Source organism: Thunnus thynnus, chromosome 2, assembly GCF_963924715.1.
Source record: "Thunnus thynnus chromosome 2, fThuThy2.1, whole genome shotgun sequence".
Taxonomy (NCBI): domain Eukaryota; kingdom Metazoa; phylum Chordata; class Actinopteri; order Scombriformes; family Scombridae; genus Thunnus; species Thunnus thynnus.
The window spans coordinates 28,081,376-28,196,874 of NC_089518.1; the positions used below are offsets into that span (position 1 = coordinate 28,081,376).

General features: G+C 39.6%; 6 protein-coding genes and 1 long non-coding RNA gene across 9 annotated transcripts; 4 read left to right on the forward strand and 3 right to left on the reverse strand.

The window, feature by feature from the left end:
• Positions 1-3,725: 3,725 nt before the first annotated feature.
• Positions 3,726-20,858, reverse strand: letm2 (leucine zipper-EF-hand containing transmembrane protein 2). Its single transcript, XM_067614260.1, has 11 exons — positions 20,610-20,858; positions 19,270-19,338; positions 16,550-17,090; positions 13,184-13,327; positions 11,891-12,034; positions 11,224-11,427; positions 10,524-10,643; positions 10,031-10,150; positions 9,507-9,605; positions 9,246-9,314; positions 3,726-6,378 (listed from the first exon to the last, which is right to left on the reverse strand). Exons 2-11 carry the CDS (start codon positions 19,314-19,316, stop codon positions 6,322-6,324), a joined length of 1,545 nt encoding a protein of 514 aa, XP_067470361.1. The 5' UTR covers positions 19,317-19,338; positions 20,610-20,858; the 3' UTR covers positions 3,726-6,321.
• A 2,211-nt stretch (positions 20,859-23,069) lies between these two features.
• LOC137199784 (uncharacterized) lies at positions 23,070-23,785 on the reverse strand. The gene is made up of 2 exons (XR_010931853.1): positions 23,678-23,785; positions 23,070-23,433 (listed from the first exon to the last, which is right to left on the reverse strand). It is a non-coding gene; the product is annotated as an uncharacterized lncRNA (long non-coding RNA).
• Positions 23,786-24,048: 263 nt separating this feature from the next.
• nsd3 (nuclear receptor binding SET domain protein 3) lies at positions 24,049-51,660 on the forward strand. Of its 3 annotated transcripts, none has more exons than XM_067614272.1 (25): positions 24,049-24,185; positions 27,319-28,178; positions 29,673-29,921; positions 30,030-30,192; positions 30,357-30,511; positions 31,564-32,187; positions 32,852-33,044; positions 33,137-33,237; positions 33,921-33,966; positions 34,077-34,207; positions 34,943-35,068; positions 35,170-35,296; positions 35,386-35,586; positions 37,462-37,641; positions 38,351-38,497; positions 43,275-43,431; positions 44,491-44,693; positions 44,802-44,914; positions 45,031-45,177; positions 45,275-45,397; positions 46,631-46,747; positions 46,853-46,994; positions 48,430-48,536; positions 48,627-48,831; positions 49,623-51,660. In XM_067614272.1, the coding sequence occupies exons 2-25, from the start codon at positions 27,363-27,365 to the stop codon at positions 49,892-49,894; spliced, it is 4,845 nt and encodes a 1,614-aa protein (XP_067470373.1). In that variant the 5' UTR covers positions 24,049-24,185; positions 27,319-27,362; the 3' UTR covers positions 49,895-51,660. The 3 variants fall into 3 exon arrangements, with proteins under 3 accessions (XP_067470373.1, XP_067470380.1, XP_067470390.1); XM_067614279.1 differs by having other exon boundaries at positions 35,033-35,068; XM_067614289.1 differs by lacking the exon at positions 38,351-38,497.
• Positions 51,661-56,387: 4,727 nt separating this feature from the next.
• On the forward strand, positions 56,388-66,138 carry plpp5 (phospholipid phosphatase 5). The gene is made up of 8 exons (XM_067614317.1): positions 56,388-56,534; positions 59,292-59,432; positions 59,641-59,749; positions 60,693-60,783; positions 60,890-60,953; positions 61,024-61,148; positions 61,446-61,616; positions 62,706-66,138. Exons 2-8 carry the CDS (start codon positions 59,362-59,364, stop codon positions 62,873-62,875), a joined length of 801 nt encoding a protein of 266 aa, XP_067470418.1. The 5' UTR covers positions 56,388-56,534; positions 59,292-59,361; the 3' UTR covers positions 62,876-66,138.
• Positions 66,139-67,604: 1,466 nt separating this feature from the next.
• On the forward strand, positions 67,605-74,223 carry cdc45 (CDC45 cell division cycle 45 homolog (S. cerevisiae)). Its single transcript, XM_067614302.1, has 18 exons — positions 67,605-67,825; positions 67,967-68,026; positions 69,077-69,169; positions 69,267-69,404; positions 69,640-69,789; positions 69,866-69,924; positions 70,010-70,058; positions 70,339-70,400; positions 70,508-70,558; positions 70,732-70,851; positions 71,014-71,145; positions 71,288-71,386; positions 71,509-71,670; positions 71,875-72,013; positions 72,117-72,200; positions 72,293-72,411; positions 73,336-73,412; positions 73,821-74,223. Exons 1-18 carry the CDS (start codon positions 67,775-67,777, stop codon positions 73,883-73,885), a joined length of 1,710 nt encoding a protein of 569 aa, XP_067470403.1. The 5' UTR covers positions 67,605-67,774; the 3' UTR covers positions 73,886-74,223.
• Positions 74,224-86,197: 11,974 nt separating this feature from the next.
• Positions 86,198-87,985, reverse strand: cldn5a (claudin 5a). Its single transcript, XM_067614335.1, has one exon. The coding sequence runs from the start codon at positions 87,726-87,728 to the stop codon at positions 87,081-87,083; it is 648 nt and encodes a 215-aa protein (XP_067470436.1). The 5' UTR covers positions 87,729-87,985; the 3' UTR covers positions 86,198-87,080.
• Positions 87,986-89,498: 1,513 nt separating this feature from the next.
• zgc:63587 (uncharacterized protein LOC393431 homolog) lies at positions 89,499-115,257 on the forward strand. The gene is made up of 12 exons (XM_067614359.1): positions 89,499-89,621; positions 95,333-95,388; positions 95,907-96,006; positions 96,105-96,191; positions 96,602-96,725; positions 97,963-98,097; positions 98,647-98,764; positions 109,265-109,366; positions 109,590-109,735; positions 109,916-109,999; positions 110,256-110,313; positions 114,012-115,257. The coding sequence occupies exons 2-12, from the start codon at positions 95,362-95,364 to the stop codon at positions 114,075-114,077; spliced, it is 1,047 nt and encodes a 348-aa protein (XP_067470460.1). The 5' UTR covers positions 89,499-89,621; positions 95,333-95,361; the 3' UTR covers positions 114,078-115,257.
• Positions 115,258-115,499: the final 242 nt, after the last annotated feature.

Consider the following 115,499-nt stretch of genomic DNA (forward strand, 5'->3'; position numbering starts at 1 on the left):
TTCCTCTGCCTGAGGAAGGCTTGTAGTTGGTCAAAAACATTGCAAATAAGGAAAAGGGAGCTGTGATTCATAGTGTGGGTACTTGTAAGCTGTCTAATACATTAAAATACCCAACAATAGAACAAATTAGATGTAACATTAAACCTACTACATAGATGTTAATGCATCAATAATACTGAATAATAATGCATTTATTTTGTGCTGCACTTTTCATTTGCAGTGAATCTCAAAGTGCCACAGCGTTAAAAACATATAACATAAAGAAAATAACATGAGTTAAGATGAAAAACCTTCCTGATGTTTGTGTACAGGATGTTCACCACAAGCCCTAATAACTGAGAGAGCAGTAGAGCTGTAACTAAAGATTAATTTCATTATTGATTTATCTGACTTCTATTTTTTTGATTAATCATTTAGTCAATGAAATGTTAATAATAGTGAAAAAATATCATTCAAGAGCCCACGATGATGTCTTCAATATGCTTGTTTTGTCTGACTAACGGTCCAAAACCTTAAGATATTCAATTTATTGTCAAATATGACAAAGAAGAAAAGCAAATTTGAGAAGCTAGAATGACTGAAACAATTAACTAAATTATCAAAACAGAAAGCAAGATGGAAAAGGTCTTTGAGAGGAGAGAGGATGTTATACTGACACAGAGCTGCTACTGTTTTTGTTGGGCTTAATCCAAGAAGATAATGTTACTCCTTCTCACTTTAGAGCTAGTTAAATGAAATGTAATTAGACAATAATGTGTCAGTATTATGTTGTGCAGTTAATGGATCTTTTCATTTTGTATTACAACACTTTGGTTCTCTAACGTTTCCCTTTGTTTCCTGAAACACAAGTTAACAGGTTAGTTAAAAGGTAAGAGGACACACTCACACACACACACACACACCATTTTTTCCTCCCACCTTTATCATTTTCCATCTGTTTACTTAATTATTTTAACTCTTTCTCTGCCATTCACCTAATTTCTATATTGATCCACCTCTTTAACTGCTTATGAAGGTCATGTTGCTATCAGTGGCATCAGTATAGTTCTGGTGACGACAGCTGACGGCCCTCACAAGCCCATCTCCAGCCCCTTCTCTTACCTGTGGGAGTAAACCATGAACAACTCTACACATCTCCTGACTGTCAGCTGCTTAATCGATAGCAGGTACCGATATTCACAATGTCATCTGTGCCATCATCGTCATAGCGGCCTCTGGCAAGGTGGGAAGTTTTCTGCAGCAGTGTTGTATCGCTACCAGAGCCAGTATTGGGAGTGAAGCAGTAGTTGTGGTAGTTACAGACTTAGCTGTGGCAGCTGGTTTGTTCTTTTGCTTACAGTTGACCTGGATGACCTCCATAACTGTCATAACCACCATTACCTCCTCCGCAGGGGCAGCCCCCTGCCAGGTAACCTCAACCTGGATAGTCCCAAGCAGGGTATTCTGGTTCCTGGGGGTAACCCCTTTTGAGTGCTTTTTCTGGAAAAAGTAAAATTCAAGAACTCCTTAAAAAAAAACGGACTCAAACAGAACATATCAGTGTGACCACAACAGACAGCAATTTCTAAGTAGCTGAGTGATTCAATGAAAGGGATATTTTCAAAATGTATTTGTACAAAACATGATTTTTTCATTTAGTTGCATGCTAAGTGTGGTGTTAGCTTTGACCACAGAGGGAGTTTCGGCCACATTACTTTGCATCTTTCCATGTGTCACAGGCTTTAGTGTAAATTTAAGAAAAAAACTAGTGCCTGAGCTTGTAAAATATGTTTTATTGTAGGTCTAACATATTCTTCATGTTATGAAATATAAAATTTTGGTTATGGTTATTTTGGTTACGATCAAAAATCTTAAAATCCCAAGATCCACTCTGACAGGACAACACAGACTTATCACCAGTTTTCTTGTGCTGGGTATACTGGAAAAGGAATATACCATTAAATCACACATCACATAACAGTATGTTCACAAACATTAACAGCCTCCATTTGTTTTCGCACTTCACATCCTTACAGATGTATGTCAACGGTTCAACATGAAACTGTTGCTCCAAAATAGCTGCTGGTTTAAATAGCACAGGACCCCTCCTCTTTAAGTTCGGCCAAATGTTATTCTTTACGCTCTTTTTTGGTAATTAACATGTTTTCAAATCTAAATCCTTCTTAGTGCCTATGACCATGAAAGTTAATACAATAAATACACCAAGTTGTCTAATTCACCTGTGATGAACAGTGTTGCGCAACAGTTTTGTAGGATTTACTGGCATCTAGTGGTGAGGTTGCAGAATGCAACCAATTGAATACCACTCCCCTCCTCTTCCAAGCATACAGGACAATCTACAGTGGTCACAAAACTCCAGAAAAGCGCAAAAGGCAGTCTCTAGAGCCAGTGTTTGGCTTATCTGTTCTGGGTTACTGTAGAAACATTTACCCTCTGCAACATAAAAGGGTAAATGCTAGATTGGATGGACCGGAGGGATGAACTCTCGGAATGTGGTTAGGGTTAGGCTTAAGTTTAGGGTTAGGTAAAGGCTAAGGTTGGCGTATAGATCTTGTGAGAGTTTTGCAAACTGTCCCTCTGGCCCACACAATTTAGCACCAACCCCGTGGAAGAGGATCCGCTCCCTATGTAGATATAAAGGGCTCATTCTAAGGTAATGAAAACTTTTAGGTGTTTACAACATTAAAAAAAAAAAACTCATGTCAAACAGACTCTTTCTAGAAACAGAGTCAATGTTTGGATAATCCACAGAACCACAGATTGCACATAAAGATAATCGGGACAAATAATAGCAAAAAGCAGGTGAAAGTAAATGTTCTTTATAATTTGGGTGAAAAGTTAAAGCATCATTGTTGCTCCACAGCATCTACAGTACGACCTCATAATCAACTTACATATAAAATCAGGCAACTTTTTTTTTAAACTTTTAGGAAACTAAATGTCACTGATATCCATGTAAACACCTGTAAACTGTTGTTTCTATCACTAGACACATTTGACAGATACCTCCTCAAGTTACATGTACATATTTCTTGCTATCACATGTAATCAGGAGCTAAATAGTATTACAAGAAACCACAAATCATTAGATGTGGACTAATTTAGAGTCCCAAGAACTCAGATGTTCTTCTGTGATTTAAGTAACTAAAGACATTGTTTAAATTATTTTTGTTTAGGTGATTAAACCTAATAAAATAAATATACAAATGTGCACTTTGACTTATATAAATAAGTATAGACTTGGAGTTTAATTACTCTTTAGACAACCAGAAAACAGAAATATCAGACATTATCATTTAGTGCACTAATATACTGTATTCTTGAATACAAATGGCGCCACCTGCTGGCCATGAAAAACTACACATTTAAGCATTCTTGTGTGATTATTTCTGTATTTCTATGAACTACAATCCTCAATATGAGAATTAAAAAGTCATAACAAGTTATATGTTTTTATCTTATATGTTTTTGTCATGTATTTTTTTTGCTTTTGTTTTTAAGCACATTGAGTTTAGGTCTGTCGTATGAAATGTGTTATAAAAATAAACTTGACTTGACATAACATAAACCAAAATAATTAAACCAGTGTAGCAAAGCAGCCGCTAATTAATTAGCTATATGTGTTGTTTACAGCGGCTTCCTTACAGTAATGATTTATATCACCAATACAAGACGACATAAATAAACTTCACACATATTCAACAGAGAGAAACAGGACGCGACTGTGAGGGGTTTCATGATTTTAATCATGTAAATTCTGGTCTTTCTTTGCCCAAACACTCATTTGCGATGGTAAGCTGATGCATACATGTTAATAACTGGACAGCAATGCAGATTTTGCTTGCAGACAGAGAACAACATCATGATGGCATTGATGTACCAAACAATCTGTTATAGCAGGAGTTAATAATACTTTCCATATACTATGATACTGAATGAATGACGTGACGTGACGTGACGTGGGAAACGTTATTTAGGACAAGATGGAAAATATGTGAACAGATTTATTGTGGATGTGTTAAACTGCATTCTGTCCGATAACTGTGACAGAAATTTACAAACATTTTTTTTCAGTCTGGCACACTCAGAGTCTCAGTGGCACAGCAGAAATATGAAGCCATTCCCATCGTTTAAATGCTGCGCAATCGTTTAATCATGCAGTACACAGTACCCGCAAATTATTCAAATCTGAAAACCTTCCAGCAGATCAAACATGACAAAAATCTCTCTCAACTGATAGTGTTGTTAAAAAGCATCAACCTGCAACTCAAGACATCAAACTTTTTGTTTCCAAAGAAAACTGCCATGAGGGGAAATTTTGGGATTTTTAAATTATGGCAGCAGAGCACAAAAAAAAAGTCAATAAAGCAACTATTCTGATTCTTTTTAAACTTACTTTTCTCATATTCACTTTCTGATAAAGAGTGCAAACCTGACTGAAAAAGAAGATTGTTTTTCATCAGTATTAACAATCAAGATTATTGTTAATGATTTATTTGGATTGACACTACGATCGAAGGGGGGGAGGAAGACATTCCACTAAAGAGGAAAAGGTGCAACTGGGCACTTTAAACACACTGAGGTGAATCATCAAACTCAAGTACAAGCTGACATTGTACAATACAGAAAAAGAGAAATCTGTCTTTTGATGTAAAATGCAAACACGAACCCAATCGCCCTTTAACCTTAGGCACATATGAAAAAACCAATAATATAAATCTTCATTAGCAATTATTTTGCTTAAAAAATATCCTTTCATCTACGGCATCTACTTCCAGTAGGTGCCTACGGTAAAATAGTAATGAGGAAAAAAACGGTTTGGAGACAAAAGTTTTCATCCAGCAGCAATGAAATCAGTTACTCCAACAACGTCAAATGTATAAAGGGGGATGTTACAAAATCTTAATCATTGTAAAACAAACACAGAACTGTATTTATACAGTACACACTTAAGTGGTAAACTTTGCAGTAACAACTTTATGGGTCATATATTTATGAGAATTTAATGATGTAGGATAGCTGGGCGAATCAGTCATAATGCAATACATTTACCTCTTTAGAGCCACAATCAAAAAAAAAACATGTTAATCTCATTTGTGGCTTCGGGATTAATGCTTCTCTCTCATATTAATAGTATATCTTTATGGACAACATCAAGTATTTTCTCTTTTCAGTTTAAGGAAATCTTAGCATCATAGTGTTAAAACACAATACATACACCATATATTCAAATAAAATCTGCAAATTTTACAGATTGTCCATTCAGTGGCTTACCAGTGGAGGCAGACTGCACTTTACCACAGTCTCATCTGGGTTTAAGGAGTGACCTCTCTCTTAATAATATACCAGTCTTCCTTTGCTAATTACAGCAGCAAGCACCTACGTTACGTAACCCTGTTCAGAGGCAGGATCGCTCCTCCAGCTGACAAAAATGACACAATTTGACTGAACCTACAGATGAATAAAATGCAAAAGGTTCAGGATGTGCTGCTGTTGATGTTTGTTTCAGCTCATCAGCAGGATGCAGCTCACTGAGAGAAGATGAAGGTGGAGCAGCTACTGAGCCAGAAAGTTCAGCAAAGCATTTTCTGAAAACTTCTCTCATATCTGTCCTGAACAGGAGTTAAAAGTGTCGCAAATAAAATTGCTAACAGAGAGAAACTTGAAAAAATTTCAAGAGACATTAGGTCTTTGCATAGCAAACTGTACAAAGCTGCTGCTGCGATGTAAGACAGAAACGAAAATATACAGGATATTTACAAATTTACAGGAGGAGGAGGAGGAGGAGGAGGAGGAGACCGTCTAGACTGTAAGGAGACACCGTTAAACCAAACAGTTGACCAGGATGTGTCCTGTGAGGTTCAGGTGTTGCTTCCAGGACGTAAGATCAACAGCATCCATCGGTGGTCTGCCAGTCTAGTGAGATTTCAGGCTGATTTGTCCGGTGCTAACAGAGATTTAATGAGAGCGGAGTGCACAAATGTGAAAGCCGAGAGTTCAGGGTAGGACTGAATGAAAACAGACCTCCTCTGGGTGTTAATGAAGAAGGACAGTAAGGGAATTCGACTCCTGGACGAGATGTATCGTCTGTTCTTATAAACATGTCAGAGACAATGCTGAGAGGAGTCGGGGACTTCCTCTACCTCTGTTTCTGAAGACAGGGGAAGGGATTGTAACGGAGGAGCTTTAAAATAATTGGGGGCTACTGAACTTTAGACCATCAATGGCCCGTCGTCTGACCACTACATCCCTGTCGTCCCCCTGAGGACACTGGGCTGTGTGAGTCCATCTCCTCTTCAGTCCAGAGGCTTCTGCTCCTCTTTAAACACCGTTGGCACTCATTTTGCTCTGCTGGGAAACCTCGGTGGCAGCTTTAGCCTGTGGAAGAAGTCAGAGAATAAAGTTTAGCGACAGTGTTCAGTATTTTCCACTGAAAATTGTTGAATCAGTCTGTTGGGAAAGTTATTTATTATGGATCCATTTCAGGTTTTTATAGCATGTTGCTGTTATTTGATAGCTCACAGCCAGTGTCCGAAATTAACTTTTTGACTCATCTGCCAAGTGGACTGGTAGATGAAAAAATCCACCGACCAAGCATATTTTTACAAGCCAAAATAATAAATTGCCTTTTTGTGTCACATATATATTTGTTTCAGTACATTTCATTGAGATTATCTCAGCAGGTAGCAGACTAGAGGCAAGTGACAGTTTAGCGGAGAGCTGTCGAGCAGCTGATGATGTCGCTGTACGGTAAACAGTGCTGTGAAACTAGGAGCGCTAGAGACGGTCTGTGGCTGCTGCTCCTTCAGGCAGCCTTCCAAGATCTACTCAAACGGGAAATCTACCCGCATTTGGCGCTTAGTGGGTGTTAATTTCAGAGCCGGCTCACAGCCATCAAGTGACAGAAATCACAGGACAGAGAGTGATAGAGGGGAGACGGGATGTGATAAAGGTCCCCTGCCAGACATGAACTATGGGCACTGGGGTCACATGGTGTTCGTGTCAGACCACTGAACCACCAGGACTCTCCATGCTGGCAGATTTGATAATGCCATTGACCTATGATGCAGTAAATGTGTGTTCATTGGAGTTTTGGTGTTTCTGCACCAAAAAAAAATTGAATAATATTGCAAAAATTAACAAAACGTGGTAGTGAACATCCACGTCTATCAGCAGAGGACAGAACTGAAGTGATACTTGGGAGAAATTGAATATTAAATTCAGGTCATGTTTCTTCTAATCTTAAATAAATATCCCATGTGTTGGACCTGCTGAGTCTGCAGAAAAACGGTAACCTCCTGCATGATAACCAAAGTTTGTTGAACGATGTGTGTACGTGTACGTAAGGGGCGGAAATTTAGTTTAATGGAATTGACATTTAAACAACTGTTATGTAAGTAATCCTAGAAGAATCAGTGTCAGAGAGTAAACAAGAGACACACAGACAGGAAATAAGCTGATGTAGCTTCTCTAAAAGCAAAAACTGGTGACATCATAATGATTTGAAAGATACAATTAAAACTTTCTACACAGACAGGCTTTAAAATGTGTTTTGATCTCATGAGGTGTCACTTTAAACGACTGGTTGGTTTAAAAAAATAAAACACTAAACACTTTGAGCATGTGTGACAGTGATCGGTCTATATTTATCTGCTATTTTTAGACCGTACACAGATTAACTTGAGATGTTCAGCTCCTATTTTGCCAGTAGTTTTCTCCGTTTGTGACGGTTACTCCGGCAAACTTCAAATTATTACTTCTGTACATCTAAATGTAACCAGTTTCCACCTGCTCTGTATTATATTGAAGTATCTGTTGCCCTCCAGAAGAGCTGCTTTTCCAGAATAGTAGCTGTGTTGTACTGGGAGAGATTAGCAGGTCATGTGAGGAAGATCAAAGCTAAGAAAAACTAACTGGATTACAAATCCACGTCTGGAATCCGATCCCCTACTGGTTTCTGTGGTTGTCACAGGTCCTGGAAACTCTCGAGCCTTTTCTACAGAAGGAACTTTACTCGTCATGGGTTCTGCTTTTGTCCCCACTGTACTAACTTTGGAAGAGAGTCCCTGACACTAAATTTCAGACCTGCTCAGGAGGTGGTACAAAATTCAAGTTCCAGGGACTCTCAGGCTGAAAGAAGGCAGCAGCTGTTTTAGCCATTAATGACGCAGGACGTGTGTTTATGTAAGCACCGCACGCAGGTTTGTTTCAAGAAACAGGTGATATTCTGATTCAGACATGTGCATTTTACTACCTTGTTATGCATTCGTCTGTGAAAACTGTAGACTGTGTGCAGCGTTGGGGAGAAAGTTACTGGTTTAGTTACATTTCCCACTGACATTTTGGTGGCTTTGGTATTTTTCAAAATCCCAGAAGTGAAAAATTCAGTTTTGTGACATCTGGAAGCTGCTCGACGTCCTCCTGATCAGATTCTTCATCATATATGTTATCAATCAATCTGTAATTTTGTTATCTTGGTCTATTCTGTACACACATGGGATCTCTCCTCTGTTGCTCCTCCTGAGGTTTTTTCCCTCCTCAAAGGGGGAGTTTCTCCTCATCTGAATCGAGGGTCTAAGGATAGAGGATATCGTATTGCTGTATAGATTGTAAAGCCCACTGAGGCAAATTTGTGTATTGCGATATTGGGGTTTATAATAAAACTGACTTGACTGTGCTGAGTCTGGTAGTCAGTTTATCAGATTGCTGTTTTTCACACAGTATGGAGCAAAGAGAGAGCAGGGGGGCCTTCGGGGCAGCGACGTGTCTCAAGAGATGCACCTGACACTTGGGAGCTGTGAACTTGTGTTGTCCTTCCTCGATTCTTTTAATATTGTTTGATTCTTTTAATATTGTGTTACTGCTGTAAAGTGTATTGAGATACCCTGGTGTGATTTTGCACTTTAAATAAATAAACTTTAACTTTTGGGCGCTGGTCCGGTGCCATCTTTTTTGGATCCATTCTGTTGACCTGCTACCTTGAATGAGCTATTCTATTAACCTAATGTTTAAAAGTCATCACATGTGAATGTAAAAGAAACTCTATATTCTCTATAAACTCTATATATAAATATATATTGGCGCCACTTTTTTTATTTATTCATTTTTTTAACTGCACTCATCTACCAAACAGTGCATAAAAAAGACGATGTTTATCCCCATGTTCCTATACACTGTCACACAGGGCAGAACTTAGACCTTACTGTTTTTTTATGAATTATAGTTATGGGAAGCTTTCTGCTCACCTGAAGGACTTCAGCAGCAGTCAGAGGTTTGTCTGACACGACAGGAGCCTTGTCTCTCATCTCCTCCACCTAAAAACACACAAGATAAAAAGAAAAATAAGACCAAACACACAAAAACAAAAAAACTGTTGTACAACCACTCCTGTACGATAAGTACATCCACCGTTTTCCTCAGTAATCTATTCCTAACTACAGTGATTTCCTGTCATCAATAAAGTTGATCTTATCTCATGCTGCTGTGTGTTTTAGGAGCGTACTGACCGGTCTGTCTTTGATGATGCGAGCAGGGTCCGCCAGCATGTCAGTGCTGACTGAGGTCGAGTTCGCTCCTGTATTCTCTACTGGAGGAGGAGCAGCTTTCTGCAAAAATAACAACAAACATCTGATAAGAAAACCACATCCGGCAAAAGACTATCTTGCCTGCTTCTCTCACTGTTCAGCTGTATTTGTTACATTTTTAAATGAGGGAGAAGGAGAGAAAGTAATTTTAATTCTATATTATATACTCATTAATTATACTTTTCTGTGGAAAACATAAATGATATTCAAAGCAGAATATTTGTTTATGTCTTAAAACATATCTGGAGGGGATGACTAGTTGAAACAATGAAACAGTCAGTGCTTTATAAGAAAGGCAGATTATGAACCAAACATCAACGACCTGCATACCAACTATTTAACAGCTGGAATGTTAAGCCTGGTACCACTTACTCTAATCTGTACATTCGAGTTAATACGCAACGGACGTGACCTGTAAGATTTTAAGTAGACTGTAAAGGTCGAACCTCTAGTTTGGGAACAGGGGGGATGACCGGGGGTTTTGGTTTGAGGTCAGTCAGGTACATGGCTCTGGAGAGCAGCAGCAGAGATGGAGGAACGTTCTCCTTCAGGTGCAGGTCCAGCCACTAGACGGAGGAGAGGAACATTTATTACATCAGTCACAAAACATCAGAGGTTTTGATTCTTCTGCTCAACACATTTTGCATCAAGTCTGCTCCAAATGATGGTACAAATGCTCAAACGACCCAAATAAAAAACGCCTGTTTGTATTCATTTTTACTGGATTTGTTCACAAACTTGAACAACTAAAATGAAGCATCTTTCCCTTCACTTAAGCAAAGACAATGTAATCATATGCATGATAAAAGGGAGAAGAAATGAAAAACTTGTATTATGTTTCATTGTAATCAACTTTTGTATAATAATGTGAATTTGTGAAACCAGTTTTCAGTTTCTATCAAACAAATCAAAGCCACAAACTAACATTCACTTGCTCACCTGCTGCATTTGCTGTCGTAACTGATCGGTGGTGAGACCCAGAGACCTCATCCCTCGACTACGACACGCTGCCTGCAGCTCCGACACGCTCATGGCCGGCACACCCTCTGCTGCAATCATCTGTACGGAAAATAGAGAAGGAAGTCAAAAAAAAGTTTTGCACATTACTGCCAAACATTTAAACTTTTACTTTCATATAGAGTCAATGTGCAGAGATTTAAAACTTAAACACAGATAATCTATCACAGTTAACTTTTAATCACCTTCATTTTTTGTTTTTGTTTTTTTAATGTGATAAGGCAACTGACAACAGGAAATGTTATGAAAAGATTTCCTTGCCGTAATAAGACAGCAAAAAAGGAAAAAAACGATATTGTTCACTGTGATAGATTAATTAACTCAAGCAAGTTTCAAGTATTTAAAAGCTGTTGTACCAACATAACAGCATGGATGGACGCTACGTGGTTGCCTGGGACACGAGACATAAATCAAAACACTGGTATGTTTGTGAAATCATTAGCTGTGATGTAAAGGCAGTTTGTAGAGGAACAGGAGGATATTTCCTCCTTTAATAGTTGTTAAATGAGGAAATACATATCTTGTTCTTCTTCTCTCTCCCTGCTTTTCTGTTATTACTGTAAAATCACACCGACAGGCCCGCAGCCACAAAACCCCCCCAACTCCCAATCTTCATCCTCACCTCATCGTCTGCCTTGATGGTCCTGAGTTGCATCATCAACTGGAAACGCAGCAAGTTGTTGGTGCCGATGGGCTGCAGCTCCAAAAGTTTACACAGAGCCACCAGCTGGGGGCGCTCCAGGTGTTCCAGCGTCAGCTCATCCTCAAACAGCTTCGAAAACCGGACGATGTCCTTCGTGGTGGGCTGCTCACCTGTGCCCCGAACCTAAAAGAGGAAAGACGGAGTCGTTAATGTGAAGCACTGAAACAGGACCAGTCGGGAAGGCTGCAGTGCTAGCAGCAGTTTCAGACCTGCCAACAACTCGGTAGATTTATTCCAACATTTCCATTCCTTATTTGGATGAAATCCAAACAAAAGTACCAGACCATACATTTCATTGTCTATTAATATTACATCCATAACTGCTTCCATTCAGGTGTGACAAAGAACATTTTCCCCCTCATTAATGCAGTATTTATTCATGGTGGAGGGTCCTTCATACGTCTGAGATTCCCAATTATACTCTCAACTATGGAAGAGTTTATTTACAGTGTCTTTTGCTTGTCAAACCAGTTAAAACTGAGTGAATTGTAATATGTTATATATTATGTGCTGTATTATGCAGAGTTAATGTGAGATTTTAAAAGGCTGCCACTGGCTTTTTTTATAAGCCTTTGTTATAACTTACCTTCTGAACATATGTGGAGAAACGCTGCGTCTCATCCTCCGTCTGAGCCTTCGCTTTATTCCTGCGAGCCATCTCAGCGATGGTCTCCTGCAGAAACTTGGCCAGTTCCAGTTTAGCAGCCAGACCTTTCTTCTGCTTCTCCTCCTGCAATGTGAAGACACGTTGTTTGGTTTTAAAATGAGCACTTAAACAACAGCAGCCACAGTGTGATGCAATTATGTAAATACAGTTGTTACTGACCGGTCTGACCACTTCAGGACACTGTGTTGAATACATTACAAGTACTCTACAGTTCAATAGTACAAAGTTGAGATGTTTCATTTTAGTTGTTGGATATTTTCAAGATAATTCAAGTACAAAAGTTCAAAAACTGTGGACTAGACAAACAAATTGAGACAGTGGAATAGACTGAAGATAAGAACAGAAACGTGATGTAGAAGAGGTGACTGCAGGTTGCCTGTTCAGGACTTTGTCTTTATATTTTTCTTCACATTTTGCTTTTTCAAGTGGCCACATAAAATTACACCTTTTTCAAAAACATCAGGTTTTAACATGGACTCTCTTTTGTGTAGTTTCTCTTACATGAATAAAGGCAAAATATAAAAAGCTATGGGGCTAAACAATTAAAATTTAAAAAATTTAAAAAAATTCTATCTATCAGGAAATATTCAAATAATTATTTGTCAAAACTGCAGTTTGATTTATAAAAGGTTATACATTTCCAAGAAAATCTCAGTGAATTTGTTTTACTGTAGATACTAAAATCATATTATATACTACATAATCATAACACTATCAACACATATTCTTATGTTCTGCTAAGTTGTCAGAGGCCGGACACCTCTGTGTGTTGTCAGGAGCACGAGGAGCATATCTGTGAATCACTCAACCGTGCTCCAGAACAGCCGGGAACATCCGAGCTGACGGGGCTGACTGGAGCAAGAACGGAAACCTGCTGCTTTTCATTTACAAGAGATTTGGAGTTAACAAAAGGACCAAGTCATATCATTGGAACATTATAATTACAGACACAATAGTCAAATTATCAGGGAGGGTTTAAATGAGCCGTTTGTGTTTCTTACAGCACTTTGCAGGTTCTGACGTCATGTTCACATTGTGCTGCAGCTCCGACAGAAAATAGACTAGATTAGATAAAGTCTGCATGGCCAGAGGTTCTGAGTGCAGCAGCCACAGTCATATCTGAGAAGTTACATAATCAGAATGAACCCTATCGCGAGGTCAAGCTAGCGACATTGTGTGTTTGTGTGTGTCTGTGTATACATGTCTACATGCCTTTTTGGACTCCGTCTCGAAAGTGGAGGGCAACATCTCTGGGAACAGCTTGAGGAATACGGGGAGGAGGAACTCCATGAAAGGGACGATGATAAACACCATGAAGGGCACCAGACGGAAAAGGTCAGCGCAGGTCCTCATCAGCTGGAAAAGAAATAAACACAAACAATGCTAATGTCACAAAATGTGGCTGGTAACATGAGCCAGGATTCATTACTAGCATTCATTACTTATTATAGCCTACTATATACCCACTGTACCCAGATCTCCAGGGGTGCGTGTGAGATCTGTTACACGTGCAATGAAGCTCTGCCAGTCCTCAAAATAGACCAAATATAGTTTTACCATGGCATGTGCACAGCTCGAGCCCCTGAGCATGCACACATAACTTGCTTACTCAATATGGACACCTCTCAGTCAGCAAGACATAGACTGTAACATTATGTCCTTGAGTGAACAGTTTACTACAAGACCTGCCAACATCTTCTCTCAATAAAGCAACAGAAGACTTTCTCTTTGATAAATTCTTTTTTCAAAGATTTCTTTGGGCACTTTTGCCTTCATTTGATAGTGGGCAGTGAAGAGGCCGACAGGAAACACATGTCCCTGGCTGGAATCAGACCAGGGACGTTGCAGTTATGTGACATGTTCAGTGACCATTCGGCAATCGGGGCACTCCTCTCTTGGGAAAAGTTCATACTTTAAGGGAAGAACCTCTCCAGAGTGCGTTATCATTTTTAAACATTTTCATGCTTTCCGAACATCCCAGCTGATCTCAGCTGACCACATCACTGTTCATAACCTTCACATATAGCACCTGTAACTGACTACACATTTCACCAGTCAGATCTGGTGAAACTGTTGACATTTGACAATAGTGACACCAAAACTGCTCAGTGTTCTGAACAACAATGAAGCCGACACAATAAAAAACAGCAGCCAGCAGTTTCAGTTACTGAAACATTAACATGCTGCTTGTGTTGGAAGCGGAGCCAATTTGGATGAAAAATAATAAATATAAACTTGAACCTGCACAATAAATCAGCAGGTTATCCACTCATATTACCACATCACAGATATATATCGCCAATCGATAAGTAATAAATAATCGCATTAAGTCAAAAATAAGTTTGAGGTAATATAGAAACATTATAACCATTACATAGTTTGTCCTCCAGTGAGAGCTGATAATTTTATTTTTAAACTGTAATACGTTCTGGTCAATACATATCTTAGTCACAACTGTTAACATAATAATGATTGATTATTTATGTATTGATGTAATACGATGTAATAAATACTGACTGATATTGTGATCAGATTTATTTTAGACTCAGATATGGTGTCGACATCAAAAATACAGTATCAGTCGGTCTCTGATATACTGTAACTAATCAAATTTGTTTATATTTCAGCAACATTTTTGCAATACGTTCTGTATTTTGTTAATGTTGGAAAATAAAGAGAGCAAGTTTAAATCCTGCACAAACCATTCTTCACTGTGCAGCTGAATAATGCAGAAAGTAGTAGTAGTAGTAATAGTAGTAGTAGTATTTCTGTATAATAAGGAGGAGTTGTGTACTGCAATAATCAATCACATCTTTTAGTGATTTTTTTCTTTGCAGCCTTTTCTGACAGAAAACTGCTGATGGACACTAAAAGTCGCAGAGCTTAAAACAATCTATAACAAGTCTGTCTAACGTTGTACCACACAACTGCATAACCACTCTTGCCCTCATTTGTTACGACTTCGGGAACACACAGTACACATTCCTTATTGACATGTAAAAGGTGTGTTCAAAGGAACCCTCAAGCCATAAAATGTGTTTCTTTGATTTATGACAACAACCCAGACGAAGAGTGACTGAGGAAGACTACTTCTAGAGCTGAGTCCTAGTAATTACAATAAAAAGGAACCAGACTATTGTGAAGGAACCGGACAGGCATGCCGCTGTGACCAGAAGGATTTATACAGTATGACAAGACAGAAGACCAGAGCGCTTTATGAGAAGAAAAATCAAAAATGGGCCTACTATGCTATTCCTTATTTTCAGTCATATATATATATATATATATATATATATATATATATATAATGTTACAATGTCGGATGTTCATATTTCCAATGTTTTTTCCAATTTCAGCCCGAGCCGACGTCAACTGGTGACAAATTTCTTTATATGGTCATCTGCTCCACACACAGTGTGAGTTCACTGCCCTGTTCCACTAACATTATGGCATTTTTCCATTGTTTTGGGGGAAATCCCATTGAGCCATGACTCAAGTCCAGCTGGCAGGCTCTGAGTGTTTTTCCATTACACAACACTGCAAAGTAAAATAAGTTGTTTACTTGTTGGGAGATGTGCTCGTCGCCTGCAGGTTTTGATCAAACGTCATCATCACTGTGGCTGTTTCTGCTTGTATTATTCCTCCCAGCATTATTTCTAACAGATCCGCTGAACAATAAGTTCCAAATATGTGACTGTTTTTTAGCGACGCAAACAAAGCTCTGCTAATTCTGTGAGGAAAACGTTTCGTTTCCTGTAAATTCTTCACAGCAAAAGTCTCCCGTTATTTAGCTTTTAATATGAAGCAGTATAGCAGGAAATGATGGGTTTACATCAGCAGTAACTTAAACACAACTCTGATATGGGTGCCCCTCTGCACGCTTTCGGAAAGCTGTCCAATCAGAATAGAGTGGACCCATTGGGAGGGGGACCTTAAAGAGACAGGAGCTAAGACTGCCTGTTAAGAGACAGAGGCTGAACTGAGGGGCTACATCAAGGGCCAGTATAAGATAAATAGGGAGTTTTTTTTTTTAACTGAATTATGCAAAGCTACTCTAGTGGAGTCCCAGGATAAAAATAGAGCTGGAAATGAGCATAATGGGTCTCCTTTAAGTTCAGTGTGGACAGTTACTTTCAGGTACATAACCATTAGAAACAGTTTAATGGCGAACCTTTACCAAAGGGTAAAGGTTTTGTTTGTTATTTAATTTAGGTGAGACAGAAGTCTATTTCATGTTTCATTGCTCATTATATGATGATTCGTGAGCTACACTTCTTACAAAAACATCCTTCATTTCTGAAGTTCTTCTGGATTAAAAACATGAGGTGCATTTTAGGAGGGAATGTTTTTTGGCAGGTTTTATTTGTAGAGATTGGAGACAAAGTTCTTTGTTTGCAATGTATTGTTATATGTAAGAAGTTATGTTCATGACCTCCTGTAAGTATTTTTTTGTTTCTTAAGAGTCAATGTGGGCTGGGTGCTTGTATATGCATGACACAGTAACTAAGGTAGGGGTTCAAAATTGAAAATATAAAAAGTCCTGCAAAATTAGACAGATTTATATTCAGCTTCTCTTACCCTCCTCCTCTCCCTGCGTGTGAGCAGTTGACCATGCAGCAGCCTCCACACCATCCTGCCTGCAATCTTGATATCAATGCCCAGTAACCGGAAGCCATTGTAGTAATGCTTTAACTCATCCACAATCCTCTGATGCAAAGCCTTTTTCGCGACTGCCCTCTCCTGCACCGGAGGGACGGCAGCAGCTGCGGCGGCAGTAGTGGAGGCCGGAGTGGTAGTTGACGGAGGTTGAGGCTGGGGTGCAGCGGCCAGAGAGTCCTTTTTTGTTCCTGGAGAAGCATCCTGGGCAGCGGCAGAGGAGGTCTTGGTGTCCCCCTGTTTTATGTCTTGGAGCCAAAAACCTGAGCTGTGCAGAGAGCGGGCGAGCAATGCAGAGTTCTGGCACCGGCCGAGGTCGTGACGTCTGTAACAGTTGGGGTAGCCATGGCGGGAGTGCCTGAGTGGGAATAATGACGAGACGTGGCGGGGAGGGTCTATGTGAAGATAGGCTTTGGAAGACAGAGAGGAGCAGCTGTGCCTCTTTGACAACAAATACGATCCCCTGTTGACGGCAAGAAGAAAAACTGGTTAGACATTACATAATAGTGTGCGAGGCAATGTGCTAACAAAAAAAAAAAAAAGGTACTTAAAGTGTCTGCCAATGCTCAGATGTGTATTGGATGAACTGTTTAGGTGATTAACACTAAAATTATAAATTAAAATTTTTATAACTGATCAGTTGATAACTTTTTAAAAAAAACTAAATGATTATTTAAATGAAGGTAAGTAAGTGCAAATTGAAAAACACCAAATGCTGTAATTGCTGAATAAATTTTGTGTTTTAATAAATTTGCAGTTTATAGTTAAGGTATGGTCACATTACACTTCTGTCCTATGAATTTTCGTTCTGTTTCCAGTTCACTTCTATCGTAGACGGCATGACGGACAAATTAAAGCATGCATTTCCTGTTTTCGACAATTTCCAGCCAGCTCTATCAGATTTGCAGGACAGACTTCACCTTTGTTTGACTTTTGACTGGGCGAATAGGAACACTGCTGCACTGTATTTGGAAATAAAGACGTTCATCATCTCACACACACACTACAAACTGTAGCTCCGCTCTCATACACTGTTTGCAGCTTGTGATCTCTCTGATAAATACTTATTCATTAGCCACATCAGAAACATGAGATCACGTCCTTTTTCTAGGCCGCGTGGGGGGGCGCATTTTGCTGAAAGGAAATGTAATGTGACCGTACCTTTAGTGTGCAGGAGTTTATCATTTCATCAAATATGCAAGTGTAACTTGATGACACACCTAAAAAAAGCCTTCTTTACACATTGTCTTAGCAATTTGGTCCCTTGTGGCCTCTGTTTACTCTTGAGCCAATCACAAAGAAGCAAAACTATAATTCACCATCAAACAGGCTCCATGTTATCTGCATGTTAGGCAGCTTTAAAACAACCCCACCTACATTTACAGTATGTAATGTTCCCTCCTTGTGTCTCTAATGCTTTAATGATTAACTACACGAGTAGATAAAGCAGCCCTGCAGAGTCTGTACAAGACAAAAAATATGTAAATTTAACCAAACAAGCCTGTAACAAAAAGTAGTTTTCTTAGTTTACCAGCCCTAGGCAGAGGAGCCAAAAAGGTTACTTGAGACTACACCCACAATTATGTGCTGTTTACATCTAATTATAATACAGTTGCTCATACTGTCTTGCCATGTCAACATTTCTGGGAAACTAATCTCTGTTCTTTTCCACTCTTAAATATTTTGGTGAACAGTCAAACAACCCATTAAGCCTCTTCACTCAGTGGATTCATGGAAACATTCTTGGACAACATCTTTTATTTATTTAACATGTTTAGATCTTGTTTCTACAACACAGACGGGTGTATCAGTCCTGTTGAGATGGACTACAGCTCACACCTGACATCAAAACACATCTCAGTTGTGTCTCTAGTGACTACTTGTAAACAAATTCCTCTTCACACACCTGCATTTGAGATTATCTGTAGGAAATAGCTGCTGCTACTAAAAGAAGAAGACTGAGGTGACTATTTCCAACCAGGGATGCCTTTGAAACCAAGTCACACAATGTAAACATCCCTGAATCCATGAGTCCTAAATCTTATCACCAAGTCTGATCAGAAATGTCAAAACTTTCCTTTTACAATAATCACTTTTACAAACAACAGCTTGACATTCTGGTAGAGATACAGGAGATTTAATCTATTTCAAGTATTTTTTTAATTAAAAAATATTTTTAAAAGCATGTGACAAGGTCAATGTAATGTTTTTAAGACTCCTGTGTGTGAATTAAGTGTCAACTCCACTTACACGGCTTATGGGAATTAGAGAACCTCATAGTGAGGTCACGGTAAATAACACTGATCATGTGCTCTACTCTGTTAGCCCAGTTTCTGGTCTTGCAACACCAGCAGAGCAACCACAGCAGCTGTGAGTCGTCCTCTTATGTTTGACTGGAATCATGGGATTAGCTGAACAGGCCTCACTGCAGGAGACACTATGTAAACAGACACAGCCTGCGCTTTGACTCTACTTCAAAACAGCCAGACAGTTTGTCAATACTGTCAGTGAAACTCGTGCAGATACTCAGTTATGAATCCAGCATTTTGTTAAAGTTGGTGGGTTATATCCTGCGCTGCATTGCCAGTTCTTATTTTATTATCTTTATAGGGTCTAGACAAGTGTAACAGGTGTTTACTTACCTTGATCTTGTGACTGCAAGAAGCACCTGGTGACTAAAGACTGCCATTGCAATGGCAGATTACAGTACTCTGGAGAGAGAGAGGGAGAAAGAGAGCATGCAGGTGTCTGGTTACAAGTCACTCTTCGGGTGCAGCGAAAGGCTGACTGAATAAATTAAAAACAGTGGCACAGTAATACAACCTGTCCTAACACACCCTGCCAAAACCACACTCAAGGAGCAAAACAGACAAATAACAGATATGAAGTAGCTAAGTATTAATTATATAACATCAGTGATGGAATGTAACTAGTACATTTACTCAAGTGCTGAACTTAAAAATAACTTTGAGGTACTCGTACTTGTGTATTTCCATTTTATGCTGCTTTATACTACCCCACTACATTTCAGATGGAAATATTCTATTTTTACTCCACTACATTTAATTGCCACTTATAGTTAGTTTTCAGACGAAGATTTTTCATTCTAACTGTTGTTTAAACTGTTTGCTCTTAAAAAAAAACCATGCACTTTGTGTGAAAGGTATAAACAATGTGTTATTATCATTATTATAAAAAATATGACACACTTATACACTTGTGATAGGATGTTATTACTGTTAATCTACCAAAACTATCTAAAATTGGCTCCACATTGATAGAATACAATATTAAAACGTTCTTACATGTTTTTGTTATTGATAGAACACACACAATATAACAGACTATAATAATATAAGTTATCGCTCTAAAAGAAGCCTGTCTGCACAGCGAGTATTTTACTTAAGTAACATTTTGAATTCGGGACTTTTGCTTGTAAAAGAGTAATTTTAGACTGCAGTATTTCTAATTTCACTTCAGGAAGTTAAAGGGCCTGAATACTTACATAATATAACAGAGCTAACGTTAGCATGATGACAACCATGCAGCAAGAGAGCTCAACGTTATGTAGCACAATAGCAACACAGCTTCATGCTTAGCACTTATACAACATGTATCAAATATCAAAAGCTAATCGGTTACATTTACAAATTAATACTCTAAATCAATACTTCAAATAAGGAGATGAAACTGCGTTGAGTAGCAGCCGCTATTAAACAGACGTAACTAAGCATTCATGCTAAATTCAGGGCGGAGGAGCATTTCTGGTAATTTTCCACTACCGTTAGCAACAGACATGAAGCTAAAATCAAACATTCAGTAGCTAAAAACTTCAAATATATCACTACTGTAGACAAGAAACGTACCAGTACTTTATGTTCACATTAGCATAACGCTAGCACGTTGACTAACAGCTTGTAGCCTAGCCTAGCTTAGCCTAGCGTAGCCGGTGAGGTAGTTAGCCGATGACGAACCGACTCACCTCCAGCGTCAGTGACCGAGCTATGGCCGCTGCTGACGGGGCGTTGTGAGGCTTCTCGGTGAGACGTGAATAATGTAATCCATCCACAACAACATACGCGACAAGAGTGACGGCCGGTGTGGTGATAAACCCATTTACGGTGGGTTTATACTTTAAGATCGCCTCTAGATGCGTCGTATGGTTTCGACACCTGTCCGTGACTCTGCGTGTGCAGCCTCGACAGGCAACCGGCCGCACTGAAAGGTCACGCTGTACATGCGCGAGTGTTGTGTGCGTAATACCGAAGATCGTCTATGGTAAAAAAGAGGAATCACTCTGTGGGTTAAAAAAAATGGTCCCACATTCTGCTCTGTAAAAGTGGGCGTTCACCCAAACAAATGTGCCTTCCTGCCGTCATTTTTTTTTGGCCTCAGTTCATCCTCAAGTATTATAGCGATGTGTTTGTTTCAGAGTTTCTTGTTTTTGTTTTGTTTTTTTCTTTTCTTCTGCAAACCGTAAGATGAATATTTTGATATTCTGTATATGATCACCTTGTGGAAGTGGAAATTGTAACTGTTTTTTTATGGCAATAAAGAAAAAAGCAAATATAGCAAATCATTTTAAGAATAAAATAGTGCATTTTATTTATACTCCACTTTTCATACACAGTGAATCTCAAAGTGCTACAGCGTTAAAAACATAGAACAAACAATATAAAGAAAATAACAACGGTTGAGATGAAAAAGCCTTCCTTAATAAAAGGGGTTTTAAGTCTGTTTTTAAACACCACAAGCGGGATGCAGCAGAGCAGGAGGTTTGATCCCCCCGTGATGCGGAGCTTAGTACTGGGGGGCTGGAGGAGCTGTGGGTGTGAGTAGCAGGACTTTGTAGTCAATCCTGGAGGAGACAGAGAGCCAGTGCACTGAAAACAGACTTGGTGTTATCTGTTTGTGTTTTCATACTCTCATCAGGATCCTGGCAGCGCTGATCTGACTGTATTGGGGCTTCTGGATGCTGCTGCCAGGGATCTATGTGAAGAGCTGCACTGCAGTAATCCAGTCTTGAGGAGATAAAGGCGTAGACAAGTTTCTCTGCATCTGACAGAGTTAGAGAGGGGCAGAGTTTAGAGATGTTGGTTTTGTGCAGATGTCATATATGGTCATCAAAAGTCATGCAAGGGTCAAACCTAACACCTAAGGGGGATGTCCTGGCCGTCAAAGGTGAGATGAAGTATGGGGGGATGACTGAATCTGGTGTGGCGTGCCAACAAGGAAAGTTTCAGTTCTGCTGCTCTTAAACTGGAGGAAATCTGTGCTCATCCAGGCCTTAATCTCATTAAGACAGGTGGTGAGGAGTGACATGGCTGCAGTAAGCACATGTATTTAAACATATTGTTTATTCAGTAAATCAGACAATTTGCTGAGAAAAAAGTAAAAGTTTATAGCAGGGGGCAGAAATTGGATTCAACATGGGCCTGTTTGTTTCATTGTTGTTCAATGTTTGCCACCGTTTCACAGGTTTGGTGAAAACACAGGCTTGTATTTTATTATTCTTTCAGGACTGTATCCAACAGCAAATGTTCCTATGCAGCAAAAAACAGAATCATTTGTCATTTTACATCTACAGTATAACATCCAGTTTTAATAGCTGTTTACAATTTAAAAGATCATCAACACACCCCAGATGTAGTCCGGCTCTTCAAGACAGACTGAACTCTGGGCCCCTAGAATCGTTCCCACGTGTCTAATGATAATCAATATTCATAATATATTGAGTACCACTTCTGTGTAGCTTTCAGCCGCTCTCAGCTCATCTTGGTCTGAATGGTCGAGTCTCAAATGTCCTTTATGACCCCCCATATAAAACCTCTGGCAGCTGCTTCTAGCACACAAGCCAAATATGGAAATAAACAAATGGCTGGTGAAGATCCATCCGAGAGCCAATAAGACCCTGATGTTTTCCAAATAAATTGGTGGATCAAATCAGGCAAAGAAGAGCTAATAAATATTGGACTTGCATTGATCAGGTGTGTGAGAAGACTCTGTTTCTGCTGCTGGGTTAAAGGTGAACTCCGCTGATGTAGTATAAAGTTTGGGCTTTCACAAGAGAGACATTAAAAAACAAACTGTCCAAATCAAAGAAGCAGAAACTGAGATTTCCTGACAATATGGATCATTCTACATTTCCCATAATGCAGCTCGTTTGCAGCTTTCCTTAAACCTTCCCAGCCTTTTTGTTGCTGATGTGTGTTTATGTTGCCAGGAAGACAAACAAATCTGAAAGAGGTTTGGTGGATATTTTATAGACTAATTTCAGCATTTTATAGACTCAATATATTTATTTATTCTTGACTATTTTTAGGTGAATAAATCAATATATCATATTCATAAATTCTTAAATTCTTGTTCAGAAATTGGCTCTTAACACCTTTTTATAAAAAGTTAACCAGATCAAATAGCAATGAGGAAAATGACACACCTGTTGAATTTATAAAATTTAAAATGTTTTCAAACATAAAATAAGATATACAGAGACAGCCATCATGATACTACCACCATTTTTTTTTACTTTAGAGAAAATGTTTGATCCAATACTCTTAATTCAGACTTCTCGGTGTGAGAGTCTGGAGAGTGAAAAAAAATATAAAAACTTTTAATCGCCTCCTCTTTTATCGGGAGATCCAACGTGCTCGATGTCACATACTTTGGACTACAACATTTTTCTGGTAGCAGGAAATCGAAGTGAGAGTGAGAGGTCTTCACCTGTTTTCGTCATCTCAGGCAGAGATCAGGCGAGGAGGCGTATAAAAACCAATCAGAGACGCTGGTGCAGCATCTGCATCGCGCTGTGATTATGGGAAGGAAAGAAAAAAAAAAAAACAACAACATCAAAACAATTATTAAACCCTGTTTACTCAATCACAAACTACCTTAAATGACAATATAACAAAATGCATGTGATTTTTTTTTTGTGCACAAATGAAATATCACACATGCAATTTCCTCATTCAGTTTAGTGCAGGCGTGACTTTTAGTGCTGCATTTGATCCTACACTCCTTTTTTATTTATTTATTTATTTATTTTTTTACCTCTACTCTTTCCTTCTGCCATATGAAGTAAACTACACATCCCGGAGTGCTGCTGCTGCTTCTGCTGCTGTTTTGACCCGCTTCGGTCTGGATCTGCTGTGATTTGAGCAGAGGCCATTTGTAAAAAGAAAAAAACAGAGGAAGGGGGAGCTACAGATTATTATTATCATATTATTATTATTATTAGTAGTAGTATTGCACACACAGAGGAGGAGGGGGAGTGAGAATTGATCTGTGTTTCTTGCAGGGGGGCTTCACTAAAATACCGCTCCGGTCCCCCCTTACATTGAGGAAGAGCCGAGCTTTGGGATTGGGTAGCGACCAGATAGCGTAACACCCTCCTCCTCCTCCTCCTCTCTGTTGCGTTAAAACGAAAAAAGGGAAAAGGCCTGCGCTTTTATCAATATTACAGGATTATTTTTTTATTTTACATTTTTTTCTACACCTATACATTAAACGAGGACACGTTGCTGGCTGGTGTATGTGTTTAGAATGGGACACGCTGAAGGTATTGACGTTTTTATTCATTTTTATTTGCCTGCATGTCGAGACTCGGGCATTAAAATCTGTGCTGCTGCTGCTGCTGCTTTTTAGCGATAAGCGTGTTTGCCAAAGCTGCTGCTGCTGTTGCTGCTGCCGCTGTCGATGCATGTTGTTATCCCCAACCCTCAGTCCGTATTTTCACCCGCTTGCTATCCTTATTTATATATTTTGGCCACATTTCTCCTTCCCTCTAAAAACCGCCAGTGATGGAGGTATAATCTCGCCAGACAATTTGATTTAAAGGGGCTAAAAAAAAAAAAAAAAAAAAAAAAAAAAAAGGCAGCCATATTGGCAGTGTAGCGTTAGCCTAGCCAACATTAGCTTTCCCTTTCATCTTTGCTCCATGTGTGATAAATGGATAAACAATAACTTAAATTAAACAATTAGCCGTGTGTGTGTTCACACGACAGATATTAACACGGTTTCGTGTGTGTGTGTGTGTGTGTTTGTGTGTATTTTCTCGCTAACGGTTTTAACGGTTCAACATCTTTTCAACACAACCCCCCTTTGATGCTGCCAGGTAGCTTCAGGCTAACATCGCAGAAAGGCTATAAGATCATTCAGTGAAACAGTGTTTTGTGTGTGTGTGTGTGTCTGCGCAGTCGTTTATAAATGAAACCACTCTGTTTCAACCAGGTATTTATGTTTGCTACACTTGATACGAGCCTTAAATAACATCTCTTTAGCAGATAAAGGTGGCTAGTGAGCGTTAGTTGACACCTTTATGGATGTTTACTTCACTGTTATCCAGCAGTGTTGTGCAGCCTGAGTCTGCTCCACTAATTAAACCACAATCAAGAGGATTAGTTTGTTCACTTCCTGGATCTCCTGGACACTTTTAACCTGATCATTAATCATCACAGACTTTAAAACTGTCAAGTGTGTGTGTGTGTGTCAGCTACTGGTCAACTGCTCTTTGTTTTGTTTGTGATTGCAGGCCACACACCATGTGTTTGTGTTGCTGAAATAAATAAAGAAAAAACACAAAATGATCTATACTGTAGTTTCTGAGGAGAAGAAAGCACTAAAAAGATGATTAATGGCAAAGTTAAGAGGAGGCCAAGCTGGCTGGAGTTCGTGTTGTGTTTTGATAGCAGTTTTATGATAACTGATGGGGATGTTGGCTCAGAGTTTATCCTGTTTTTGGAAGAGTTGGGACTTTTACGAGCCTGCTTCTTGTTCTCTTTTTTAATTGTTTCGTCTATAAACTATTGAAAAAGGTCCATCAGAATTTCCCAGAGCGCAACTTGACATATTTGGATTTCTTGTTTTGTCTGACGAGTGACTATTGATGGAAAGTACATTTTCTCAAGTACTGTACTTAAGTACACTTTTGAGGTACTTGTACTTGTGTATTTCCACTTATTTTACTTTATACTTCCATTCCAACTACATTTTAGAGGGAAATATTGTACTTTCTATTCCGCTACATTTATTTGACAGCTTTAGTTACTTTTCAGATGAAGATTTGACACAAAGGATAACATAATAAGCTTTTTAGAGATACAATTGGGAAAAAAGAAACAATTGGTTTCCGACCTTTTCAGCTTTTGACGTCTTACAAAAACAAAAAGCAGGGTGTAGTCGGGGTCACATTTCAGATGTCTATGAGTTGATTTTTCCCTTTAAACTTCTCACATGGTTTAATTTCAATAAATGTTCAAATGATCCTATATTTCACAGAAAAATCAAAGATTAGAGAAAAAGTCCAAAAACTGAAAACAGATCTGTGTGTCAGAACTTTGTTTTTTCTTCTTTCCTCTCCCATTAATCATCTCACGACCCCTCAGATTTATCTGGTGACCCTTTGGTTTGGTCGACACCTAGGTTGGGAACAACTGGACTAAACTAGCTAACTGTAGATAAAGTAGATCAAACCAGCTCCACCTCCAGCAGCTACAACAGTAACATGCTGCTTATACACTGATGCTTTAGTATTAATAATATAATGATGTCAGATATAAAAATATAACAGTCAGAGCAACCAAAACATTTTGCTGCTGATACTGATGTACTTTTACTTAAGTAGTATGTGAGTAAAGGATCTGAATACTTCTTTCACCACTGCACAGAAGATGAAGAAAACAAGCAAATATTCATATTTCAGATGCTGGCACCTGTAGATTTTTGGTGGTTTTATTTGTGACTGGCTTGCATTGACGCTCACACTTATCTGCACCTCGCTGTGTGTGTGTTCTCAAAGTAGATAATTGGTGTTTCTGCTGAAACAATTACAACGATGCTTAAATGAAGAGGAGTTGTTGCAGATTAATATTCTGTCAATCGACTGATCATTTCAGCTCCAGGGTGCTGCGGAGGTTACATCAGAGAGATCTGTGTGTTCAGGATGGTGCTGCATGTCACATAATATCTTGTGGCTTCATGAAGCATCAAGGCCGGGTTACAACACAGCAAAGCAGGCGACTGCTCCAGAGACCCCTGACCCTCAGGTTCACTATGTTGCAATCCGTTTGTGGTAATTTGTTTAATTGCAAATCTGTTTGGAAATATGCACCACTAAAGTACACTAAATGATGAAACTGTAAAGGCAGGTCGTACTTGTTTGTAAGATTAATATTGAACGGTTTAGATACAGACAGGAAGACATGCAAAAGGTAAATGTGGTTATGTGGCATCTTAAACCCAAGGCTATGGTGATGGGACCCCCTGGTTCTACTCTTTTATGATGTCAGTTGATATTATGCTCACACGGTGCATATTTACAAATACATTTACATTTAATCAGATTACCACAAAATAAGTGAAATACAGCAAACTGGGGACAATATCCCTGAACAGGAGTACTGGTGTGTTTTGGGGCCTGTGAACAAAATATTATGACTCTGCCACGGTGGAGTCTGCGGTCTGCACTCTACCATAATCTGGTACTGAGCTGCGGAGCGTAAATATGAGAGATAAGTTGTGTCAATGTGGTGCTACATGTCATATAATTTCTTTCAGCCTCAAAAAGGATAATTGAGATAATGTTGAACAAGGTATTTGGGTTGTTTGTCTGTCCTGATTTTGGAAAAAAAAAAAAAGTATTTAATCGGAGCCAGTTTGCATCTCCTTTTAATTGCGTACATCTCTTTCAACAGGTCCAGTCAAAGAAAAAGACAGTTAAGGATGCAGGAGCCCAACAATGGATTTCTCCTTCTCTTTCATGCAAGGGATCATGGGAAATACAATTCAGCAACCCCCTCAGCTCATTGACTCCGCCAACATCAGACAGGAAGGCACCTGCGACACCGGCAGTGACCCGGGTGAGGATGGTGGTCCCTCCTACGATGCTGCCCTGGATGCAGAGTTTTCCTACCCGCCGTCGGCCTCGGAGGACATGCCGCAGGTCTCGAATGGCTACCCTCCAGGTTTGGGCATGTACGAGCCGCAGGCCAAGTTCTCCATGTACTCGCAGTTCCCCAACGGCTCGGCTAACGGCTACGGGGCCATACGGAGCTACGGAGAGCACGGCCTCATGCCAGGGGAGGGGACGGTCCTGAGAGGCCCAGGCCTCCAGGAAAGACCCTTATCTCCTGTGTCGCCACCGCTGCCCACACATCACCCTCACCTCCACCACCACCACCACCACCACCCTTCACATCACCACCACACGCATCTCTTCCACTCAAACCCGCCTCACATACAAACCCACCCGCACCCGCAGAGCCCTCCGCCGCCGCCTCTGCCCTCCCAGCACCACTTACCCCAGACGCCGCACATCATGACCCACACTCTCCCGCCTCCTCCCCCTTTACACCTGCCCTCCTCCAGCCCTCCGCCCTCCCTTGTGGACAGCACACCCTCTTCTCAGCCCTCCCACACCCCGTCCAACACGCCCGGTGGGGTGCTGAAGAAAACCAGCTCTCCGGAGATCAAGCTGAAGATCATCAAGACGTATCAGAACGGCAAAGAGCTGTTTGAATCTGCCCTGTGTGGAGACTTGCTGCAAGAACTGCAGGTAGTGTACGCTGCAGATATAACAACCACTGTAGACACAGTTACATTCCTCACTCACAGATAGCGATTCATTTTGGAGGGAAATGAATAGTCCTTTGTAGTTGATTAAATTTAAACTATACACATACTTGATCCTTATCAAAAGAAACCACTCAATTAGCATTATAAATATATTTTAAGGGCTAAAACCATTTTCTCTTTGCATCGCCAACTTTGTGGCACTTGTGTGAGGTGGAATTTGAAAGTAAATGTTGTGGCACTTATTCGTATTTGGCCTCTACTGTGGCTGGATTGTACCTCATTTGTTCGTCATTTTGGACAAAAGCGTCTGCTAAATAATATTAATCATCTAATCTGGTGTTTCGTAAACTTTGCTTTGGTTGTTTTTATTATCATCATGACTTCGTAAAGCCCAAGGTGACGTCTTCAAATGTCTTGTTTTGTTTGACCAACAATCCAAAAACCCAAACATATATTCAGTTTACAAAGAGATAAAACGATTATCAAAAGAGTTGTTGGTTTATTTTCTGTCGATCGACAGCTCTCGTTTTTATCAATATGTGCATATTAACAAAATTACATTCAAAGACATTATAGAGCATCTCTGCAATCAAAATTTATACTCAAATTTCCAGATGAGAAGAGAGAAAAAAAAGAGCCTCAACCCACACTGCCGCTGCTTTGTCTTGAGATTTGTTTTTTGTGGGTCTTTATATTGCCCGTCATCAGGGATAATTGAAATCTGACAATTGTAAGAAACTAAATTATTTATTTTTAGGTTATTAATTTTTGTCTATTATTGTTTTGCAACTTCAAAGACATCTGAGGCATCGTATAGAGAAGTGGCAATCAGCAAATTTATTCCCAAACCCTGAACGATACAAAAGGGCTGCAACTAACTATTCTTTCACTTATTGATTAATCTGATGAATACTTTGGACTGTAAAATGCCACAAAATAGGGAAACATGCCAATTACAAGTTCCTGGAGCACAAGATGACATCTTCAAATTTGTTGTTTTGTCCGAATAATAACAACTAAACCAAAAGATATTCAGTTTATTAAAGCAGGAAATCTTCAGATTTGAAGCAGCTGAACCAGGTTATTGTGGTCATTTTTCCTTGAAATATTCACTGAGTAATCCATTATTAAAATTGTTGCAGTTTAATTTTCTGTCTATCAATTGAACAACCAGTTATTTCAGCTCCACATACAGTACACAACAAACAACCTTACACGTACCTTACATGAAATTACAAGGAAGTCATCACTAAATAGAAGTGTAACCTGTCCCATTAAAATTCATATGGAATATGTTACGCAGTGTGCCTCTTGGATTACTTTTAATCATCCTTTCAGCATCACTTAAGAAGTAGATATCTGAGAAAGTTTTGATATCGTCTCGCAAAGGGATCCATTTTTGAGTTGCCGTTACAGAAAAGTCCACTGATGTCTCATCACCGCTGTTTTCCTTTTTCTATTTTTTAATCTTCAGAAGGAGTCTCAGAAGAACGAGGCCACTCAGATGCAGCGCAGACATGAGAGGAAGAAGGAGAAGAGGAAAAAGAGCGCGAGGCTGCAGCTGCAGGTCCAGGAACAGAGCTTGGACCAGGTCCAACCACAGGCAGGTACCACAGGTCAGACGGAGGACACCCACGTCTCGCCCCAGCCGAGAGAGACACCCGCGGCCCCGGCAGAGAAGCCCCAGAAGACCGTTATCAAAACTGAACCAAAGACGCCGAAGGCAAGAGCTCAACCGTTCATTCTCCAAAGAATTAAAACATGAAACAAAAACTTTTTTTATTTTTTATTTCAAAAGCAGACTATTGATCCATTTATGTTCTGTTTTTAGGTTCCGAAAGTCCATCACCCTTCAGTGATCCAAGAGACGGGCTTCTGTAAGGAGTTTGTGATAGGAGATCTGGTGTGGTCCAAGGTGGGCACCTACCCATGGTGGCCCTGCATGGTCTCCTCTGACCCGCAGATGAAGGTCCACACACGCATCAACACCAGAGGTAAGAATAAACACAGACAAACACTGACCGTCGTTAAGATTTTTGCACACAAATGTGCTTGAGATCTCTCTTAACACCCCGAGCCTGCGTATTTAGTTTCACATACTGTATATCAGGCACAGACTATGCAGCTTGTTATCTTGACTTTCTCATTTGCCGCACAGGTCACAGGGAGTATCACGTCCAGTTTTTTGGCAGCGTGGCAGAGCGAGCATGGATCCACGAGAAGAGGATAGTCATGTACCAGGGGAAGCAACAGTTTGATGAACTTCAGGCTGAGACTCTGCGCAAGGCCACAAACCCCGTAGAAAAACACAAAGTACGTACGAGTCTACTGAAGAACCTCTGATAAACTTATCCAATATAATGAGGTTTTTTTACAGATGATATAAATGCATCATTAAGTCAAAGTCAACATTCAGTATCACCAGAAAATAGAAGATTGAGGCTTTATATGTATTAGGATTAAAATTGACAATTTCATTGGATTTTATTTTATTTTATGCGATTAGGAGTTCCTTTATCTTTTTATTTGTGGAAAAATAAGGTAACCAATGACTAAATCATATGCACATATATATAAAACAGGTGTAGAAAAAGATCACACAGCTGGTAGAAGTAGTAGGACTGATGTAGATCCTGAGAAAACATGAGATAACAATATACTGGCTAGTATTACTTTCACTGATGAATATTTACACATGGTTTATTAAAAAAACCCTTCAACTTAGGTTTTCAAGTTGTGCAGAATGAACCAGATAAGTATTTTACAGTTCAACAATGAATATACTGTATAAACTTAAATCCTGAGTACACTCTACACACCAGTATCTGTTCTGATGTTATATATTCTACTCCGCCAACTTACAGTTTTTCATTATTAGGGCTTGTTATTTTCAAAATGCAGAAAATTATTTGTGTTTCTTTTGCATATTACAAAAACAGAAAAATGACAGTGTAATTTGCATTGCAAACACTTTGTAGTTTAGCTATTTATACTTCATAATTGGCAGCTGTTAAACATTTTGTGTTAGTGGAAGGTGGCTCTGAACTGTCCTCTCCACAAAACAGCTCAAAATCTGCTTCCTCTAATACAAAAGACACAAAATGACCTTGTTTACTGTAAACTGCAGGGAGCAGTGTCCTCTGGCAGCAGACAACACAACAATTTTGGGATGTTTCACTGCATATAATCTAAAAGTTAGTACAGAACTTCCCATTCCCTTGAAAGAGAAAGTGTGTCCAAACTTTTTTGTGGTACTGTATGCTGTATGTGTAGAATGTGTAATATCATGTCGCCGATCAGTCGTGCTCTATCTACACGTGAAGTTCTTAAGTTGATTTGTGTCTTTTTGATGTTTTCTTCTCCAGCTTCTGAAGCCTATCCCTCAAAGGGAGCGTTCCCAGTGGGAAGTGGGTGTGGGCCATGCCGAGGACGCCTTCCTGATGACGCGGCAGGAGCGAATTGACAACTACACCTTCATTTATGTTGATCCAGACCCTCATGAGGCCCCTTCAGCCAAGAAACCCAGCATCAGAGCGGAGAAACGGAACCGGCGCTCTAGTGGCTCAACAACCAAGAAAGAGGACGGAGGAGTGAAGTCACCCGACAGAGAGCAGCCACCAAGAAGGCTACTGCCACGTAGGCAGTGTAGCGTTTCAAATACAGACGACAACACGAACTCCCAGGCATCAAACGAGGAGAAAAACCAGAGGGGGGACCCAAGTAAAATCGGCTCCCCTAAACAGAACGCTGGTTCTGATGCACGAGCACGGCAGGATTCCCCACCACCAGTTAGAGCCTGGAAAACTGCAGCAGCAAGAAAGCTGCTGCCTCTCTCCATCACCATGAAGAGGCTGAATGTGGAGATCACAAAGTGTGACTGGCCTCTGCTGCAGAAGAAAGCAGCTCCCTCTCCGAAAAAAGAAGAAGAGAAAGAGGAGAGGGTGGAGAGAGAGGCCAGGCAGCCCGACCTTGGATACTGCTCACCTGAGGTTGGTGTAACTGAGGAAGAAGGCAACTTTTTCAGATGAGTGGTATTCTGTCAGTTAAAGGGGGCCTATTATGCTCATTCCCAGCTCTATGTTTTTATTCTGGGACTCTACTAGAGTAGCTTTCCATGATTCATAATTCAAAAAAATCTTTATTTATCTCAGTTCAGCCTCTGTCTGAAACAGGCTGTCTTAGCTCCTGTCTCTTTAAGGCCCCCCTCCCGATGAGCCCACTCTGTTCTGATTGGTTAGCCTCCAGAAGCTGCATCACAGCCGACTTCTGGCCGCTCGGGAGGCTACATAAACAAACCGTGAAATAAACTTTAGTAGAAGGATAGGAGAACAACGCAAACAACACATGGAAAAAACATAGCAACAACGTTAGAAACCAAGGCTACTGAATGGTCGGCCATTTACAGGCATGTGCAACGATCTGATGTCAGCTCGTCTGCAAAAAAACCCCACCACAAATGAAGCGTTGAGAGCAGGTTGAAGCCCTGACTTTTGACTTGCAGGGAGCGTTTCTGTATACGTTAACCTCAAGCTTTGAAACTTTTATCGTATTTAACATAGATATCTGACATCATAACAGTATATAAAAAAACAGAAAACCACAAAAAACATAAGAGGTCCCCTTTTAATATGCACGGGTTTTTGTTGTGATTAGGACAGCAGAGCTAAACCGGAGCCCAGTCCAGAGGAGGAGGAAGACGGGGACGGGGACGGCGACGTGGATGGGGACGTGGACGACGTGGAGGAAGAGGGGGAGGAGAGGAGAGAATCCCCCGCCAGTCAGAGGAGTGAGGAGGGAGGAATGCAGCAGACCTCCTCTCCTGGTTCACACCACAGTAGCCCACAAGGTTTGTAAAACCCAGACATGTTATTTGACATGTTGAGACATCATACAATCAGGAAGAGATACAGCTCAATACTTTCATGGTTTCGTTTTCAGGTTCTCAGGAGAGGAAGCTGCAGCGGCGTTCAGTCAGGAGCAGGTCTGAGTCAGAGAGAGGCAACGATCCCGTCCCTAAGAAGAAAACCAAAAAGGAACAGGTATCCGTTCTCCTCACCTAACCTGCTGTTCAGACTGAAAATAGCACTGCATTAAAACAATAAAAAAATAAAAAACTGCAATAGTGATGCTTCCTGATGACCAAATGGTTAAGAAACATAACATATAATCCCATCGTCCCCAGTTTGAGTCCATGTCATGCCCCTCTCTCCACACTTTTTCTGTACAATTCTGTACACACCTTTTTTCCTCTCCACTGTCAGCTGTTAAATAAATGCAAAATTTCCCATAATAAACATTTTTAAAAATATATAGAAGTGTCAGTGTTGATTGCATCAGTGAAATAAAATCCAGGAAGTTTGAAGACTTAACAGATGCCAAAACACTGCACTGTATTTCTTAATATAATTTCCAACTGGAACAATATCACGGCTGCCATATGATTATCCTTTGTCATGATGATTGTGAGGTAAACAGTAAAAATACAGCATTCACGTTACAAACTAATCAGGTATTTGATTGGCCAACGCACTGTTGCAGGAAGATGTCACACTGTGTTGCTCTGAAAGTTTTTTTTTTGCTTTAGTTTCCTGTTTTTGTACCTCTGCTGCATCAATGCAGTGGTCCTATTTTAAGTGCCAAATTTTTTCAAACTAACCTGCTACCATCTGAATCAAAATGACGACAACTGTACACTAAAACTCGATGTTTAACTTCATCACAGGCGGAGATGGCTCCTGAGACCACACTGAGGACGGGCTCACAGAAAGGTAGAACATCAACTCTTTGAAGCCTTTTGTAAACGCCTTTGGTGGCAACTCCCTTGTATTTCCCGAAAGTGAAATCCATCCTTTTTATCATCCGTCATGTCATCTTTTAGGAGCCAGTGAGATCTCAGACGCCTGCAAGCCACTGAAGAAGCGAAGCAGAGCGTCAACAGATGTGGAGATGGCTTCATCTCAGTACAGAGATACCTCTGATTCCGACTCAAGAGGCCTCAACGATCCGCAGGTAGGGTTGGAAAACATACAAACTACACACACACACACACAAAGAGGAAAATATTATTTGATTTGATTTCTTTTGTACACATGATCCGTATAAACAAATCAGAATCTACATTTTGGCTCTCCTGAATCATTGTCTGTTTAACTTTCTCTATTTGTTTAACTTTCTCTGTTAGGATCCTTTATTTATTCATTTTTAGTAGTGTGCAAGACTTCTTACACCATCACAACAAACATAAGATGATATTTTTCTTCTGGATATTACATCTTTAAAAGTGGAGGTCGTATTATATTTATAAGACATTTATTCTTTCACAACAGCGGATTATTTTCTTTGAATGGAGCAAGTATTGTCTCACAGAATGAGACTGTTGCATAAGAATGTGGGTTATTTGTAGCTTTAAGGCTAGTGAGTTTCTTCACATTTGTGTGTCCTTTGGAGTTAATCAGCCCCAAAAGCGTTTAGGAAGCACATATTAATGGGAGGGAGTTTCTGATGGCTCATTTAATAAACTCCTAACACGCGAAAACAAATTGAAAAAGTGTCTGACATCTTTACTGCAGAATCAGATTTGAGACAGATTCATCTATTTCTTTCCTTTTCCATATAATTGCGGTTGGAAAAGGTTGTCCTGTATAATCAGGGCTATTTTTTGAGCCAATATGGTAACTAAACATCGAGGCTTGGTTTCCTGCACGCAGGACACATCAACACGCGTGGTCTTTATTTATCTCACAGGGTTTATTTGGGAAGAGTCTTGATAGTCCAGCAGCTGCAGATGCAGACGCTTCAGATACTCAGTCTGTGGATTCTGGTTTGTCTCGTCAGGACAGCAGCACGGGGAAGAGGGACACTGTCTGCCAGGTAAGCATTGCTCATGATTCCTCTTTCTTATATTCACTTTCTTCTGAAGATGTACAGGTATTTAGTTGTATGATGTTTTAACTTTGTGTGTGTGTGTGCAGATCTGTGAGGTGTATGGAGAGGGTTTGGTGGTGTGTGAAGGAGACTGCAACAGACAATTTCACCTGGAGTGTCTTGGTCTTACGTCCCTACCTGAAGGCAGGTTCACCTGTCTGGAATGCAGAAATGGTGAGTGAACCGCTTCAGCTTCACTGTGTCTGATGTCCAAAGCTTTTTTGCTCTTTACTATCAGAGACTCTCTGTCATCCTTTTTCTAGGCAATCATCCGTGTTTCAGCTGTAAAACAGCGGGGCGGGAGGTGACACGCTGCTCTGTGTCTGGATGTGGCTGCTACTACCACGAGGATTGTGTCCGTAAACTCCCGGGCACCACCAGCAGTTCGGGCGGCGGCTTCAGCTGCCCTCAGCACAGCTGCTCAACCTGCTGCCTGGAGAGAGACGTGCAGCGAGCCAGCAAAGGTAAAACAACTTTCTGATTTCCTGTTTTGAGTCTGCAGTTATGACTGTGCTACATCAGCAAAGTGTGAAGAAAAGTTATTACACCTTAGACCAAAATGTCTGTAAGTGTAGCAACAGAAAAAGCTCAAATAATGAGATCAAAAGTCAAAGCTGTACTGTAAGAGGGAAGTGCACGAAGAAGAAATGAAATGTAGAGTGTGTTTTTCTTGAGACAAATTATATTGAGAGAGAGAAAAATGACAAACGGGTGCTACTTTTAGGAGGCACACCTTGAAATCTTGGTCAGTGCCAACCTGATGCACTTCTGCAGATTATTTGGTGACAGTCTTCCCACAAGCATCCTGTTCCACCTGAAACCAAATGTGGTTTTAGTTGAAGGGTGTCTGAAGGCTGCAGACAATTGGAGAAAAATAAAGTAATTGCCCCGTTCCTGGAAATGTCCTCAGATGATGGTGCATTATTTTGCTGCAAATATCCCATGTGAAAAAAAGTGAGGAGATGCACTGTGTTTGCAACAAATTTTAGGTATCTTGTGGTTTAAAATGTGCCAAAAATGTCCCTCAAGAACATTTGTCTCACGGTGACACCATCAACTACAATTTGTACCGTTGACACAAAGCTGGATAGCAAAGAAAATGAAAATGTTTTGCATGGTGATGGAGATATATCTTCTCAAAACCCCTGAGGGATTTTTCTCAACTTGAATAATATTTTGCACTCTTTAAAACAGGTTTAGCTTCCTCCTGTTCATGCTGACCATTAGAAGATCCCCTCCAAATGCACTTACAGTGTAAGTGATGGGGGACAAAATCCACAGTCCTCGTTTTGAGCAAAAATGTATTTAAATATTCATCTGAAGATAATATGAGGCTTCAGCTGTCTGAGTTAGTCAAATAAAGTGAATATCTTCTACAGTTACAGTTTTTATAGCAAAACTTTCCGTCTTTGTGTCTCAACGGACAGCGTTTTCCTTTTCAGCTGCAGTGGAAGGATCGTAACTAAAAAAGAGAAGTTGGCACTAAAAAGACTGTAATTTTGAAAGGTATCTACTTGATTTGACTCATTTGGACGACTGAAGTTTCATATTAGTTTCAGATAAACTTTTAAATAATTTTTTGCACAGAAGGAGGGTTGTGGATTTTGTCCTCCATCACTTACACTGTAAGTACATTTTGTAGAGGAGGAATAATTACAGTGAGTAAAACTATCCTTTTAAGAGTCGCTCATGGATGTATTGTTCTGAAAATACACTCCAAACTTCACGTGTGGCCATCTTATGAAACCACCTTTTGCCTGTATGCTACCATAAAGCTTTGAGGAAGTGATTGTCTTGCACGCCAAACAAATTAAATAAGACAGTCTTATTTGTCCATTGGATCCCTTTAATTACAGCTGGAACCCATAAAGAAATCTGACCTAATTCATCGTCAAAAACTCTGTAAAGAAAGAGAGTGAAGCTTTTCACAGCTCCGGTTGCTGTGCTGCATCACAGCTACATGAATCCACTGAAGGAGTGAGCTGTTCACATAATCTTTGTCTTCTTTTACAAAATAACAGAGGGGACAGGAGTTGGGGCAAAACTGTGGCTGTGTCCACAATCATCCCTCGTTTAGAGATACTCGTTAGCGTACTCAGTGGTTAGCAGGAAATAGAGGTTTCAGATATTTAAGGATCATTGTTATTTTGCGTCGTTATTGACAGGTGTATCGTCCTATGTGACATATCACACTGAGATTGTCAAAGTAAAAAAAAAAAAGTCAAATAAAATGGTGAGCAGTTAAAATAGTGAACTATATTGTATATAGAAAGTGATTGCAGAGACAGCGTTTTATTTCATCATCAATCTTTTGTCCCTCTTCTCTGCTTCCTGTCCAGGTCGTCTGATGCGTTGTATCCGCTGTCCAGTGGCCTATCACACGGGAGACAGTTGCGTGGCGGCAGGCAGCGTCGTCCTCACCCATCACATCATGATCTGCAGCAGCCACTGCAGCACCAAGAGGAACGGCCTCCTCACCTCGCCCGTCAACGTGGGCTGGTGCTTCCTGTGTGCCAGAGGTAAGCCCCTCACACTGTACTCGCTAACGGTCTCCTCTCCCGCAGCCTCAGACTCAGCGGCAACCCCGAACAGGCGGATCAGGGAAAACTAGAAGCTCATGATTTCACCACAGGTGGCTGATGTCTTCTGACTTGCGCTATGCATAAAAGAGGACCCAGTCGCCCTCCATGACTGTAGTTTTTTTAAAAAAAATCTTAGACACATTTTTTGGGCACATGCAGCTACGATAACACCTCAAGAATGAAATCTGAAACCTCACATACTTTGTTTAGACATTTTATCTTTAATATTTCATGTTTCATGTTTGGCATTGTTGTTCATGAATAGCAGTGCTGTGAAATGTAATGTTTGTTTTCCATTACGATACTAATATGATGAATGATCCAGGCTGTTACACTGCACTCCACTTAGAAGAATCTGTCAGAAAACACACTATTTACTTTTTTTTTTTTTTTTTTTAAATAATTGTGATCCAGGTATGATCTGATGTTGTAGTTTTTTCCTGTTAAACATAAGTTGAGTGCACTGTTTGGCCTCTTTGTGTTGGGGCAAACTTTGTTTTACTTGTGTCTTTCTTGTGTTTTAACTGTGTGTATGCGTGAGTGTGTGTGAGACTGTGTGTGTTCGTTCTTTCTCTTTTGTGAATATTTGGGTAATTTCGAGTTTGATTGCGGCTCACCCCCGTCTCTTCCTGTGTGTCTTGTGTAGGGCTGTTAGTGCAAGACCTTACTGACACCATATTAAGTTCATATGCCTATAAGTCCCACTACCTTCTGACTGAGTCAAATCGTGCTGAGTTGAAATTACCTATGATTCCCTCTCCTTCGTCAGCTACCAAAAAGAATGTTGGGAAAGGTAACTGAACAGTTTTTCTCTTTCTCCTTTGTCCCACTGGTTTGTGTTTGTGTTGTGCCTGCTCCCATTCTTATTTAGTTTCCCTTTTTGTCCGCAACTTTCATTTCAAAGCCTTGAGGTGCTACGTTAATTAACTGGTTAAACCTGCAGTTAATTTTAATGCAGAGTGGTGCATTAAAGAAGTAACCTCAGCCAAGTTCCCTAACACATTAACGGATAACATTGGGCCTCATGCAAGAACATTTTCTTAGTGTTATCCCAAATGTCTCCTATTCATTTCTGATTCACCAAAACTCTTAACTGTACAAACTTGTTAATTTCCTGTTTCAGCTTGCTGAATGATAGTTGTTCATGAGGAAGTGCTCACTAGTGAGATTTGATCGTGAGCAATATCAACGCCCTAAATTGCTATATAAGGGTGCCTGTTCTGCTCTATTTGTGAGCATGTTTCAGTCACAGATATAACAAAAAGAGGAATCTCACTCTGCAGAGCTTCAATTCCTGCTGTTGAATATCTGCAGATGAAAACAGAACGCATTTAGAGGTGTCAGTAGTCGCATTAGGGGACACAAAACAATTGTGAAAATATTGATACAGCTGCCACGGACGTCCATTCAGAGCAGCGGCGTATTGTGACAGACATAAAGAGGGCTTGACATAAATTAGATTTTAAAAAATTAACATCTTGTTAAGTAAAGTGGACCATGATTTAAATGGTAAGAGGTCAAAATGATGAGACAATAACACTCTAGGTCAACTCTCTGTGCAACAGTAAATCTAGACTACAAATTGAAAGCTTTCCTAACAACTACTGAACTATATAAATGAAATATGCCACTAAAATCAGTAAATAAAATTTTAAAAAAGGCCAGTGTACAGTAGTGGAAAGTAACTAACTACTATACTCAAGTACTATACTTAAGTACAGTTTTGTTGTACTTAACATGTATGTTTACTTGGTAAACTCTACCAGAGTACAGAGGGAAGTATTGTTCTCTTTACTCCACTGGATTTGTTTCTCAATTATATTTACAAGTTACTTTTCCGTGTAAGATTTTACTTACGAGACACGAGCAGTTTATAAAATATGATGTGTAGATGTTATTAATTGTATCAACTAAATTTAGCTCAACCTCAACCAATTACGACATGAAAGTAGGGCTTGGATGTTAAGGCAGCAACATTTATGATTTAAAAAAATATAACACTAATAGGAGCCGTTTACATAATTAGTATTTGATACTTTAAGTGACATTTAAATTAATTCAGATTAAGAGATTATGATTCTTAAATCAAACCGGTGTTGTTTCCGCTGCGGACAAAGGCAGACTGTCTGTATATGACTCTAACAACAGGCGTGGGTTACTGGTTTATTTTGTTTGTACCTAACAAATAATTCTGAGTACAAGAAAATTGGTGAATGCAGCAAGTTTTGCGACAAAATAATCTTTTAGTATGCATGGTTCTTGCCTGAGGCTCATTGTGAGACTGGTTTATGCTGTGCATGAACAGTCAATCTGAGTAAATATCTCTGCAATAAACAGTCCTTTAAATGAGTAAAATATCTCCACTGGGAAAACATAATTGGTCATTTAACCTGCAGTAGTTAAATGAGAGTTACGTATGTAACTAAAGTTCTATGAATTCTGGATGACCGCCAGAGGTAGTGCGTTAACACTGTTATGTGTTATATGTCTCGCGAACATGCAGGTCAAATCTTTAACATCAACAAAGTCACTTATGATCTGGGATGATGTAGCGTATATAAGCTCATGCCGTCAGGAAACGTCCCTCCAGAATCTTCTCACCAGGATTCTGAGTAACCAAGAACTCTGGCGGTCGTCCAGAATTCATAGAACTGTAGTTACGTACGTAACTCTGGTTCTGTTTCATTCTTCCTGACCGCCAGAGGCAGTGCTTAACACTGGATGACCATTACTAACATAGTCACAAGGAAACCCACCTTACCGGGAACGGCCTGAGGGTTCCTGAAAGACCACTGCTGCTACTGCATGGGGAGCAGCAACATTGACCCTGTAAAAATGGTGACAAAGGTGCATGATGTAGCCCAGGTAGCTGCAGTGCAAATCTCACTTAAAGGGACCCCCGTATCATTGCCCAGGAAGTGGAGACTTCTGGAGGAGTGGCCCCTGATATTAAGCTGATATTAAACAATAGTCCACCTGGAAAGCCTCTGTTTGGACAGGGTGTGCACTTTCCTATGGTCCCCATAGCAGACAAACAGGCTATCAGAGTGGCGAAAGCCAGCCTTTGCCTGTATATAACGCCTCAAGGCCCTTACTGGGAAGAGCAATTCTGCTGAATCAGCTTCCTCATCCTGTAGGAATGAGGGGTCATAAGCTGCCAGCTCAATGACCTGATTAGAGGGTGCTGGAGCCAACCTCTTTGGGAAGAACAATGAGTTAGTGCCACCCCTGTACCATTCCAGTTCCAGTGCATGCATGCTTAACTCACCGACAAGGCGTGAAACTCACTCGCACGCTTCGCGGATGCCATCGTCAGAAGAAAAGCAACCTTTGCTGAAGACCATTTCAGCCCTGATTGCTCCAGAGGCTCAAAGGGTGAGATACAAAGGGCTGTCCATCTGGATAGCAGTCCCCCTGCTTGACTGGAGGTTAAGGAGCAACACTAGTGTATCGACATTAGCTGCCAAACAGTCCACTTTCTTGGCCTTTTTCCTAGGCAGGGCACCCTCAGTTGGGGAGCATCTCGGCCCACTCCGTACATTCAAAGAGGCACCAGGTGGAGGCTGGCCTTCAGGCAGCAGTCCTTCCACCTCAGCAAGTAAGGCTTGCTTCAGCTCCCGTGTTATGAGGCTGCAAGTCATGCACTGACTGTCAGATAGCCCCTCCTTCAGGTGTACAACACCGATGCATGAGGGGCATTCGTCATAGCCATCGGTAGCTAGCAGTGAAGACGTGCAGGCACGGCAAACGTGATTCCAGTATGGTGGGCCGCAATATGAATAACTTATATTCTCAATTTTATGTCTTAAATTAATTTTTTTAATGTGTTTATACCAAAGATAACTGGCTACTCAGGAGTGAAAGCACTCTCTGGTAACAGAAAAATCAATCAATCAATTTGCTAAATACAGTGAGTTTCCAAAACTCAAATCAAAACAACTTTCTCAGTAACAAGACACTAGTGAACTAACTGTTATTACTGCTGAACTTACAAAATGAGTGACCAAACAACGGGGAGCGAATAACCTGTTCCCTTAATGTACGACACCAAAGCGCCTCTACAGCAACTATCACAGCAAAAGAAGTGTACCCACAAGCGAAACCACTTAATGGGGAGCAGTCACACTTTTCATCAAAACTAATGAGCAAAAGCACTCGTCAGGGAGTAACTGAGACGTTGTCCACCAACAGCAATACAGCAAGGGCGAGCACTTAAAAAGTCACCGGCTATCTTCTTATTTTGATTCAATCTGCATTTGTGGATTATCTGCCACGAGAAGATACAAGGGACATCTTATGTGTGATGTGGGTTTATATACACTACGTCTTCCCAGGTCACATGTGACTTTGTTGATATTAAATACTCGACCTGTGTGTGTGCGTGAGACGGATAACATCCAGTGTAAAGCACTGCCACTGGCGGTCAGGAAGAATGAAATAGAACTACTGTCAGGTGCCCTGATGCTGGATGCTCTGGGTCAGTTTTGGCTCTGTCTGTGGTTTGTGGAGCTTATCGCTGCTGGAGACGCACTGCTTCTCTGCTTCAGCACTCTGGGCTTGTTTTTTGATTTTGAAAGGCCTTGTCCAGCTTCACCTCCTTTATGCCGACTGCAACTAAGTTTTATGTTTAACTGAAATTGTCAGATGAAATGAAATTTCGGCTCACCTCCATTTTTCTTGAGCTTTGACCTGCCTTGGATGGAATTTACTGTCAATCTGGACTCAACATGAGTACAGTAGATCAAATATAAGAATCCTCAATTGACATTACGCTCTTTAATGTTGTGATATCGGCACAACAATTCTTAAAAGAAGAAAGAACAATTTGGCAAATTGCAATATTATAAAAATAAGATTCCATGCAAGCTGGTCTGTGCAGGATGTGATATGTGTGATGGGAAACGTTTGCTTTACCAGCAGGACTGCATGCCTGCTTTTTGCCAATAATTTGTTATTTTGATTCAACCCTGATTCATTGTTAATGCGCTGGCTGGTTTTATTCCTGTGCTGCTGCTGCATGTATTTCCCATAGACTGGTCTTGGTACAGTGCTCTGAATCTGATTGCCAGACATGCTGTAACTTCTGCGGTAAAAGTTGCAACTGACTGGACGACCCCCCCCTCGCCCACCATGCAGGGGCTTCCAACCATTATCAGTCCTTTTCATGCAGCCTTCACTCAAGAAGAAGCTGCTGGCTTTAGTTTCTTAGTTCAGAATAATGAATTCGTAAAGCAGCTTCAGGTTAAAATATTTTCCATTCAAAGACACCGTTTTCCTGTCATACCAGATCCTGGAAAACTTTAACTTGATGCTGTATTTGCCTGTTGGTTTTGTAGTATTTATACCTTTCTCTGGCTTGTCTGCAAATGAGATTCAGAGTTTGTCCAGGTTTTAAGGTGCATCACCTAATCGTACACTCCTCCTCTCTTTGCATACCCATTTCCCACAACGCATGCACACACACACACACACACACACACACACACACACCACACACACACACACACATATATATATACACAAAAAACACACACATATATACATGTGTACATCCATACATACAAATGTAGGAGGCAAGTTGCTGTGCTGCGACTCATGCCCAGCTTCCTTCCACCCGGAGTGTCTGGAGATGGAGATGCCGGAGGGGGCGTGGTCCTGCAGTGATTGCAGGGCAGGGAAGAAACCTCACTACAAACAAATTGTCTGGGTCAAACTGGGTAACTACAGGTACGCAGAGAGCACTGATTATAGACTGCAGAGGGTTGTGCAACTGCCAGTTTATGGTACGGTCACATTTAAAGCACAAGTCAGGTGATATGTTGTATTTCTCTTTTTATTAAAAAAAAACCCATGAAAAGACCAAAACAAAAAATTAACTGATCCTACTTAGAAGTATTGTCTGTGTTTCCAAAGCTTGATATACCTTATTACTCTGTGCCATAGACACACCGTTGCCCGCTGTGACATGTTTCTTCATGAAAACATGAAACAACAACATCAAAACACAGTCTTGCTGCTGTAAATACTCGAGCACCAAGTCCACACCCCCCCCAAAATACACTTTTTACTCCTGTTTGAGTAACATTTGCTAAAATCTACATTGCCCAGCTGTTTAAGGAGATTTTTAGCTTGTTGAAACTATAAGCTTGTGAACTGTTTTCAAAGACTTGTCCTCTGTAAGAATACAGGGGCTTGGGCCTGAGAGCCACACAAAAATGGAGAAGTTAGAAAGTATTGAAAATGATTTGCACAACATTGCTTTTGGTCTTTTTATGAGATTTGTTGACAATAATAAAAATATAGAATATCTCCAGACTTATCTGTTGAGTTCAGTCCAACAAATCCGCTGCAAACTGTGAAACAGGATGTGTGATGTTATATCATAGATGCAGGTATTCAGGAAATATTGATCAGAGAGTGCAGCAGTGGTGTTTTCCTGCCTCACAACTGACTGTGAGACATGCTCTTTGATATTTATGCAGTTTGTAGTCTGCTAGCATAGGTGAGGTGATGGGACAAAAATAATATCTTCATCATTTAAGAAAAAACATAGTTTCTATTAACCTGTGGTTTTCCAGGAGCCTTGCAGGTTCCTTTAAAAAAATGATGGAAATTGTCCTTCACAAAGGTTTCAGATGAATGAGAAGCAAAGTAAATATCTTAAGTGTTTGGTGCTAGTGTGACCCTCAGGCTGTCATCTTTTTTGATTACTATTCTGTCCTCACTTTTCTATCTCCTCATCTTCTCCTTTTTATTGAACTATGTCTCTGTCCTGCTCTCTTTCAGGTGGTGGCCAGCGGAGATCTGCAACCCTCGCTTGGTGCCATCCAACATTCAGAGCCTTCGCCACGATATCGGTGACTTCCCTGTCTTCTTCTTCGGTTCCCATGACTACTACTGGATCAACCAGGGCCGCGTCTTCCCCTACGTGGAAAATGACAAGAACTTTGTCACGGGGCAGATCAACATCAACAAAACCTTCAAGAAAGGTAATTATCATTAAAGGTTTTCTCCTACTTCAAGACAAATCTCTTGTGATTTAGTTCTGTAAAACAGCTGGGAAGATGAATTTCTAAGACGCTGTCGGTGTGTTTCAGCTCTGGAGGAAGCAGCCCGGCGGTTTCAGGAACTCAAGGCTCAAAGGGAGAGCAGGGAGGCTCTGGAGCAGGAACGCAACTCTCGCAAACCTCCACCGTACAAATTCATCAAGGTAATGCTAAGTCATTATCGCACCCACGACAAACAACCCAAACATGTATAACACTTAAGTTGAAGTTGTTTTTAATGTGTCTCGACTCATTATGTGGGTGTGATTTCCTGTGTCAGTCCAACAAACCAGTAGGCAAAGTGCAGGTGCACGTCGCTGACTTGTCAGAAATCCCACGATGCAACTGCAGACCAACAGACGAGCATCCTTGCAGCCTCGACTCTCAGTGTCTCAACCGCATGCTGCAGTACGAGTGCCATCCACAGGTCTGTGTACATGTTGGTCATCGTTTGTTTAACTGATTTCTTGAGTGATTAAATGCCACCTCATAACTTCTTACCTTTTCATGTTGTCGCTTGACAGGTTTGTCCTGCAGGAGATAACTGTGAGAACCAGTGTTTCTCCAAACGGCTTTATGCAGAGACAGAGGTGATAAAGACAGATGGTCGTGGCTGGGGCCTCAGGACCAACCAGACTCTGAGGAAGGTGGGTGTCAAGCTTAACTTTCAGTCTCAGTCATTCTGTTGTGTTTACTTACATCTTAAATGTGAACCAACCCACTTAAAACCATGAAAGGCTTGACTATCAAACCACATCTTAACCATCTTTCTCTTGAACATACTGTATGCAAAACAGATGTCTATAAAACAGACATTTAACAGTACAATTTGATAAAACATAACTTAGAATTACGTGCCGGCCCAGTGCTGCCCTCTGATGGACTTTTTTGACCAAAGAGGGACAAGGACTTAATTACTCAGGGACAATATGTTTGTTTTTGGTCAAGATTTACTTCAAGGTGTCAAATTAATAACAGTAGGACTCAATGTTTAAGTACAAGCAAATTCAGAAGCGTTTTGAGGCCAGGTAGATCACTGATAGCAGTTATAAATTAAATGGTGACCATCATGTTAGTCACAACAATGTACTGTATGTTTTCTAATTGAGGACAAACTCTCATTTGTTAGGAGAAATGTGGATGCAAAAAACTTCAGAAAACTGACAGGAAACGCAGAAAAAAGAAAATTTAAAATTCAGTCATGATTTCAGGGCTGAGAATGAGTGAAAGAGATTGAATGTCAATGAACAAGATGGTCATTTTTTTTAAATATTGTAGTTTTTTTTCCTTTATTAGATAGTAACAGTGCAGAATGTCAGGAGACAAGGCTATAAAGAGAGATGACATTTCATAAAAGTCCACAGCCACAGTTTAAACCAGAGTTGTATCACTGGCTCCAGGGTTACCTTCAGCTGCCAGTTAAATACCAGCAAAATTATTATCAGTGATCAAAATTTTCCATATAATAAGATCACAGGTTCAGTGACTGTAACAACCCCGCACCCTGTCAGAATATCCTTGTGAAAGACGCTGATTCTGTGTCTTCTTCTCACTTCAGATAAAGTGATAAAAGAAAAAATAGTTTGAAGCAGCAGAGACTGAGATTACCTGATTTTAATCCGTTGTATCAACAAACGTCCAAAAATATTTGATCCGATCATGTGACCCCTACCCAACCCTCCACATCTTCAGTTTGTAATCCAGGCTTTACATTAAAAACATTACTGATGACATCATCAGAGTTATTTTTTCAAGAAGAAATTATACAACTGTTCTTCCTCGTGACAAGTGAAGTAAACTTGAAGTGTAAAATCAGTGGTTTGCCCCATTAAGGGTTTCTGCATATCACCTAAAACATCATGTAAAAATGTTTCCTACAGGGCGATTTTGTGACTGAGTATGTAGGAGAGGTTATCGATTCAGAGGAGTGCCAGCAGCGAATCAAACGCGCCCACGAAAATCACGTGACCAACTTCTACATGCTCACCCTCACCAAGGTAACATCAGTCACGCTGACAAACACTGAAACACTGTTCAGGAGAGACCCCTCCTCCAAATGTATCGCAGAAACCTTTTGTCTTAATGTCCGTCTTTGCTTTTAGGATCGTGTGATCGACGCCGGCCCAAAAGGAAACTCATCTCGGTTTATGAACCACAGCTGCAGCCCCAACTGTGAAACTCAGAAGTGGACGGTCAACGGAGACGTTCGCATCGGACTCTTCACCCTCTGTGATATCGAGGCTGGTGAGTTCACATGAGAACATCACACATATACAGACCTGCCAACCTGGACGCATTTTGACATCAAAGTACGCCGGTACAATTTGTCACTCGAGAGTGCGCAAAAAAGCCGGTAATGCCTGTGAGCGCCGGATTCATTTTCCACCTGGGATGATCATGATTAATAAATGCGTAATGTCATTTCAAGAGACTGCAAATCAACAGCAACATGACATCGATTTTATCCCTCTCGTTCCCCCTCCTCACTCCGGACGGCTGGTTCCTCAAGTGAGAACGGTTCTTTTAACTCCTTTGCAAAGATAAACGGACTGAGGTGGATGTGGAAAGCTGAAAATGTGAATTGAGTTAACTTAAGTTAATACAGACCTGACAACCTTTGGAAAATGTTTAAAACATTAGCCTAACATTACTTAATTTGCAAGCTAGCTCGCTTGTTCACCAGGCATTTAAATTGGCAACACAACGTTATATTATCCTTGTCACATATTGTTAAATGTGACTTTTCGTAGAACTGTATTCATAATTATTATCGCAGCCAAACCCATAACCGTAATGAGAGGAGCAGATCATGGCATGATGAAAAAAAGTGAGCGCAGAAATAATGTTACTTAGAAGGTTAATGGGAGGTGTGTGTGTGTGTGTGTGTGTGTATGTATGTGTGTGTGTTGTAGTCTATAACTTTTGCCTAGTCTAGGAAAATTTCAAGGAAAGGAAACAAAGTACAATATGTAAGAAGGGAAGTGATTGCTTCTACAGTTTCAACAGCAATGTTCATATTCAGCCTGTTTTGTTATTAGGTCATCATTAAGTAATAACCTTCCTATACTGAGAACAGTCATATTAACCATTATTTATTTCCCCATAGCCACAAAATATTCTGTTTAGGCTGGTTTGGGTTTTACAGCTACATCATCATCTTTTCAAATTAGCTGAAAACCATATTTTTAAAAATCAAATTGGCTTAAAGTTTTATTATTGTGGAGGTGTAAACAATAGAAACTACATAAACACAGCAGTAGTGGCAGTTTAGTGAGTAGCCTGATTGAAATTGTGTTCTTGGTAAACTACGTTTAAGAAGGTGAAAGACAAATGGACAAAGAGGCATAAATGACCAACTAACAGTGTCGGCATCTGCAGATATTCTTGTAAACAATCTGTTAATCGTGTCAAGAATTTTCATATCAGCCACTTTTTTGTCTGTTTGACTGCTGCATGCATGCAAATGATGCATTGTAATGTGTATGTATGCAAATAATGTGCAATAATTCATTGTGTGAACAGCATTGATTTGCATCTGATGCATCTAGATCACTGAAGTGGTGCTCCAGGGTTGGCTGGTCTGGATATATTGTGTCACAAATGTTAACAGTGCACAAACCTACAGTGATTCAGATGATTTATTTTTTTTATATGAATGTCGTCCCTGTTGTTCCTGCAGGCACAGAGCTGACGTTTAACTACAACCTGCACTGTGTGGGCAACAGGAGAACGTCGTGCCACTGTGGATCAGATAACTGCTCTGGGTTCCTCGGGGTCCAGCCAACGGTGAGGACACTACTGCTAATTCCTATCACAGCCCAATCCTGACTTTCACGGCTGTGTTTGACACTACTTTCCTCTTCTCATTTCCTCCAGAGTGCTGTGGTGATGGAAAAAGAGGAGAAGGCCAGGAACGCTAAGCTGAAGCCCAAGAAGCGGAAGCTGCGGCCGGAGGGCAAACATGCACACGAGTACTTCTGTTTCTGCTGCGGAGAGGGAGGAGAGCTGGTGATGTGTGATAGGAAGGACTGTCCGAAAGCGTACCACCTGCTGTGTCTCAACCTCACCAAGCCGCCATACGGTAATGATGAAATAAGCTTGATATTTTTCATGGTCATTTCAGCTGCTTTCAACCGTATTTATGGTTTCACTACAATAATACCACATGTTTAATTTCAATCAGTGAACTTTTCCTGTTATAACATGATGCAGAAGTATAAAAAACACCACTTCATTAGTTTGTCATCAGCCTGCTCTCACTTTGCTGTTAAATCTTTTTAAATGTAATTTTTCAGTGCTTTCAATACTACAAACCAAATTCTCCTCACAAATAAAACCAAAACTATCTCCATGGTTAGATACTACCAGAAGTTGGAAAGAATATGTTATCTGTAATAATGATGAACAGACAAGAGTTGGTGCTTACTTGGCGTAGTTGGGATCATCATATCAACAAGTAGGGTGTAGTTTTGGAATTGTATAACAATAATTATAAGTTTTTTCAACCATTATATCCAGATAGTCAAGTCAATTTCATTTATAGAGCCCAATATCACAAATCACAAATTTTCCTCAGGGGGCTTTACAATCTGTACAGCAATCAACATCCTCTATCTTTAGACCCTTGATTTGGACAAGGAAAAACAGAAAAAAGGGAAAAAAAGAGAAAACGGAAAGAAAAAAATGGCAGAAACCTCAGGAAGAGCAACAGAGGAGGAAACCCTCTTCTAGGACGGACAGACAGGAAATAGATGTTGTGTGTACAGAATAGACCAGATAGCAAAATGGATCAGTTTGATCAGATTAACCGACCAATCTAACCTTTAAATCTGAAATCATTACGTCCATAATGACCTCTCTTCCTGTCTGCAGGACGTTGGGAATGTCCGTGGCACGACTGCAGTATTTGCGGCTCCCCGGCCTCGTCTCTCTGTGACTTCTGCCCTCGCTCGTTCTGCCGGGATCACGAAGCGGGGGCGCTCACCGCCTCCTCGCTGGAGGGCCGCCCCTGCTGCGCCAGTCACAACCCTCTCAGCCCCCTGGACTCCAACCCCAGCTCAACTCAGCTGCGCCACTCCGCTCTGAGCCCCGTCAGGGTCAAAGAGGAGCCTGAGACGGAGCCGGGCCAGCCGGCATCAGAGTGATGCAGCAGCTCCCTCAATACCTCATTCCCTGTAAAGTACGCTCCTGTTGGCCAGAGCCTCTCTCCGGGCTCCAGTCCACCTCTGATCTGAAGCAGTGCACTACGAAAGGGAATACAGTGCTTTTGACCAGTGCGATGGCTGCTCTGCAGAACCGAGACACTCCGACGAACACCTCGGTGCCACTCGTGGCGAGAACAGAGCGATTGGGGGTGTCGGCAGGGGAAGTGACCAGGCATCATTGTGCACCGTTTCCCTCCTCTCTTGCCATAAACACCACTACTAACACTCTCTACAGCTCGCCTGCGCCCACTGAAGGGCCCAGACCACCACCTCATTTTGTTTCCTTTTTTAATTTTTACAGCTGTGGAAATTTTTAAGTGTTGTCACGTTGTCAGTTAACCGGCACTTTGAAGAACTCGACGAGTGAGGTGGAGGGAGAGGTTAGAGAGAGGAGGAAGAGGAGGTGCGAAGCCGAACCCTCTCCACCTCGCTGCTCCTCTCTCTCTCGGTTTACCTGCTGTAAGCTGTGGTCGGCATCTCTCTCACAAAAACACACACACACAGACACAGACACACACACACACACACACGCACCTCCACGGCCGACCATCACTCCTGACGTGATCCGTCATCGTGTTTATCTCTTCTCGGAGGAAAGGAGGAGGGAAATGACCGATTTTTTTGTGCAATTTTTTTCAGGACCACACTACATTCCAACCTTCCTTAAACATGGTTTTAATATACTTATGGGTATAGATGAATATAATTATATACGTATCTATGTTTGTTAATGTTTACAGACAGATTCTCTCACTTCATCTCGGTGAGTGGTGTATTATGTTTGTTTGTTTAGGTGTTAAGCATTACGCAGACCTCCTTGTGAAAATAGTCCTATTAAGGTGAAATACTGTATAATGGTATATAGTGTAATGGTATGACATTACAGAAGTACTTGTGGTTTTCATATTGCCAGTCTCACTCGCCATTGTGTACATAATTGGCTCATAATATTGTAAAGTACTTACAGATCAGGAGGGACGGAGCCTCGCCTCTCCGGTTGTTTCTTGGAGGAAGGAAACGCTTTTTTAAACAAGACAGATCCTTTTAGATTTTCCTTTTTTTTCGATAAAAGTTCTGTTCCGCATTTCCTCTGAGCCGTTACTGTCACTTGTATATCGTAGACGGAGGGGCCCAGCTTCTGAGCACTGGTGCTGTCTTAAAGTATTGTTAATCAGCCTTACGGGATCACCTCAGTTGGATTCTGGTTGTAGGAACTACTGCCCAGACGCAGTCCATTTCAGTAACGTCGTGTACTGTGACCGCTAATGCTTTGTTGTTGTTGTTTTTTTTTTTAAATTCTCTGTTTTTGTTTTGCCAAACTTTTTTCTGAAAAGCACTTTCACATGCCTTGTCGCTACACAATTTAACTAGGTCATACATATACAGAAATGTATATTAAAAGAACATATGACAAGTGTTTCAAAATGGATACCTCTTCTTCTTGTAGTAACGTCGGAATTCAAACTGTGTTGTAACTTTTTTTTTTTTCCTCTCGGTCAGAAACCTGGTGAGAGCTGGGCGAGTGTTGTTTTTTTTTTTTGTTTTTTGGGGGGGTTTTTTGAGGAAAGTGGCCTGAAAGCTGTTGTTTGTTTTTGGCACAAGTAGGAATAACTGCCAGCCCGGCCTGTTTGCCTCGTCTGTTACAGAAAAAGCCCTCCAGCGTCTGACAGAGGCACCTCTTCATTTTTTCCACCAGGGGAACGTCTTACAAGGCTGGGCTTTATATATATAAAGACATAATGGTGTACAACAGTCCAGTCCAGTATAATGTACAAATACAAAACTTCTGTACAGTGTTTTTAATCGCTCATCTGTCAAATTCAAATTTTTTGTATTTATTGCACCACATTTTATACCAATTTCTTTTTCAAACACCAGTGCAGTAATTTGTCTCCCTCCCCACCAAGGTGTAAGTGAAATAGACTATTTAAAAAAATGGGGAGTTTTACATAATATATCTGTATCTAGTCATTGCATTTTTTTTCTTTTTTTTTTTTTTACATTGGTGTAATGATTCCACATTCGATAACAGCCGCTGCTCATCGACCTGTATCGTGACTCACTGTAATTGGTGTTAAAAGCAGTGTAAAGCAGTTCAATATTTGGAATGTGAAGTTCCCGTTTCAGAGCGATTTTGTGCTGTTTTAGCCTGGACTCAAAAAGTAGTCATCAACAGGAGGAAGCTTATCTGTAATCATGCCTCAGCCTCTTTGCTTGCTATTCTTTCCCCGGTTACATGACTGTTTGTTTGCCCCTTAAAAAGATGTTTTTTTGTTGGTTTGTTTGTTGTTGTTTTTTTTAAAGCATCCTGAGGTGGTTCGATATAAAAATGTCGAACCACGGGGTGAAACGGTGCCAATGTGTCCAAATAATTTCCGTTCATTTAGTTCAATCATGAAGAAATCAGACTGAAGAAAGAGAAAAAAAAGCCGTCAAATGCAGAAAAGTTAATATGCTCTGTGTGTGTTTTTTTTTTTTTATGACGTTGATGATGATGATGATGATGATGCCTGTATTCGTGCACATATTCAGCATATTAGATTTTACTCCCTTTTCTGCATTTAACAGCTCTACTCCTGTTTTCTTTCTGTTATCACCGACTCATTTGGGAAGCTTTTTTTTTCCACACATGGATTCCTGGGGAAAAAAAACAACTCACTAATTTCCTTGTGCAACTAAGCACAACTAAGCTCCCAAATCTGCCAAACGCCTCACATCTTTTAATTTTATTTAATAGTTAGTCATAGGAATTAGGCCACTTCAGTACTTGTTCATCATTAGGTCGGTGCATCATTAAGACACTTTTCTTTTCACGCTCAGTCTGCGTGTTAACTTGAATTTTCGTAGTTTTTTTTTATTTATTAACATATTATTTTTTTACACAGCGTTCATACATGTGTGATTATCGGACCGCAGGCATCTTTGAGTCCGAAAAAAATGTCTGAGTGATGGTTTTAAAGCCTTTTTTTTTTTTTTTTTTTTTCAGGGTGACTGCTGTTTAGCTTCATGCTTCCAACACCAGTTGCTAGTTTAACCCACTTTTGTAATCAGTTGGAGAGTCTCTAAAAGCCTAATTTTAATGCCAACATTTAGTTTTTATTTGTGTTTATTTGTTTTACCACATTGCACAGAGATTCTGCATAACCAAACCGCCTTTATTATTATAATATTTTTTTTGCACCTGCACATCGTGTGATCATGAATTACTCTGTGCCAGTTCGTCCTCTTGCCCTCTCTCAGCTGACACTGCAGCAGTATTATAAAATGCCTAATTTATGCATCCCAACATGCATCATTTCATTTGCTTAAAATACTATCTGATGTGTTTGTTTTGTTGGTTTTATTCTCCGTATAGTGCCCACGTTTTGTTTTTTTGTTTTTTGAGAAGACAGCATGTTTGATTTCATTTAAGTGACCCTTAAATAAGCCTGAAGGGGATTTTTCTAAGTGTCCAGGAATTTGTTAATTTTTATTTTTTATATATGACCTTAAATTTAGGATGGACCACCCCTCCCCCGTCCCTTTTGTATGTCAAAGGGTATTTTTTCAGTTCACTGTGACGTCCTTAGTTTTGTTGTTTTTTTTTGTTTTTTTGTGCAATGTTGCCGACTGTCTATAAGTTTCTGATTGACATGCTGTCAGAGGAGAAATAGTGTTGGAATAAATAAAATAAACTCACCTTCATAAGCACTCATCATCTCTTTTTACTTGTAGTAAAATTGCTTACAGAAACTCTAACTGGGGTCATATCTATCTCTCTTGGTGTTGCTTCAATTAAAAACGTGGATGAACACACAAATACCATGTTGATTACTGTTCAACCTGTGTTACTGCATAACTGCATATTGTTGAAGAACTTGTACATAGTTTGCATTGAACTTGCATAGAATCATGTTACTGTGGCGTGCTATTTTTTGCCTGTACAATTCTGCTTCTAAATGTGTGTGACTGTTGAGACGACACTCTTTTTGTACATGGCTGTCTTTTTATTTGAGAATATTGATTCTGTCCTTTTTCATTCTAAAGTTGAGTTTGAAGAGTTCAGACATGCCTGAAGTTTGACTTTAATAAAGCTGTACTCTGTCTCAGTGAAACTCTCTCACCGTATGTTTTTTTTTTTTTTTTTTATGTTTGAGGATTTGGTGAAAACACAATTAAGAAGACGATATATTGACTTTTCTGTTTAATTGATTGTGATACCAAGACTTTTAAATGTTTATCAAGCAGGTCACAGCTGAACTAATCATCACAACTACTATTAAATACAAGTTTTATGAAATAAAGATGTTAAAATTGATTAAAATAATGCTAAATCTAATCTTAACAGATATTAAACAATTTATTTTAAGTGTTTCAGATACATTAAAAGTGGGAACTAACTGAGTAAAAGGTAAATGTGTTGAAAATAAATTAATTCATACTGTGAAACCTCTAAGATGAAATTAGGTTGTGAAAAATAACAAACTTACAAAACTTTCACATGACAGTCAAAAATTAACATCCTAAAAAATGACTAAACTAACTTCATGAGATAAGAGAATAAACTGGGAAAAGGCAAAGCTTTAATTTATTTGATAGCAAAATAAAAATGGATGAAACGTTTTTAACCTCTAGATGGCGCTCTGTAACGTGACGTGGCTTCTTGCATCCACGTGTCAAGGTAAAGTTATTTACACTACTATTTCCGGTTTGTAAAGCACATCACAGTTCCCAGGTGATCAAACCATTGACTATATAAAAATATATATATAGTCTCACACTGAAAATACTCTGCTGTTGTTTTGTTTATTAATTTAGATAAACTCCAGTGTCTACAGAATAACATGTAAACAGATGATTTGTTATTGGTATAATTGGTGTTTATAAGGTCTCTGATCAATATTTAGATCAAAAAAAGAAACCATACTTATGGTCTGATGGTAAGACCATTCAGACTATATTGTTCATTTCCATTTTTTTCCTATGATGTCTTAAAGCTGTTTATGTCTGATGTAAAGTTCATAACTACTTACATAAATAAATTTTATATTGTTTATAGAACCTGACGTGTACATTTAAGTCATTATTTTATATATTTTATTTAATACTTGCCGGCTATCACTATGAAATTGAAATGAATATTATAATATGATTTATTATTGTATTTATTATAATAGATCATATTTCAAATTAATATTGCAATAATCATATTAAAAACGTTTTTTTTTATTGAATTTCCAGTAGTAATAATCACATTAGATACAGCAATTGTAATAATTTACTCCACTTGTAATTTCCTGTGATTAATTTCTAAAAGGGTATTTTGTGAACTTGGTTATCCTGCAAGGTTTTATATGGACTTCACTGACAAAAATATATCATCCAATCCTTTAAAAATGACAATAAAATACATAAATAAAAATAAATAACTCATGTTTTCATGTCTCATAAAGCAGAAATATAATTTTATATTCTTTATCTCTATGTAAACTTGGGATTTAAAGTGTTATATTTTGAAGAAAATATGTGTCCTACGGATGGGGGCAATGTCATCCTGGAAGAGATCGCTCCCATCAGGATAGAAATGCTTCATCATAGGATAAAGGTGATGACTCAGAACAACTCTGTATTGATTTGCAGTGACCCTTCCCTCTAAGGAGACACGTGGACCCAAACCATGCCAGCAAAATGCCTCACAAAGCATAACAGAGCCACCGGATCCCCTCACTGTAAGGATCAAACATTCAGACCTGTACCGCTCTCTTGGTGAACACCACACATGCACTGGTGAAGGATGACTCATCTGACCATATCACTTTTTTCAACAGTGCTTTTTGCACCACTGAACTCTCAAATGTGCATTCATCTTTGTAATGAGAGGTTTATGCACCGCAACCCTACTATAATATCCTTCTCTATGTAATTGTTGACAGACTGTTCTTGCTGACACAGTCTAGATCTAAATGCAGATGTCACTTTAGTCACTGTTCCTGTTGAATCACCAGCCAGCTGAGCAGTTTGTGACTAAAGCTCCTGCCATCCGTGCCCCAACAATGAATCCTCTTTCAAAGTCACTCAGATCTTTTCCTCTTGATACAAAATCAGAATCAACTGGGCCTGCTCAGCATTTTTATACATGTACACAGAGTATTATTGGATGTTAATTGCTTAATTGTACCATGCAGCGCACCTGTGTGGAGGCTTTTATTATGTTTCTTCTCCCTCTCTTTTATTATCTTTATTATATATCTTGTTGTTATCATCATATATACGCATACAGCCAAATATGAAATATGGTCAAAAGCTCCAGAACAAGCTAGTAAGTGGACTTTTATGTCCACTTTTTATAAGTGACATTTATGTTTTACTTTGGAAAGACAACCGGATGTGTCTCTGTTGTTCCGGTACCTTTACGCAGCTCCTCCCCCTCCCCCTCACCTCCCCCTCTTCCTCCTCCTCCTCCTCATCATCCCTGTTTCCTTCAAGTCCTCAAATGTGGAGCTTCCTCCGTCGGCAGACACGGCGGGTACCGAGGCCTGATTCATGTTAACGACACACGTTAATATGAGGATGAGGAGATAAAAAACCCGTCTGGATGAAGGTGAGTTACGGAGCCTGTTTCCTGTTTGACTAACGCGGAAATGAGCCAGATGTCTGACAGATGTGGCTCGGTAGCTTTAGCTCGGACTGCTAACATCTTGTTTCTACGGCAGCACAGACTCTTAATGTGAGCTTGTTATGTGTTGACACAGGCTGAGAATATATCGGTGTCGTGAAATCAGGTTTAAACTGATATAAATTTTAATGAAATAAACGGTTTCTTTATTTGAGTGTCATGTAGAAGTGAAGGTGCAGCTTGTTGGCCTGTATGTCAGGTTTTACAGCAGAGGTGGAAGAACTATTCAGATCCTTTATTTCAGTAAAAGTACTAATTCAGCAATGTAAAAATACTACATTACAAGTCCTGCATGAAAAATCCTACTGAAGTAAAAGTACACAAGTATCAGCAGCAAAATGTAGTTAAAGTATTGCAGTAAAAGTATTGGTTTGGTCCCTCTGACTGATATATTATTACATATGACATCATTAGATTATTAATATTGAAGCATCAGTGTGTAAGCAGCATGTTACTGTTGTAGCTGCTGGAGGTGGAGCTAGTTTGATCCACTTTATATGAAGTTAACTAGTTTAGTCCAGTGGTTCCCAACCTAGGGGTCAGGCCCCTTCAAAGGGTCACCAAAAAAACTGAGGGGTCGTGAGATGATTAATGGGAGAGAAAAGAAGAAAAAACAAAGTTCTGATACACAAATCTGTTTTCAGTTTTTTCTCTAATCTTTAATTTTTCAGTGAAATGTTGGATCATTTAAACATTTACTGAAATGAAACCATGTGAGAAGTTTAGAGGGAAAAATCACTATTTGGTGGAGCTGTTAACAACTCATAGAGTTGAAATGTGACCCCGACTACACACTGCTTTTTGTAAGACATCAAAAGCCAAAAAGGTTGGAAACCACTGGTTTCATCTTTAACAATGTGTTGTATTTTAAAAGCTTGTTATATTATCCATTGTGTCAAATATTCATCTGAAAAGTAATTAAAGCTGTCAAGTAAATGTAGTGGAGTAGAAAATACAATATCTCCCTCTGAAATGTAGTGGAGTGGAAATATAAAGTAGCAAGAAATGGAAATACTAAAGTAAAGTACAAGTACCTCAAAATTGTACTTGAGTATCGTACTTGAGTAAATGTACTTAGTTAATTTCCACCACTGTTTTAGACAAGCCAGGGGCTGCAAAGTGAAGAAATGGAAAGATACTAAACGATATATTTACTTAAAATATATTCAGAGTAAAAGTAGTGGAGCTGCATGAAAAGAAACATTTTCCTCATTTATGAACGTTTTGGGTTGTTATTTTCTTCTTGTTGACTAGTCAGAGATAAAGATAAACTAAGGGACAAAGGTCAAACAGTAACGTGGGACTGTGAAGCCACAAGAGACATTTTTATATGATATTAGGCTCAACACAAATGACTTTGTTTTATATGCTGATTAGGACCGCAACTAACGATTATTTCCATAACCAATTCATCTATTGGCTATTTTCTTGATTAATCAATCAGATGTTTGGTCTTTAAAATGTCAGAAAATGGTCAAACATGTCAATCACTGTTTCCCATTTTTCACTGTTTTCTGACATTTCATAGACATTTTATAGACCCATAATGAAAATAATCATTAGTTGCAGCCCTACTCACATGCCAATAATACATTTAGAGTTACACTGGAGTTTGCATGACTCCAATGTAAGAGATGAGGGACAAAATCCACAGTCCAGTCCTCGTTCTGTGCAACAGTTCATTCAGACGAAGCTGATATTTGTGTCTTTGTGGATCTTTGGACAGAAGACAAAGTGCTTTGTTTGCATTGTATTGTTAAATGTAAGAAGTTGTATTGTTTCGCCACTGCAGCAACATTTGTGGTGTCTTATAAGTTCACGTGGACCGAGCTGTTGCTTGTGCACAACACAGTGAATCTAATTTTCGAATTACCCGAATATTTGTGCGATTGATCGATTAATTGTTTGGTCTATAAAAAATTCAGAAAACAGTGAAAAGTCACAATGACTGAAACGATTATTCAATAATCAGAATAGTTGCAGATTAATTTTCTGTTGAATTGTTGCTGTAATCCTCAACATCAGTATCAACAAATTTTCTGTTATTTTTAATACAGAACTTTGTGTTACTGTAACTACACTGCAGCTCAGAAAGAAAACACTGATTACTAGAATTAAAAACAACTGTTTATACTCACTTTCTGAAGGCATCACTTCACTTAAACATTGACTTTCACTGTACATGTGGGCATGAGGATATTATATTAAAATAGACTTTTAAATAATCTGAACCCGTCCTTTTTTAAACTTGTGAATTATGCAGTAAAAAGAAGGAACTTTACAGATGCAGCCCTAAAATAAAATAAATAACGAAAGGACGATGCGAGTGGAGCTCAGTCTGTAAACTCCCACACCGTCCTGGAAAGTGGTTTGTCAGGTAAAATCGCTGACTGCACCTGTGTGGGTGTGCGGGTCTCTTTTACGTGGAACATAAAGTGCCCAGACAAAGCAAAACCACTTCACTCGTCTCCTCAGATAATTCATCATGATGGCCGAGAGCAGATATTTGCACAACATAATGGATGTGTCAACATGAAATAATTATATTTACAGGGTTTTTTTCCACTTGCACACCCACCACCTCTCCAACTATTCAAATATAAGCTTATAACCCATCAAATAATAGTTTATGTCATGCATGTTGATGACTTTATAGACTGAAACTGTCTATTTTTTCTTTAGTTGCAGTTCAGTTTCAGAAAGTGAAGTAGAGATGTTTGCTGTTGACTGAAGTCCATCCCCGAGAAACAAAATGAAGAGGAGGCTGCTTCGTGGTTTCCTGTCGGAAATCTCTATCCGGATGGCGCTGCTGGTGGTGTTCCTGTAAGTATTGATCCTCCTCTTGGATCGTTTGCATCTGTGAATGCATTATTTAATTTGCATCCCGGCTTCATGGATCCATTGTTGAGAAGGCAGGTGCTGTTTTAACGAAGGTAAACAAATGTTGTGGCTCTGATTGTGTATGTGTGTGTGTGTGTGTGTGTGTGTGTGTGTGTGTGTGTGCGCGCGTGTGTGTGCGCGCTTCACTCAGTGTGACGGAGCAGCTTCCTCCTTTCTACCGTGAGATCCAGGCGGAGGAGATGTGGTTGTATAAATTCCATCGTGTGGAGAGAGACCACGTACCCACATCTCTCATGTTTGTAAGTAATATATCTGCATGTCTGTGACTTAAAGAGAGACAAAATAAATCCCTCGGCTGAGTTTTAAATCCTTCCTTTATTTTACTGCGTTTAAAGGACTATACCGATAAATCCATATACTATTAGTGTCTTTTGATGATGAAAAGACTTTATATTACTGTCGACAATGTTCCAAAACACATTTTAAGATTTGTTTCCTACCTTCCAGACAGTCACTGGATTCATTTAATTTCAAAACAATTTTAACTTACAGAGACATAAACTTTACTGGAAAAATCTAATCCATCATTATGAATATTATTATTATTGTTTTCAAATCCCTCAATGCTTTCACTTGTTATCAATCATAAAATGAAACATTAACAAAACTTAAAGTGGACATAAGTACTTTTTGTTTTTACTTTAATCAACCATGTCTTAAGTGTCTGTACGTTGAGTTGAAGTGTGTTTGATTTATAGTTAAAGGACGAGTCCACAATTTTTCAAGTCTGTCCTAAAACAACAGTCAGATGACCAAATGAACAATGACTCATGTTTCCTCCTGTTCAAACATTAGAAGATCCCTTCATAATGCACTTAAAATGTAAGTGATGGGGAACAAAATCCACAGTCCTTCTGTGCGAAAATGTATTTAAAAGTTTATCTGATGCTAATGTGAAGCGTCAGCCGTCCAAATTACTCAAATCAATTCAATATCTTTCACAGTTACAGTCTTTTTAGTGCCAAATTCCCTCTTTTTGTTCTACTGCAGCTGAACAGGAAAACACTGTCGAGACACAAACGTAAACAGAACGATTACAGCAAGAAAAATCTGTTCAAAATGTTCATTTTGGCACCCGACTGTTGTTTTAAGACACATAAAAAATTATGAACCTATTCTTTTCATTCTTCCTTTAAATAGATTGGACTAATTATATTCTGTGTTTTCGCTTCGTTGCACCAGAGTGTGGCGGTTTTCACACCGCTGATCGTAATCATGGTTTTCACCTTCCTGAAGAAGTCTGAGCGAGGAGATCTGAAGGAGGCGTCGCTGGGTGAGAAACAGACAGCTGCGTACAAACATTTGGTTATTCATATTAATAAAAATGTCAACTAGAGTCTTTTTCTCATGATTCAGTTCTGTTTCCTTCTCTCATCCAGCTGTGACTCTGACTCTGGTGCTGAACGGAGTTTTCACCAACGTCATCAAACTGGCTGTCGGCAGGTAAACGCTGTACAAAATGTCATCTGGTGCCATATTGGGTGAAAGCCTAACTCTGTCCTCTCTGCCTCAGGCCACGACCAGACTTCTTCTACCGCTGTTTTCCAGACGGTCAGATGAACCTGGAGCTTCGCTGCAGCGGCGACCCAGATGTGGTCATGGAGGGCAGAAAGAGCTTTCCTAGCGGACACTCTTCCTGTAAGAGCCTCTTCTGGGCAATTATACTTCTATAGCTGGTACACTTTCATCAGCAGGCAACAAGGAAAGAAAACAAATGTACAAAGCAGGCCAGGGAGCAAATGATACATCTGAAAATAGATGTACGTAAGTGTATTTTTGCCTCCAGGCAATTATTTTGCTGTGTGAGCAGGAGAGCATTCGACGTTAAAACATCTTTTCAGCTCTGATCCTGGTCCCTTCTCTTTGTTGTTCTCTCCGTTTCTGTATAAAACTTCTTCTGGCTCTGATCATTCGATCTCTTCTCTCTGCTTCCAGTTGCTTTCGCAGGATTGGGCTTCACGGCGTTGTACATCGCAGGAAAGCTGCGCTGCTTTAATGCGGCAGGCCAAGGCAGAGCGTGGCGGCTGTGTGCCTTCCTCACCCCTTTACTGGTGGCGACTGTGATCGCCCTCTCCAGAACCTGCGACTACAAACACCACTGGCAAGGTGAGAGTCAGAGCACCGCTTAGCACTGAAATCATGTCGTATGTTGAGTCTGATCCATGAGTCACATACAGAAAGAAGTGATCTTAAAGTGACAAATATATCATAAATGCAATTACGGGACATTGTTGAACTTTTCCTCCCACATGAGCTTCATTAAAGGCAAATGCAGATTATTTTGGTTGCAAACGTGTTGGTTTTTACTTTTGTGTTAAACTGCCAGCCGTAACCTTTTTGTGCTTCATTCTTATGCCGGCAATCATTTCATAACAAAACATATGTTTACTAAAATGGTTGATATTTTATGGAGTTGTATTTTTGGGGGGGATTCTTTAAATTTTTGGAGGATCAAGTTTATTCCAGATAGGAAAACTCGGAAATGTATCAGACTGCATTTCACAACTTGTTTCATATGTTCAATTTGTTCTCATTGTGGGGCCACTTCTCTGTTTTGTAAGTGCAAGTTGAAAAAGAAGTCGGGTACCTTGAGGAGTTTTTGGTCCCTACTAGCACTAAGCAACTAAGTTTTGTTTTGTTTTTTCTTTTTACGAGCAGGTCCCTGTTTTGTTTGTATTGTGCACGTGTGCGTGCACAAGGACACAGGATTCAGACCCTGCTATTGGTTTCATGCTATCCTGTTTGACAACGGGTGGTGATAAAACACTAACAAACGTAGCAGCACACCAACAAAGGCGATTTAGAAGACTGCAGACTGGAAAAAATAGATGTAATAAATGCAAATGTGCAGTAGCCGATTTGTTTTTCTTTTTTCTTTTAAACAAAATGCAAATGTTAAATGAGGAAGGACATCATTCAAAATGTTTGTTAGACTTCAAGGATAATTTATATTTGTTTAAAAAAAAAAGAAAAAAAAACTCCACAGGGCACCTTTAAGTTCAGTTTAGTCGTTTATTGAGTTGCATTATGGGAAGTGTAGGATGCAGTGTTTTTGGAGTTTAACCTCGTCTTTTTGGGAGTGTAATACTAAAATGCTGGACTACCTTTAGCGCCACATCCCACACTGTGGAGACCCAGATTTGAGAATGAATCTCCTCATGTATGTGTGTCTTTCTTTCTCTCTCTTTCTTGTAGATGTGTTAGTGGGTTCTCTGCTGGGTCTCGTGTTCGCCTGGCTGTGTTACAGACAGCACTACCCTCCATTACAGGACCCCGACTGCCACAGACCTCTGCGTCACAGAGAGGGTGTCCCCGCCGCACAGGAACGCAGGCTGGCCAACTCCAACTACATCCTGCCCCTGTAACCAGCTGTAACTTGATTATACTCTTTAATGGTGTCATTTATAACGGGTTACATGTTAATCCTTCAACCTCTGGTTTTCGCATCCTTAGGGCTGGGCAGTATATCAATATTTACTGTTTATCATTGTAACTGTATTGTGGGAATTTTCTTTTTGGTGGTGAAACATGAGACTAAACTAAAATGACACTTTTTCTCCTGAAAGTTTCCTGAAACATTTGAGAGTTGCTGACAATACTAAAACCAGTTTAACAGCCAATATTTAAAGGTCTGGTGGTCATGACATTTATTTTTTTTCCCCCATCTGGCCCAGCCCTACTGTACACACCCTGTGTATTGTGCCTATAGATCACATAACATTAAGTACTCACAACAGCTGAGCAGGTCAAGTACACAAGCACCACACTAAAAGTTCACTGCCCGTCAGTCTCTGGCTCAGCTGCTGTGAAACAGTTTAGTCGTGTAGGGTCACTATTTTGTGATTGTTTTGTAAACTCGCAACTATTTCAAAAAAAGCAGGGTTTAGACTCGAGGAGGAAAAATGAGAATCTTAAGTTCAAACATCTGTTTACTAATGAATCAGAGATTCCAGCCGCATCTCAACATCAGATCAAAAACAGTCACAGCATCGACTGGGAAGAAGCGAAAGTCGCTAGAGACCGTCTTTAACCAGAAACAATAGTTAACCCTCAATATACGACGAGCACATAACTTAACATGATTAGACCTGAGTCTGATGCACTCGCTGAAGAAGACCATGAGATGTGGATGCACCGTTTGATCAGTATTGGTGACCTTATTAAGACAGTTTCGTTATCAACATCGTCATAAGAAACAGTGTTTCCGCTATCAGTTATATTCTCTCAGTGACTCCCTGGTCTCATGTGACCTTACATATAAATGATCTAAATGACAGTGAGGTTCAAAGATTTTAAATTTGAGGGGAAAAAGGTGTTGAAATAGAAAAAGTCAGATGGGTGCATCTGTAGCGTGACATGCGGTTGAAACCTCTGAATCATTAGTAAGTTGACCTTTGAACTTCCCTTCACCAGGTTGTATTTTGGATGAAGAAACCTGGCGAAGTACGAGTCGTTGATGTGGGCTGTTCATGTCTGAAATTCGGGGTGGGCGATCCTTTTTATAACAGTATATGTCATTTTAAATCACAATATCAGTATACATATATATTGTGATACAATCAACCTTTTAGAAAATCATTTAAGAAATTGTTAATGGATAAAATAACCAGACCAGGATGTCTGTTTTGGAGGCGAATTCAGCAACTTATCTCAACAACTTGGTCAGCGTCGCATCTTTGGTCTTCTCAGTTTCGCTCTACTGTCTCCATCTCGAGTGCTTTAAATCTCTTTGTCTTCCTATATTTTGAATGTCAACCCGTTACCATTCACATATTAATGAATTGATATATCACTTGATAACATCCTGATGTAGCAGTTACACTCGACTCGTACTACAGTTTTTGCAGTGCCTGCTGTACTTATTTATAATTCTTTTAAAAAAATCATATCTCTGGTCTAACTGGACAGCACATCAAAATATCGTCAGGCGTTAATATGACTGTAAGAGAATATAAATGTTTTTTTTTTCAGTGGTCTCAGGCTTACTGTAGGTCTGTTTATACGTCACTGCACACTGGCTCAGCGGCCGACCCGTTCAAACAAAAGTGTGAATGTTCAGCGGAGATGAAGAGACGTCACAGGGGTTGTTTATTTTTTTGTTTGTTTGTTTGTTTTTGTTGGGGTTTTTTTTGGAGTGACAGTAGATCTTTCTGATGATGAACCTGAGTGGGGTCAGACTGTAGCCTCTCCAGGTGATGGTGCTAGCCTCCCAGTGCTCCTGCTGGTCAGGTTTTCTGTCCTGTTAATAGTTTTATTGTCACTTAAAGAAATTTGGTGGTTTGTTGATTTTTGTTGGTAGATTTCATCAAAGTTTAATTTAACAAATTGAACGTTTATAGTCTGTTTTACTTATTTCTGTTCTGTTCAATGTTTGTTTGTTTTTTTCAATTTCATCCTTTAATTACAGCTGACTTGTTGGTTTAAAATTTGATAGAAAGTGTCAAATTTTTATGCAGAAATGATGTTTTTTTTTTGCAGGTTGAAACATGAGAAACTAAAAGGAACCTCATCGTGTTTTTTGTTTTCGTGTCAAACCAGCCAAAGTTTTGCAGGGTCAAAGCACTTTTGTTCGTCGTCGTCGTACATCCAGCTAAAATCGAACTGGATCGCAACAGTTTCAGACCAAACTTGGCAGAAAAACCTGGTGAATTTTGTGCCTTTGTTTACTTCTTTGCTTCTCTGTTAATGAATGAAGTATATACTGCATGTAACAGTGTATGCTCTCTGTCATGTCGTCGACACCACTTGGGTCTGTAACTTTTAATTTTGTGTATAGGATTCACTTTGGGAAGATAATGATGTTTAAATGTGGCATGCTGCCTTTCTTTACCTCAGAAAAAAAAACCAACCCATATTACTTTTCATAGATTTCATTGTTGATGAAGTTTAACGAAGACAAATGTGAATATTTCTGGGTGGAAAAGTGTAACATTTACAACTGCGGGAGTAGCAAAGATGGAGAAAAAAAACCCTTCACTTTATACACATCTTTGAGACAAATAATATCTTTAATTTACTTTGCCAGTCTAACAGGTATTTATGAGATGATGTACAGGTGTTGTATTTAATTTTTTGGGGCATGTAGGAGTTTACTTGAATTTTAAATATGTGTTTGTTTATCCTAAATGTGATAATGTTATTTCATGAGAATAGGAATCATACTTGTGGGCACATGGGGGTTTGAGTAGATTGTTATCAAATACAAGTTAATTAGATTCTGCTGCATTTTGATAAAATCCTGCATGTTTCACATCTTAAGAGCTACGTCATTTGTTCTCATCACTTCTTTCTTGAATTTTACAGAGCAGGATACAGAATCCCCCACATTTCCATCCATTTCTTTTGTGATTTTTTTTTTTTTTTCTCAGAAAGTCAGTGTATATCAGGTTGATGATCGTGTCTCTTCAGATGTTCTGTCATGACGAGGGATGATACCAAAACTTGCCTGTTTTGCTTTGTTTTCGTCATGCTCATCATTTGCCTTGGCTTTGTAGGAGCAAATAGCAGCCGCTCATGCTGACACAGTATCCTGATTGTATATGTTGTGATGCTTTTAATGAATCTTTTTGGTGACACTAAAATGATGTTTCTAAATAATCTTCCAATACACACATTTGTCCTTTGCTTATTTTGTGAGTCAGTGATTCTGGTGTTGAGTGTGTGAGATGCTGCGATGTTCAGGCTCCTGCTTGTGATACTTTTGAAGAATTGGGCAATAATTGTTCACATGTTAAAAAGCAAAGAAAAATAAAATAGAATGTAGTTTTATTAAACAATGCTGAAGCACCTAGTCCTGATTAAAGTAGGAAAGTTGAAGGAATATTACAGTCTGGATTTAAGAAATACTCCACATTCCCCAACACAACCTTCACCCCTTTAAGAAATTTGTGACACCACTAAAAGGTTTGTAAAATTATATGATTTTCTTTTGTCTTTTTTCATTTAACTGTACAATTGAATTTTCTGTAAATCGTATCTTCCCGAGTGATTGACCAAAGGCTGTTTAAAACCGAGGGTTTTGAATTTTAAACCTTTTTAGTTTAATTTAATGAATTGTAATGTTGTAGGTGGTCATTAATGCAAATCTGATGTAAACAGCTTCAGAGGGGAATGTGGACTGTAAGTAAATATTTAGAGAAATCTAAACAACTTTTGGTGAGTAAAATGTCGCATATGTATTTAAAATAGACTCAGTATTTATAAAAATGAGTCAAAAAGGGTTAAGGAAGTACAGAGATGCTAAATATACATTTTGAAAAAGTGTTTTGTATTTTGTCCACCAGAGAGTAATGACAAATTTATTCAATAATATTTATGTTTTATGTTATGGATTGTTTAAAGAAAACTAAACTAATATCGGCTGATACATCCTAATTATCAGATTTTTTAGACTCTCAGCATCCTCAATGATCACAGCTCATTAAAGTATTAATGCTCTTTAGAAAGCAATGTCAGTAGTTTGACATTTTAGTGTGGAATCAATTAAATGCAGCTTTGGCAGGGCAATGAACAAGATAATTATTAAAGTTTTTCACTCTCTGTTGTAGCTCCTGTTCCAAAGTGGGCATAAAATTTGTTTTATCAAAAGATTTTTGCAGGAACCTGCACAGACTGCTGCCTTGTTGTCAGGTTGCTTGTTTTTTTTTTCTTTCCTCTTTATTGAATTCAAAAGTATAAACAGGCATCTGTAGAGCTTGGCATTAAAACGAATCGGTTGTCCTTTTAAAATCCTTGAGATGCATTAATAGTAAAAATTCACTAAATCTACTTGACTCCATACATTTGTATGTTAAGTAATCCCCTCTCACACACTTATGAGGCTCTTTTTGATGACACTTTATCTTGTGTGTTTTTTGTTTTGTTTTGTTTTTGTTTTACATATAATTTTATTACAATTTAATTTATTTCACTTCCTTATTTATTTATTTATTTATTTGATTACATCAAACAGTATTCGTGGCAGTCATGGTCTCAGTTATATTGATGAACTAAACCAAAGTTTAGTTCAGGTTTCTTCTTTGTTTTTAAGCAGCGGTGTTTGTCAATTGCGGGGGGCGTGGCCTTATGCGTATGACGTACAACGTGTGACGTGTAGATTTGGCGCCACATTTCCAACAAGGAACACAGTGCAGCAAAAAGAGCTCCGAGTCTGACAGATAACCAAATAACTCGCTGTTCATGAGACTTTAGCTGCATTTTCTCGTGTTTTGCTCGTCGTTAAAGCTTTTAACAGTCTATATAACTTTTAATTCACATTCTTGAAAATGTTTATCGCGGACATACGGAGGGAATTTTATGAAGTTGTTGCCAACCAGGTACGTTGTTGTTTGAGCTATAAGCTAGCAAGAAGAGTATTTACGCTACGATTTAGCGGAGAGATAACGTCAATTATCGTTTGAGGCACAAAGTACTTACTATGGTATACATTTACACAAACTGTGATACTCTTCTTTTAGAGAGTCGCACTCCTGGTGGCATCAGACATCGACGCTCTATGTGCCTGTAAAGTACTGCAGGTAAGATATAACTTAAAGCTGACTTAGTTGTTTCAAGTCTGTCTTAAAACAACAGTCAGGTGCTCATATGAACACTAAACACTGTTTCCCTCCTGTTCATACTGGCTATTAAAAGGTCCCCTTCAAATGTGTTTTCAGTGTAAATGATGGGGGGCAAAATCCACAGTGTTTCCATACAGTCATTTTATGCAAAAAATGCATTTAAAAGTTTACCTGAAGCTTATATGAGTTATTCATACCAAGTGGATATCTGACACATTCCTGCGTTGGAAGTATAGTAACAAAAAGAGGGACTTTGTCACTAAAAAGACTGTAATGTTGAAATATATCTACTTGATTTGACTCATTTGGACAACTGAAACTTCATGTTATTTTCATAAACACTTGTGTCCAGATAATCTGTTTGCTTGGTAGCATGAAAGCATAAAAAGGAAAAAAACTCTAAATTGTACTGCTTGTATATTTGAAATGTTTATCTCACTCAGTTATGTAATGCTGCCAAAAATATATCTTCACTATAGGGCTGCAACCAATGATCATTTTCATTATTGATTAATCTTTTGATTATTTTCTTGTTTGGCCGATAAAATGTCAATCACTGTTTCCCAAAGCCCAAGATGACGTCCTCAAATGTCTTTTTTTGTCTCAACAGTCCACAACCCAAATTCAGTTTATAGTCATAGAAGACTTAAGAACCCAGAAAATATTCACATTTGAGAAGCTGGAATCAGACAATTTTGTCTTTTTTTTCTTAAAAAATGACTCTAAAGGATTAATTGATCATCAAAATAGTTGCAGATTAATTTAATGGTTGACAACTAATCAATTAATGGTTGCAGCTCAACTTCACTAGTGTTGTCTCAGTCATGAATTTATTACGTTTGAATAGTGCTGTGAGTTTGAGTAAGAGAGTCTGACAAATGATAGATGATAAAAGCTAAGATTTTTTTCTCATCTGCTACTTTTTTTAGTCACAAAAGTGTCTTAAGATTCATGATGATGATAAATTAGTAAACTAAACAATGATTTCTGATCTCTTTTCTTCACCAGGCGTTGTTCCACTGCGACCAGGTCCAATATACACTTGTACCAGTGAAAGGCTGGCAGGACCTCAGTACTGCCTTCCTCGAACACAAAGAGCAGGTACGAAGCTCCGTCCATCTTTCAGTTAAGTTATATCATAAAGAAGAGTTGTTTAATTTTGCTACAGTGTCCTTTGTGTTTTTTGTCTGTGTTGTAGTTTCGATACTTTGTTCTCATCAACTGTGGGGCAAATGTTGACCTGCTTGAGATGCTGCAGCCTGACGATGACTCCATCTTCTTCATCTGTGACACTCACCGGCCCGTAGATGTGGTCAACGTCTACAACGACACCCAGGTGATGGATAATGACCATTTCAGCTCAAATTTCAGATGAATTATTATAAATTGTTGATTTTTAAATGTGTTGGATCCTTTATTTGTATTTTTAAAGCATCATAATGTGAGCGTTAAGGTTTTTGTTTGTTTATTTTGCTCTTAAGGTTTGATGTTTGAGCAACACAAATAATGCATCAATACTTGCATTTGTGGAAGTTAAGATTTATAAACCATCATCTTCGTTCCTCCCACAGATAAAGCTGTTAATTAAACAGGACGATGACCTGGGCGTGCCCTCCTATGATGATATCTTTCGAGATGAAGATGATGAGGAAGGAGATGACTCTGGAAATGAGAGTGACGAAGGCTCGGAGCCGTCTGGCAAAAGGAGGAGATTTGATGAGGTATGTATTTAACAGAATCGGTGCACAACGTGGAAGTTCAGCAGAACAATGTAACGGTGTGTTCATGTCGTTGCAGGGGGCAGTTGAGAGGAGAATTGAGAGACAGCGAGCGAAGAGGGAGTGGGAGGCACGAAGGTGAAGTGTTTTTAAAGGATGGGATAATGTTTGTCAAATAAGCGGTACGGTGACTAAATATAAACATGTTTCATTCATTTCACAGGAGAGAGATCTTGTTTGACTACGAGCAGTATGAATACCATGGAACGTCGGTGAGTAAAAGATTTTATAAAATTTCTTGACATGATATCCAGCGAGTTCTGAAAAATGTATATGAATTTAATCTGCATGTTTGAACTTTCACAAAAGCCTTAAGCTGTAAGAAAATCTGATCTTATTGTTTGTGTGTGTATATAGATAGATAGATAGATAGATAGATAGAGACACACACTTTTAAGGGTTGCACAGCTGTACGTTGATCATCATTTAACTTTCCTGTTTTTCAGTCAGACTGAACAATATTCAGATGTTTTCATATGTGTCTTTTGTTAGGCTGCAATGATGTTTTTTGAACTGGCCTGGATGTTGACTAAAGACACCAAGGACATGCTCTGGTAAGCTCTGATGTTATTTCCTTTTTTAATGACACACATTTTATGCAAATGCACTGTGGACTACAGAGACTTTTAGATGTAGACTGTTGAGTTTTTTCTTTATGCAGGTGGGCCATTATTGGGCTGACAGACCAGTGGGTTCATGATAAAATCACACAGTAAGAATTTTTTTAATTATTCCAAAACATAATTCCCTTTGAGTACATGTCTGCTGTAGTGTCATTCATATGTTTTTGCTTTCTTATTGGCTGCAAGATTATTGTTTACTGTGTGTTTGCATGAAGATGTGCACTGACATTGAGCTACTTTTGTCTTCCTTGATGCTTTAAAGTATGAAGTATGTAACAGACATCGCCACAATGCAGCGACACGTTTCCCGCCATAACCACCGAAATGAGGATGAGGAGAACTCTCTCTCCATTGACTGTATGAGGATCTCCTTTGAATACGAGTATCCTTAATTCATCTTGACTTGTCATCATTATGGAGCTTTATAATTCTGCTTCCCACTCATAAATTCAAGTATTATAGCTGCAGTAATCACTCTTACAGACTCTTTGTAGCTGTCTCTGTCTCTTTTTTTCTCTGTGTTTGCCTTAAATCTTTGCGTCAGCCTGCGTTTAACCCTCTACCAGCACTGGTCTCTGTATGAGAGCATCTGTAATTCATGTTACACGTCCTGCAACTTCAAGCTTTGGACTTTAAATGGCCAAAAGAAACTCCAGGAGTTTCTGGCTGACATGGGGTAAGTGCTTGGTGACTTCACAATGAAATGTTTATCAACAAAAGAACCAGTTATTAAGTAGAAGTTGAGCTCAGGCTGTAATGTGAAATAGAGTTTACATGCTTTACTTGCCAATATTTGTTGGTGGTGCCACTTGTAACAGGCTACCTCTGAAGCAAGTGCGACAGAAATTCAACTCCATGGACATGTCAATCAAAGAGAACCTTCGGGACGTCATTGAAGAGTCGTCAAATAAATACGGGTATGAATCCAGAAAAGAGGAAGTGATGCTGTTGTCATTCAGTCGACTTTATAGGTTACACATGGATGCATTTATTGACACACAACCTGAAATGATTCGTCTTTGTTTTCCTCCTCCATCAGTATGAAAGATATCCGCATTCAGACGTTTGGTGTTCACTTTGGCTTTAAGAACCGTTTCCTTGCCAGCGACATGGTGCACGCTACTGCTGCTTTACTGGAGAGCACTGAGAAAGATGAGAGTGACAGTGACAACTTCATCAAGGCTCTGGACTCCCTCTCCAGGTGTGTAGCAGAAATAAAATTGCCTGGTTGATTAGTTCACTGCCTAAAGTTTCCAGGATTTTCTTACTTTTTCGATGTAGAGATAACCAGGTTTGATTTATTTCACCTCCTGCATGAAATATTTTAAAGCTGTGAAAATGTTTATGACCTGATAATGAAATACTTGTGTCAAAATAACTTTCTGATTCCTTTCTGTCTGTGTAGGAGTAACCTGGACCGACTACATTCAGGCATTGACCTGGCAAAGAAGAAGCTTATTGCCGTCCAGCAGACTGTAGCCAGCTGCATCTGTACCAACCTCATCCTGTCACAGGGACCTTTCCTCTACTGCTACCTTATGGAGGTACGAGTGTCTGTATGATCAACGCACACAGTATGTGACTGTTTGTTAGCCGTAAATCGTGCTCAGCTCAATCCTTTCCTCCTCCTGCTTTTTTTGTGTACAGGGCACCCCTGATGTGAAGCTCTTTTCTAAGCCCATGGCCTTGATTCTGCTCTCAAAGTACCTCCTGAAAGCTTTTGTCCATTCGGTGAGTGTCTCACTGCTGTCCAAACGGAGGTAGATTGCGGAGGAAGTAGACTGTTACTGATGTCTTTTCACTCATGCTGTTTTGTCCGTTAGACGAGGAATAAACGCTGCAAACTGCTTCCCCTCATCATGGCTGCTCCCAAGGATGTGGAGAAGGGGACTGTCATTGTTGTGGGAATCCCACCTGAGTCTGAGACGTCTGACAAGAAGAAGTAAGACCCCACTTTGTAGATCTATAGGATATAAATAGCAGAAACTGTGCTGGGCTGCGTGTAAGCACAGCTTTCCCACACAAATGAGATGCTAAGGCTCAGAATATGCTGAGTAATTCAAGATAAATCTTTCTCCAACATAACTTAAAACTGTATTTAAGAAGCCGCTTCAAAAATGTTTCACAGAAAATATAACCTCAGAATTTTGATATTTGGACTGTATATATTAATATATTCCATATCTGGTGTAGTTTCTTTGATTCCAGGGCTGCAACTAATTATTTTCATTATTCATTCATCTGCCAGTTATTTTCTTGATTAATAGATTTTTTATTTTTTCTATATGTCAGAAATTTGTGAAAAATGACTTGATTATATATTTTTCCAGAGCACAAAGGTGACATCTTCAAATATCTTGTTTTGTCTGATCAACAGTCCAAAACTCAAACATGTTCAGTTTACTTCATGTACGACACAGAAAAGCTTCAAAACAGCACATTTGAGAGGCTAAAACCAGCAAATTCTTGATATTTTTGCTCAAATAATGACTTGATTATCAAAACAGCTGCTGATTAATCTTCTGTTGATCAACTCATTGATTTAATATTTGTAGCTTTAATTGACTCTGCCAGCCTACAGTATATAGAAGCGTGTTGTTGCCGTTTTTAATATGACGCTTTCAGAGAAAATTCTACCTTCTTATATTTGTTGCTGTTTTGATTTAAGTTGTTTGAAGTTGACTCTGCAGTTCTAAAAACATTTGATTAAAATCTTTCCTTAGAGGTAAATGACTGTAAAACAAAATAACACAATTTTTTTTGTTGCCAGTTGTGTTTTTTGTTGCTAAATTTAAAATGCACAGAAATTATGGTGTTTTGAGTGACATCATCATTTCCTCATCTCTCGTCTGTTCTCTGTATTCAGTTTCTTTGGCCGAGCGTTTGAGAAAGCAGCAGAGAGCACCAGCTCCAGAACTCTTCACGACCACTTTGACACTTCAAGTAAGTGATCGAATCGTTTTACTTCTGTATTGTGCAGCGTCTTCATGCTCACTAACGTTTGTTGTGAGAGGGAGTCGTCATCTCTTCATTAGACACCAGGTGGCAGCGTTGTCTCCGTTTCATGTCTAGTTGAACTTTATTTGTGAAAACTCATGATTCAGACAGTTAAACATGCTGATCACTGGGCATCATGAAATAAATGTGCTACATGTTAGGTCGTTAATTGCTTCTCAGTCATAGTCCAGAATAGTGCTACACTTTCCCACCTGAAACATTTTAGGTATCAGAGACATTTAAGTGGAGAAATTACTTGCAGAAAACCTCCCTAAAGGAAACCTGTTGCTGGCTGATGAATGTATGCAGTTTTTCTTCGCACACCTCTTCTAACCTCTGATTCTTCTTCTGCAGTAATTGAACTGAAGACGGAGGACAGGAGCAAGTTTCTGGATGCTCTCATCACCCTTCTGTCATGAGAGCCTTCAGTACTGAATTTGAGATTGAGTCTAAAGTCTTAAAGGCTTGAAAAGTGTGAGTGCTGGTGCTGTTCACATCTTTATGTCAGATGTGATTAAAACCAATCACATCAGTCATATATATATATGGTGTCACCAGTACAAAAACTTTATCCATGTTTTTAAGGTTTTTATTAGTTTTGTGTGTATATTGTACAGTCTTTTTGTAAATGTGTGGGAGTCTTATTTTTGCTTTTAAATTCTGAACGTTTTGTCTTTTTATTCCTGACCATGTATATGAGAAGGTCAACAAATTTAACATTTTAAACATGTTTAATAAAACATATTAAATGACTTCAGTGCTTTGATTGAGCAAAGTAATTCAACTGTTTCATTGTTATTGTTACTCTGCGGTTTTAAGGTGTGAGAGTGATGAAATACAGGAAATTGAAATTCTTTGACGTTGAAGATGTTAATTGTTCTTTTGAAGTTTTAGCTTTTATATCATTAAGGCACTCACTGGAAAGTTCCTTTGTTTTTGTTTCAGGTTTTATTTTGTCGTACTTGAGGTTTTCTCAGTCACCAGAGATTTTAGACAGAAGTTTTAAAAAAAAAAAGGATCATTTCAAATACTCTAAATCATTTTCTTTTTTGTTTTCATACCAGTTTCCATTAATTTAGATGGAAAATGTGATGAGGTGAAGGAAAAATGTGAAGCAGATCATTTTGTTAAGGAATGATTGTGTTTGAAACAGGTGTTGTGATTATGTAACTTGAGTTTAAACTGATGCGTCATCCTTTTTAATAACTCTGTTGCAAGAAACTCCTGCTTTTTAGTAAAATATGGCCCAGTTTATCTTAGGCTAAAGGAAATAAGAAAAGGATTTATTATCAGTGCTGCCACTTAGATATTTCAGCCTAATCAAATTCAATCATATTGATCATCTCACTGGTGTTCTGTATCAATCTGGTTGCTCTGTTGAGTCAGTGTGTCGTAGTTTTAAACCTTTTATACCTCGTGACTTCTTTGAAGCATAGAAATACCTGCTTGCAGCCCCCGTGACAGGTGTTCATAAGCAAAAAGGTGAGCAGCTCAACTCTTTTAATGGTTTTCACTTTTCAACTTCGTTTGATCATCAGATGAGGCCTTCAGGCTGAAGTTTTCCACAACGGGAAAACTGAATTATAATTTTCCACCAATTTTTTTTTTTTATTCCAGTGTCCAGGGTTAAGAACCAGCATTGTTGGCAAACAGGCTCCTACAAGGTCCAAATCCATTTGTTAGGGGAACTTTCTCTCTTGCCATGAAACAAAGATCTGGCAGAGTGTTGGTGTTTTTGGCAAGTTAGAGCCAGCGGGGACAGAGAGAGTGATCCAAACTGATTAGTCGTTTCATCTTGATCCAATCTTTTGTTTTGCTGACGCACAACTAGCAGTTACACAGAACACTAAAACTATCTTATGGGTGAGAATTCTAGTTAAACTATTAAAATTTAATGATCTTTACATCTACTGAGCTCAAGCCGCTCATGTAGGGCAAAGGTGAGCGCCGTGACCTTGGCCCACATTGGAGAATGTAGGCCAGGCCTCCCGGCGGTGATTTTTTTTTTTTCTGTCGGACTAGAGCGCGACTGGAAAGGTGGGGCCTGAGCGGGTCTCTGAGGGGTGATTTGAGATCCTTATCGCTCCTGGATCAGGATGAGATCATGGCCTTCAGAGTGGACGGTGTTCGGGTGGTTTCACAGGAAAAAATCCGGACTGACACTGGCAGCGGTGAGACTGAAACGTGCCGAGATCAGCATCGTGCCACAGCAGGATGTTAATGCAGAACGTCTTATTGTGACCAGTGAGGGTGTGTGTGTGTGTGTGTGTGTGTGTGTGTCATCACTTAATTGTGTATGAATGTGTATAACTCGCTGCGCCCTCTGGGTCAACTGTTCGAGCACAATTTACTCCCATAATGATATTGTTTACAGTCACATCAGAGCGATGTTATCCAGGAGAAATAATACCCCATACTGTTTGAGGAAACATTTAGCAGATACACAAAAAAGGTTGTGGAAGACACATTTATATCGTTAAGAGGGTGGAGAGGCTGTCTATTATTAGCAACATAATTATCTTGAATTGCTGATAAGCGCATCTTCAGTTGCTTTTCTGTTTCCGTTGTTACTTCTTCGTTTCCTCTTGTTATTTATGTCTGTGAGGGAGTTTTTTAACATGTTTCACTTAGTTTTTCCTCCGTGTCCTGATGTGAAGAATTCTGTAGGTCTGTCTGTTTTTTTTATGTTAGTTGTTTATTAGGATAGAGATCTAGCCTAAAAACATCTTTAATCATCTGACAGTTCAGCTGCAATCATTATATATTTTAGTTTTTGATTATTCCATGGCTCGTTAAACTTTAAAGAGTAAACTTTATTTATATAGCACTTTTCCAAACACATTTAAAAAGTGCTTTGCAGTAAAAACAACAAAGAAAAGCAGGAAAATTGTAAAATTCGCTTAAAAAAATGAGTTAACATGGCAGGAGAATAATATTAATATATAATATTAATATTAATACAATAAAAAAATCTAAATTGTCTTTAAAAAATAATTAATTAAAATAAAAACAGCGTGCAACAAAATGAAAATGGGCTTAGCAAAGAGGGCTGGTGAAATTGGAGAAAAATTAGTTTGTAAAATGTAAGAAAATTTGAAAAATGCCTTCAAATTACTTTTGTCAAAAACCCAAAGATGAGTTCAATTTTCGGTGATATAAAATAAAATAAAAAATCACATCTGAGAGGATTTGCTGAAGATTAACTGCATATCAAAAACAGTCGGTTATTAATTTTCTGTTGATGAACTACTCAGCTAATTGTTTAATATTCTAGAGTTACCTGGTCTAAGAGCAGACATGATGCTGGTTTGAGGTGGTCTGATGATGTTCCAGCAGTGAATCCACCTGTTCACCTCATCATTTGGCCTTCTCCCCTCAGCCATCAATCACTTTGCTCTCCATCCCCCCCCCCACCCCCATGCACCTCTGCTGAAGTGGGGCCACTGCCCTTTCCGCCGCTCTGCATCTGAGGAATGTGGCATGTAACACACACACACACACACACACACACACAGAGGGAAACATCCCCTCAAAGGCAGGACCGTACAGCCGATGTGGTGATGTGCACAGCAGCATGTTTGAAGGCCTCTCTCTCTCAAACAGCCGTGTTGCTTTTGCTCCTCTGGGCTGAGCTGCTTATTGTGGTTTCAGAGGGATGTCGGTGGGAGTAATGATGCAGGGTTACAGTGTTTTATGGTGTGAATGATGCAGGATTATGTGCTTTAAGATTCAAAGTTTTAAAAAAAAATTTATCGATCAGGGAAAAGTTGCGACTGAACCTGTCGTAATTTGTCAGTAGCAAAATTTAAAAATATTGGATTACAGACTTACCTGGTTCCAAAAAGATGAATATACAGTATATGACTTTGATGAGCTTTCATCCTGCTGCTCAAAATGTCTGTTTCAACAATTACAGTCTTTAACCACTAACCTTTAAATAAAGAGAAACCTTCCTAGAAGAGCAACGGAGGAGGAACCAAAAGACATGTAACGGGTATATTTACAGACTAGACAAAAGTAATAATAATAATCTTTATTTATATAGAACTTTTCTTAACAAGGTTACAAGGTGCTGCATATGTAAAAGCAATAACAGAACAACAACCGAGTAAACATTGTTGAAGAACGAGGTCAGCAGTTTTCTATATTTGTCTGATTCTACTTACAAGTATTGTGTGTGTCAATGAGCCACGGCGCCGCACTGGGTGACATGTTTCCTTGTCCCTGCTCATTGACATGTTTTTCAATAGTTTTTGGACGACAACAGAGGTCTGTGGCACAGAGGAGTATGATATATCAAGCTTTGGATACACACACAATACTCGTAAGTAGGATGAGTTCATTATTAGTTTGGCCTCTGTACATGAGATTTGCTGACAATAAGAAAAATATAGAAAATCAGCCAGAAAAAGCCTCAATAAAATCACACAACTAGAGGGCAAAGAATGAAGGAAATAAGATGTGCTATATGCACTAAGCACATAAAAAAGATCACCTAATAGAAGCTTTTGTGGTAAAATTACAATAAGGAGAAACAGTATGACAATATTAGGCAAATATGAAGACTGTAGATCAGAGAGGATGTAGAACAACTTCCAGGTGTGCTGGTAGTTATAAAGTTTTGTTTGACAATGTACTCACAGTGCATAATATTGGCTCTTATTGCAGGAAGTGAACGAGCAACTTCATATCATATCTCCTTGCTGCAGTGATGTAGAAGTGTGCTCCAGGGTGTGTCAGTACACTGTGACATCACAGCACATTTCTGAGCAAACACAAAGGGAAGTGAAACAGTAGAAATGTTGAACCAGAGACAACAGTGAAACTCCACGATCTGGTGTTCAGTTACTCTTTCAACATTTATATTTCGGTTTCTGAAGTTTTGAGAGTCGTTTCCAGCTTCACTTCCTTCTTTCTCTGCATCCTTCTAAAACTATGTCAGCTTTTTTTTTTTTTTTTTTCATCCCTCCGGCCTCTCCGTCTCTAACAATCTCAGATTCCAGATAGGATTAGCTATACTGGACAGGCAGACACAAAGAGCCACAGCTGACTGTTTCTGCCTGCTTCCTGTCTGTCTGTCATGCTGTGAGAAGATGCTCACACACATTTAAACACAAACTCAGCATCTAATCAAACCTCACAAACAAAAGCTCAACATTATTCAACCTCAGAAAACTTCTGCAAACTGACATTCCACTAAAAATCATCAAAAAACAGAAAAAAAAACCTTCAAACCTTTTGATATTTTTCTGCCCTGCTGCTGCCAGCTTCATGTCAGCCTGTCAGCCCACAGATGCCCTTAATGATCCCTAACCCCTGTGACCTTTCACCCCTGGAGCCCTTTCACAGTTGGGGTGTTATTCCCTGAATCGCTCTCCTCTCGTCCATTGTTTTAAAGGGCTTTCAGGCAAAAAGAGATTAGTACTGCCTGGAAAAAATTTCCATGAATTTGACGGATGCTGCACAATTTTGTGCTTGAATTTGCATAATTGTGTTACACTGCAGGTGGACTGAAAGAAATTGTGCATGTTTTAGTTGTTTTTTTTTTAATGCACTTGAACTGCTTATTTATGCTTCATTCATTTCATTCATTCATTTAGAGACAAGCAAACAATTGACAAACTTGTGCTAGAACTGTGAACTTTTGAAAATGTAGTTTTTCATGTCTGTATCTCACTTCTAATATAGTTTCTATAGTTTCACCTGGATATGATTTTATACTGTGCTAAACATCAAATTCATACAAAGAGAAGCTTTTCTTTTTAAGGTAACGTATTATCTTCCACTGTACCACTTTACAATAAAACATACATTATAATAGGTGATTAACTGACACCAATTACTTAATTAAACATTTTTAGTAACAGTTTAAAGATTATTAATGTGTCATCATAATGCATAAATAAAAATACATTTTCAGTTGCCAGGTTCCCTCAGGTTAGCATATTTCCTCTGGCAATGTAGACCAGCTTTAATTGGTCAGAATCCCCCTCATGTGGTTCTGAAACGAGTATTCAATAAATCAATCAGTTAATTGACATCATTAAGATCATCTGGTTCAGGTTTCTAAAGTGTGAGAATTTACTGCTTTTCTCTGCTGCATATTGAATATCTTTTGGCTTTGGACAAAACAAGACATTTGAAGACGTCACCTTGGGCATTTCTTTCTATTTTCTGACATTTTAAAGACAAACTAATGAATTGGTTAATCATAAACATAACTGACATATAATAGATATATATATATTTAATAGATAGTGCAACTACCTATTTATTGTAACCCTACTCTCATGAACTGTTTGACCACCTGGAACATTGTGGAAAATGGCTACACAGCCAATATTCATTTATTAAAGATTCACTCCAGACATGTATTAAGACATGTAAAAAATACTCTGCTTTGAACAACAATGTGTGTCTGATGTGGTTTTTCCACAAAAAAAGTATAATTACCACATTAAATATCTTAAAATGGCATCTACTCCTCCTTCATTCAAAATCCTGAATCTATGAATATTCAAATATTGTTCATTTCAGAAGTTTAACCGCTGGACATAAGATGTTTTCTCCACTCTGACGTCTATTCTCAGTGTTTGTGCACTGGAGGCTTTAAGTTTCCACATCACACTTGTCTAAGTTGCATACTGGACCGGGATTGGCTCTAAACTACTGTAGTTGTGATGTCACAAATCCTGCTCAAAGGTACACAACATAGACTCACAACTTTCCCTCTTTCTCCAGACAAATGTAAAAATAGTCTTCCAGTATCAAACTCTGCATGTTGCTATTATTATTTCTGTTTTATAAAAACATAACTTATCTATAAAGCATACAAATATTTACAGTAACAACTTACAAATCTTGTGTAGCTGCTTCACAGTTAATATAAATATGCTGTTAAATCACTTCCTTTTTGAGCCACATTTGGGGAAATCCAGCTGGCATGTCGCTCACATTATATTTGGGTTTACACACTCTGATACCAGGGAAGCAGACTGAAGGAAGTCGGGCTTAAACATAACAGCCTGACTCTGTAGTCGGCTGTGATGAGAGCGTCTGACTCTCTGTGGTAGGTGGTTCAGTCATGCAGGACTCCCTTTAGTGGCTGACATGCACTACAACTTTCATTCTTGAAAATACACTGCAGTCTCATGCACAAAGACAAAAGAAAGAAAAATAACAACCCTTTACATATCAGTTTTGTTCTGATATAAATGAAACTTTTTTAAATTTCAAGTGTTGACTTTTTGCATGTGTTCTGCAGCAGTCCTGAGAGTTGTGAGCAAGAGTTTTCCTGCAAGATGCAATTAGTGTGGAAACAATACACTCAGTACACCTCGATCCTGATCCTGTTTGTGTGTGCACCAGTGTGTGTGTGTGAGCTTTAGACTGGCTGTTTGTTTACTTAGCCACTGATTGCTATATCCCCCAGTATGTTAATATGGAAGCCAAAATTAGAGGCTGAAGCTAAAAGCGGCACCACCAGCGCCTCAATCCCTGAGCTGATTGCAAACATGGTGAATAAATGTTGGCATGGCAAGCCACTGCAGCCCGCCGTGTTGTTTTCAATCTTCGTCTTCATCACATACATTTTGCTAACCATGCCAAATCAGAAATGTCTCCTAATCCCACCCAGACATTCCTCATGCTGCCAGGCATCCTCTTCATCTCAGCAGAGGGTTGTCATTCACTGCTTACCTACGTATATGTGCAAGTCAACACATGCTTTCGTGTGTGCTTTATCTGTTTAAAATTGCTTCGCTCTGATGATACACTGTATATTGCAACATGTTCTCATTCAGGCAGGAGTGAAAGGTGTTAAACACTCCCTGTTTCGGCTTCTCCTCTCATATTTTTGAGATAAAACTGTCCCCTTGCGCTCCATTTATCTCTCTTGTTAGGAAAACACTTCAACTGTTGCTGTTTAAACTGTTGTAGAAGTGTCTCAAACTACACATAAAAACTTAAATATTATATAAAGTCTGATTGAATATTTGGCAGCATCTTTTATAAATATTAAGGTTATGGTTAAATTTATGACTGTCTGCTGTAGCTTCAGGTATGTACCTCCAGTTGTAGCATTATAGACTTTGCACTTCAAGCCAATATTCCCTTTAACCCTCCTTTAATTTATTTTCCTTTAGGTAGCTTTAAGGTTGTAAAAATCATCTTCCACACTGTCTGATAGTATCACATATATATTAATCACATGTTTTGACTTGTTCCAGCTCTTCATTGAAGCTATGTGATGTTTGCTTGCTCACGGGGGGAATGTTGGGTCTCTGTAAATTAAAGAGTACGGTCTAGACCTGCTCTATGTGAAAACTGCCCTGAGATAACTTCTGCTGTGATTTGACGCTTTATAAATAAAATTGACTTGACTTGACTTGACACATTTTCCTGTAACTCAGCTTGAGATATTTAATATACAGTTTTGGGCACTAAAGGTAACGTGAGGATGCTTCCAGAAATAATGTCATGATTAACTTTAATCTATATATTATCTTGATACAAAGTTCAGTAAACAGAAGAAACCTAAATGAAACCAATATTTGGTGTGAGCACACTTTGCCTTTAAAACAGAACCAGTTCAGTTTTTCAAGGTTCTTGGCAGGTCGGTTGTTTCAAGCATCTTGGAGAAGTTGCTGCAGTTCTTCTGTGGATTTAGGCATCTCAGTTACTTCTGTCTCTTCATGTTAATCCCAGACTGACTCCGTGATGCTGAGATCAGGGCTCTGACATACAGACTCTGACTCAGTCTGTATGTTTTGAGTTGTTGTCAAGCTGCAGAATAAATTTGGGACCAATCAGACGCCTCCCTGATTGTACTGTGTGATGGATAAGAGTCTAATCATCTAAAAAAAACACTTTTATACAGCACTGTATATGGGAACCTCAGGCTCTTGACTAGGCCTGAAATAACATTATGTGTCCACAAAGAGCAAGTGTGGAATGAAGGATCTTTGGTGATTGGGATCAAAGAGGTTTTAATCACTGCAGTTCTTATTTAAAAATGGCACATAACATAAAAGGGTTACTAACATGTTTGATGGATGTTCTGAGTCCTTTAAATGTGTTTTAAAGACGAAATGTACGTGCTTTTTATACGGGTTGAATCAAACTTAAGAGTAAAAGATAAATATGACCAAAAAAAAGGTAGAAGTTACAAGGGTGCTGGTATGTGCATACACCTACTGTATGAATTCCCTTGTACAATACCTGTGTGTGTGTGTGTGTGTGTGTGTGTGTGTGTGTGTGTGTGTGTAGCTTTAGGAGTAGTTTAACCAAACCACCAAGCTCCATTTCTCCTGACACACACTCCACCCCTCCTCCTCCTCCTCCTCCTCCTCCTCCTCCTCCTCCTCCTCCTCTCCCACACCCTTCATGTTCCTTCCTGTTTCCTGTTCCGCTGTCCGCTGCACAGGAAGCCTGGTCGTGGTACTGGGTTGCGACAAAACTCGTGAGTCACCGTGCCGTTAAAAACTTTGTGGACTTTGCAGGAGAAAAGACCATGGTGTTTTTTTTTCTGATCTCCATCTCTAACCATGTTAGCTCTCATATTGTTTCTCAGACAAATGGCTCATGGGGTCTTTAACTCTGTATACAAAGACACATTTGTCCTCTACGTTCAACCACCTGCTGACTCTTGGCTTTACTATCTATGAGTAAGCGCTGTCCAGCTGGGGTGTTTGTGGACTGTATGCACCTGCTGACTCTGATGTAAGTCTGAGTCAATCAATAAAAACATTAATTAAGTCTCATTTTGTTTGTGAATCATGCGCACTGCTACATTTAAGGTTGCTCTGACGTATCCTGAAAGTGAATTAGAATACGGGCCAGTGACTTGCTGGTGTGAGGAGCTCCGGGGGAGTTGAGGGTTGTGACCCCCTATCAAATGCAGAGGATTCACGTTCGATGAGATCATGCTTGGTCAGTTGAGGGAAATGACTTTAGACTCGCCTGACCCGAGGCCAGCTTCAGGGTTCAAAGATCGTGTCATGAGAAGTGACTCCATGCCCCCCCTCTCCCTCCCCCCAAAAAAATGCTCAACCCTCAGCGGCTGCGCAAATCTGAAATGGACACGCAAACGTGACCGACGTCTGACATGACCTTAACCATGTGTCTCTGACTCAGCTGGGATGCGGCAGGTCAAGTTTAGAGGTCAAAATAGTTCTCTGTGTGTTATGTCATCGGTCTTTATGAGATATGTTTGTTATATCAGCAAATGTGAAGCCCATGTACCTGACATGTATTTCTCGTTTGTTTATATTCATGTTCTTCACTCCCTTTGATTGGAGCTTGTATTTGCGTTTCCACTCTGCAACACTTAACATTTGCTCTTACAATAAAACACAATGAAGCAAATGTGTTTCTGCTGTCACAGCTGTTTTTTCCAGTGGCCATTACAAGCTTTAAGTAAATCCCTCCTTCATCTTCCAGACTGCTGTGTATAGGCTGCGTGTGTGTGTGTGTCCATGCTGGCTGGAATGTCTGCCGGCCAGGCCTTTTATTAGGCTCATCCATACCACCACATTATAGGCTCCCGTAGCCAGGCAACTGCAGGTTCTGGCTGGTTACCATGGAGAGCGCCCATTGAGTGACGTCGCTGGCCCTATTCGCCTCTCTCCTCATTGGAATGAGGGCCCTTTTTTTAAAGGTGCACCCCCAACCCTCTACACACATGCACATGCACACACAAACACACACACACATACGCTCACTTAACCCCTTGCTCACACACACACACACACACACACACACCCTGCGCTTCATCACCCTCTGTGCGGTGACTAGAGGAGTGGAACTAACAATCTGACAAAAACATCTCACTGAGGCAGACCAGACCGGACCTTCCAGGGAGTGTCTTTGTGTTAGAAATCCTCATCGAGAGCCCAAAGTAGGAACGCGTATCGTAGGCAGCCGTACTGGGAGTGCTGGGAAATATTGATTAAATCACATATTACATGTTCTTTCCTTGATGACGTTATCTTATCTAATCATACAGACACATTTTACTCAGTTATAACAGTGATAAGTTATAACAAAGTGAAAATGTCTCTCAGATACAGTGCAGGCTGGGTAAAAAAAGTTATATTTTAATAGTTGAGTATGGAAGAAAGACTGCAAACAATTATTTTCATTACTGATTAATCTGCCAATTACTTTCTTGATTAATTGATTACTTTTTCATTCAACAATATGTCAGACAATAGAGAAAAATGTCAAGTTCATATATTCAAATTGCTTGTTTTATTTTTTAAAACCAACAATTTATCTGTTTAATATCAAAGATGATAAATATTCACATTCACATTCACAGAAGCTGGAACCAGAGATTTTTTTTTGTAAAAAACTGACTTAAACAATTAATCAATTATCAAAATTGTTGCTGATTCATTTTCTGTTGATCAACTAACTGATATATTCACTGACTGCTTCAGCTCTTCAATAAAGTTTATTCTTGACCTTGGAAACATGACATTGATTAAAAAAACAACAACTTTTTTTCTGTTTTTCCCAGACCTTTTACCCGTATCACATGGTCTTCCTCGGCACACAGAGTTTACTCAGTTGAATTTCTCAACCACAACAAACCAGTAAGTGGACGTTGAGTTGGGATTGTTTTCCTCAAACTACTATTTCCAACGTCAAGGATGCATTTTCATGCTTAACTTTGGGTCTGCTATGGATGAAATCATAACAGCTACTGAGCTCTCATGTCAACAGATCCGTCTCCATGACAACTCAGCAAACTTCATCTGTGGGTGAAGACTGTGGGATCTGGTTGAAAGATGTGGAAAAAAGCTAGTATGGTGAGTGGACTCTGAGTTGGGATTATTTTGTTAAACCATACCGTAATATTATGATATGATATCTAAGTTTCTTATTATATTTTAGGATATTATATTGATATTGTTCTCTGTGTGCCTATTTTATACTGACAGTTAATATTTCTCCTTCACTCTCCTTTAATAGCACAGCTGAACATGCATTGATCACACACTACTCTGACTGTATGCAGTCTCTCTGCATGGCCATATTTTCAACTTTTAGGAGGGCATATGACCTGCTAAGATTCTTAAGTGAGCAGCAAAACAAGTATGGATAAGCTTTTGTAATCCAGTCACAGTTTTAAATAGGAGGGCTGTTACTCACCCACTGAAACATTTTGTGGTATTAAGTTTTTTTTCTATTGTTAAACCCAACAAGTTAAGCCCAACTCTTTAATACATTTATTACAACATATATCATCAGCAATGTGTGGATAAACGTGGCGCCCATGAAGCAGCTGCGGATAAACTACTTGTTTTTAAGTGATGGTGTGTAATCTTTTGTCATGGAGCCCATTAGCATCTCCTCGGTGAAGGGAGATGGGGTTGTGACGACTAATGAATGGAGTGACTTGCGGGAAGACGATTCCAGCAACTTCTCCTTAGCTCTAATTTGAACGCTTTTCATTGACTGCGAGCGAGGAGGGGTGGGGGTGGACTGAGAGGGGTGGTGGTGGTGGGGGTGAGGGTGGGGGTGGTGGAGTATTGTGAGTTGAACAGCAGAGCCCCACTCTAGCTGAATGGGCATTGTCATCTGGATTTCTATGGCTAACCAAAATACTTTCTCCCGCCGTGGGGGTTTATGGATTCATGGTGGGAACGGCATGCATTACGCACAGCCGTGGAGGGCAGAACATCACAAGTCAGTTGTCAGTTTTGTTTTAAGAACACACTTTGGAGTTCAGACAATATATTCAGTTTAATCTTAATAAAATGAAACAATATTGCATCTTCGTATACATGAATAATGAATCATTACATGAAACGTCAACAAACCAACAGAAAACAAAGTTTATTCCTAGAATTTGTGAAAAGAAAACAGATTTCCTGCAGTGACAATGATGCAAAAACCTTTTGCAGGTGCTCAGTGCAGCCGACTGTAACATTTCATGTTGTGACCTATAGATCTCAGGCTGTCTGGGATCTACAGGTCCAAATTAAACTGCAAACTTTATAGTCAACGCCATCAACGTCTGCACAACACAAGAGCCTGTCCAACGTTTATTAGGGCTTTACCATGCATGCACTTTTCTTCTTTCTTTCTGTTACTGGACATTGTTGAAGTCCTCAACATGTCGGCGTAGTTCCACTAAAGGAAATGAATGTGTGGGAGTGCAATTCATTCTCAGTTACTGTACAGGTTTGTGCTGACAGTGCACATCAAGGCAAAGCAACGGTGTATATATTTAATGGCAAGAGTTCCTCTAGAAAAGAAAAAAAAACTTTGCAGTTACAACAGTAAACAATTCAAAATACTAATCATTTCGAAAACTTACAAAAGCTGGTACCTAACAAAGATACTCCTTTTTGTCGTGAGCTACCTCTTGTAGTTGATAGTCTTTTTAAAAATCTCCTGTAGATACAAAAAGGATTTGTGAATTTGTGGTCCGAGCTTATTGAAGGGCCAGTGTAAAAAAAAACAGCAGAAGTGTTTCCATTGATTTTCAAAGTTCAGATTTCTATTTTTAAAAAAAACTGCAGGTGCAAAGATAACGTCCGTCAAAAAAAAGTTTTTCAAAAGCTGCAGGTCACTTTTACGCACCGCCTGCAACGAGCCACATAGCTACACATAATTCCTCTTGTCATAGTCCCCGTTCTGCGTGGCTCTCTTGGTCTGTGCGTATTTTACCGAGTATCCCGAGTTCCCGCTGGAGGGACAGGAGCAGCAGAGCAGCGCTCCTCCGATCAGCAGCATCGCCGTAGCTGCCCAGCCGATGTAGAGCGCAGCGCCGATCTCCCTCTTCTTGGATGGGGGAACCTGCGGGTTGTAGAAGTCCGATATGATGCTGTTGGCCATCCAGCAGAGAGGTACCAGCACAAACAAGCCACTAATGATGTAGATGGCCCCTCCGGCGTTCACCACCCGGGCTTTTACGTATTCTGTGCGGATACAGTTGGTGCACTGTGCCCCGGCAATCACAACCATGAGCCCCAGCACGCCCATCACCGAGGAGATGATGGTGAGCGCTCTGGCCGCCTGCAAGTCGTGGCTGAGGGCGAGGACGGAGTCGTGCACCTTGCACTGCATCTGGCCCGTGCTCTGCACCACGCACGACATCCACAAGCCGTCCCAGATTGTCTGAGCCACCACAATGTTGGCTTCGATGAAAGCCGTCACCTTCCACATAGGCAGCCCGCACGCAACCATCACCAGGAGCGAGCCAATTACGCACAGCGACAGTCCCACGATCTCCAGTCCGGCCGACACCATTTTTTTTAGCTTTTGCGTTCAATCAGGTCTGTCCGAAACTTTTCAAAGTCTCTCCTGGATTTTCTTCTTGAGAGTAAGGTGTATACTCGGCTTTTTATTTACGGAGCGCTTCGTTCTCGCCTCGTTGAGCGTCAAATCGTTACTTGCGCATCGCTCACCACATTTAATCGGAGATGTAAGAGACAGCAGCTCTTGGTCCCTTTGTTAGTGAGGGGATGTGAAAACAACTGGAATCACAGTAGCACTGGACCACGAATATTTGCGGGGTGGGGGTGTGTGGACTCAAGGAGAAACTTTCATCCAATCAGCTGTAGCCGCATCCCCAAGTGACCAATGAAAACGCAGGGAATTTGCGAGCCAGAATAAAGCGGTCCAGGGCGCATTGTGCGTTTGAACAGTTATTTACAATGAATAGAGGGGGCAAGGGAGGGGGTGAAGGCACATTGGGGGTGTTTTAAGTGTATGGAGCTGCTTAAATGCAGTGGTTTGGTGAATCAGGGCGCTTGTTATTGATTTTTCAGACATGGAGGCTAATGCCAGTTGTCTGTGGTAGAGTCTACATAAAAGAGCCATATCACACCCTGTAATAGTCTGTGTATGACGCGCTCTATTGTCTGTCTTTAAATGGTAGAAAATAAGAAATGAAATACAATTCATGTTCATGTTTAAATATATTCAGTCTTTACAAAAGAATTAAATAGTTCATTTTAAAGCTTCCTTTTACTGGAAAAACTATCTCACATTAAATCCACCACTTTTTTTTGATTATTCAATATTATATATTTAAAATCAGGTTTGCTCTTGCTTTTAAAGTTTATCTTTGTAATAATGTTGTCGTATTCGTTTATAATTGTTATGTCTTGTTCACCATGTTCTTTTTTGTGAGCCACTCACAATACAGTAGTTTGTGAAATGAAATGACTTGGCAGACAGGACTGTATTTTGTTGATAAAACGGATTCACCTGATCTTTGAAATTCAATAAATGTACTATTTGATAGTACTTTTACAGAGGCATATTTCCATATAGGCTACTGTATACTCCATGATGTTGTTTCTTTATGTAAAGTAAATATATTTTGCATAGGAATAAGTATTTGGGTAGAAGTATCACAATGTAAAAAATACTTAATACTTAAAAAATACTTTAAAAAGTTTTATTAATCAATTCATTTTAACTGATTTAAATGATTTATACTGGCTACTGTTGGGTATCTATCAAAATATATAGACAGCAATATTTTAATAGCTCATCTAAAAGCTTCATATGTAAAGTAATGAATGTGAATAAAAAGTACAAATTTATCCTCTGAAAGAAGTGGAGTAGAACAATAAAGTTGTATAAAATGACCTCAAATGTACAAAAGTGTAAATATAACACTTAATTTCCTCCACTGGATTGTAGATATGCTTATAACATTGACTATCTACTGGTTTATGGTTTATGGACACTTCTTGGTCATAAAAAAATCTGAAATATAAACATAACTTGACTTTTGCCAGTCCTAACATGTATTTTTCACTCGGCCTATTACAACTTGGCAGCTGTGGGGACAATTTACAATACTTTTAAAGCAAATTCAACTTTTCCCACTAATTTATGAGTCTGTGGGCAGAGAAGAGCCCGTTACTAGGCGAAATATTATGTTGAAGAAACTGTAACACTGGGGCAGCCATGTTGGATCTGACAGCCAGTGCTCCTCTGTGGCTCCGCCATACAAACTGTTGAGCCGTAATGGCGTGAGTGGCGCAGCACGATAACCGTTGGTTTGGGAATGACGGGAGGAGGGCGGACTCGCTGGGACGGTTTCCGGGGTTTCCCTTCCTGGGCTGGGACAGCGGCGAGAGGCAAAAACGCTCCTGTCGATTAAGATTATCTCAAAGTTACGCTCAGGTAAGGCACTGCTCGGTGGTTTGTTTGCTTTTTTCTCCCCACAAACTGTTTGTTTGAAGCGGAGCAGGAGGAAGACGACAAACTGGAGAGTCAGTTGAAGCCGAGCTGGCAACATGACACCAGCCGCGGTAACAACTGTTGCTTGCTAAAGTTTGACATGTAACGTTAACAAAGTTTCACTGCTGTGTTACCACTTAAATTTGGTTTATCAAATGGTGTTTAAATCGAAAATTAATGTTAAAGCTCTACGGTATGTACGTAGCTACGCTGTTTAACGCTACATATAAATTATATGCCATTGTCCCAGTTGATGTTTGGTAAACTCAGTTAGTGTCTGACAGACTGGGTGTGGTGGACATCCAAATGTTACAGAGGCCTTCACACACGTTTCAAACTCCCCTGGCCACCGACTGAAGCATTGTTTTATAGTCTCCTTCATTATTTAACCCAGCTGTCCTACCAAACATATCCTCCTCAAAACAGTGGTGATAGCCCAACACCTAGTTAGAAATCATTTAGAGCTTTTGAGTTTATTTATTGTCCAATTGTCCCACTTCATACTTGATAACTGCAGGGAAGCTCTCCATTTAGTGGGCCCTACATTAGTCAAAACCATATAAAAGCTTATAAGAAGGGGCCATTCACAGCATTGACTTTCACAAATTTCCTGTAAGTCCCTTTTGTATAACATTCCTGAAATCGCCTTCTAACATCCGATTAATCCTTGACCTTTGATTGTAAAGCACATTGACGCAAAATAAATTTCTTGTTGAGACAACTTCACAATAACATAGGGAAACAATAACATATTCTCATTATGTGTCTGTCTAAGATGTGGCGGAGGGCCACTATTGAAGAATTATCATCCATCTTTGATTGTGTTTTTGGCTCGGTGGAAACATGCATATTTCACTTCCTTTCGTGTTGAGTGGTGAACACTATGGGCACGATGGCAGACCGTGTGAGCTGTAATCTCAGGCTGGCAGCTGCCCTTTTATTTTAGAAATAACTTAGCTTTTTTACCCAGCTGAACACAGATTAGTTAGCCATCAGAAGGACAACATCTCTAAGTGCTGAAAGACATCCCGGACCTCTGATCCAGCACCTTCACCGCTCTCTGACCTTTACCCTTCCTGCGACCTTATCTCGCCAACACTGCCCGACACAGGAGCTCCAGGGAAGACATCTGTCTGACGCTTAAAACTACAAGGGGGTGGTTTTCTCCCGCTTTCCACTGTAGTGTGAACGGAAAAACAAAACCTGATTCATGTTGACAGAACCAAGTGGACCAGCACTATTGTGTCAGGGGTTTGAATGATGATGTTACACAGCAGGATACCTTAATTCACCAGACTGTGTGTTTAAAAAAAAAAAAAATACACATCTTTAAAATAACTTTGACAACTCAAGTAGCTGTATTAGTTTAATAGCAGTCATTGTTGATATCTGATTTATTTTTTTACCCACTGCATGCCATAGTTGAGAAATTAGTTGAACTAAGCGTAGGTGGAAATATGTAGATACAATGAGGTTGTGATGACTTCAGTTTAGGGCTGCAATTAACATTTATTTCAATTATTGACTAACTGTTTTTTTTTTTTTTCAATTAATAGACTAATCTTTTAGTCTCTAAATTGCAACAAAAAAGTGAAAAATGTCCGTCACTATTTTGGTAGAGCTCTGTGACATCTTCAAATTATTCATTTTGTGCAACCAACAGACAAAACCCAAAAATATTCAGTTTACAATGATACAAAAGAAGAAAAACAGCAAACTGCAACTGGTAGATTTGTCAGTTTTGATTGATTCATGAGTCAAATGATTGATCAGTTATCAAAATTGACAGGGCTCAATTTTTCTGCCGTCCAACTAAGCGTTCCTGCAGTATTTCAACTGCAAATATTACTACCTGATAATGTATGAGAGATTAATGGAGAATATAATTAAGTATAATATGGCTGCAACTATTATTATCATTATTAATCAATTAATCATTTGGTCAATAAAACTTCAAAATGAAAAAAAGGTGAAAAACACACATCACAACATCCTGGAGTCCAAGGCGACATCCTTAAATTTCTTATTTTGTCCAACCGCGTAGTACATAAAACCTCAAATATTAAATTTACAGTAACGTAAGACCAAGAAAAGCAACAAATTCTCACATTGATCGCCTTTAACCAGCAAATGTTTGGCATTTTTGCTTGAAAAATTACTTAAACGATTATTTGATTATCAAAATAGTTGCAGATTAATGGATTAATCGACTAATCTTTGCAGCGCTAATGTGTTGTTATTCAATCCATAATTAATTAATGTGTATGTTCATCCATTCATTGGCGTTCTCTCACATACAAATACCCATCGCTCAAACATAATTACACAAACTCAAGGCCAGAAATTTACCAGCATCTTTTACCATGACCTCAGTTTTAGTTTCACACTTAGTCAGTAATGTAGAACTTTTTTTTAATTTCACCTAAACTTCATTGTATTGCAGAGCAGCTGTGTGAATAGTTCAATTTTATGGTAACATTTGTTGCTGTAAGACTCCCACTAGTTTTTAGTCATTTCCTATCCTGTCCCCATCATCATAAACGGTCCATCCTGTGCTTTAAACTCTGTGTATGTTTGTTATGAACAGGCCTGCTGGTTTCCTCATGGTTGAAAGGATTTTTCATTCCGCCCATTGTGGCTTTTTTTCCTTTCTCTGGACTAATATGAGAACTAAAACCACGGCTTAAAAACCAGTATCATATCTTTATTACTGTTGCCAGCCACCACTCCCTTACATCCCCAATAACTACTTAATTTACATGTGCCAAACATCACTTTTTTATGTTCAGTTAACTGAGTTTACAGTATGTGGGGTCTCTCACGCTGTGATCAGTTGCCAGTAAATTACCATTTTTTTTGTTGTTATGCCACTGAGTTCACTGAATCTCCAGGGTGTGAAATTATTGTTCCAATGTTTCCAGTAAGAGCAGAAAGGTCTTAATCCACAGAGAGCGTGTGTTGGGACCCCTAACATTGCCTGTCTGGAAGGTGAATAGTTCTACTAGTGCTGCTGCCCCTTCATGGCTTCAATCCAGCCAATAAATCAACTGTAAATGCATTACATGCTAAGAACTTTGGCTTTACTAAGGTGGCATTTTTCCCTTTTGGCCCAAACTGTTTAATCTCCCCAATGTCTGGCCTGTTGATAGCTGTGTGTAAGCAGCTCAGCAGCCCGGCCGATTAAATGGCCATTATTAAGAAAGTATTATTGAAGTGTACCTCCCGCCTGTCTGTCCTGTAGTGTTGTCTTTGTGATATTACCACTGTGATATTGGAGCGGTTTAATTAATCGGCTGCCAGACTAATACTGGTTCCCACAGAGCCTGTCTAGAAATAACACTTTGGGTGTGTGTGTGTGTATGTGTGTGATACACACTGATACTTTTGTGTTGGCCCCCCCCTACATTAACTCAGATGCTAATTGACAATGAAAACACACTCATTAATGTCATTCATGTTGTGTTAAATTTAGGGCTGAAACTAATGATTATTTTCATGAATCACTTACTCTGTATAAAATGTCATAAAAAGTAGTAAAAAATCTCATCACAGATATTTACTTTACTATTATAGACAACAAAGAAAACTGGCAAATATTGACATTTGAGAACCTAGAACCCAAACATTTTTGGTATTTTTGCATGAAAAGTGACTTAAGCGATTAAATGATTATTATAATATTTTGTATTTAATGTTAATCAACTAGTTACTTGACTAATTGTTTCAGCTCTAAATGATTAAGTTGTAGATTGAATTTCTGGATTCGTGCTTTGGTGACCCAAACGGACGTGTTCAGATTTTATTTATTTAAATGTAATGTAAGTTTATTTGTCTGACTAGCAGTCCAAAATCCAAAGATGTTCATTTTGGTATCATAAAGGACAGAGAAAATCAGTAAATAAATATATTTGAGAAGCTAGAATCAGTGATTACTCATCAATATTAATTACATTTGTGGCAGATCAATTTTTTTGTTTTATTGTTTTTTGTTTCACTCAAGTTAAATTAGTGTCATAATACTATTAAATGGTTTCTATGATATTTACGTTGGGCACAAGTGCCTAATATTAGTGATTTCTTTTCTTTTAAGACCCCTAAGCTCCTCATTGGTGTGACTGGCTTCACCTTTTGACCTCTGCGTCCCTAACTCGCCACTCCTCCACCCTGAATTATTGGTGTCTCCCCTCGCTGTCCCGCATGTGGCCAGTCGTGAATGTGGTCAGAGGTGAGACACGTGTTCTCCCTCCTTCCCCAGCTGAGCTGCCCTGTATAGGAAAGGCTTCAGGAACCAGACGGATAAACAGCTATTGTTCTCCGTGCGGTGAAACCACCCTGTCAGTATGACAGATCTCTGCCCCCTTTCATGTAGATACAGTTGCCGCCCCCGCCAGCTACCAGCTAATACTTTGAACAGTGTGAAATGGTTCCCCAAGTGTCCACAAGTGTGTGTCACATGCCAGCAGAGAAAGGTCAATTCAGGTTCCCATGCCACCTTTTTTCCCCCCCTCGACTAACATTACGTAACCAGAGTGCATCTCTGTTTGGCAGCGTACGGCGGCCTGCCTCTTTCGAATGCTTATCACACTCCACCTATCAAGGGCCAGTGTGTTGATGATAAAATGGAGCCTGTTCTTCCTGCTCAGTCATTATGTAGCTAATTTATCAAGTGGGCTTGTTGCTCTGTCGTCTGCTCAGGGTTATAGAGTGAAGCAGGAGCATGGGGACGACAGGGTTGTAACAGTTTAATGGCGGTCTGGGAACAAACGTGTTGCCCAGAGCTCTTAATCTCTCTTCCCTCCGTGTGATAGTTCGACTTAACGGGCGGTGTAGTCGTCAGCGTGAATGATCCGTCGTGTGCGAAGGGTGGCTGAATGTGCGGCGCTGTTGGACTCACAGTTTGTGAACATAAACATCCCGCGACATCCGGCGGAGTTGTGTTTTGTGATTCCTGCCTGAGAGAAAAATGGATCCATATGATGACGATATTAAGATATTTGTGATATAAAGATAAAGCAGGTCGTATTTCTCTCTGGTGGATGTATGGAGGCCTTGCAAAGTCTTATTTGGGATGGGTTATATGACAATTTAAACCATGAGGAGATGTAAATTTGTCCACTGTATCTCCAAATCAATTAACAGGACAGATTTATGGCAATATTGGATTAGTTATATGAGTTTTTCATCCAATATATTTGTCATATAGCAAATTTGCTGGATTAATCAAAATTGACATGTTGTCTGCTTATTCTATCTCCATTGATTTTCTTAACTTTATATACTGTGTATCAATATTGGTGGAGGAATTCATGTTTTTTGCCAGACCACTGGTGTAGTCTGGTAGCCATGACCAGACTCTATGGATGTGTGTGGATTCTTGTCACACACTGTGTCATTTTTAAAATCTCATCAATATTAAGTAATTACTGAGAAGAACATTAGCATTACATTACTCTATGCCAGGTACTGGACTTGAAGTGAATTTCTGTATTAGAGAAAATCTTGAGTGAGTTGTTGATAAGGATTTTAATCAGTATTCCTGGAAGAAGTGTTTTTCTGAAGAAGGAGTGAAGTTAAACGGAACCTTCTTAAGGCGGTTTATCTGGTGTTGTTTATCATTAACTCTTTTTTTTTTTTTTTTTTTTTTTTCCTGGCAGGCTCTTCGGACAGCCAGTAAACCGTAGCGATGTCTCAATCTGGAGAGAAAGGGAAGGTGAGTGACGTACTGAAATTTCACCACAACACACTTTGTACACACTATACTGTACACTACAGATCATGACAGAGTACACACCGGTGGGGGGGGGGGGGGTTTCTAATAAGGCAGTGGTGATTCAGACTCATGGCACTTGTAATCTCATGCACACACGCTTGCACAGGCATCCAGAGAGGATATCCTGTATAAATGTAAGTCAAGTGTTTCATGGCTGGGCTTTATTGCCTGTTGGAATTTCTCAATGATATGCATCATCATCAATCTAACTCTTATAGACTCACTTGCACTTTTTACATATACACATCATAAACTCATGAAAAATGTCAGGGAGGAATTGGTTAGCAGATTTACTGAAGAAATAGTAAAATGTAGGAGTGCACATGCTGTATCACAAGAAAAAAAGTAATTGCCATTTTCTAAATGTGAGGGATTACATATTTTTGTGTCTAGTGTAATGCTTCCTTATTAATTGCTTGTTTTTGTTGAATAATTTGTATGTTTTTTGTACCCTATAGTTCCCAGATGCAGCAGGTTATGTAGGGTTTGCCAACCTCCCAAACCAAGTGCACCGAAAGTCTGTGAAAAAAGGGTTTGAATTCACCCTGATGGTTGTAGGTGGGTGATTACTCTCTCAGATTAATTAATTTAGAGACAGATATATTATTTCTTTAGACAGTAGAGCTGTATGTTTCTTTTCTCTCTTTGCTTTTCAGGGGAGTCTGGTTTGGGCAAATCAACACTTATAAACAGCCTGTTTCTTACTGATCTCTACCCTGAACGCTACATCCCTGGTGCTGCAGGTATACTCCCCTGTACACACACACAAGTACATGCACACACAGATACGCACACTGTAATAATGGAGAATCGTCTGCTGCAATGTCTCCAGCAGAGCATTATTTCAACAGGAATGTTGGGAATGTCTTAGTCTCAGAATATGACCTTGCCCTTCTTATGACTTGACTTAGGTTAGGGCTTGTTTTGGCTTTAAAACAATTATTCAGGCCCTCCCTGGTCATTCTGCACAGATAAGAAAACACATAGCTGTGTTAGGTGACATAACCCATGATTTCACTTTTCAAGTCCCTCTTGAAGCATGTGGCTTGTGTAACGGAGGAAGGAATGTTAAGATATTACTATTATGACTCTACTCGGGTACTGAAGCTCTTTTATTTCACCCGCCAATTATTCTCATGCTCCCACTCAATAGAGAAGATCGAGAGGACGGTGCAGATCGAGGCATCGACCGTGGAGATCGAAGAAAGAGGAGTGAAGCTTCGCCTCACCGTGGTCGACACCCCTGGATACGGAGATGCTATCAACAGCCAGGACTGGTGTGTTTGTATGCTGTGGAGGAGTGAGATGTGATAACAGCTTGGGACATGTTTCCTGCCCAGTGTGCTCTCTCATCCTCGTCTCCTGTCCTCTATAACTCCCTCTCTCAAGTTTCATCCTAAACTCCCTTATTCTCTGCGTCTCCTCCCTTTGCATTCCCTCTGTCTAGACTTCCTTAAAGACATTTTTCGTGTGTGTATGTGTGTTTGCTTGTGTGGCATTCTCATGTCAGTGGTGTCAACGCAGCCTCCAAGTGAAGGATCCACTTCCTGTTGATTAGCTTTTTATGACAGTATTATCAGACTCCTTGACACATGTACTTTCCTATGAAAGCTGCCAAAGACATAAAAGTTCAGAAGAGGTCAAGGCGGAGAAAAACAGTAATTTCTCCTTTGATTCCACTCTGCACTTTGTGTCTATTGCATTTCTCTCGATATTTATATCATTAAAGATTAAAAGTAAAATAAGTCATTAGGAATTGAGCGCTGCTCAGACATAGAAGGCTCTTTAACTGAACACAGATCGGTTAAGTCAAGTCTATGAGTAGTTTTCAACAAACAACAGTCTGTTGGTATGTTCAGCTACCACACAGCGATAATAAAGCTTCAACAAAAATATAGGACTTAATGTTGACCCTAGAAAATGTCAGAATGTTTGTTTTTTCCTCTGTTAAAAAGATAAAAAATGGCAAATGTCAGTTTTAGTAAGAGATCACTGAGAACTGCAGTCACTATCAGGGTGGTTAACTTCTATCAACATGTTTACCTTTCTACCGCAAGTAGAAAGTTTGAAGCGTTTCTCATCTCACAGAAGATGAGATGAATTAAATTTTATATGACAGCAGTGATATATCTCCTGACACACCACTGGGTTACTTTGGGACTCCAAGCAATGTCTTGAAATATATATTTTCTGTATTTTACTCTGAGAAAAAAAGAACACTTCTCACTTCTAAAACTGATCATTGTAGTTGAGTAACATCAAATCTTCAAGCTTTTGACAAACTTCTCTGGTACAGTTCAAGTCTCTCATCTCTAGAGAAGCTTTAGTTGACAGTTTCTCCTTGACAACGAAGATCCTCTTTACTTACTACTTTGTCTCCTTCAGATATCACCACGGACATGATTTGGTTTTCCTAACTCTGTCTGAAACTGACAATAGCTCTTGAAAAATAGTGTTTACATGGTTATTCATGTGGTTATGTCTGCTTATTTTTGTTTTTATTTATGATGTCAGCTTTAAGACCATCATCCAGTACATTGACAATCAGTTTGAGCGATACCTTCATGATGAGAGCGGACTCAACCGAAGACACATAGTGGACAACAGGGTGCACTGCTGCTTCTACTTCATCTCTCCATTTGGACACGGGTAAACAAACACACACTTGTATGGACACCAACAATGAGCTGTCCAGCTGTGGTTTACTTGTGTTTATTCCAGTATATTCAAGATTACCTGATAGGAGAACTACAATATATGGTTAGGATGGTATATGGTGAACTACATATATGGCCTAATTTTGATATATTTAAAACCGGGATCTTTAAACACTCGACCACCCAGCACATTACCTGATGATGACAAATCAGAGCTTCCTCATTTAGGATGGAGGATACTTCTCGCTTTATAGGAACGCTGCTAGCTAAAATTAAACAATGAAAACATCGTCCTACACTTCCGACACTTCCTACATATCCTACACTTCCAGTGACCAGGATATAATGCTGAAGCGGATGTAGCCACCTACGAAAACTGCGTTGTCTCCCAGAGCTATCATGTCTTTCATTACATGTTACATTATCCAATTGAATTCTCTCTTTGCCCCCAGTTTCTTATAGGTCTATTTTTTTTCAAAGCTGTCTTGTCCTCTGTGTCCTAATTGTCATTTGTCTTTTTCGTCATCTTTTTCTTTCCTAGTCTAAAGCCTCTGGATGTGGAGTTTATGAAGGCCATCCACAGCAAAGTTAACATAGTCCCGGTCATTGCTAAGGCTGATACACTGACACTGAAGGAGAGGGACCGCCTGAAGAGGAGGGTAGGTTCGATGATTTGTGATCTACAGTTGCCTATTGTTTTCTATATACAGAATATTTCATCAACTTTGCCTTGTATTTGATTCTTGGCACAAGACGAAGCACTCAGCAGTTCTTGCCAGGTTGTTAGGGCTTTTCAGCCCTGTTATGTGATTGTTGTTATCCATGCAGATGCATGGTTTAGCAATTAAAAAGGGGATCACCGAAAAATATACTAATAATAGCAAAATCATTTATCCATCCCTTTTGGCAGCCCAGTGTAGACATCTGTGTATTCGTGTGAGAACGCACACATGTGTTTCCCTGGGTGATTACAGTGATATATGGCTTACATTTTTATGTTTTTGATTATACCGCCAGATTGTTCAAAAGTACAGGGAGGGACAACATGAGAGAGGAAAGAGTAGGAGGTACAGAAGTAGGAAAAGAGTGTTGTGTATATAATATAGATGGAGCACATCTCAACCAGTCTCAACCCGTCCCAGATACTTCCTTTTGGAACTTACCCAAGTGTCTGCCTGCCTGCACGCTCCTCAGCTTCCTGCTATCCAGAGGTGGAAGGACACAGTAGTGCGATACAACACACACACGTCACAGCAGTGTGTTCAGCTGATAACCTCTCCCATGCAAGCTGGGTTATTAGGGGGTTCCTGCTTCTGTGTTACTCCGCTCCTCTCTGATACAGCATCGGTATTCGTTTAAACACTCAAACCTCTGACATTTAAATTTGAATAATTTGTCGGTGAACACAGTAGATTAGATTGCCAGTCTTTTACCTCTGGGTTGCAGACTTCTTTTTTTTTTATCACAGCTCTGTCAACCTGTGCGTTTTTTTAATTGTAAGTCAGCCTGTCTCCCGACTTGCCCCTGCATGCTCAGACCCCCCACCTGCCTTTCATTCAGGTCTCGGAGCCGGTGGTCTGGCAGGCATTGGACTGCACGGCTGAGTCCAGCTCTGCTCTGTTCTCTTCAGCAGTGAGTCAGTTTTGTCGAAGACTCCCACAGCCAGACTGTTTAAAATCACTGATGCAGCATTTTAGAGAAAGAAAAGGTCACAGCTTTAGGACACATATATAGTCTCTCTTCCTGCATGTCCCAAGCCAACAGGATTCCACATTTATAACAGTCTGACAATGCGAGAGCTCAAGAATGGTGCTTATGCTATATTTTCACTAGAAGCAGAGTTGCTCCACAGAATCAGAGGTGAAATTCATACAATGTGTTGTCCTTAAGAGACCTACCAGCTGAATTATACTCTGTAGGTTTGTTTTGTGCTGTGACATTCCGCAAACCTTCTGAGTGTTCCTCTGGCACTTAAGATGAACAAAACCATGTTTCCTGCTACCACTGACCCCCGCCCCAAACTACAGAAAACCCCCAAGCTTGTTGGCTTTCTGATCCAGCTGGCAGCGTGAAGCAGGTCACCTCTCTTGATTAGAGTTTTGGCGCATCTTTTGTTTTATTCCGTTCATGTTTTGCCTCCTTATTGTCAAAGTGTATCTAGTAGTGGAAGAATAGAAGATCATGAAAGTAAGACACAAACATGGTAACAGTATCACTCTGATCTGACCTCTTTACTGCTGAGCTGTCCAACAGGGTTTGTTAACATGCTCCACTAAGTGTTCCCTTAACAGACATTTCCCACTGTACACGAAGGAGCAATTAGCTGCTGTAAGCAACAAAATGGCTAAACACACTCATATAGAACAAGTACTCAAATCCATAACATTCTAGCAATTAAAAAACATCAATTTCTACACTGCATTTATACATAAGTCTTTTTTATTTTGGTGAAACAATGAAAAATATTTGAATTTAGCTCAGTTGTATCTAATGATAGTGAATTCCTGGACAAGCCATTACAGTCAGGAAATAGAGTGGGTTAATTGAGCTATCTTCTCCCACATTTAGAAACGGCACCATGCGTCCCTAAAGAGGGCATATTTTTTGAGCTATCTCCTGTTTGGTCACATTTTCGGCAGACACAACTTTTATCAGTATTCTAGTTTGTAAAACATAAGTACGCTGCATTAGAGAGAGAGACAGAGAGGTACCTTTTTATTGCCGCTAAATTCTTCCTATTCACTTATCTATGTCCTTAATCTGGTTTCTGAATGTTCATCTAAATCTTTCCCTGTCCCAAAACGATTCTTCAAATTACAACTGAAACTGAACACAATTGTATTGGTCATCCTGTTTATAAAGTGAGAAATAGAACCACTAAATAAGTAGGTTTCCACAGGAAAGGGTGGAAATCCGATTACTTACTAATGTTACTTACTTATGTTAGACAAATTTGGAGTAATCAGAATAACAGGTCTTGTAAACCCACGATTTCCTGCCTTTACATATTTATCACAATAATCTGGTTTTTTGGGTGCACATAAATGTAGTCATTGTAAATGCGAAGCTTTATAGTACGGCCCATTCATCTCTGTAAGTGTCTCTGAGGTCGAACAAACTGTACTTGTTGCTTCGATCAGATTAACTGAAGTGGCTCTTAGGTATACACGCCTGATTCCTGCCATACAGTCCGGCGCAGTGGAGCTACGCACCAGGCCTTCCTTTGAGGTCAGAGCACCAGCAGCCAAGAACCTGTCAGAAAGCTGAGTGCAGGAGGGTGATTGATAACCCCGAGCTTTTCTCCCACAGTATTTATTAGTTTGTTTTTTTGCTGGGCACTTTCTCACCGTTTTGGAGCCATTTGTCTCTCAGTAAATGGGACCCCCTCCTCAAAGCATGTGCAGTCCTTTCTCCTACTATTAGGGGGAAACAGCTTGTACAGAACAATATAAGTTTCCTGCAATGTGTCGAGACTATTCCACTGACAAGACACAAGCTATTGCCTCGTGCAGCTCAGGTTCACGGACAAAGTGAACAAACCCCCCCATCGTTCAGCTTTCATCCCCTTCATTCTGCCTGCTTCTTGTCTAGTTCGCTTGTTTCCTCGCTGCTTTCCTCCCCTGGCATCGCCTCACTCAGCTGAATCTTGCTTTCTTCCTCTGCCTCTTTGTGTCCTCTCTCTTTTTCTTTTTTTAATTTGCTCTAATGCCAATTTCCTTCACCGAGGTCGCTGTGGTCTCTAGCTCATAAGTTGCCCTGAGGAGGGTATATTGAGGGGCTGATCCTCTCAGTCTGGGACCTTGCAGTCATATCCTGTGTAGGGCTTTAGTCTCAAACAGCTTTACTGGCTGTTTTCACTTTGAACATAGAGGATGGTACATAGCTAGTTCAGACTGGAACCTTGATGGAAGCAAAAACGCAAAGATGCCTACTTCTAGTTGAACAAAAAACTGCTATTTGTGTGTGTCCTTTTTTCACATAATTCTATAGATAAAACAATTAATTGATTTGTTAGTTTCATGTTAACAGTGTGGTAAAACAGCTCAAAGCAAAATCTTCAAATTTGGTGCATTCAAGTGCTGGTGTCAAGCTCAGACATCCGGGATGTCGTCTCCCAATGCTTTCTAAATGCAAAACTGTTAATAAACATTTCATGGTGTTTGTGTTTATCGCTTGCCTTTTTGTTGGATTTTTTTTTAACTTCATAGCTCATTCTGTTTGACAACTGAAACTCAGTTTTCAGATGTGGGATTTCCACCAGAACACAGTGAGCCTGGAAGACTTTTCAAAACAATCTAAGGTTTATAGAATTTTTACTAAAAGCTGAGCATGCCCTGTGATGGATTACCTATCTTACCAATCTTGGGCCCTAAAGGTTTTGAGTCTCTACATATTTCTTTTCATACTTTACTGAATGCATTGAAATCAGCTGCTATCTAAAAGAGAGAAAAAGCATACTCAAACATCTTCATCCCCACAGTATGCTTGTAACAATAGTCAGCAGTAATGAAGAGTATGTCTGATTTGTAATAAAAACATACAAAACACCACACACTAATTTCAGTGCAGTAATAAAAGGTTAGCAGAAGCAGAAGATGTGTTTATGCCACAGACTTCCAACCAAACAGTGTGATATCTTTTTTTTCTTTCTTTTGTGTGAAGACTAAAGGCCGCTCTCCTAAGCCAGAGGTCAGGGAGGGCTAGAGAACTAGGCTCCTCCTCTGTTCTCGCGCAAGGCTTGAACAATAACAATAGTTCAGCTCTTTTTTTTTCCTCCCTCCACTCGCTTCTGTGTTCCTCTCTTCTGTTCCTTCTCCCCACTTCTCTTGTCTCTTCCCTCAGCGTCCTCATCCCGTCTCCTTTCTTCTTTCTGCCACCTTTTTTGTCCTTCCCTGTCCATCTCTGCTGACTGTCTCCCATGCAGGACCCTCCTTGCCTCATGTTTGTCCCCTCAGCTGCCATATTTCACCCCCGGCCGAGGCGCTGTCACAGTTTTCCCCTCATTGTCTGGCTCACTGTCGTCTCCCCCAGGCGCTCCACCGCGCTCCTGCTGTGTGAACCAGCTCTACGGCCCCGCTGGGACACATTATCAGTCCCGGACTGTTTGCACCGGCCAGTATTGTCACTAGGTCTTCTTAAATCGAAATAACAGAAAGTGAAGCATTTTTAACACAGGGGTAAACTTCAGAGCTCTTGTCTGTTGAGCTAGAAAAGGAAATTATAAGGACAGTATAGGCGACTTATTCATGATGTTTAATTTTACCCCAGGTTTGATGTTCAACTTCAGTTCCCTCCAATTTTGATATACTTTCTTTGTGCACGTTTAGGCTGACGCCCCATGAGTAAAGGTTGAGTGCCTATTACTTCATCCTTACCTCACTCATCCTCTTGTGTGTGTAAGTGTGTGACTCCCTGGTCAGCCTGTGCCCCGTCTTTTTCCTGCCAGTGTTTCAAACACGCGGACATATTTATTTTTCTGCCCTCCAGCAGTCATTGTGCCAGAGCATGCTCCACGTCTCTGTGGATTTTAAAACAATAAATATGCGTTTTTCCTCACGGAGCAAACAGATCTTATACACACAATAATCATCTACTCTGAAGTGAAGGCAGACTACAGTAAGAAAACAGCAGGTTTCCTTGTTCCTTGAGAAACACTGGAAGATCAACCTGAATAGATGTTTTCCGGACTTTGCAGCGCTGCTAATGAGTCATTTTTAGCTGCCGAGATCCTTTTGATTACTAGACCAAGTCACAAAACCTGAAGTGTGGTTGAAATCCTAAACTCGCACTCACTGTCCCCTTTTTAAATCTCACTTAAATACAAGATTACATGAATAGCTCGATTGTTCCTCTCCATGCTCTTTGATCATAGGGAGAGGTGGGTGGTCTTAACTGTACTAATACTTACCCCAGACAATAGGAGGGAGTGAGGGTGTGTGAGTGTGTGCGTGCATGCGTGCGTGCGAGTGTGTTGACCACCGTTACTCATGATGCCTTCACGTTACTATGGCCGTGGCGACTTCCTCTTTATTTTCCTTCAGAACAAAACCAGCTGTTCTGGTCTGCTTCTGTTCCAGTCTGGACTGTCCGCTCAGTCTCTGACTCTGACTGAATATATCAGGAATGTGTTTCTGTGCATGTGTGCAAGTGTCTTTAATCCTGTGAACAAAAAGGTATTGTTTTCCCGGTGCTGCTACGTGTCAGTCTGTGCTGTCTTTGTACTTTTTAGATAATATCTAAGCGGACAGTCTGCAGGTCAGAGTGATTGAGGATGAGGGCATATTTTCAGCTTCTCTTGCCGAGCCGTCCTCCCTTTCTGGTGATCTGCTCACCTCCTGGAGCTACAAACCAAGCATTTGTACACCTTAACACATAAACTTTTCCTGGACCTGACGCCAGATTATACCAGTTCTGAAAGTGAGGCAGCAGTCAGCTATGTGTGTGTGTGTGTGTGTGTTTGTGTAGGAGGCTGGTATGAGGTCTAAATCCCTCCGACCCCCCCTAGATCAGGTATTGTTGGGGCTCCATCATCCCCTCAGACTCCCTGCAGGCAGGAGAGAGCCGGTTAGTTGAAAGGCGTTTCCTGGCAAGAGAGAAGCATTTGTTCTCATGTGTTTTAAGGTTAGCAAATTAAGTTTGGAAACTTTTTTTTTTTTTTTTTTTGTAAGAATAATTGCAGGAATCCAGCAAGACATCAGCTTTTACTTCTCCTTTCATCATCATCGTTTGTCTTGTAATCTTGTAGTTTAGGCATGTAATGTGTGTTGTTCTCCAAAGTCCAAAATATGAATTAGAGTGATGCACAGATCAGTTTGTTGTTTGTGGGCAGATTTACTTAAAAGCCACATTTGGCAGCAGTCTGCAGTGTGAACAAAACTTGAAAGACTTTAAATCATTAGATTTACAACTGGAGACGCTGGTGTTCATCACAGTATTTTTTTTTTAATGAAAAAGTGGGTTGGCCCTCTCTTTCATGTGAGAAGATACCATATTTTTGCTTGTCCACAACTCATTGTTGTATTTCACACAGTTTAATGGCTAAACAGCTGGAATACATAAAACCATCTCTCAGACTGGGTGGTGCCGCGTGGTTCTTCTCTGACCTACGACACACTGCATCCCTCCTGAAGCCTGATGATTTAGCTGCAGTTAGATTGTTCTCCTGATGTTAACTATAAATACGAATAACAAACATTTAGTGTCCAGAATAGAGATTTTTACATTCCACAGTTGAAAAAACTGTAAAAGGACACATTTCTTAGATGGAATCATGTAGCAATCCAGGAAACTGTTTATACGAGGTGGTAACCCACCCAGATCCAAACATGTCTTGTCTTGTGATCAATTTAGTCAGTAGATTAATACGCACAAAATATATGACATTTGCTGCATGAAATAGCACCTCTGATATTTTTACCTGGAGGTTTATGTTTTATTTTATTTACCTGTGTACAATATTTATGGTGTATACAGTATATTCATTTTTTATTTCAGTCGAGGTGATCTTTGTTTCAGGTGTGGTAGCCTGACTAGAGATCCTCAAAATATAATATGTGGACGTGTGTGCGAGCATGATTGTATTAAAGCTTTCAACAAATGTGAAGCAATAGGCAAAAACGTAGACAAGGAAATGGGCAGAAAACAATATACGGCATAAATGTGTCACTGGAACAATGGTGAAATCTGGTAATAATGCAATAAAACTTGCTTCTCCACATGCTAGTTTGAGTAGCGTAAAACTCTCACCTTGAGTTTTTATTAATATTGAATGCTGATGTTTGACCGTCGTGGTTACGTCTCAGTCCTGTCTACAGATTTCTGTTTTTTCCCTGAGTTGCTTATTTATGAATAGGACATATTTCATCCTCCATAGATACAAAATCAAAACAAATCATGGCACCTGCACATAATCAAAACTCAGTTCTATCCATACAAACCCCTCCCCCTAAACAACTTAAAAAATCTAACCACCCCTAGATATTTCTGTGTAAAATGAGCTGCATGAAATTGATTTAGAAGGTGCAAAGTACCTTTTTATTCACTGATATGTAGACTCACAGTTGGACGTACAGGAATCTCACAAGGGACCGAGATCTCTCAGGAAAACGGACTTAACGCTCACCATGGCTGGATTTTCCTTGAATAAACTCTGCAGTATTCGGAAAAAAGGGGCCCCTCTCCCTCAAGGTGTTCTCTCAGTATGAAATTAGGTTTAGAAGGGACTGAAAGCTAATCAGATACACTACCTCTAATGGCAGTGATGCACCGTTTCATTCCCATGGCCACTCTGCAGAAGCTGGCAAGCAACTGCGAGGTTACATAAACGCTGCGTAAACGTGCTGCTGGTCTGGTCCCTCCGAGTTCCCGATCCTTGCTCTTCTCAATCAAGGTTGATTAGTGTCGAGTTTTGATTGTTCGATTGTTTTGTTTTTCTGATTTTTTTCTCTCTCTGCATTGTTGATTTCCTAAGAATGCTGTGGTACATGTTTCTACTTCCAAGTATTGTTCCCTGTTAGAGTTTTAGTTTAATGGATACAAACACCATGCCAGGCCAGAGGAGGCTCAGCTCTGTCTTCAACAATTGCACCACAAAACTGTGTAACTGTGAGTGTGTGTTTGCGCCTGTGGTTACCTGTTATGTGTTCGCCACAATCCCCTCTTTTTGTTTCTTTGCTCTTTTCTTCGTGACATTTGTTTTCTTACAATGTTGTTTGTCCAGGATTCATTTCTTATTGCTTAGCAGGTGTTTGAGTCATTCGTATTTTTTTGTGGGTTTGTGAGAATGAGCAAATCATGAAAATATTATTCCCTCTGCAGGTTGATGGTTGATCCCTGTAATGATGGGTTTGCACCCTGTTTTATTATGATTGGAGGTTTTGGTTAGACCTGCTACGCAACTGCAAAAAAAAACCAACAAAAGTGTTTAGCCACGTCTCCCACAACGTTACCCTGTGTAATTATATCTATGTATAGACCTGCAGGTATGCTATATTTGGGCTACGGCTACAGTATATTTGATTCTGCTATTCCTAGAAGTGACTTTACACTGGAAATACATGTGTGGTATGATTCAGCTGCATTTTGTCTCATTTCGAACCCATTTTCTAGCCGGACAGCATCAGCCTCCGCCCTCCCACTTATAACTGCCCACCGTGACGGTATATTTCCACAAACAATACTTCATATTCAGCGATGTGAGCCAGAAGCATAGGGCGATAAATCTTGGGCTTCCTTTTCTAATTAATACTGAGGTAGAGTCTTGTGTGGCATTGTTTATCCGCCGCCCTGACAGCACTGAGTGGACCTGCAAGGCCAACCATAACAGCGCAGGGAGGGGTGGGTGGTGGGGGGCTGTATTATAGGCGAACAGGATGGTCATAAAATCAAAATGGCTCCCACTGCCAACATCTCCGTGCCAACGAAAATACACAACTACAAGGAGGAGGAGAGACTGGTGTAACATTAAGGATTATGGCCTACATTGTGTACAGTAAATCAGCAGGAGACAACAGGGATTAGCGTAGGCAGTGATTTTGACATCTGATTATCCCCGAGAGGTCTTGATTATAGGTGTCAGGCTGTACTAAGCACATGTTACAGAGCAGAATAATTCAGGTAAACAGCCATTTTGCAGCTTTTGGCTTAGCGAGGGCTGGCAACACGCGATTGCTGGTCATTTAGTGCAATGATCAGATGTTGTTTCTGGATATTGAATCGAGGTTCGCACTCGTAAAATATGTCCAATACACTGTCCTAGAAAAAAGCTTTATCGTGGTTGTTTATGCTGGTTGTTTAGTGGTCTTTCTGTTTAATTTTTCCTGTTTTATATCATTTTTATCTGAATTTGTCTCTATCTTATCTGCTTGTGTAACTGGATTTGTTGTTTGTTTCATTTTTCCTGCCATTGTGTCACATATGTTTATTTTCTCACTGCGAGCAGAGTTTCCCAAAATTCTCCACGCTCTGCCCCACTGGAGTGATGTTTATCCAACGTCCATGTTGGAGAAATCTGTAAATCATGTGTGAGCGAAGGAAAAGAGGTTCTGGTCTTGTGTCACGCTCTCTTCTGAGTCCTGCAAAGCCTGTTTGTTTTTAGATCTGCCCCACAACAATACCCAACTCTCCCCGCACACACACTATCTCACACACACTGCGCGCAGAGCTCACTGAGAAAACAAGCGACAGCCATAACAAGGGCTCAAACAGGAGCTGCGCTCTGTAGGAAAACCTGCTCTCACGTCCCAGGCTCCTGGCTAACTCACCACTGTCCTATTATACACTACAGTACATGAAAGTCCCCCAAAAAGTCAGGAAAACAACACTTGACATTTTTTGGCTCCATTACACAAGACTACATTGTGGATTTAAAAATGCTGCTCTCTGGAAAACAAAAGAAAAATGCGGCTTTGATGTTTAGAATAATAAATACGGACATCTGTCCCCGAGGTAGTGGTGAAGAAAGCTCCTTTGTTTTAAACTTGTTTCTTCACCGGTCGGCCTGCAAATAAAGGAGGTTAAGAACTTTGTTCTCTGACTCTTTCAGAACTTAAACACACACAGACGGTTATTATTTTTCACCTGCCTTTCTGTCTCACCCCTCTTTTCCTCCATAGGGGGGCTTTAATTAAATGTGTTGCTGCAACAACAGGTACTGACTCACACCCTCCTATTAGTCTACGCAGCCCTCTTACTTTCTGTTTATGGGTCAGAGCTGCAGCTGTATTTTTTTCCCATAACACTCAGAATGTGAACAGCTCATTTATATATTTAGATAATCTACTGAAATCTGTGTAATGCTTGAATCACTTGAGAAATGTTCAAGTGGCAAGAATATTGTCAGCATGAACGGGCTGTAGCTTTCACTCACTTTAGATTCAGTTTTACTCACGGCAACAGTTTTATTAAGAGATATTTTGAAGAAGAGGAGAGGCAGGGAGAATGTTTACTGGTTTCTTTTAGATGAAGAGACTTTCATCTTTTTTCCTCTGAGTGGTTTTAGCACACATTTCCTTTAGAAAGTGTCAGTATCTGCAGTGAAACCTGCAGGGTTCAAGAGTCCAGTTTTCCTCGTGCAGTGGGACATATCAGGAGGTCACAATGAGGTCACGACCCCGGTTGGCTCACCCCAGCTGATGTGTTTCTGTGTTTCCACCTTTCAGATCCTGGACGAGATCGCAGAGCACGGGATCAGAATTTATCAGCTACCTGACGCAGACTCTGACGAAGACGAGGAGTTCAAGGAGCAGACCAGAGTCCTCAAGGTGAGAGGGGACACGCAGCTGACTGCCAGCTGACGTTAAACTACGTCAGACATTTCCATCTGCTGGTTTAGCGATAGATACCAGTCCCTTCCCATTCATCCTTGCTTCCCTTCACTGCATCCCCACGTCCCTGATACCTTTATTGCCCATATCTCTGTCCATATCCCTTCCTCTGACTTTGTCTCGCTCTGGGGTTCTCTGACCTTTTATCTTCCTTTCCCAGGCGAGCATTCCCTTTGCTGTCATTGGCTCCAACCAGCTCATTGAGGTAAAGGGAAAGAAGATCCGAGGTCGTCTTTACCCATGGGGAGTTGTGGAGGTGGAGAATCCCGAGCACAATGACTTCCTCAAGCTCCGCACCATGCTTGTGTGAGTCTCCCTGGCAATAAAATTTCCTGAGCAATATGATTTAGGGAAGGAAAGTCTTTTACAACCTTGACATGAGCTCTTCCTCATTAAACTGGTTGTAAAGTCCACTAGAGATGTTTAAAATAAAGCTCTGCTGCCTCCTAGTGTGTGACGACAGGATCGCATGTCTGTTTGTTGCAGGACCCACATGCAAGACCTGCAGGAGGTAACTCAGGATCTGCATTATGAGAACTTCCGCTCAGAGAGACTGAAGAGAGCGGGCAGGTGAGATGCTGGTTTATATTTTCAAGCTTCTCTGTTTCAAGAAAAGTTTTAAACTTTTTAATTTTAGATTATTGTTTTTTTTTGTTTGTTTGTTTGTTTTCCTTTTTTGGTGAGATGTCTTCAAAAGTCCTTTTGGGGTTTTTAAAATCTCACCAGCACAATCCTTCTTTACTTCTTTAATGCGTTTATGAGTTTATTTTTGTGTCTTGTTACTTAAATTAATTAAACTAAACTTGTGTGTTTTGTTTCCATGCAGAGCTGTGGATGAGGATGTGGTGGATAAGGACCAGATCCTGCTCCAGAAAGAGGCAGAGGTAAGGACACACGTAGCTCCGAGCAAACTTTGTCTTTGTCCCTGGTTTCACTTTGTGCTTAAATGGGTCTTGGGTTATCTAATAATAACTGGATAGCTTTAAATAGAAGTGTGCAAGCCCCAAAAACATATTAAAGGATAGGCTCAGATAATACAATATTCAAATGCCATATATATGCTAAAAGAGGTTTCATTCACTCCATATTGGCAGTAAAGCTATTCCTTCCCGCTATCCACAGTTATCCTTCATCACAAACATGCGTTGTAAACTTCAGCTGAAGGTAATACCAGGCTTCAGCAGTCTTGAGTTACTCAAATGGAGTGGGTAACTTTTCAGTGTATTTGTGAGTTCTGTGTAGGTTTGATTCTTGGAGAGAAAGCTGACAGTAAACCTGCACATGATTACCAGTATGTGTCCCTTCAGCAAAGAAACCAGGAAAACAGAAAGAGACAACCTAAGAAGATCGATTTGTCTTACTCAGAAATTAACATTGACTTTTGCACCGAAGGAGGACTGTTGATCTCCTCTAGTCTTTCCTACAATGTGGTGGCAAAATGAAGGGATTTGCTTAATGGTCATTATATAGAGGAGTAATAGTTGCAGTGACCATCAACTCTCTCTGTGTACATATGAGATGTGAGTATTTGAGTATTGTGATAAGACACACTTAAAAAAGTCTGCACTTATCCTTTAAAAAAAGCAAGAATCCATATTGGCTGGAACACAATAGGTAATAAAGTGTGAATGCAAATTTATGCTGAGTGTGTGGAAAAACTGCCTTGTCATCTTTATAGCACTTCTCTAACATACATGTGTGTCCCCCCACCGTTACAACCCTGGTTTGAATCTCATTTCACCAGCAGGAAGACTTAAAGGTCAAACCAGGAAACTTCTCGATTCTTTACAGAACAGTCTTACTATTTATTTTCAGCCCCTATCTTCTATATGTATTGTTTACATTTTGGTCCATGCAGCCTGCACGTCACCAGGCAATAACCTGTTTCCTGATTGCTCTTGATTGGCCTGTTTGTGTTAATGCTGCACTGCACTATAGTGAATGGGTGGTGTGCAATCAGAGCTGTTTGTAAACAATGTGCCCAGGAAGGATATGCCATCACTTCCTGCCTGGATGTCCTGGCCCAGTTTTATGGTGGGAATGACCTCAGTAATGTTTGGTGCCCCAAACAAAGCTGGAGAGACAGTGGTCCATTTGTTTACGTGGTGTCAGGAGTTACAGAGGAAATATATACAACAGTAACTATTGTTACTGCGACTCATACATGAGTCAGAGACAGTAATGCTTTATTGTACAGGTGCCTCATTTCCTAATAATTTCCTAGAAAGACACAATGTATAACTGTTCTTGGTTCCTGGAAAGAACCATATGGTTTGGTTATTATATGGAATATTATATGGAAAATAGACACAGTGTTGAATTGGTACATTTTTAATTAATAATTTCCAATTATTCCAAGTATTGTAACCTAGAAGGTGCAGAACATAACAGAACAGAACTTTCCGTAAAATTTAGCATAGTTTTCTGTAATAAATTAATATTTACTTTGATTGGAACTTTGTTTTTCAATTCATTTAAACAGTTACCAAGAAACTTTTTGGGCGTATCAACAACTGCTGAACTCGACACAATTGTGTGAATACTGAATAACATCCTGGTTCTTTCTTAAACACTCAAATAAATGATGTGGTATTATAGGCACTATCCCAGAACATTGACTCTATTTTCCACATAATGTGTCCCAAATGACATAATTAATTCCAGGAAATATGGAAGGAAATTACTAAGAAATTACAGAACCTGTCAAATAAAGCGTTCCCAAGTTACCTTGAATATGTTCTCACACTTTACTTAAATATTTTTTCAGTTAGTCTGTCTCTAACCTAAATTTATGTCCAGATCATAAGTTCATTTTCACGATTTTTCAGACAGAAAGTAAAAAAGGGGATGTTGCCGCTTTGTTGAGAAAATCATCTCTTTAATATGAAGCATGTGAAGTTCTCTGCTTAGACACAAGATGGCGACATGTATTAAAGTGTTTTTCAAATCATTTACTTATTTATTGGCCTGTAGTTAAATTAACATTAACATTTATTTACCTTCCGTCCATTATTCATTTATTGTTTGGCATTGGTTTTATGTTTCATTAATTTTTAAACAGTTTCTTCTACCGCTATTACAGCCATGAAATAAAAAGTAATAATTATTATCCATTATGCTAAAACATTTTATTATTCTTCAGTTGACTGAATAAAGTTACAGCAATGTAGCAGCATTTTACCTTGTAAAAGTGAAGAAAACCTTGAAATATAACTTCAACTGATAGTCCATGAGATGCTTTTTCATTTTGGTGCTCATTGCTTCTGTGTTTTTGCACAAGAGATCACCTGCCGATCAGTCAGTAAGTGTTTGGTATCGTTTTAGTCTCAAGTTTATTCAGTTTCTATAAATAGAGCTTTTTTCTTTCTGTGTTCAGTCATTGTGGTCATCACTGACTACCCACATAGAGCTCCAAAAAAAGTAATACTTGTTATGTCAAGGTTTTGGTTTTGCTTTTAAACCCATATCAGGTTAAAAACCATCTTCACTTGATGCTCTTTTTAAAGTAAAACCAAAACCTCTCAAACAGCAAAATTGTCTCTGTCATCTAACGCCTCCACGCCAGCGACCGCCATGGTCGGAGCCATTATGTCTTCAGGTTGTTCGTCAGTTCATCCCATTCTTGTGAACGAGATATCTCAGCAAGGCCTTGAGGAAATTTCTTCAAATTTAGCACAAACGTCCACTTGGACTCAAGGATGAACTGATTAGAATTTGGTGGTCAAAGGTCACTGTTACCTCACAAATAACTCAAGAATTCATATGCTAATTATGACAAAGTTTCACACAAATGTCTAATAGGATAAAATGATGATTTTATATCCAAAAGTTCAAAGGTCAACTTCACTGTGACATCATAATGTTCTGCAAAAACACTTTTCTGGCCATTAACTCAGGACCAGAAGGGGAGATTTGGTCAGATACTGAATTAATGACACTAATCTTGGATGCCTACCTTGAATCTGTGGTGACTGTTTAGATCTTCTGTGCTGCCGGGTTGAAGATGTGTGTGAAGCGTCCACATTTTAGAATTTATAGCTTCTTTGCAGCAACATCCATATCTGAAGCTTTGTCTACTGTCATGGCTACAGCTTTGTGTTCTATGAGAATCAGCTTTATTGGCCAAACATGTGAACACATACAAGGAAAATACACTTAATATCTTTTAAATCCGTTCAAACTCTTCACTACAAATATTGTATGAGTCTGGACAGACATAGAGGTAAACTGTAACTTGACGGGTTTGTGGAGACAAACAATTGCGAGGCGGTACTTCTAGATTTTCTACTCTTACATTCTAGATATCCGTTATATCCTGATTACTCATTTCATCTTCTGTTTATTCCAAATAAAATGTTGTTTCAGCTGCCAGAAACAGGAAACACATTTTTTCCCTGGAACGATCTTTTCGTTACTGGATGTTTAGAGAATATAAAGTTTATTGAACTGTGCTACATTTTCTCAGTTACTGCTTTCAGCAAAACACTTTAATCCAAACTTTCTTATATGAGCAACAGTAAAGAACAAAACTTGATTTGTGCATCATCATGATCTGGTTCCTGTTTTTCTTTACATCTTGTAGCTGAGACGCATGCAGGAGATGATCGCTCAGATGCAGGCACAGATGAAGATGAAAACAGACGAGTAAAAGGGTCGAAGCAGAAGGGAGGCACAACACACGCACACACACACGCACACACACACACTCCTGGTCCTCCTGGTCCTCCTCTGAGTCCATCCCTGTCTGCTGCCACCATCCACCTTCCAGGAGTTTCCACATCATCATCTCCTTCCCTCCAGTCATCCATCCATCAGATGTTCAGGAGCTCCACACTGATGTTTTTTTTTTTTTTTAATTTTTCTTCTTTAAAGACTCCACTTAACAATCATGTATCAACTATTTTGTGATTTTGTGTGTCCTAGTTTTCTGCGAGCGACTTGATAGACTTAAAATACAGTGAAATGTTCGAATAGTGGATGATAATTGTTGTTAATTTAATCTAGATCTTAACATTATGGTCCACAGAGCTGCCAGCGACAACGGTACTAAGAGGTTTTGCCATCACACTAACATGTTTACAGAAATGAGTCCAGTCTTCAGATGGCACCATTTTCCATTTATTTTGCTGTCAGTTTAAAACTAGTTTTGAATATTTTTTATCTTAAAAGTAAAGAACTGTTTGCTTCTCATGTCTTTCTATTTGGCTTATGAGTAATTCTCAAGCCCAACATCTTTACCTCTTTCAGACCTTCAGTGCCTCTTCATCACTTCACAACTTTAACGTTAGCCAAGTGCTGTTTGTCTCCATCTGATAATGCAATAAATATAAATATCACCACAGTAAATGTGGTTTATAATGAGGTTAACTTTCCCTGTCGAGAATGAGGAATGTGCCGTTCATGTGCCGGGATTTCAGGCGAAATATTTGTCCTTAATTGTGTTAAAATAGAAATTTTATTTTGTAGCCAACAACGCAAACTTAAGAAGTTGGTTTGTTTGGTTTTTAGGATGCAAAGCTACTAAAAACAAGTAGTGAGAATAATACTACACTGTTAATAAAGACAAACACTCAGACTGTATGGAAATGTTATAAAGTGCCATGTTGTTAATATTGTTATGATGTTGTCGTCATCGAAAGCTGCGTGATCTTAGTGTCTGTGCCAAACCACGACTACAGACTGAAAACTAATCGCACTCTCCAGTCTGGAAACTAAATATGAGCTCACATTTGCACCAGTGACGTCATTAAATGTGTAAAATGTGACGTGTTTGTACACTACATGAGCAGTCCGTCTTTATACTACTTGGGCTTTTCCACTTTATAAAATCAGATTATATTATGTAATTGTTGTAAGTGTAAACTCCCTCCAGCCTTCTGTCAGCAGCAGACTAAACCGTTTAACTTTGCTGTCACTGATGTGCCATTCAGAATTTCTGTTTTGTTTTTCTGTTTTCTTTTGTTCTTCTATGCAAATATTTGTCAAAGGTACTAAGACAAACATAATTATTACTTGTTAACCATATTTCCGTTTTTAGGCTTCAACATTTTTTTTTTTGTATTTCTTCTTA

What these genes read in the sequence shown, in the direction of transcription:
- letm2 (XM_067614260.1), bottom strand. Translation starts at nt 19,316, where the DNA reads ATGGCAGTCTTTAGTCACCAGGTGCTTCTTGCAGTCACAAGATCAAG. An exon ending in TACGACAGCAAATGCAGCAG is followed by an intron (nt 10,151 to 10,523) that starts GTGAGCAAGTGA and finishes TCCTCCGTCTAG; the next exon opens with TGGCTGGACCTGCACCTGAA. An exon ending in GCATCATCAAAGACAGACCG is followed by an intron (nt 9,315 to 9,506) that starts GTCAGTACGCTC and finishes GTGTGTTTTTAG; the next exon opens with GTGGAGGAGATGAGAGACAA.
- nsd3 (XM_067614272.1), top strand. Translation starts at nt 27,363, where the DNA reads ATGGATTTCTCCTTCTCTTTCATGCAAGGGATCATGGGAAATACAATT. An exon ending in CACACGCATCAACACCAGAG is followed by an intron (nt 30,193 to 30,356) that starts GTAAGAATAAAC and finishes TTTGCCGCACAG; the next exon opens with GTCACAGGGAGTATCACGTC. An exon ending in CTGTCTGGAATGCAGAAATG is followed by an intron (nt 35,297 to 35,385) that starts GTGAGTGAACCG and finishes TCCTTTTTCTAG; the next exon opens with GCAATCATCCGTGTTTCAGC.
- plpp5 (XM_067614317.1), top strand. Translation starts at nt 59,362, where the DNA reads ATGAAGAGGAGGCTGCTTCGTGGTTTCCTGTCGGAAATCTCTATCCGG. An exon ending in GCGCTGCTGGTGGTGTTCCT is followed by an intron (nt 59,433 to 59,640) that starts GTAAGTATTGAT and finishes CGCTTCACTCAG; the next exon opens with TGTGACGGAGCAGCTTCCTC. An exon ending in ATCAAACTGGCTGTCGGCAG is followed by an intron (nt 60,954 to 61,023) that starts GTAAACGCTGTA and finishes TCTCTGCCTCAG; the next exon opens with GCCACGACCAGACTTCTTCT.
- cdc45 (XM_067614302.1), top strand. Translation starts at nt 67,775, where the DNA reads ATGTTTATCGCGGACATACGGAGGGAATTTTATGAAGTTGTTGCCAAC. An exon ending in ATGAAGTTGTTGCCAACCAG is followed by an intron (nt 67,826 to 67,966) that starts GTACGTTGTTGT and finishes CTCTTCTTTTAG; the next exon opens with AGAGTCGCACTCCTGGTGGC. An exon ending in TGAAAGCTTTTGTCCATTCG is followed by an intron (nt 72,201 to 72,292) that starts GTGAGTGTCTCA and finishes TTTGTCCGTTAG; the next exon opens with ACGAGGAATAAACGCTGCAA.
- cldn5a (XM_067614335.1), bottom strand. Translation starts at nt 87,728, where the DNA reads ATGGTGTCGGCCGGACTGGAGATCGTGGGACTGTCGCTGTGCGTAATT.
- zgc:63587 (XM_067614359.1), top strand. Translation starts at nt 95,362, where the DNA reads ATGTCTCAATCTGGAGAGAAAGGGAAG. An exon ending in ATCTCTCCATTTGGACACGG is followed by an intron (nt 98,098 to 98,646) that starts GTAAACAAACAC and finishes TTTCTTTCCTAG; the next exon opens with TCTAAAGCCTCTGGATGTGG. An exon ending in TGCTCCAGAAAGAGGCAGAG is followed by an intron (nt 110,314 to 114,011) that starts GTAAGGACACAC and finishes TACATCTTGTAG; the next exon opens with CTGAGACGCATGCAGGAGAT.